At 25.8% G+C, this 112,573-nt stretch overlaps 4 protein-coding genes across 7 annotated transcripts; all 4 read right to left on the bottom strand.

Moving 5' to 3' along the window:
* Nucleotides 1-515: 515 nt before the first annotated feature.
* LOC127280960 (endoplasmic reticulum aminopeptidase 2-like) lies at nt 516-111,177 on the bottom strand. 4 transcript variants are annotated; one of them, XR_007842910.1, is made up of 16 exons: nt 110,847-111,176; nt 59,392-60,374; nt 33,066-33,218; nt 27,744-27,829; nt 24,630-24,726; nt 24,373-24,455; nt 23,626-23,831; nt 22,541-22,721; nt 21,978-22,203; nt 19,898-20,460; nt 18,241-18,472; nt 14,952-15,357; nt 14,414-14,556; nt 13,066-13,418; nt 12,539-12,891; nt 516-862 (listed from the first exon to the last, which is right to left on the bottom strand). XR_007842910.1 is itself a non-coding variant. In XM_051304391.1 (15 exons), exons 2-15 carry the CDS (start codon nt 59,519-59,521, stop codon nt 12,736-12,738), a joined length of 3,012 nt encoding a protein of 1,003 aa, XP_051160348.1. In that variant the 5' UTR covers nt 59,522-60,374; nt 110,847-111,177; the 3' UTR covers nt 12,476-12,735. The 4 variants fall into 4 exon arrangements, 3 of the variants coding, with proteins under 3 accessions (XP_051160348.1, XP_051160347.1, XP_051160349.1); XM_051304391.1 differs by lacking the exon at nt 516-862 and having other exon boundaries at nt 12,476-12,891; nt 33,066-33,215; nt 110,847-111,177; XM_051304390.1 differs by lacking the exon at nt 516-862 and having other exon boundaries at nt 12,476-12,891.
* Nucleotides 68,470-89,563, bottom strand: LOC127280961 (uncharacterized). The gene is made up of 2 exons (XM_051304393.1): nt 89,452-89,563; nt 68,470-70,602 (listed from the first exon to the last, which is right to left on the bottom strand). Exon 2 carries the CDS (start codon nt 70,523-70,525, stop codon nt 68,987-68,989), a length of 1,539 nt encoding a protein of 512 aa, XP_051160350.1. The 5' UTR covers nt 70,526-70,602; nt 89,452-89,563; the 3' UTR covers nt 68,470-68,986.
* Nucleotides 75,043-75,760, bottom strand: LOC127280962 (uncharacterized). Its single transcript, XM_051304395.1, has 2 exons — nt 75,561-75,760; nt 75,043-75,483 (listed from the first exon to the last, which is right to left on the bottom strand). The coding sequence occupies exons 1-2, from the start codon at nt 75,685-75,687 to the stop codon at nt 75,221-75,223; spliced, it is 390 nt and encodes a 129-aa protein (XP_051160352.1). The 5' UTR covers nt 75,688-75,760; the 3' UTR covers nt 75,043-75,220.
* Nucleotides 76,103-79,511, bottom strand: LOC127281001 (uncharacterized). The gene is made up of 7 exons (XM_051304472.1): nt 79,349-79,511; nt 78,656-78,781; nt 77,800-77,946; nt 77,286-77,426; nt 76,522-76,614; nt 76,223-76,311; nt 76,103-76,117 (listed from the first exon to the last, which is right to left on the bottom strand). The coding sequence occupies exons 1-7, from the start codon at nt 79,509-79,511 to the stop codon at nt 76,103-76,105; spliced, it is 774 nt and encodes a 257-aa protein (XP_051160429.1).
* Nucleotides 111,178-112,573: the final 1,396 nt, after the last annotated feature.

Genomic DNA, 112,573 nt, shown 5'->3' with positions numbered 1-112,573 from the left:
TGAATTTTTGGTTATATAAAAATTCTGTAATATAGAAAATCGGTTTGATGAAAATTCTGCAAAATACTAAATTCGAAAAAATAAAAATTCAGCTCAAAAATAATTATGACAAATGAAATTCCATAAAATGAAAATTTTAACTAATGATTTTTAGAACATAATCCGTAAAATTTTTAAAACAAAAATTTCACAATTAAAATTTCTTTTCTCAAAAAAGAAAAAAATGCAAGAATGCAAAATAAAATAAAAATAAACTTCCACAGTGCGCTTCAAATGAAAAGGAAGAAATGAAGCAAAGAGATATATATGTCACTTTGATTCATAGATTAATGGAATGACTTGCTGTTCTAAAGTGTTTGCATATCACTTATTATAAACGTATTGCGATTTCGATAAGAGAAAGTAAAAAAAAAAAATGTAAACATTAACGGCAATCTTTTTTTTTTTTGAAATTGTTAGAAAAAGACAAATTATTTTAAACATATAATATATTCAATATATGTATTTATATATACATATATATATATATATATATATATATACTTGTACATATTCCGCATTCTTTTGTTCATACAACAAAATATCTATGACAACTGGTACAGAAGAGATAAGTATACAATATATTTATAATATTGTTATACATATTTTCTAACTGTAAAAGTTATAATATATATAATATAATATGCAAGATATAAGACATAGCTTCGACGTTTTTTTTCTCCCCCAAAATATACGAAATGTTATCGTATTTTTTTTTTTTTTTTTTTTATCGCAATTGCACAAAATATAATACGTAATAATATAATACTAATCTTACAATTTAAATTTACTCTCTGGTGTCCAGTCTTAACATGTGAATTATCTGCAATAAATAAAATTATCTATAATTGGCAAAAATTACTCTTGATAATCATTTTTTTTATATTATGCAATCCATTTGTCAAAATATAAATTGTATACATTCAAAAATTTTCATTCACATACCATTGAATTATTATTTATAATTATTAATTGTAAATTACTCGATTCTCTAAAATAAATTTTTTTTTCCTCTTCATCACTTCATTTATACTCGTAAATTAAAAAAATCACACACTTGATTTTTTTCTTCACTACAAAAAACAATATCATCACTTATTTAAAAAAAAAAATCACTGAGAAAACATTATTTGTATCAATCACAAGTTTCAAAATATTCACAATTTGAAAGTGTTTTTATCAGAAAAAAATTCATAAAAGAGAAAATTTAAAAAATTCAAATTTTTTTTTTTTGAACAAAATTTTGTTAATTAATAAAAATTTGGGTTTTTATGTAATAATATAAAAAAAGTTTGAATATACATATACAATTGTGCTATATGTATATTATTTATATAAAAATATAATGTATAATTGTGAAACATGTGATTAGTCTTTGAAACAAAAAAGGAAGCTGGACTACCTTCGAATATTGTTTATACACGACGTCCTCGACGACGTTTAATAATGGACGTAATCTTGCATGGAACTTATCTGTGCGATTTTCATGTGTAAAAAAAAACATTAATTAGGCAACAAGAGAACACATTTCGCACACAATGTTTACAAATCTCTTTTGTAAAAATGATAAAAAAAAAATCTTTTTTTTTTTTTCTCATACAAAGTGTACAGAACAATCATTATGTATATATACATATAGCAAGCGGCGCCAATTAAAATTGTACAAAACGAATCAAGTATGTATTTTTCCTTCCCTTTCCACGAAACAATATTATTCATTTTTCAAAAAATAATTAACTTTTTCAATTTGTATTATAATTGTCAATTAGTTAAAAAAAAAAAAAAATTTATTATTGTTTTGCAGAAACAGTAATTGTCAAAATTAATGTAAACATATTTTTTTAAATAAATTAGTTGATAAACGAATAAATAAAATGATAAATAGATAGAAAAATTATTTATTTCTCTATATATTTATTTATGTAAAAAATATTTAAATACATAAAAAATAGGTAAATAAATAGATAAATAAATAAGTTAATTAAAAAGGCAGATAAATATGTATGTACACTGAGAAAAATGTTTAGTCAGAGCAACCAAAATTTGGTTGGGCCAATAAAAAAATTTTGTTATGGTATTTAAGCAACCAAACTATTTGTTTGAGTCAACCAAAAAATTTGGTTGAGTGTTTTTTGTTGGCATACCAAAAATGTTTGGTTAGTTCAACCAAATTTTTTTTGTTAGGCCAACAAAAATGTTGGGTTGATCAAACCAACAATTTTTTTTGTAAAATTAAAAATTTTATCCTACCTTATCTCATTTCTTTTTATCTTTTTTTATTTATTTCATTATTTATTTATTTATTATCAATTTAACATTGAATTTATATTTATTCAATTGAAATATTTGTGGACTTTAAAAAATCTCATCTCCGCCTGGGATCGAACCTCTGTTTTAAAACTGAAGGTCGGGAGCTCTAATCACTGGACTACCCATCCTTGTGAGAAATTTAAACTAACTATCCTCTTAATCCATAAGCTGAGAGCGAATCAAATTATTTGGTTGTCGCAACCAAATTTTGGTTAGGATAACAAACGATCATTTGGTTTTCTAGACCAAACTATTATGTTGTGTTAACCAAATTATTTTGTTGTCGTAACCAAATTTTGGCTGGAATTTAAAAATGTTTAACCAAATAATTTTGTTGGCCTAACTAAATGTTTGATTGAGATAACTCTACGACTTTGTTTCATCCAACCAAAATTTGGTTACAAGAACCAAAATTGCCACACCAAACAATTTTGTTGCAAACACTAAATTTTTTTTCTCAGTGTAGATAAATAAATAAATAAAATGACAAATAAACAACAAAAGCATATTGTAATACCTATATGTAAGAAATAATTTTGTTTTCTAATTAATTATATAATAATTAATTGCAATTATTTTTGCGTCAACTATTTTAGTATATATTTAGTGAAATATTGTTTTAAATTCGAAAATCGTATTTTTTGTGCAGACTTATTTTATAATATTGTAAAATGGACAAATTTTTGTGCAAAATAAAGATTACTTCTAGTGATGGAAATGACAACCAAAATAAAATGTGACGCGTCACGATGAAAGGAATCTTAGAAACAAACGAATTATAGGTTATGTTTATAACAGTTTTTTACCTTTACATTCACTTTTAATGTAGACGACGAAATGAAATGTCTTAAAGTTCAAAAGATTTTGTACCTTTATATAAAAATAAAAATATCATTAAATTGGATAAGTTATATTTTGAAATAAGTAACTATATTTATTTAATTACCATTACAGTGAGAAAAAAAAACCGTCCACACAGCAAAATTTATTCTGTATAAATGTTTGGATTTTCACAAACTGCGCTCTGTCGTAAGTTTTTGGTACCACTAAACACTCCTTACTATTTTTATAAGTAACGTGAAGATACAGTGTTTAGCGGTACTAAAAACTAACGGCAGAGCGCGTGCGAAATAATATAGATTTTTGTTGAAAAGTAATATGGAAAATTTATCTTCTTTCATAAAATGTAAATAATTATATATTCTCCCACAGCAACGAAACTTTCCTAAAGATTTCCTAAAAATTTATTTGAAATGTTTGGAATATTTAATTGCATTTTTAGTGAAAATTGTGTAATGATTTAAATGTTCAGGAATGCTTTGCGCTAAACATTTATTCAAGTGGGACATTTAAATCTTTACACAATTTTCACTAAACATTGCAATTAAATATTCCGAACATTTCAAATAAATCTTTAGGAAAGTTTCGGTGCTGTGGGGGTTATATTAATTATTATTAATATAAAATTGGGAAATGTAAAATTAATTTTATTAAAATATGATAAATTATATAAGAAAATTTTACACAATTAATTTTTGTTTTACGTTTTGAGAAATAAAATGAATTTTTCACATCAAATTTATGTATTACATTACCAAAAAAAATAAAACGTGTCCAAATGTATAATTAATAATAATAAAAATTTTTAAAATAAAAGTAATATAGGTATATATATATAGTATTTAATTAGAAACTTAAGGTTATGTTATAAAGCATTGTTGTTGAAAATCCAAACTGTGCCCAGATAGCAAAATGTGCGCACAGTGCCAGACACAGTGCTCGCATGAGTGCGGAATAATCCACACCACGAGCTATCACTGGACCACACAGATGCGTCTTTATATGAGTCGCATATGACTCACACGTCGTGATAGTCGCATGATTCGCACCACAGGATGATCGGAAAATTATAATGCTAATTTAATTAAATAAAATAATTAAGACAAATGTCAAGAAATCTATAAAAATCAATTTTTTTCATTCAGCAATTTGTTTGTGAATACAAAAATATTTTTTACAGAATTACGGATGAATTTTTAAATCTACCATTTTTGTTTTTATGAAAAATAAAAATTCAAAAAGTGTTAAAATATTTTCTGACTGATTTTATTTTGCTACTATTCAATTCTTCTCAAAAAAAATTAATATAAAAACAAATTAATGAAATATTTAAATTATTATTTTCTTGGTATAGTTAAAAATATATGGGTATACCCTCCCCTTAAAATGTGACTACTGACACTTGCAATTATTAATACATATTTATTATATGAAATCAATTTGAAATAATTATAAGATACTCTCTAAATCTAAATCAGTAGAAATTTTACTAAATTCAATCAGTACTTTTCATTTTAACTGATGTTTCAGTTTATTTTTTGAAATTTATTAATATAATTAGTGAATATACAAGCAATAGAAAATAACTTATGTAAAACAGTAATTTGTATATATAACATAACCTTTAAAATTAACTATTAAATCAGTAGATTTTGCGGCCGCCGCCATATATTTATATTACTGATTTAATCAGTAATTGATATTTTACTAATTGAATCAGTAAATTTCTACTAATTATCAGTTGCTCAATTCTCGCTATGGCAATTAGTAGATTTCTACTGCTAATCAGTGAAATATGACTGATTCAGATTTAGAGAGTATTAATTAAAATATAAAACGATAGTTACAATATATTCACAATAAGAATAATAATAAATATTTAATAATTAATAATACTTTAATATTATTAAATTACTTTTAATAATATTAGTAAAAAAAAAAATTTGCTTGGTACGTCTTTTAAAAATAATTTAAAAGAATTATTAGAGTTTTTTACGAAAATCTTTTTTTGTCTGATCGATGAATAAGATGTTAAATTACAACGATTCATTAAATTTTTTCGCAAAATCAATTTTAAACAATTGTGAAAAATTGTTACTTTTCCGGTTTCTAAAACAAATTTTATACCTCAAAAATTAAAATCGCCTATTAAAATAATGATTTAGGAAACAACAATTATAATACACAAATATATTTATATCTTAAAATTTTTTTTTTTGTGTGGAAAAGGATCAATTTTTAAAAAATATTTAATAATATAATATAATTACATTATATTAATTACTAATAAGTATGAAATAAACAATTATTGCACATTAAAAAAAAATTTAATATTTTATAATTTTTATAAAAAAAATTTAAATAATTATGTAAAAAATTTTAAGTGATACCTATATATTCAAAAACATTTTATCTTTATAATGCGACTCATATCACTTGCACTTATAGATGCATCACCGGTGACTGCCATGTGTATAATACGCACCATGCGACATAGTGTGCGACAAGCATGCGGTGATGCCTGTGTGCAACTCATATTACTCGCACCAGTGACTGCATTACAGGTGACCGCTGTATTGCACGCAAAATGCTGTCACCAGTGCGAGAAACGTGCGACGCACGATTGCTATCTGGGTATGATTTGTAAATACCACAAACTTTTTTCTGAACGTAATATAAATATTAATTGTTTCTCAAATATTAATATATTTGAACTGTAATTGAAAGTTTTTATTTAATGTCAAAATTATGTAACAGCATTGTATTTTAAAAGTTCGTTATTAACATTTTTTTTAAAAAAAAAATGGTAATTACTTTTTTGTTACTTATTTTTTAAAAGTAACTTAATAACCTACACTGTGTTAAATATAATATAATTAAAAACCAAAATCTGTCATTGTAATTTGGTAATTAAATATTGTAAACACAAAAATTGTTTGAGAAATCAAATTTCAATTTTCTAAAATTTAATTAAGACCATGTGTGGAAAATGACTCAGTATGGAAAAATGTGTTTTGCAAAAAACCATAAACTTTCTCTAAAATAAAAAAAGATTTTGGACTAAAATTTGTTACATCATTTTTCAAAAATTTATATCCCCAAATCTTTTTTTCATTTCAAAGAATGTTTTAATGTTCCAAAAAATGTCTTTTTTTCACCTGGCCTTAATAGAGTTTCAATAGAAAAAAAAAAACCCAAAAATGGAAAATTGCAAAAAAATTACGTTTTTAGCAATTATAATTAATTAATCACTTTTACTAAATTACTTATATTATTATTGTGAAAAGTAATAATTTTTCATTTTGCAATTCATTAAATTTTAGAAAACTTTGAAACTTACGAAAATTAGGTACGTATGGAAGATATTAATTCAAAAATTGCAAAGAAAGTTTCAAATTATTCGAATCTAAAATTCAAATTCTTTTGAAATGATTAAAATTTCTTTAAAAATTTTGACCCAAAATTAAAAATATTTTCCTAAAAAAAAAAAAAAAAATTAATTTTTCTTTTCAAATTGTTGACAATTATTTCTGTATATGTTTAATTTTCCTTTTTTTTCTGTAATATATGACGATTCAAATTATTTACAATTTTCTGTTCGATATCACAAATATTTACTTGAAATCATTTTTTTTTTTTTTTAAATTGATATATATGAATTATTATATTTTCCTGCAGTGTCTTATCGCATGAAAATTCAGTGTATGTAAATAGTCCATATTTCGGGACTAAATATTTTTATTATTATTTTTTTTTAAATTGCAAAAATTATTATAAATATTAATATTGTTCGAGGAGAGAAAATTGTTAGTGAAAAAATAGGCTATATGTACACGTAATAAGGTAGTCTAGGTTGTGCGTCGACAATATTGAATTCGCCTTTTTGGAGCTTATAAAAATCTACTCGATAGGACGTTGAATAGTTTTTTTTTTCGTTCTTTGTCACATTCATATTTTTTTCGCACCTTTTTTTTTTTTTGTTTTTGTCACCTGACACAGTATTACATATTTTGCTTTGGTATTACAAACGATTTTTTTTTATTATTCTGACACACTGAATGTATGCTTATAATAAATTCAGCGTAATATTCTTTATAACCGCGTAGTGTATAGTCATTGTCGAATTTATTGGCGACGTACCTCTAATTATTATTATTAGTACGAATATAATTTATAATATAATCTGAGATGGGAAAATATTATGTATTTAGTAGAAATACCGATATTTGTTAATTATTATTATTATTATTATTATTATTATTATTATTATTATTAGTATATGCTTCACATGTTAATTATAATTATACACATCATTCACGACAATATTAATAAAAAAAAATCCTCAATACGAAATTTTTTCACAGAAAAAATTAAGGATCCAAAGTCTAAAAAAAATATGTTCTTCATTTTTTTGAGTAATGTCACATTTTTTTCTGAAATTTAATTTTCTCATAATAAATAAATAAATAAATAAAATTTTTAGAAGAGGCGCAGAAATTTATCTTCAAATTTAAAACAGTTCAATTATTTTTATTCGATTTTTTTTTTATTTGATTTAAAATTAATTTAATCTATGATTCTTATTTGATACAATTTTTATCTGGCTTAATTTTTAATTAAATTAAAATAATAACCCATTGTACATACGAATTTTAAATAAATTATAATTTTCACACAAAATTTGTCCTAATTCTACTAATTTAATCCCTTGTTTTTTCTGTGCTCACTAAATCGCCGAATAGGCACGCGATTTTATTTGGGGAAAAAAATTTATTGATATCTTATAACCCGCAGCAAGTATACTCAGAGAAAATAAAAACTTATTTGCATTTATTTGAGAGTTTAAATAAAATTTTTTTTATAAAAAAAATTTCGCTTAAATACACCCAGAAAAAAGATATATTTATCTCAGAGCCGAATAAATATAATTATTTTCTTTCAAATAAATTTTATTTGGATTAAATAAAAATTTTATTCTAATTTTAAAAATTAATTTAAAAAATTTTTCATTTTAATTTATCCTAAATCAATTTTTTTGTTTATTTAAAACAAAAAAAAAAGTTATTTGACTCTGAAAAAAATAATATTTTCTAAAATTGTTAGAATTTTTATTTTACAGAATTTCATTTTCTAAAAATTTACTTTTAGCCGAATTTTTATTTCATTGAATTATTATTATTTGTCAGTAATTCAACACACAGAGAAATTTTTTATTTGCGTTTATTTTGAGACAATAATATTTATTTGAATCAAATAAAAATATATATTTGTCTCCAGAGCCTAATAATATTTTGTTTTTAATTTTATGTATAAAAAATTTTATTTAGCACAAATAAAATTTATTCAGTGCCAAATAAAATTTGTATTTCAATCAAGTAAATTTTATTTCTATCAAAATAAAATTTATTTGAAACAAATAAATATTTATAATAGCTTTCAGACAAATATTTTTTTTTTTTTTGCTCTGTGTGTGAAAATTAAAAGATTTTTCTTAAAAAATATTTGCCAATGAACTGAAAAACATCTGGGAAAAAAAAATCAAAGATGAAAGCAATTTTATGTGTGTGGGAAAGTTATAGTACTTATAATTTTTTAAACTTTTCTTTCGTTCATTGTTTCATAATTAAAAAAAAATTTCGTAAAAATACGAATTTGAATTATTCAGAACTTTTGTAATAAATTTTTGTTTTGTCCTGAAAAATGTCTTTTATATCTCAAGAGGCAGGAATTTATTCACAATATCTGCAAGATTCAAATGAGAATTTCTTGTATTTAATATAATTTTTGTGTTATAATTATTATTATTATTATTATATAAAATGTCAAAATTTTCAATAGTTTCTAAAAAAGATTCATAAAAATTGTCATAAAAAGAGTCTCAAAAAGGAGAAAAAGAGTTGTTTTTTTTTCATTTTTTCAAATTTTGAATTAGAGAGAAAAGAAAAAAAAATCATTGAACGATAAAAGTGTTCATTTATAATGAAAAATTTATAAATAGAAATTCATTCTCATATAATATGGATTCATTTCACTTGAACCTGACACAGATTTGTACTCACTATGAGTATATTATAATACATAATAGGATTTAGGCGCTTTAAACAACGATCACTCACTCGAAAATTATTTTTCATCATAGTTATATAAAATAGAAAAAAAATGTCTTTTTAGTCAAAAATTTTTAATTTAAAGGAATTTCTTTTTAAACACAATTTATTCATTTTCCGATTCTACTAAATTACTCGTTTCATGCAGTATGAAAAAAAAGAAGTGTTTCAATAGTAATGAAAATTTGTTTAAATATATTGTAAATTGTTTAGATGGTATTTTTAATCAAAATTTTTTAGTAAATTTAATAGAAAATTTTTTTTCAATTTTTTTTTCCGCAAAATGTCAATTATTTGGAATTTTATAATATCGTGTATATTAATTGCTAACATTAGAGTCTCCCAAAAAAAATCAATTGACAAAAAAAAAAAAAAAAAAAAAAATTTTAATTATATTTCAAAACATTTAGACATACTATATTTTTATGTAAAAATGTATATATATGTTTTTTTTAATCATTAATTAACTTTTAATTATTTAATCAATTAATATTAATACTGAAAAAATTTTATTTATAATAAAAAAATTCATTAATGATAAATTATTATAATTACTATTAATTATTATTTTGTTATTACAGCCTGTATTTAAAAAGCATGAGCCTCTTTTATTTCTTTTAATAAATAAATAATATAATTAATATTAATAATTGACAATAACTAATTATAATTATTATTAACTATAATTAATGTTAATAACAAATATCAATGGCAGGTAATTAATAAATTATCACTTAATTCTGGGGTATTTAAAATAATGAGACAAAATTTATATTTCTTAATATAAAAGAAATAACTTTAATTGATTTTTGTATGTGTGCGTATGTGATGTAGAAAAATAACTACTTTTTTTTAAAGTGCAAATGTGCTTTGATTATTTTTTCAAAAAAATTATTTTATATTCGCATTTTTTTTTTTTTTTTTTTTTTTTTGGGATTCCCTAATGAGAAAAATACTTATATAATCTACTAATTATTACACGCACCATTCGAAGCGTCACGAGTTTACGTATACTTTACACCTATATGTATATAGTTATAATACTCACGACTTCCCATAGTAAAATATTCCGATTCTCTATATATTTATTTATTCTATTATGCCTACGTCACACGGGGAAAAAAAAATTATATTATAATAGAGACGCATAAATGAGCTGTAAAATTAATTTCTAAAAATTTTAATTTGACAAAAATTTCATTTTTTAGAATTTATTTTTAGCCAAATTTTTATTTCTTCGAATTATTATTTAATGGAAACTCTATATTTAACCGAATTTATACATGAAGAGAATTGTTACTTAAAAAAATTTTTATTTTACATAATTTTTATTTCATCCATTTTGAATTCAACAGAATAATTATTTGCTCTAATTTTTATTATAAAAAAAAAATTTAATTTATATGGAGAATTTTATTTATATTTAAAAGAAATTTTTATTTTACAGAAACAATATTAGAAAGAATTTTTTTCTCACAGAATTTTTAAAACGATAAATTTTTATTTTACAGAACTTCCACTTGTTCGAAAAAATATTTGTCAGAAAAATTTGTCCACTGATTTAAAAATTAACTAATATTCCTTCTGTAAAATAAAAATTCTACCAAAAAAAATTTTGGTTCTAAAAATTCGGTAAAGTTAAAAAAGAAATTCTGTCAAATTCAAATTCGATGAAAATAAAAATTCTGTAAAATGAAAATTCGTTTAAGTAACAATTCTGTAATCTAAATTCATTTTAATGGAATTCCTATGAAAATAATAATAATTCAAAGAAATTAAAATTCATCTAAAAATAAATTATAGAAAATGAAATTCTGTCGAATAAAAATTCTAACAAAATTAATTTCAAAGCTTATTCATGCGTCTTTTATAATACGCTAAATATCGCACAATACGTAACCCGCGAATCGTGCGAATTTTTTTTTTTCTGTTTTTTTTTTGTCAGCAACATGAACACATGGCACACGACATTTAAACAAATCCGCATAGCAATTTAATTTCCCATTTTTTTAAATAGTTAATAATAATAAAAAAAAAAGAAAAAAAAATTGAATAATTATTCTAATTATTAATCCCATCGATCGTCTTGTTTCCTTTTTGGCCGCAGATGAGTTTCCGGTGATTATGCACGGAATATTTACTTTGATATGATACTTTTTTACGCAAAACGTTCTTTTCATTTTTTTTTTTTTTTTTTTTTTTTTTTTTTTTTTTGAGTTTTCATACATTTTTCTTTTATTCTGGCAATCTTTTTTTTTCGCAAAAAGGAAATGTTAATGATATTTCGCTGATATTTTATTGAAAAATATTAGAATTAATAATAATAGTTAATAATAGAATAATTCTAATATTAATTACTTGAAAAAACTAATTTTTATTAATTAATTTTAATGATAATTTGATATTTGAATGATAAAATTTAATAAAAATTTTGATATTTCAATAAATTCTATTTGATATTATTACAATTTAGATAGATTTAGAATTAAATATAATTTAGAATTGATATTATATTTAATTGCAATTAATGCTTAGAGAAATTTTTTTTTTAATATAAAAGGAAAAAAAATTGGTTTATAAAGAAAAAAATATTTGTAAAATTGGATCATTTAAAATGTGAGAAAATTAAAATGAAAGGGAAGCAATGCGATTCTGATAATTCTGATTGGGAATCACGCAAAGTTTTTTTTTTTTGATAATAATCAATATCTTACTTTATCAGTCTCTAATCTATTCTATTTTTATCCTACTTTCTTTGCTCCTTAATCTTATACCTTACTTTTACAATATCCCATTATCTTATCTCATTGTTATTATTTGTCATGGATCTTCTTCTTCATTTTTTACTTTGTAATTATCACAATCTAATAATCCTACGTAAAGTAGTAATAATAAATAAAACATAGTTAATTCTAATTTTCGAAAAAAAAATTAAATTTCATTAACAAAACCTTTTTCTGCCAGTGTTCACAACCCTTTACCCTCATTTTTTTTCATTATATTAAGAAAAGTGCCTTTCACTCACTCTTTTTCTCTTCTTCTCAATCATTGTGTTTTCTTTTCAATATTATTTATAACCTTCATTTGAAAATAGCGCAAATTCCATAAATTAACGTGTTTTTTTTTTTTTTTGGAAGGAATTTGTTTGTTTCTTACCATATTTCGTGACTTTCGGGAACTTATTTTCAAAATATTTTTTTTTTTTTTTTTTTTTTTTTTTTTTTTTAATGTAGATTTCAAACCTTTTTTCTGGAACTGTCATTTTTCTTTCTTCCTGAGAGCTGAATATCCTTCTGTGACGTCGAAGAAACGATGCTGCAGACTTCGAACTGAATTATTCAATTCTGAAGTAGTTTTTTATTGGAATTCGTCAGAATTCACTTCTCGTCTTTATTTCTTCTTTTTCTTCTTCTTCTTCTTTTTTTTCGAAATCCCAATTTTAACTTTTCTTTGATTTTAAATAATTCGTTAGCCACTCGTCAATCACTTCTGCATTATTTTTCACCCAATGAATATTAAATCTTATTTTTTCCAAACTTTGTTCCAACATTCGTTGACCGCTTCCCACGTCTCTATTTTTAAAAAATTCTGAGACCTAAAATATTCAATTTTTATTAATATATTAATAAAATATGTTTTATTATTTACTATAAAAAAAATTTTTTTTTTTTTTTGCATAACTTATTATGTCATGTATTTAATTAAAAATTTTTAAATAAATTAAAGTCAAATAATTAAACAAAAATAAAATGTGTAAAATAATAATCACCTCCTTGTAATCGTATTGAGTGAAAAATTCAGAAGTGACAATATGAATTAATCCTCCTATCGATAAGGAGCCATTGCCAAATGTTGAATGAACTTGTGGCCAAAATGCCTTCAAATGTCTCCATGCGAGAAATTTTCCTTCAGCATTTTTTGCAACTGAAGCAACCACTGTTTCTACATCTTGCACTCTCACTTTTTCTCGATCAGTACTCTTTAAAAGATATCTTTGAAGTAACCAAGGATCATTCGACGATCCCAAAGCTCGAAGCATTACTCTTTTTTCACTAGGAATTTGTGTTTTCTGATAAGTATCCCAACAATAGTTCCACTCGGATTGTCCACCAAATTTTATGCCTACAATTTGTTTTTTTTTTTTGTTAGTATTTTTAAATTTTAGATTTTTAAATTTTATATTTTTTTAATTAAGGAACGCATGATTTTTCCCTACATTACCCCTGTTTTGGAATTTTTGTCGTGTCGAATTAAAAATTATCAAATATTTATTTAGCAGAATTTTATACGAAATTTCCTTTTAAAATCCTTTTAACAAAATTTATGTTTAGAAACATTTTCATAAAAAATCATTTTTATTTATCACAGTTGTTTTATTAAATACTTTCACTTGAAAATTCATCTAAGTAGAATTTTTGTTAAATAAAAATTCTGATAAATAAAAATTTTCTTTAATAAAAGTTTTGTTAAATAGAAATTTTGTTAAATAGGAATTCAGTTAATGAAAATACTGTTTTATGTAAACATTCGGATAAATAGAAATTTGATAAAAGATAAATTCTGATAAATAAAAACTTTTTTAGGAAAATTTTACTAGTATACAAAAGATCAGTTATATAGAAATTCTATTAACTCAGAATTTAGTTAAAATAGAAATTCTTCGATATGAAAATTAGGCTCATTGTAAAATCCACTTTATAAAATTCTGCTAAGAAATAGTCGATAATTTTCAATTCGATACCACAAAAATTCCGACGGAGAATGTTTATTTAGATTTTTAGAATTAATCAAATTTCAGAAAAATTTTGAAATAAAGATTTTTGTAAATTAAAATTGTTGAAGAATTTTCTAAAAGAATTTCAGACAATAATTGAATTTTAACGAATTTTTAACTAAAAAATATTTTAAATAATTTAATTTTCGAAGGTTTTTTTTTTTAAATTATTGAAAATAATTAATTTAAAAAAAAAACTTTTTAGATTAAAATTATTTTTTTTTTTCAAAGAAAACTTTCAAAAATTCATTATTTTTCAAAAATTTTTTCAAATTTTTTTCATAACATTATTTTGGAATACTACTTAATTAACATTTGAATTAGATAAGAAAAGAAAATTTACCTGCAGCGTACACAACATCACGAATATTTGGACTTATTCGTGTCCCTCTAAACATCCAATTTTCAAATAAATTTGTTGCCGGTTGAATAACTTCATCTAATTGAAGTTCCACTGCAAACTGTAGAATGGCAATTCGTAGCAATCTATACCAAAAAAAAGTTGTCCGATTTAAAATTAAATTAAATTGTCACATTTATTATTTAATCATTAACTTAATAAAATAATAATTTAAAATAACTTTGAAAATTAGTTTCTTTGCCGCAACGTTTATGATCAACGATAAAAAAAAAATTATTTTTTAAGACAAATAATTATATTCGAAACATCGATTATAAAATCTTTTATCTAAAGAAATTTTTTTTATAATTTATTAATCAATAAATATTGCAAGAAATATCTTTAATTTTTTTCTTCATTTAAAAAATTATTTCTTCAGAAAATGTTTATCATATAAATGTTTGTAAACTTCAGCATCGTAAATTTAATCAAATTCTTCAAAAAAAAAAAAAAAAAAAAAAAAGTCGCATTGAAAATTTACTTCATCAAATGTGATCCCTCATCACTCCAGCCAACATATTTGGTTACAGGTCCAAGTAATTTTTTCAAGAAAGCAATGTACTTTTTGTATCCGGAACTTTCACTTAATTTTTGCCTCCACGAATGTAAATATCCCAATGCTGTCGCCCAAGGCACATAATCACGTTCATTTAACAAGTACAATGATAATTCCAATGGTACCGATGCATTTAATTCACCAGCTTCGCACAATGTAAATACATCATCCAATAAATTGGCACGATCTGCTGGACTAAATCTCACATGATCGCTTAATAGAGTTTTTATTATCGATGTCCACATCTCGTCGGGATAGGTCACACGATAAAATCCCGTCTGATTCACATTGCATTTTATATATTCCACTTCTGATGCAATCTCAAAGGTCACTGAGAAGGAAAAAAAATATAGACCACGCTCAAAATTAGAAACACCTTTTTTTTGTAGCCTATTTGAAATATTATTGATTTTTATTATTAAAATAAAATTAATAAAAAAAAAAATTAAATAGAGAAATTTTTATAGAAATTATTTTTTAATAATTTATAATATATTCCACGCCAAATTCGAAGTCTATCTGCAATTGTATCTCCGAATTTTTTTTGAAACTTTTTTTTCTTTTCGTACTAATTGAGACTAGCTTTCATGATTTTTTGCAAATTTTTTTAGCAAGCCGTTTTCAAGATATATGGATTTTTCAAAATTTCAGAATTTTAATGACTTTTAATTTTTGAATGCTCATAACTTAATTAAAAATGCACATCAATTTTAAAAGTTTTTTTTTTCAAAATGTATGTTTTTAAACGTTCTTTTCAAAACAAAAAAAAAACGAACATTTTTTTTCAATCATATTACTATCAAACTAGCAAAATTAAACGCGCGCAAGCGCGTCAAATTGAGTATTTCATTATTTGTTATAAAGAAATTAAAGATTAATATTATCAATAATAATTTAATTTATTAGAATATTATTACATATTAAATGATAATAATGAAAATTATATGTTTACAGGCCTCGGATTATAAGACTTTATCCGACTTTTTTCAAAAATACGACTTTTATCGACTTATTTTAATAAAATGCGACATTTTTTTTTACATTTGAAAAAAAATGTAAATAAAATACATTTTTTTAGTATAAAATTTATATCTTCTTCAGATCTTTTTCAATTCAATTATTTAACAAATTTTGAACTAAAATGATTCTTCACTAAATTAATTATTTTTAATAATTTTAATGAAATACATCACAAATTCAATTATATAAAAATTATTTTTCAATTAAAATTTTTATGAAATTTAACAATTGTTTATAATTTAAAAAAAAAATATCAATAAAATTGAATTATTTTTTAAAAATTTCAATTCAAAATAAATTAAAATTCAATTATTACCCGAAATTTTAATTCAAAATCAATTAAAAATCCAATAATTATACAAAATTTTCAATTTAAAATTTAATTATTTACCAAGTTTTCAATTTAAAATGAAATAAAATTCAATTATTTTCTAAAATTTCTATTCAGAATTAATTATCCAAATTTTCAATGAAAAATGAACTTAAATTAAATTATTATCAAAAATTTTCAATTCAAAGTGAACTGAAATTCAATTATTTTCCAAATTTAAAATCAAATAAAATTTCATTATTCTCAAAAATTTGAATTCAAAATTAAATGAATTTTCAAAAATTTGAATTTAAAAGCATCTAAAATTTAATTATTTCTAAAATTTTCCATCGAAATTCTTTTTTTTGAAATTTAATAATTTCAATTATAACTCTAAGGAAATTCAATTATTTTTAACTATTTTAATAATATTCTTTGAAATTTTAACTATCTGAAACCATTTTTCAATTAAAAATGATTTTCAAATTATTGTATTTTGTCCGCATTTTCTAATAAATTTTTAGTGAAATCATCTAAAATTTTAATTACAAAACACTTAAAGTTTCAATTAATTTCAAAAATCTCAATTTTAAATCTTTGAAAATTCAATTAAATTTAAAAAATGTTTTCCAAAAATTGTTTCATAAATTATTTTTAGTTCTGTAAAATTTAATAATTATTTGTAAATTAACAATATCTTTTGAAATTTAATTATTTCTAAAAATTTCAACTTTAACCCTTCGAAAAGGATTATTATTAAAAAAAAATTTTTATTTAAAAATCTGTAAAATATTTTTGTTAAAATAAAAAACAAATCCACTTTTTTTTGGAATACAAATCGACTAAATCGACTTTTTTTGTGTGTTTAAGTTGATTCGAGGCCTGTGTTTTTATAATTAATATTTAATAGGTATTCGTTGGCCCCTGGTACCTTAAAAATTAATTTTTAAAAATAAATTTTGTTCAAATTACTATCTTGTACGAAATTTCCTGGTGCATCTTTTTTCTCATCATAAATTTGTTGTATTTGTATACAATTTTTGAATCAATATACAACTTTAAAAAAAATTTCGTTGGTAAACGAATTTTCGAATTTGGAATTTTAAAGAAAATCACAACTTTGGTAAAAATGAAAAAAAGAATTGTCAAAATATGACACGTCATAAGATTACTATTCAAAAAAACACGTGAAATCAGAAAAGGCCAACTTCAAGTTAGGACAGAAGAACAGACCAAGCATTTTATTATTATATAATAATATAATTTTTAAGTTTTAAAGATAAGAAGTCATTTTTCTCAATTGACGTACTGATAAATTTTTTTCAAAATTTAAAAAAAAAAACTACTTCCTTTTAGGAAAATTTTAAGCCTAGTCCGATTGTGGGCAAACAATTTTTCCAATATTTTTGAAATTTTTTAAAATTTTTGAATTTTTGAAAAATATTTTTTGTTTTTTTTTTTAATACTGCAATCTTATTTAACATAATTTCTATTTTGTCCCGAATTTTTAAAGATCAAATTTTCCATTTCACTAAATTTAAACAAACAAAATTTAAAAATTATTACAAAAATTCTAATTGGTTAAATTCGGTTAAATTAAAATTAAATATTATATGAAAAATTGATTTAAATACATATATATATAGAAAATTCTGTTAAATGAAAATATCAATGAATTAGAAAATCAGCTATAAAAAATGCACTGTATATAAAATTTTATTTAAATAAAAATTCTACAACGAAAAAATTCAATTTAATGTTAATTCTACATTTATAAAATTTAGTCTACTATGGAAAATCGAATCAATGAGTGTTAGTTTTTTTTTTTTTAAATATTTGAATTAATTGACAATTTTTCAAGAATATATATTAAAAATAACATACCATTTGTCATATTCATCCAAATGCTGGTGATATTCGTTGGATCCTTATCCGTGTAGTAACTTAGAGGAACGTACCATTTATAATTAAACGGTGATTTTGGTTCAAGAAGTGCAGTGTCATTATCACGGGGAGATACAAGAAAACGTTTTTGACTCGCTGTGATAATATTACCCTCCCTCGAAATAGTGATAAGAGGAAATCCAGTTTGCTGTGTCCATGTTTCCATTATTGTCTTAAATAAAAAAAATATATAATTACATATTGTTGGATTAATTTTTTATCCGTCATTTATTATATCGTTTAAAGGCCTCGTAAAAATTAATCAATAATTACATATTGTTTTACTGCAGGGTGTTTAGTAATTTTTGAAAAAAAAAATCAATGACTTTTCAAAAATTAAAATAATTTTTTTCAATATCAACTTTCGGCCTAGAAACTATGAAAATATTTTTTATTTATAATAAAGTAAGTTTTGTTTCTTAGTTTTTCTCAATAAATATATAATATGAATAAGTAGAAATAAAAGAATATTAAAAGTTTTATATATTTTTAAAGCTTAAATAAATTAGTTTGCATTTAACAGGTTAAGAATTAAAAATTTAAATGATAAATAAATTTTAAAAATTCCTAAAATAAAAGGAGAATTTTAGAAATTCACAAAATGAAAGGATTATTATTTATCAGGAAAATTGATAATTTTGAAAACCAGTTTGTATAATGCTAAATAAATAAATTTTATTATTTTCAAAAAATAAGAATAAATATATTAGGAAAAAATGTTTTTAAAAATCGAGAATTTTAGAAAAATAAAATCAAATTAAATGTTTAAGAAAATAAAAAGTCAAAGAAACTGAAAAAATAGATAACTTGAGGAATTCCAATTAAGAGAATTTAAAGAATAATTTGAAAATGAATAAAAAAACATAAGAATTCTATTTAAAAAATAAAGAGAAATTAAATTGAATAAAATGTGTACAACTGTGGAAAAAGAGAAAAACAAGAATTTTATAAATTTTCAGAATAAAACGAGAAATTGAGGTAAAATGGAAAATTTCTAATCAATTTGTGAAAATAAATAAAAAATATTTAATTTTTATCAATTGAAAAAAAAAATGAAAATTTGCTTTAAAAACAAAATTTTTTAATAATAAAAAGATTTTAAGAAGATAAAAAGTATTAGAAAAAAATCGAAAAAATTTTTAAGTTCTAAAAAGATTTAAAATTTATGGTAAAAAAATTGGGATCCTTGTTCTATTTGTAAAAATAAATAAATGTTAGGTATTTCCAAAAAAAGTTTTTTTTTAATGAATGAACATTTTTTTTTTTTTTTTTGTCAAAAAACCAGATTTGTTAGTTCTATATTAACAATCCGATTGTCAGTGTAATAAATTATTTTCACTTTTAATATCAATCGTTTGTGTATTCAACAGATACATTTTTAGTAATTTTAAAAAATAAATATCCTTTTCGACAATTTTAATAATAATTCAAAGTTTTGTTATAAAATTCAAGTTTCAAAAAAAATTCAGACTTTTCAAGAATTTTAAGGTCAGCTGGAATTATTATAAATAAAATTATCCAATACCAAAATCTTTTGGTTTTTTTTTTTTTTTTTGCAAAATTTTTTTGAATTAAGAGAATTAAAAATAAAACTCACCTTCACGTCAAAAGTATTATTCGAATGTTTAGTGAAGACACTCCAAAAGTCACCAGTGTCCGCATTGCCGTACGCGTAATTATTTAAATATTCATTGAGTCCACTTTTCAAAACATCCTCATTTAAAAAGTTTTCCAACATATAAAGTATCGAAGCGCCTTTATTATAACTGATTGTATCGAAAATTGCCTCGATTTCAGTGGGATCCTTAACGGTGACACTTATCGAATGACTACTGGCAAGACCATCTAAATCCAATGCTGGTTGTATTTTATCTAAAATAAATTGATCCATCATACTCCATTCGGGTGCAAGATGATTGACACCTTTATATTCCAAATAACTGGCAGCGCCTTCATTTAACCAAAGATCATTCCACCATTTCATTGTAACCAAATTGCCAAACCACTGATGTGCAAGTTCGTGTGCAACAATTACAGCCACCCATTCGTGTGCCACTGTTGATGTTTCATCGGGATCATAAAGAATTGATGTCTCTCGATATGTTATGAGACCCCAATTTTCCATTGCACCCGCTGCAAAGTCTGGTATGGCTATCAAGTCTGTGAAATTTAAAATAACCAATAAAAATCGTAGGAAAAATTTTATTTCCCAGCAACAAAAAATTTTACATAATATTTCTACATTGATTTTAGACGAAAAACCAGTTGAAATTTATGTTATTTCACAAAGAGGCATGTTTTTTCTCATATTTGAAATTTTTTAATTATTTATATATATATATATTATTCCTATAAAATTTTATTAAAACAATTTTAATCTGAATTTTTAATTTTTCAAAGAAATAATTTTAAATTAGATAAGTAAATTAAATTGGAAAAAAAAAATTACCAAAACATAAATTATGACTAAAAATTAAAAAAAAAGTTGAATAAATGATTAACAATATTTTTTTTCTTAACAAAAAATCTGTTATCTTCGAAAATTAAAATAATAGCAACTAATTAATTAAGGCAAGTTTTGTAATAATACAAAACATTGACTATAATTATTCGTCAAACTCTTCAAGAAAATTGTAAATATTTATTACATTTATTTTTTTGCTTCCTCGTGGAGAAAGCTTTGTAGTCCTTTCGTTTGTAAAAATTTTCAAAGTGGCGGAAACAAATTTTTTTTCTTTATAGAAACATGTTATATGAGATCCTGATCAATTGTCCGGATGTATGTATGTGTGTGTGTGGATCCCTTTTTTGTTTAGAAGATAACTTTAACAGGTTTTAACGGATTTAAATAAAATTTGGTAGGCTCATTTATCATATTAATATCTCAAATCTGACCAAAGGATTTTAAAAAATACCAAAAAATTTTATCGTCTTTTTTCCAAAAATTTTTTTTTAAATCGAAAAAATTTTTAAATAGAAAAATTTAATGTTATATATTAATAAAATCCTATTCCTTACATCAAGACAAATCGATCAGTATATATAAAGTATAGTTTTAATTTAAATTTAAAGAATTAATGAAAATTAAAAAATCAAAATTTCACATTTTGGCTATAAAATTTTGTGATTATTTAAATTTAAGTTTATAGATAAAATAATTGTATTCCTTACATGAAAACGAATCGATTGTTATTTATATATTATTTACATTTGAGATAAATTTAATAAATTAATGAAAGTTAAAAAATAGAAAATACACATTTTAGTTGAAAATTTTTATATTTATTTAAATTCAAGTTTAAATATAAAATAATTGTGTTTCTTGCATTAAAACGAATCGATATAATTGTAAATAATTATAAATTATATATTATTTTTCATTAATATTTAAAAATTTCGGTTAAAATATGAATTTTTGATTTTTTAACTTCCATTAATTCTTTAAATTTTACTCAAATGTATAGGTACTCTAATGTTTATATTATTATATTATTTTTGTATATTTATTTCAATGTTAATGCTTTCTCTACGAGGAAGAAAATTTTTTTGCTGATCGTAAAGAGGAAGCAAAATGTTCATGTAATGAACATCTGAATTTACAACTTGTTTTTTAAATATTAACAAAATTATTTCTTTTTGATGTTATTTTACGTAAAAAGATTTTTCTCTTCACTCACCTTGCTTTGGCAGTGGATAGTGAACACCGAAAAATGATTCGAAATAATCCATAGTGCGTGCTGCAATATTGAGAGCATATTTTGCCTGTGGAAGCATAGCTTCAGCGGCATAAACACTAACGGAAACATTTCTATTGGTCAATTCGGAAATTCTGTTGAAATCGCAAACGACAAAAGCCACAAGATAAGTTGACATTTCCACAGATTCTTGAAAATCATCACGAAGCTGTGAATCAGATTGATTCTTTTATCAGACGTGTGTTAATACTGTTTACAATGGATATTTCAAAATTTTGATAATTAATTATCCTTAAAATATACGTCGTCTAAAATTGCGAACTTATTATTCAAGGATAATTAATTATCCAAATAAATTTATATTAAAAATATCAAAATTTTATTCTTTTTTTTTTTTTAATAAAAATTAAAAAAGTTGAATTATAAAAATGAAAATATACATTATTTTATATAATTTAAAATTATTTTTAATTACTTTACTTTTTTTTTTTTAGATAAAAATAAAGAAATAAAAAAAAATTTTTTTTTTGATTTTGTCGACTTACAAGGCCCGTTCCCATGTAAAATCCAGCATCCTCGGTATTCATAACAGGCATGTTACACAAAGCTATGTGAAACCTGTCTCTGAATATGGAGACTTTGAACTTTGCCTTGAACTGTGGCTCATCAAAACAAGGAAACGCAGAACGCGCATAAGTTGGCTCAAAATGTGTTGTTGCTAAATACCTAAAAATATGTAATTAAAAGGGTAAAATAAATTTTCGATATCTATTTTTTTAATGCAGAACCTCGGATTGACTTTAAAGCGCGAAAAAAAGTCGAAGTCGATTTTATTTTTAATTAAATTTAATTAGTTAATAAATATTTTACATTAAATAACTAGTAAATTTATTTTATTAATTCCTTAATACAGGGTTGCAACGGATCAGGGAAAAGTTAGAGAATTTTATGAAAAGTATTGGGAAAATATCAAATTTCTAAAAATGCTACTAAAATTATAATTTTTGAAATTTTCAATTAAAACTTTTGCTTTTAAAAATTATTGTCTTATTTTTTTACAATAAAAAACCTCTTGAAATATTTTCATTAGAATCAGAGAAAAAGTTTTAATTCTAACTGAAAAATCAGGGAAAAAGAAAATAAAATTTTAGTGGCAACCCTGTAATAAGAATAATTTTGTAAGAATATTATCAAGAAAATTTATTTCAAATATTTCAAAATCGAACTATAGACATTTTAATTAAGTAAGATAAATATTTAAAAAAAAAATTCTCAAAGTTCCATTTTAAAAATTTTTTGAAGTCTGATTTAAGCAATTTATTAGAATTTAAATTTTTTGCATAGTTTTTAGTTTCAATGGTGAAAAAAAATTCGGACAATAATAATTAATTTTTACAAAATTTTAAATAATATATTTTTTTAAATAATTAAATTGCAGAAAATTTTAAATTTAAAAGGTTTTTTTTTCAATTTCTGACAACAATTCGATTTTAGAGTTTTGATTTGGAACTTTTTTTTAAATATTTGAATTTTTAAAGAAATAAAAAATTATTAAAAAAGAACAAAATTTGTTTTTTATGAATCTTATATATAAAAAAAAAGAAAAAAATTATTTATTAATCATACTAACCTTTTTTCCCCATCGCTAGTAACGTAGCTGCTCAAATAAAATCCTTCGAGTTCATTTTTCAATTTTGAAACAAATCTAAGATGAACTGTATAATTTGCCTTCTTTCGAAATTTGCTTTCTTCTAATTCCAAATAAACCTGCTGATGTTTCGGATATTCCAGCAATTTTGCAATTTTTAATCTGTGGCCTTTGCGATCTTGGACCATCTGAAGAAATTTTTCTTTTTATAGAGATTTTACGCTTTTCTTATTTTACTAAATGGAAAACAAACATTTGTTCAGTAAATCAATTGAAAAGTTAAACATTTTTTTTTTTTTGGTTTTTTATTTATTGTCACATTTTCAATAATTTTACTAAAAAAAATAATTGCTTTTAATGGAAAAATTAAATAAAACGAAAAATAAAGAAATCATTATTTCTTCAATATAATTTTTTGCATTATTTTAATATCTTTACTTTTAGTTTTTTTAATTTAACTGAAGAAATAATTATTTCTGCGATTAAAATGCTAACAAAAAATGATTTTTTTGAGTAGAATTTTTGTCTTTTTTCATGTTTTCTTTTTCAATTGTACTAATAAGGAAATAATTGTTTTGAATTAAAAATTAAAAGGCAAAAATAATTATTTTTTTGAGTACAATTAAAAATTTAATAAATAAAAATTAGTTAGAAAATAGGAATTAAAAAAAAAACAATTAGAAAACACAAAAAGCAAACAATAAATTTTTTAATAATTTAAATTGTTACCTTTTCATTTATTGTCAAATTTTTACTATGGAAGACGATAAAATTGGTCTCTTTATCCACGAAAAACTCAATTGTGACTTGCCCTGGTGAAAAATATTTCATTATTAGAGAAACAATTTATTGCAACAATTTTACTATTAAAAACAATATATTACTATTTAAATTTAACATAAAAAAATTTTAAAAATTAAAAAAAAATTTAAACTGAAGTATATTTTAAAAATTTAGTAAATTTTATTCAAGAAAAATAATATTACCCTTGACTTCCAGCGTCGTAAGGTTTGGATGGATAGTGATGATGTATCTAGTTGGATGTGCAAATGAAGGTAATCTTACGTTATTCCATGGAAATACCTGAAAAATTATTTTATAATTATTTTTTTTTCAATATTCCTCAAATTCAATTTATTATTCTAATTGAAATAAATTATCGGTTTTTTTTTTCAAAAATTATTCAACCACAATGAATTGCAAGTTTTCTAAATTCTTTAATATTTAATTAACTAGCAAAATTAAACGCGCGCATGCGCGTCAAATTGAGTATTTAATTGTTTATTATAAAGAAATTAAAGATTAATATTATCAATAATAATTTAATTTATTAGAATATTATTACATATTAAATGATAATAATGAAAATTATATGTTTACAGGCCTCGGATTATACGACTTTATCCGACTTTTTTCAAAAATACGACTTTTATCGACTTATTTTAATAAAATGCGACATTTTTTTTTACATTTGAAAAAAAATGTAAATAAAATACATTTTTTAGTATAAAATGTAGATCTTCTTCAGATCTTCTTCAATTCAATTATTTAACAAATTTTGAACTAAAATGATTCTTCACTAAATTAATTATTTTTAATAATTTTAATGAAATACATCACAAATTCAATTATATCAAAATTATTTTTCAATTAAAATTTTTATGAAATTTAACAATTGTTTATAATTTAAAAAAAAAATATCACAATAAAATTGAATTATTTTTTAAAAATTTCAATTCAAAATAAATTAAAATTCAATTATTACCCGAAATTTTAATTCAAAATCAATTAAAAATCCAATAATTATACAAAATTTTCAATTTAAAATTTAATTATTTACCAAGTTTTCAATTTAAGGGGAGGGACCGGTGAAATTTCAGCCTACTGAAGTTATTATTGTTAAAGAGTGTCAATTTTTTTTCTGGCATAATTTAGGATCCAAAATTATTATAAATTATTAAAATTTCAAAAAAAAATTTTTTTAGACATTTTAGAAAATTTATTTTTTGGAAAAATTAAATTTCTTTAAATTCCATACGATTGACTGTTTAAAATCGTGAAAAAAGCGTAAAAAAAATTCGACAATAAAAAATAATGAAAATTGTGGAAGTAGTTGAATTTTTTCAAAATTACCACTAAAATTGAAAGCAATCAAAATTGATCTTGTTTAGGGGTAATAATTTTTTTCAACATTTTTTTTCAACCAAAAATCTTATTCTACTGAGAAAAACAACAAAAGGTAATTTTTAACAATTTTACAAATATTTTTATTTTTCAAAATTTTCATTTTTTGAAAAAATTGAAATTTTTCAAAATCCATACGCTTGATTGTTTAAAATCATCAGAAAAGCGTATAAAAAAATCGGCAGTCAAAAATAATTAAAATTGTGAGAGAAGTTTAAATTTTAAATTTTCGAGAATTTTGAATTTGATTTTAAAAATTAACAAATTTATAGTTTTTCAATTTTTCATGATATATTATACATTTAAATAATTAATATTGTCAGAAAAAAAATTGACCACCCTTAAACAGCTTTAATTTTGATGTGTTAAAATTTCAGCGGTCCCTCCCCTTAAAATGAAATAAAATTCAATTATTTTCTAAAATTTCTATACAAAATTAATTATCCAAATTTTCAATCAAAAATGAACTTAAATTAAATTATTATCCAAAATTTCAATTCAAATTCAATTATTTCCGAAAATTTTCAATTCAAAATGAACTGAAATTCAATTATTTTCCAAATTTAAAATCAAATAAAATTTCATTATTCTCAAAAATTTGAATTCAAAATTAATTGAATTTTCAATAATTTGAATTTAAAAGCATCTAAAATTTAATTATTTCTAAAATTTTCCATCGAAATTTTTTTTTTTGAAATTTAATAATTTCAATTATAACTCTAAGGAAATTCAATTATTTTTAACTATTTTAATAATATTCTTTGAAATTTCAACTATCTGAAACCATTTTTCAATTAAAAATGATTTTCAAATTATTCTATTTTGTCCGCATTTTCTAATAAAATTTTAGTGAAATCATCTAAAATTTTAATTACAAAACACTTAAAGTTTCAATTAATTTCAAAAATCTCAATTTTAAATCTTTGAAAATTCAATTAAATTTAAAAAATGTTTTCCAAAAATTGTTTGATAAATTATTTTTAGTTCTATAAAATTTAATAATTGTTTGAAAATTAACAATATCTTTTGAAATTTAATTATTTCTAAAAATTTCAACTTTAACCCTTCGAAAAGGATTATTATTAAAAAAAAATTTTTATTTAAAAATCTGTAAAATATTTTTGTTAAAATAAAAAACAAATCCACTTTTTTTTGGAATACAAATCGACTAAATCGACTTTTTTTGTGTCTTTAAGTTGATTCGAGGCCTGTGTTTTTATAATTAATATTTAATAGGTATTCGTTGGCCCCTGGTACCTTAAAAATTAATTTTTAAAAATTTTTTTCAAATTACTATCTTGTACGAAATTTCCTGGTGCATCTTTTTTCTCATCATAAATTTGTTGTAGTTGTATACAATTTTTGAATCAATATACAACTTTAAAAAAAATTTTGTTGGTAAACGAATTTTCGAATTTGGAATTTTAAAGAAACTTATTCCGAAATTTGGAAACACAATTATACAACTTTGGCAAAAATGAGAAAAAGAATTGTCAAAATTTGACACGTCATAAGATTACTATTCAAAAAAACACGTGAAATCAAAAAAGGCCAACTTTAAGTTTTAGGACAGAAGGACAGACCAAGCATTTTATTATTATATAATAATTAAACAAATTTCTTTATACTTTTTTTATATTGATTAATTGAGCAAATTTTTCTATTCTTCAATTTTAATAAACTAATTTTTTTAATTCTCAAAAATTAATTATGTATAATAAATAAATAAATAAATAAATTAAAAATAGTGTTAAATTTTTCATTATATATAAATAATTCATTACAAATTTTCTACCTCGCGCCGAAAATGCATTTTGAATAATTATACAGGAAAATTTAATTAAGTTAATTTGTGAATATCAGAAATAAATATATGTACGTAATTCTATATCATAAATTCTATTATAATTATTTACCTCTCCGTTCGTTGCAAGCAGCTCACCGCCTTCCTCGTCCTCGTTGATTTCCAGATTCGCTGGCTTTTCTCCAGCACAAGGGCAGTCTGCAAATATAATTATTTATTAATCAATATTTAATATTGTTCAACCTACTTTTCGCGGCAATGACACTTGATTTTTAAAAAATTTAATGCATTCAATCTATGCTCAAAATTAAAAACTCATTAACAGTGTTGTAGCTAATAAAAAACAAATTAATTAACTGAAATAATAATAATAATCGGTATTTATTAATAAATAAATATATTATACTACCTATCTATATGAAATAAAAATAATAATAAAAAGTAATTATTAAGAATCAATAAATGATATTTCAAATGCAGAAATTATTGATTCGAACCCAGTTAATGAGGTTCAAGTAAATATTTATTTGATATTAGTCAAATAACCGATTATTAGAATCATTAGAATGAAATAAAAAAAAATTGTTTTTTGTAAATAGGTAAGAATATATTTTTTTAAATTGGTTTTTCAACTTTTTGACTTTGAAACTTCAATGTTTCAAAGTTTCTTTTTACTTCATTCTAGCGAATAAATTAATACGATTTCCAAAATTGTAAAACGGTTTTAAATTTTAGAGAATTTTATTAGATATAATTTTTTTTAGACAAATGAGTCGCCGGAAAGTAAAACCACACATAAAATTTTGACTCCCATTGAATTAACATGGCCGTCAGAATTTTATGTGTGGTTTTACTTTCCGGCGACTCAAATTATCATTTTTCTAATTAACATTTAACAGAATTTCTTTTTAATCGAATTTATATACTTAACAGAACTTTTAGGTACCTAATTTTTGTTTTACTGAATTTCTCTGTACCTAAATTTTTATTTTAAAAAATCTAGTTTAAGGTTATGTGGGAACCTCCCACGTGACCTAGTATGGGAAAATGTGTTTTGGTAGTATACGTTTCACTCGAAAATGAGAAAAGATTTTTGTCTAAAATTTTGAGGGATGATAGATTAGGGTACAAAGAATCTCGCTGTTCTCCGAAAAATACATCATTTTGAGTTAAATTATTAAAAAATGATGTTTAAAAAGTGTCATTTTTAAACAAAAATGAAAACAAAGATGGCGGCGCATACACAGACGTTGCTTGAGTGTGTCAGTGCTCCAGTAAACAGCGCCAATTCGAGCGAGTGGCCGCTGAATGAACTATGATAAAATTCATAAGCGTGACTTATGGATATCAATATGTTGAAACAAAAGGTCTGTTTCTTTGATTTTCTTTTATTCGAACAATTTTAAATAACCTAAAATTATTTTTTATTTCAGAGAAAGTTTTAAACGACAAAAAAACGTGCTTTGCCCACATGGCCTTAACAGAATTTCTTATTGATAGAATTTTCATTTGTCCTTAATTGAAAATGTCCGTACAAACAATCGACAAAAAGATTTTGGCGCGATTTTTAAAATCGCAACCAATCAAAAATTATCCATAAAATTGTGATTGGTTGATTTAAAAAATCGTGCCGAAATCTTTCTGTCCATTGTTTGTTCGCCCATTTGCATTTCGGACAAATGAAAATCCTATCAATTTGAAATTCTGTTAAATGATTTTTCGTTTAAGTAAAAATTCTGTAGTATAAAAAATTGGTTAGAGTCAGTTGGGGTAAATGGGGACAAAATCGCTATTTTTCACAAATCACGTAAGTTTCTTCCTTTTTTAAAAGGTAATATTTGCGGGTTTATTTTTTTTTAAAGTTGTTATTTACATTCCCAGGATTAATTTTATGCAGCAGAAAATAATTTAGATAAGCTTTAAACGCATGAAACTGACTGTTCCCATTTAGCCCAAAATTTAGAAAATTTCATGAAATTTGGGGTAAATGGGGACAGCATAGTTTCTAAGAAAGTTTTAAGAAAAAAGTTTTCTTAAGTATATTACTGTATTAATGGATGAAAAAACTTGAAAAAAATTTGTAGTAGATATATAATAGTTGCACCAATTGAAATTTATTTATTTTTTTTATTTTTTTTTTTATTTCAATATTTTGTCTCGCATTTGAAAAAAAACAGACTTAAAAATCATACCAAATTTTTTTTCTTATTTCTTATGACTCCCATAACAGAAATTCACTTGAATTTTTGATTTTTGTCAATTTGGTTAATAATGACAAGCTGTCCCCATTTACACCAGAAATTTGAAAACTCAGGGTAAATGGGGACAGCTTGTCATTATTAACCAAATTGACAAAAATCAAAAATTCAAGTGAATTTCTGTTATAGGAGTCATAAGGAATAAGGAAAAAATTTGTTATGATTTTTAAGTCTGTTTTCTTCGAAATTCTCGACAAAATACTGAAAAAGTTTGACTTTGATTTTTAAGTTTTTATGCATTGAGGGTAAGTCCACGTCAAAAATATCAGAATCTGCAAGTGGTTCTTCGATTTTAATGATACTTGGTAAAATTATAGCTTTATATAAGAACAATGTGTGAGTAAAAGGAATTTTTAAAATATCTAAAATTGTAGGAGTTATATCACTTTTAATTTTGATACTGCATTTTTTTCTTTCCTTTATATCTCGGTCAATTTTCAACCGATTTTGATGAATCAAAAACTATTTTTTTCAGAAAATTACGTATTTTCAGAAAATTTTAAAATAAAAATAAAATTTTGTTATTTAAATAGAAAAAAGTAAAAAACAAAATTTCTTTTAGATTTTTTTTTCAATTTCGACCTCTTTTTTTTAATTTTTAATTTTTTAATAATATTCCTTTTTATTTTATCTTTAATTTAAAAAAACATTCATCCTGGAGACTTTTTTAGATCTCGTGATATCGTTCTTTAAATATCCACATCTCAAGAAAACTAGGATCCAGATTTGTGTTTCTACTTTCATTTGTTTTATAATATTATTGTTACAAACTAGAAAATTTCGCGTAATAATGTTTTTATTTTTAAATTACTTGACTGAAACAAGTGAAAATTCAAGCAAATCAATATTTTATTAATAGATTTGAAGCAAAGTTTTTATTTTTTGTAATATTTATAATTTAAAATAAATTGTAATGAAACCTTAACAATGCAACCTGAAATTGTAGCTGAAGTTCTTAGCGCTTTCTTTTAGAGGATTCTAAAACAAATAGTTATTCATAACCATAAAAAATTTCAACAAACAAATGAAAGTAATTATAGAAGCAAGTCCTGCGGTTTTCAAAGACTTATAATACTTAAAGGACGATATCACGAGATCTCAAAAAGTCTCCAGGATGAATTTTTTTTTAAATTAAAGATAAAATAAAAAGGAATATTATTACAAAATTAAAAATTAAAAAAAAGAGGTCGAAATTGAAAAAAAATTTTAAAAGAAATTTTGTTTTTTACTTTTTTCTATTTAAATAACAAAATTTTATTTTTATTTTAAAATTTTCTGAAAATACGTAATTTTATGAAAAAAATCGTTTTTGATTCATCAAAATCGGTTGAAAATTGACCGAGATATAAAGGAAAGAAAAAAATTCAGTATCAAAATTAAAAGTGATATAACTCCTACAATTTTAGATATTTTAAAAATTACACAGTTTTCCTAAAAGTATCAAATTGAGACCAAAAATTGCATCAAATCTTTGCAACGTTTTGATGCACATAAGTTATATCAAAAAGAGATCGTTTTGTGTATCATTTTTAGAAATGATACACGAAACGGTCTCATTTTTTGATGCAAAAAATTGAATCAATTTATATCAATCATGGCCGAATTGAATCGACTCAAAATTAAACGAATTTTTTTCAGATATTTTGGTAATAGTACAATTGCGGAGACCATTTCACTATTTAATTTGAAAATGAAAATAACAGAAAATCAAAGACAATGTGCAATTCGATAATTAAAAAGTGACAGCTTATAAACATAACCTAAAATGCATGAGAAAAAATTTGTCGATAAAATCAATATAGCCGAGCTTTTTAGAAGGCAGCACTCATCTATTTTCTTTCTTTAAATTTTTTCTGAATCTACCTTCTAAAAAGCTCGGCTATATTGATTTTATCGACAAATTTTTTCTCATGCATTTTAGGTTATGTTTATAAGCTGTCACTTTTTAATTATCGAATTGCACATTGTCTTTGATTTTCTGTTATTTTCATTTTCAAATTAAATAGTGAAATGGTCTCCGCAATTGTACTATTACCAAAATATCTGAAAAAAATTCGTTTAATTTTGAGTCGATTCAATTCGGCCATGATTGATATAAATTGATTCAATTTTTTGCATCAAAAAATGAGACCGTTTCGTGTATCATTTCTAAAAATGATACACAAAACGATCTCTTTTTGATATAACTTATGTGCATCAAAACGTTGCAATAGAAAAAGATACAACCAAGTTTACTGTGATTCCTTTTACTCACACATTGCTCTTATATAAAGCACTAATTTTACCAAGTATCATTAAAATCGAAGAACCACTTGCAGATTCTGATATTTCTGACGTGGACTTACCCTTGAGCGATAACTTTTTTTTTATCTTGCTGCCAATTGTCAATATAAAAGCTTGGCAATACTCAAAACCTCTTGCAGGTGATCTGAGGTTAAAATATTGACGTTGAACTTCATTTTAAAACTGAAAATTAATCTCCAAAACCTCTTATCCCCATTTACCCTAACTGACTCTATATGGAAATTATATCAAAATAATAATTTGAACAATTGAAAATTTATCTGAAAGAAAATTCTATGCAATGAAATTGTACCCAATAAAAATTCCATAAAATGCCTATTATGTTAAATGAAAATTCGAGCAAATAAAAATTCTGTGAGGTGAATTTTCGGTTATATAAAAATTCTTTAATATAGAAAATCGTTTTTATGAAAATTCTGCAAACTTCTAATTCGAACAATTAAAAATTCGGCTCAAAAATCATTATGCAAATGAAATTCCATAAAATGAAAATTCTAACTAATTATTTTTAGAACATATTCATGCGGTTCAAAATAATTAATTTTTGCAACGTTAAAAACATTTACTAAACAGATGGAGTATTTAATTTTTATAACAATTTTAATTTTTAAATTTGCCCAACATTATTGTTATTTTTTGAAATTTTTTTTTTGTTTTGAAATAGAAATATTATTTACAAAGAGTATTTGAAATTTTGAAGCGAATAGAATGGAGACATAATGTATAATAGCTTGCAATATGATGCGAGAGATAAAATTTCTTTGAATTTGCAGTTTTGAAAAGTGTGTATATGTGGTTTTGTGTGTGTGTGTGTGTGTGTGTGATTTTTGAAGCAAACTCGTTAGATGTGTATATAGAAAATTGAAAGTTACCATTCTGTGGTCCCGCGAATGCAATGATGAGTGATATGGCAAAGAGGATGCCGAAAACAACGGTGGCAATACAAAGTGCTTTCTTTTGTGAACAAACGGCGACTCCATTGTGTTCATATATGCTGCGTTTGTGTAACCCTGTGTTACTGTCTCCTGAAACAAAAAAATCACTGGTGAGGAAATGCTTTTCGTACTAAAAAGTGTGAAACGTTCCACTTTCAAAAAAAAGAGAATTATTATTCAAAAATATACCATAAAAATATATATGATAAATTACAAATAATAATAATTATTATAATTTAAGTAAAAAAAAAAAAAAAATTAAAAACTAATCATAGAGAAATAAATATGTAATAATAATATATTGTGCAACTTAATCAGTTATACGATTAATTTGAAAATTGTTGTATTGTTTTTGTAATGTTCAAAAATCACTCAATTTAATTACTAAATTATTACCAAATGCGCAGTACGACTATTTTCTTTTGTAAACATATTAGGTGTGTTATACACAGTTATTTTATGATAATGCATCTTTTTCTGTATAATATTATTTACATTTATCACCTATTTACAATTCCCTTTTATATTTTCCCAGTATTTCAGTAATAGAAAAAAAAAAATTATCACATGATATATAAATATAATAATTTAATAATAGTTAATAAAATTTTCATTTGAAAATACTTTTTTTTATTAATAAAATAATTTATTAATTTATTTTTAATAAACTTTGAAATTTTTTCACCGGTAAAATTTTTAATTATACAAATAGAATTGCATTAAAATAAAAATTTGTATAATAAAAAAAAAGAAGAAAATTACTTTTTAAATTAAGGTATATAATTAAATTGTTCTATAAAATTACGCTAAGTGCATTATTGTATGTACAATATGTATACATTAAGCAAATTGTACGGGTCTGATTACACTGATGCGGTAGTAGAAAAATAAGTGATAAAAGCCGGTTTCGATCAGACGAAAGGGATACAACACAATGTACGATATAATATTGGCAAAGGTATGGGGATAAGTAGAACAAGCGTTGATTAATGAAACTGAAAAAAAATTATGATTCACAATTTTTTTTTTCTTTTTAAATTAATAGTAGTAATAATAATATAATAATAACAATAAATACATTAGTATTTAGTACATTAATTAGTACTACCGTGCAATACTGAAATATCGTAACTTGTTTTTTATTTAGGTTATGTTGCCCATTATGTTTCTTTTTTTTTTAAAAATAAAAATTAAAATTATGTAAAATTATATTTACAAAGAGTAGAAATAATTATTTCTATCAAATTCAAATTAAATTTTCCACAATTTTAATCTCTATATTTTTTTTTAAAGAAGAAACATAAGGAGCAACATAACCTAAGAAAAAAAAACAAGTTACGGTATTTCAGTTATGCACGGCAGAGTAGGTATAATAATTATTAATATTATTAATATATAATAGTATCTACTATCTATTAATAATATTACTTAAAAATAATAATGATAATAAAAATGATAATAATGATAATTAAAAAATAACAATAATAATAGTAATTATTACGATATTACTAATATTGTTTTATTTTTATTTTAGTTCTGATATCAACCTCAAAGCCAGCGACAAATTGACGTGGAATAACCAATATATCTACCTATGTTAGTATAAAAACCAACATAACCTCAAAATTTAAGGTCCGAGGACTCTAGGATTCAAGGTCATAGATGAAACATAACCTTAAAATTCAAGAGAAGGGTATGTGGGCAAAGGACGTTTTTTGTGGTATGAAACTTTCTCTGAAATAAAAAATGATTTCGGGTTAAAATTTGGAGAAATGATTTTGTTCGGTACAAGGAATCTCGCTGTTCTATTCATTTACCATAACTTAACGCAAAAATAATAAAAATAAAGCAATAAATAGTAAAATAATGTATTATATCATAGTTCATTCAGCGGCCAAAAGCTCGAATTGGCGCTGTTTACTGGAGCACTGACACACTCAAGCAACGTCTGTGTATGCGCCGCCATCTTTGTTTTCATTTTCGTTTAAAAATGACACTTTTTAAACATCATTTTTTAATAATTTAACGCAAAATTATGTATTTTTCGGAGAACAGCGAGATTCTTTGTACCCTAATCTATCATCCCTCAAAATTTTAGACAAAAATCTTTTCTCATTTTAGAGTGAAATGTATACTACCAAAACACATTTTTCCATACTAGGTCACGTGGGAGGTTCCCACATACCCTTAATGAAAATTCTGTAAAATACCAATTCGAACAAATAAAAATTAAGCTCAAAAATCATTATGAGAAATGAAATACCATATAATGAAAATTCTAATTCTTCAAATTCCCCTAACTAAGAAACGAACATAACCTCAAAATTAAGATAAAATTTTAATAATTTTACAACTTGCAAGCTTTTCAAAAATTAAGCATTAAAGTGGAAAATAACAGGTGTTGACGCGAGAAGCGTGCATGGGTGTATAGCCCCTAATATATATATATATGTATATACAATGTTCATTACTGAATTTTTTTCCCTTTTCTTTAATCACAGTTCTAAATTGTGAGCACCACCGCACGTGGCACTTGGGTATATAATTCTTTTCAACATCAAGTACCTGTTTCGCTTCTCGTCAAGTCATCAGTCGCTTCATAACATGCGAGTCGCATAAAAATTTCACATCCACCCTGCCACTTGACCCGGATTCCAAAGCTGCGCGACTACACAAGGATTTCCTTGCGCTCTATATATACAGTATACATGTGTATATATTTCGTGAATGAAAAGAGACCTGTGCATACACTCACCTCCCCCACCCCTAACTCTTTTTTTTTCTTTTTTTTTATATTTGAAACACACATAGAGACATGCTTTGTATATGTAAAAATCCCTCTCGCAATTTCTTATATAATAGTACCGCATGCACACGAAGAAAAAAAAAGTTATATATTCTTTAATTTAAATATATATATATATACAAAAGATAATAAATTTTGATAATTTTATTTAATTTATGACTCAGTTTATAATAGCTTAATTTTAAAATAAATTTATATATGTGTGCCCTTTCTAGAGGAAATGAAATTCTACTTAAAATTACAACATAGACAGTATATAAAACACTGAAGAATAATTTTAAAAAATCTTTCACGCAAGGGGAATCAAACCCAACACCCTTGGGACGCGAGGCTTATACTCTGACCACGCAGCCATGCAGACTTACGAGGATCTTTTACTTAATATACTTCTTGAATATTAAAACTGGAACTACCTTCTGTTTGTGATTAAAAAGAACAATATTCTTTTTTTTTAAATTTTTACATCTCAGTAAATTCTTTAAAGTAATTTATTAAAAAAATCATAAAATCAACCTTTATTTTAAGCAAACGTGATAAAAAAACATCAATTGTAACATATTGTCTCAATAAATTTTGAAGAGGGAACTGAATACAGTTCCAAAACGTCAATTAACATTTTTTTAAACTAGGAAAATTGTTGAGGCCCTGACTAGTGCCTTTTTTGAATCTAGTGAATTTTGTGTTTCGCCCGGGAATACTGGTGAAATTCCAAAAATAAAAATTATTAAAACACTAATATAATGATTTCCTTAAATTTTTAATATATTTTTTTTACAAAAGGTAATGTAAAAAACTTAGTTTATTTATACATTTTTTTTTTGGGAAAATGTTTCATTGTAGTACCGACCATAGCCAATGTGATATAGAATAAGAAACCGTTTTGATTTTTGCTTTCAGATGATTCGTTTTTGAGTTATCCTGTCACCCACCAACAAAAAGGACGTGTTTCAGCAGCCATTTTAGGAGGCGCCATTTTAAAAAAATAAAAAAATAAATTTTTTGCAACACTAACCTCTAAAGTTAAATTTTACACACCGAAAAGTGTGTGTAAAGAAGCTCTTTTTAAAACTGTAAAAAGAAAGTACTAAAACAGTAACGATTTTAGGTATCAAAATAGAACCAAATAACAATTTAGTACCTAAAGTTGGTATTAAATTAATACCAACTTACAGTGAAATTTACTTTACGCACCAAAATTTTTCTCACATAATATAAGGATTGTTTAAGAACCATACAAAACCACAAATTAAAAAAAGAACTTTACTTTTAAATTTATACTACACTACTGCTTAATGATATTTTTCCTGATTTTCGATTGATTTTTTTTAATTCTATGCAGTCGAAATTATTCTAATAGAGAGTTGAAATTCTTCATAATAGGTTCTTAACTTTAGAGGTGGGTGTTGCAAAAAACTCTCTAAATCTGAATTAGTGACTCACTTTTTGCTTCTGAATTAGCAAAAATTTTACGAATTATCAGTAAAATTTAACTAATTCTAAAGCAAAAAGTGAGTCACTAATTTAAATTAGTAAACATTTTTACTAATTCAGATTTAGAGAGAATGTTGTATGATACACGTGCGTAAATTTGATTATACTCGTGTGATTTACGCACTTGTATCATAAATAACTATTTTTGAATTAGTATTTTTATATCTCTTTTAATCTTTAAAAACTTTGATTTATCAATATTTTTTGTAATATAAATAAAATTTCTTTGAATAAAACACGTTTTTTGGAGGAACCTGGCCTTAAATATCTTTGTGCATTAATCCAAAATTTGATAATTATAACTTAGAATTTGTTTCTTTAGGTCCCTTTTATCTTTAATTATAATTAATTAGAAATTAAGAACAAAAAAGTAAGTTTACAAAAAAAAAATGTTTGTTTAATTTTCAAAAAAATAAGAAAAGCCATAATCGAGGTAACGAAACTTTGCTGGCTGGTACAATTTTCCCATTACCCCAAAGAATTTTCACAGGTCACAATTTGAAAAAAAGAAGAAAAACATAAACAAATTTAATTATTAGCTCTATTTTTATTCATGTATCTAAATCTACATATATATTTATCTCTAATAAAATCACAAAACATAATTAAATAATAAATTTTTAACTATTTACTTGTAAATTTTTTCCCTTGTAGTTTCTACAAATCTGTCAGAAATGTGACCGATTTTTTTTGTATGATATACAGGAAAATTGTTTAAGTTTTCCGAGTTATTTCCACGAAATTCAAAGTCTCTAATGTGTGCTTGAAATTTAAAAGCTTAAAAACTTTGGTGACCTTTAAGTCGGACAATTTTCTGTGTTTTTTTTTCTCAATATGACTAGAACAAATTTTGGTATCTGTTGAACCAAACAATATGGGGAGTAAAAATTAGAAGCGCTTCTCTTTTATTGATCGCATACACGTGCTCTAAAGCATTATTATATATACATTCTAATAGCCGGCCTAGAGTCTGAGAACCATAAGTGGGCCAGCTGGTCGAATCGTTTTTAATGTTCAAAAGAGTAGGACACTGACATGCAAGGATGGGAAAAAAGAAAAAAAAAATTAGAATGAACAACGTCACGCACATTAAAGCACATGTACTGCGCGAAACTAAACCCTTATTTTTTTTATTCAGTTTATATATTATCTGCAAAGTGTATATGAGGCAAAATTCCTGAAATGTCCGAACAAAAAATTAAAACTTCTCGAATTTAATCCATACTTTTCTAAAATGTTATCATTGTTGGTGAAAGTCTAAAAATCAATTATTATTGAATTTGATAAAATAGTTTTTGAATTAGAACGTTTTTAATTTTTGACTTTTGAAAAAAAAAATTTTTTCAATGTACAATATTTATAAGTAGAATGCATAAAAGTTAACATATATATATATAATGATTTTTAAAGCTTTTTTGACGGGCTACACGATGATGATAACATTTTTTTTTTTTTTTTTTTTTTAATAAAATTTGACTGAAATTTAAGGTCAAAATGTTAATTTACGTATATCTCAAATCGGATTTTTTAAATTTTTTCAACTATATCAATGGAAAGCTTGACTAATTTCCTACAAAACATGTAATTTTCAAAGTGGGATCTTTTAAAGTTTTTGAGATATTAATTAATTAATTAATTAATGTTTATAACAAATTAAATATTTTACAAACAAATAAAGTTACGGTAATTCTGAAGTTACCAATTGAAAGTTAATGTATTTCTGCGTCCAACGAGCCCTATATGAAGTATTTCACAGTTTTCCTAAAAGTATCAAATTGAGACCAAAAATTGCATCAAATCTTTGCAACGTTTTGATGCACATAAGTTATATCAAAAAGAGATCGTTTTGTGTATCATTTTTAGAAATGATACACGAAACGGTCTCATTTTTTGATGCAAAAAATTGAATCAATTTATATCAATCATGGCCGAATTGAATCGACTCAAAATTAAACGAATTTTTTTCAGATATTTTGGTAATAGTACAATTGCGGAGACCATTTCACTATTTAATTTGAAAATGAAAATAACAGAAAATCAAAGACAATGTGCAATTCGTTAATTAAAAAGTGACAGCTTATAAACATAACCTAAAATGCATGAGAAAAAATTTGTCGATAAAATCAATATAGCCGAGCTTTTTAGAAGGTAGATGGCAGTTTTGCTTTTTATAAAAACGATTCAGAAAAAATTTAAAGAAAGAAAATAGATGAGTGCTGCCATCTACCTTCTAAAAAGCTCGGCTATATTGATTTTATCGACAAATTTTTTCTCATGCATTTTAGGTTATGTTTATAAGCTGTCACTTTTTAATTATCGAATTGCACATTGTCTTTGATTTTCTGTTATTTTCATTTTCAAATTAAATAGTGAAATGGTCTCCGCAATTGTACTATTACCAAAATATCTGAAAAAAATTCGTTTAATTTTGAGTCGATTCAATTCGGCCATGATTGATATAAATTGATTAAATTTTTTGCATCAAAAAATGAGACCGTTTCGTGTATCATTTCTAAAAATGATACACAAAACGATCTCTTTTTGATATAACTTATGTGCATCAAAACGTTGCAATAGAAAAAGATACAACCAAGTTTACTGTGATTTGGATAAGTAGATTGTTAATAAACAATTGCAATGTTAACTAATTGTAACATAATAATTGATAATAATTCAATAATAATTGATTTTTAGACTTTCACCAGCAATGACAACATTTTAGAAAAGTATGGATTAAATTCGAGAACTTTTAATTTTTTGTTCGGACATTTCAGGAATTTTGCCTCATATATATGAGGCATTTCATATGAGAATACGGGGTCATGTCTCGGATTTTTCTCAAAATTTGGTAAATTGTAGTGATAGTGGTGCTAAATAAGTGTACAAATTTTTAATATTTTTCGAGATATTTACAATAACAAATTTGAGCAATACTTTTTTGCTTTACTTATAACTTTTTTTCTATTAAAAATAGAGAAAAATGTTGTAAATGTTTTTTACGCGGAAGATCTTAAACTTTTAGAAAAAAATTATTTTTTTTAAAAAAATATTAATTTTTAAACAATTTGTTTAAAAAATTGAATTTGTTTATAACTTTTAACCATGTTATCCCTCATTTAGAAACGCGAAAAAAATCATGAATGTTGTTTAAGTCATAATAAATCGATGGTTAAATTTTTGAGATGGCATTATTTTTTGTTTTCGAGATATTAATTAATTAACTAACAAAAGTTAATAAAAAATGAAATATTTGACGAACAAATAAAATTAGAGTAATTTTAAAAACACCATTAGAATGCTTATCAAAATCCGCATCCAACGAGCCCTATATGATCTATTTTGGATAAACGGGTGTTAAATTAATAATTAATAATAAAAATTATTTAAATAATTAATAACATTTAAGAAAATGAAGATAAACCGTCAATTCTTTTTTTATTTGGAAGATCATCTAATTCTGTATTAAATAAAACCAGTGTAAATAACATTTTTAACAAATCTAAATTATTAACAGATTATAGTAAAGCAAAAAAATTTTGCTCAAATTTGTTATTGTAAATATCTCGAAAAATATTAAAAAAATTTTAATTAAAAATTTGTACACTTATTTAGCACTACTATCACTACAATTTACCGAATTTTGAGAAAAATCCGAGACATGACCCCGTATTCTCATATGAAATGCCTCATATATTTTTTTTCTACTCCTGCACGGAAAAACTTTGTGCAAGAATCATTTCTAAATTTGTTCAGGAACTGAGGATATGAGAATAATTTAAGAAATCTTATTTATATTTTCTTTGAAAAATTCTTAGCAGTATTTCTATAAGAATTGTAGAGAAATTCAAGACAACTTCCTAAACTCACTACAGAAAGTCTTGAACTTGTTTTAGAATAAATTTTTACGTTTGCGAGAAAAAAAATTTACTCTGGGAGGACTCGATCCCACGTCCTCGAAAGTCCAAAAACTGCGCTTTACATCTCTCAGCTACCTCACCAGCTTATGGTATTATGCATTGGAAACATATTTGACGCAACCAATCCCTGCCTAGTGCTTTGTTACTGTACTGTGTCTTCTAAAACAGTTCAAGAAACTTCCAACACCCAGTGACTGAGATATTCCGATCGCGGCATTAACAAGAAGTCTTCCAATGTCATAATAAAAATACAAGTATTTTCTTGAATGGTTTTTGTATTTTTCTGTAAATTTTGCAGAATTTTTCTCATATCCTCAGTTCCTGAACAAATTTAGGAATGATTCTTGAACAAAGTTTTTCCGTGTGTTGACATTTACTCTTGCAACGATTCTATATTAATTTTTTAATAAGTAAATCTTTTATTTATTTTCTATTCTCCAATAAAATTAATAATTCTCCATAAAGACAGAAATTTTTAAACTGAAGAAAACTCAGAGATGGGAAGAATCGAACCAAGAACCGTTTTACTGAAAATTCAGTAGAGAAGCCATTCGGCCGTCTCACAAGTAAGGAGATATGCCAAAGTCCTTATTAAATGAAAGAGAAAAATTTATTGAAAGCATATTAGTTAGTTCTTAACTAATCACTACTAATTTTTGATACACGTGAAATTAAATATGAAATTTGTAAAATACATTCCAATCAATTGTTTTACATATGTTTACAAATGTCATATTTATACATTTTTTTTATATGTCAAAAAAATTAGTAGTGATTTTTCAAAAACAAATTATCCGTTTCTTTATATCAATAGTGACTGAAAAAATGATAAAATAATTAATTACTACTTAAAAATTATTAATAAAAAAAAGTCATTAATAATTTTTTAAAATATAAATTGTCTAAAGAGAAAATGATGGCTAATTTTTTTACAATTGATAAATTAATAAGTAAAATTCATATTATAATCAGGTGAGTTTCAAACAATATTATGTATAAAGTAGTTTCTCCGTATACATCACGTGTCGAATTTAATAAGTACACTCTGCAAAAATTTAACTTTTTTTTGTAAAATACTTTTCAGAATTCATAAAGAAATTCCTGTAGAACTTTTTTCCGAATGGGTAATTTTTAATTTAAAAAAATGTGTTTTAAAACATTAATTAAAAATATTTTTTTTGCTATTTGAAAAAAAAATGGAAAAAAAAATTTATTTGATTCAAATAATCGATTACATTAGTATTATCAAATAAATAATTATTTGTATTAAATAATTATTAACTGCAAATGAATTAAATGATAATTGATTCAAATAAAAAATTATTTGTTCCAATACAATTTATTTACAGGAAAAAAGTTTCAGTTTAAAAGAAAATATACTATTTTTTGTATTAACACAATTTTTTGATTATTTTTAACCAACAAATTTTTTAATTCAAATAAATATTTCATTTCATCTAAATAAACCTTTAGTTTATTTTAAATAAACTTTATTTGAGTTAAATAAAAATTTTATTTGCGCTAAATAAAATTTTATATTTGTGCTAAATAAATTTTTTCATTTCATTCCAAATTTTTTTTAAATTTAAAACAAATAAAAAGCTATTATAGGCTCTGAGAGAAAAATAATTTTATTTTCTTCAATAAAATTTTATTTTTCTCAACTAAACGTAAATAAAATATTTCTCTATATAGGTTATTTGATTATTTTAACCAAAGTTTGGTTTTAACAAAGAAACTTTTTTCCATGTTTAATTATCCAAATAAAAATTATTTATTTCCAGTAAAAATATAATATTTGCGATAATAATCAAGAAACCGTATATTTAAATCAAATAAATTATTCTTTTCAATACGTATAAACCCAAAGAAAATATTTCTTTGATTTAAAGAAACTAATTTCTTTGACTTGTTTTTTTTTTCATTCAAAATAAAATTTTCTTTGAAACAAAAAAAGCTTCTTAATTACAAAATTTTTTGGAATCAAAGAAATTTTCTTTATAACTAAGAAGCTCTTTTTGTTTCAAAGAAAATTTTATTTTGAATGAAAAAAAACAAGTCAAAAAAATTGGTTTCTTTAAATCAAAGAAATCTTTTCTCTGAATTTCAACTTCATCGATATTACAATGGATGCAAATTTATATTATTCTTAAGAGCCAAGACATAATAATAATAAAATAAAAAAAAATATGTATGGGTCATTCCACATAAAATTTTCATCCAAAAAAATTTTTTTTAACTAGAACATTTTTTTCCAAATTTTTTATTAAAAAATATTTTCTTTTAATTTTCGTAAAGATTTCAAAAAAAAAAAAAATGTTTCTAGAAAAAAAGAGAGATTAAAATCTCGCCTAAAATGTCACAAATTTTCCAAAAAGGAAAAAAAAAACAACAAAAAGCATTTTTCTGCATATGGAAACAAATATAATACCTGTTAGAAAGGCGACATCATCGACATCCTGTTCGCTCATCGCGAAGCGATTAGGTGGCGGTCTTCGATAGACGAATCCCTTTACCTCGCCGTCTGTCGAGGCATACGAGATCTTAATAAGGGGTTCTCTCTGTTCAGCCAGAATTCGTGATGTTTCGTTTATTTATTTCCTATATATATATATATATTTTTTTTTTTATAAATATAGATTTGGGGTTAACTCGAGAACGCGAAGCAACAAACGACCAAAAAAAAAGAAGGTCGCAAGATTCACGTTTTTTTTTTTTTTTTTTTATCACGAGGACGGAACGAGAGAACAAAATCTGCCACTTAAGGTGCAAAAAAAAAAAAAAAAAAAAAATTAACTATACGTAAATATATATGTATACATGTAAATATATATACACAATGAGTGGCACTTTTAGATTCACAAATACTTTTTATTTTCCTATTTATATATATATATATAATGAACAAAAACAAACAAAAGCCACTTTTATTATTATTTTTTTTTCTCTATTGTATGTTTCAACAGTAACTTGACGAGGTGTAGGTCGCGCGCCACGACGCGTCTTTACATTTTATTGGCATTTCGGATATAGCGTGGGTTATACCCGTGATGTCAGGCAGAAATGGCGACGCATCCAAAGCTCGTAAAGCCCCAATTCTCGGGGGTTGATTTTCCTCCACCGCCCCAACCTGCCGCGGATGCTTTTATCTGTAGCATGGCGCCATCTTCTCGTGCAAAAGTGCATTTCATTTTTATCATCGCGTTATCATTTTTCTTTTTTTCATCTCATGATAATTCACACCCAAAAAAAAAAAAAAAAAATTTTTTTTTAAACTGAAAATTTGATCTACTCATGTCAAAAAAAATTGATCAATATATATTCATCTATATCTTAAACATTTTATTTTTTTTTTTTTTTGAACCATCCAAAAAGTAATATTCTGAATTGGAGCGCATAAATTTCTCATAAAAAAACATAAATAAAAATTTTTATTTTAAAGTATTTTTATTATAAATAATTATTATTTAGACCAATTTTCGAAATAAAATTTCATACAGATTTTCTTTTTATAAAAATTTTTATACACAACAAAATTTTTAGCTATCGAATTTGTGTTTGGCAGAATTTTTATTTTTTAGTAATTTATTTAACATGATTTTTATTTTAAAAAATTTTAATTTAACATAATTCTCATTCAATCGAATTTTAATGTGATTCGAATTTTTTATTTGTACGAATTTTTAAAACACCTAATTTTCATTTGTCCGAAATTACAAATGGCCGAATAAACAATTGACAAAAAGAATTCAGCGCAATTTTTTAAAATTCGAAATTGACCAATCACGGGGATGATTGACCAATCACTTCCTTATGGCGCACTCACACCTTTTTTGGCTGCCTGCCTGCCTGCTTTCATTTTTCTTGATATTTTAAAAAAAGGTAGACCTCAATCTGATTATTAGAACGGAAGATATAGCAGTTTAAATTTTTTTGTTATTATTTCAAATCTCGTAAACTAACAAATATATTAAGCTGCAATTTATGTTAAAGATTAGTCTTACTAGATATAAAAAAAATTTCTAAGTTTCATTGCAATCAGTTAATCTACTCCAAAAAAGTCAAAATCTCACCTGGAATCGCACCCTTAAATATTATCGAATCATAATTATAGAAAATTAATCGAATCATGAAAAAAGTTTAAAAAGATAACAAATTATCAAAACAGGTAAAATAGGTGAGAAAATTTTAAATAGATGAAAAAAGGTGAATCTGCTTAGTTTATTCCCTAGTGAAAAAAACACGTATAATTACACGTATAATAATACGTATAAATATACGTTTAATAATACGTATTATTATACGTAGAATTATACGTGTCTATAATTTTTAATACATATTTAGAAATATATAAATATGGAATATATTTTTGTTTATTAGTATATACCTAAATATTATAAAATATAGACAAGTATAATTATACGTATTGTTATACGTAAAATTATATAGTATAATTCTACGTATATTTATACGTACAATTCTTGTTTCAAATTCGTATATCTTATTATACGTATAATTATACGTGTTTTTTTTCAATAGGGTTATTTCTATTATGAGATTCTTATATGTAATAAAAATAATATGTCATTTAAAAATGTAATTTGAACATTGTTGCCTTTTTTGTTTGTTTGTTTTTTTTTTTTGTTTATTTTATAGCGCCATCATTTGATATGAAAATTTACTGTAAAGGGAGAATTGATTTTTGTTTCTCAGTGGGAATAGTGTGAAAATAAGTCGGTATCATCAAATTCTACCTCTGTTGATACAAGTCAATTGATCATTGACTAACTCAAGTGTAATTATAATTGTAGAGGTATTTAATTGGATTAACGGGTTAGTGACTACAAATAAACTTGGCTCAATTCATTTCATCTTAATTACATGGAGTAAAACATATATACATATATACCTACATATATTATAATCTATGTAATTGAGATGAACCAAATTTATCTTAAAAATAAATAAATAAATAAAAACATTTTTGATTCTAAATTATACTGTTTCCTTATAATCGCGAGAAAAATTAATATTCAACTATACGAAAAAGGAAAACATTAGCATTTTGTTTGAGTCAACCAAAAAATTTGGTTGAGTGTTTTTTGTTGGCATACCAAAAATGTTTGGTTAGCTCAACCAAATTTTTTTTGTTAGGCCAACAAAAATGTTGGGTTGCGATCAAACCAACAATTTTTTTTGTAAAATTAAAAATTTTATCCTACCTTATCTCATTTCTTTTTATCTTTTTTTATTTATTTCATTATTTATTTATTTATTATCAATTTAACATTGAATTTATATTTATTCAATTAAAATATTTGTGGACTTTGAAAAATCTCATCTCCGCCTGGGATCGAACCTCTGTTTTAAAACTGAAGGTCGGGAGCTCTAACCACTGGACTACCCATCATTGTGAGAAATTTAAACTAACTATCCTCTTAATCCATAAGCTGAGAGCGAATCAAATTATTTGGTTGTCGCAACCAAATTTTGGTTAGGACAACAAACGATCATTTGGTTTTTTAGACCAAACTATTATGTTGTGTTAACCAAATTATTTTGTTGTCGTAACCAAATTTTGGTTAGAATTTAAAAATGTTGAACCAAATAATTTTGTTGACCTAACTAAATGTTTGGTTGAGATAACTCTACGACTTTGTTTCATCCAACCAAAATTTGGTTACAAGAATCAAAATTGACACACCAAACAATTTTGTTGCAAACACTAAATTTTTTTTCTCAGTGTATAATTAATATAACAATTTTTTTAAAATGTAAATTATATAGGGACGCATGATTGTGTTCTAAAAATCATTAGTTAGAATTTTCATTTTATGGAATTCCGTTTGTTATAATTAGTTTTGAGCCAAATTTTTATTTGTTCGAATTAATATATTTTGCAGAATTTTCATCAAAACGATTTTCTATATTACAAAATTTTTATATAATCGAAAATTCACTTCAACTGAATTTTTATTTGTTCGAATTTTTATTGTTCAGAATTTTTAATTCCTTCAATTTTCTATTAACATAATTGGTATTTTAAAGAATTTTTATTGGGTAGAATTTCATTGCATAGAATTTTCATTTTATTCTTTTTGATGAATTGTATGAAAAACAAATGAAAATTCTATCAATTAGAAATTCTGAATGAAAATTCTATGCAATGAAATTCTATCCAATAAAAATTCTTTAAAATGCCTATTATGTTAAATGAAAATTCGACCAAATAAAAATTCTGACAAATAAAAAGTCGAACAAATAAAAATTCTGTGAAGTGAATTTTCGGTTATATAAAAATTCTGCAATATAAAAAATCGGTTTGATGAAAATTCTGCAAAATACTAATTCAAACAAATAAAAATTCGACTCAAAAATATAATTATGACAAATGAAATTCCATAAAATGAAAATTCTAACTATACACGGAGAGAAATAGATGGTAAGATCTTATGATCTAAAGATGGTTAAAAGCAGATGTTATCCGGTACCATCATTATCAAGATGTTACTCCGTACAATCTGGATTGTAACTGATAGAATCTGGATAGCTGTCCGTATATGTAAGATCAAATATGGTATGGTACTATATCTATAGATAGTACCTCGTACCATCTATTTCTTTCCGTGTAATGATTTTTTGAACATAATCATGCATCCCGTTATATAAATAAAAATTATTCAAGAGAAAGTGACACTCTTAACCCGAAAAAAATCGATTTTTTTTTGCTTAATCGACACTTTGAAGTGTATAAAATAAGACTAAATTATTTGCATCGTTTCTGAAATTTATTTATGTAAAAAATATCGAAATTTGTTAAAGTATCCAAACGCGCTGTGAGTGTTATTTTCAATGCCTTGGAGCGCTTTCGATTATTTCTTAGACAGCTCACAGCTACTGGGAAATCTGCATAAATGATGCCAACACCCAGAAAAAAGTTTTTATTGTTTCAAACAAAATTTCTACTTTCATTGCAACTGCGTTTAATTGAGATGAATTATTTCTTTTTGCTATAAAAAAATCCTATACTTGTTTCGATAACAGAATTAAATTAATTATTAATTAAAATATTAAAGAAAGAAATTTTTTATTTTATAAAAAAATTGTTGTCAATGAAAAAGAAGTTTTTTTAAATAACAAAAACTTTTTTTTTTTGGTTGAACATTAACGCAAAAGGTCAGTTGTATAATTCTCTGAAATTTATTTGATGTTTTTTTTTAAATAAAGTATTAAAAATGTTTATTTATTATTATTAGATGTAAAATTTAAAAGTAATGAAGTTATTTTGTTATTACAAAAAAGAAGGTAGTTTATATTCGTAATATTGAAGAAGCGTTAAATGGATAATTCGTAAGTCAAAGTAGCTGTGTGGTTAGAGTACACGGCTCGCGTTCAAAGGGTCCTGGGTTCGATCCCCCATGCGTGCGAGATTTTTCAAAATTAATCTTAAATGTTTTATATTCTGTTAATGTAATAATGTTAAATAGAATATAAAGTTAACGTGAAAAATTGTAAAAACTGTTATTCTCCATGTAGGTTAAATTTAATCTTCTGAGAAGTTGAAGACAGTTACTAAATAATTTTGTCGATTTTCGTTTGACTGTAAACAAACTAGAATAGAATTAACTAGAATTATTAACTAGAATTTTGTCAGTTGTAATTCGATTTTTAAACCAAATAAATAATCGTTAATCGATTTTTCATAATATAACCCACATACCTAGTCGTAACCCATTAAATAAATCTCCTCAGAAAAGCAAGAATAAATCTATTATGTCTCAAAAAATATTAAAAAATTTAAAATAAGACTCATTTTTTTTTTTAAATTAAGATTTTCATTTCACTGCGTATGTATATATATATAAGGAAAGAAAACATTTAACTAGAAACACATATATTAGAAAAATAAATTTCATATTCATATGTCAAATAGACTCAGAAGGGCTTCTTGATGAGCAATTTACAGACTTTAAAAGCTTTGTCTTTTGCAACAGCTTTTGTTTTGAAGTATACTCGAGAAGTGTAAAGAACGTTGCTTCTTTGACTCGCTTTGTCTCGTTATTGCGCATGAGGGCTTTTTGAAGGGAGTGTCGGTTAAATGGTATGAGAGTACATTCAGATGTATACCAGTTGTACAGAGAGGGGAAAAGTAAATTGTTAAATTTGCATTTTCAAATTCCGACACTACACATATATACAGGGTGTTCCAAAAGTATGGAAACTTGCAAATATCTCGAAAAGTACGAATTTTTGTAAAAAATGTTCAAGACAAAAGTTGTTCCAAACAAAAAAATGCACATCTTTGAAACAAAAAAATTGGGCCCGGAGTCCAATGTTGGGCCCTACAATGAAAAAAGTGGTTTTCTTAAATGAGACCACTAATTTTCAGTATCAAATTCGTAATCCCCCATGAAATTCTGCGTTCAGACATGTGGTATAAGTGCCCAAAATATTGGGCCCAATCCAAGATATTGGGTCCAAAATTTATCAACAGATAAATAAATTTTAAAAAATCGCATCTTGGAGGGATTTTGAGATCATTGGATTAGAAATTGGAAGCTAATTTTCAAATTTGGCATAGAGCCCAATGTAAGATTCTGCAGCCCAATGTGAGGGCCCAATATTTTTGTAATTTGTACCACAAGTCTAAACCCAGAATTTCAGAACGATTACGAAATGGAAGGAAACTAATTTTTTTTACTGTAGGCCTCACATTGGGCTGCGGAATCTTACATTGGGCTCTGTGCCCAATTTGAAAAGCAGCTTTGAATTTTTAATCCTGTGACCCCAAAAACTCCAAAAGATGCGATTTTATAAATTTATTTATTTGTCAAAAAATGTCGAGCCCAATCCCAGACATTGGGCCCAATATTTTTTGGCTTTTGTACTACAAGTTTAAATCCAGAATTTCATAACGATTCTGAAATAGATACTGAAAGTAAGTGGGTTTTATTTAAACAACTAATTTTTTTTAATGTGGGCCTCACATTGCACGGAAAGAAATTTTCTGTAGAATTTACAGAAACTCCTGCGCCATCTACTGATGTTTCTCCAAATAGAGAAATTTGTAGAATTATTGGCATTAAAATCTGTTAATTCTACAAGTTTGAGCTACAGTTCTTAAAACCTGTTGAGTGACCAAATTATGTATACTATATGGGGATAATATATATTTGGTAGAGTATTTCTTATAGGTTATATTCTCCTCCGAATACATTAAATTCGCGGAACATTATTGTATAAATTAGTATAACTTCTATGTAAATAAATTCATCCTTCAATAATTTTCTAACAAAAAAAATGAGGAGCAAGTTTTCAAAACTTATGATAAATCCACTTTTTCTTATGTCGAGAAATTGAAACAAACGACTTTTCTCACTTAATCACTACAGTTATTTTTAAAATAAAAAATTTGTAATAATTTATTTCTATAATAATGTTTATATACTTAAGACGTTTCCTTTTTAATTAAACTTTCTTGCCGACACTATGATAATAATAAAAACACTAAATTCGCCTTAACCTCTCGCACTCAATCGTACTCAGCCATAGTCGAATCACTGCATTGTTTTCGCGCATGCGTTAAATCCTTACAGAAAATATCTGTAGAATTAACAGATTTAGGAACATGTAAAATCTCCAAATCGATGTTAATAAAGAATTACCAGAAAATTTTTTTCCGTGTGGGCGGCGGAATCTTACATTGAACTCTATGCCCAATTTGAAAATTAGCTTCGAATTTCTAATCCAATGATCTCAAAATTCCTCCAAGATGTGATTTTTTAAAATTTATTTATCTGTTGATAAATTTTGGACCCAATATCTTGGATTGGGCCCAATATTTTGGGCACTTATACCACATGTCTGAACGCAGAATTTCATGGGGATTACGAATTTGATACTGAAAATTAGTGGTCTCATTTAAGAAAACCACTTTTTTCATTGTAGGGCCCAACATTGGACTCCGGGCCCAATTTTTTTGTTTCAAAGATGTACATTTTTTTGTTTGGAACAACTTTTGTCTTGAACATTTTTTACGAAAATTCGTACTTTTCGAGATATTTGCAAGTTTCCATACTTTTGGAACACCCTGTATATATCTATATATATTCACGTGATTTTCTATTATTAAAATTTAGAAAAATAACTTCAATCATCAATTTATCCGCTATTGCAAAAAAACAGTTTGTTTTGAGAAATTAAATTCGGAAGTACAATCGAGAAAATTTCTATTTTTGACTTAAAATTATTTCATTATTTTTACAAAATAACTCTAATTATATATACTTATTTTCTTACTAGTTTCAATGTTTAAATTAAAACCATTTAACATTTAAGTCTATTTTAATGTCAGATTTATGTTAAAGTAATCGTTTTACTGTAAAGTTATTTTTTCGTTTTTAAAAAAACATTACATAGATAGAAATAAAGGATATTATAGTAAAAAATAATTCTTATATATGAAGATAAATCTGAAATTAAGTCAGTCTTTAGAATAAGGATAAAAAAAACAAAATTAATTTAGAGCCCGTTTTCACCGTGTGGCTAAATTTAATCTTCCGAGAGGTTAAACGTAGTAGATATATTTTTGCGTCTGCGCAGAAGTTGTATACAAACATTCTGCACAGACGCAGAATATATCTACTGCCTTTAACCTCTCGGAAAATTAAATTTATCCTCACGATGAAAACGGGCTTTTAGAAGTTTAACAAAAAGGATGTCTTACACGGAAAAAAAGAAATAGTAATTTTTACTACTTTCATAGTAAAATTGGACCTGTCCGAAGTTTCTGCGCATCTCTGGCAACTTTTACTCAAAAAATAGTAAAATTTACTATTTTTGTAATAATTTTTACTATTTTTGGAGTAAATTTTACTATTTCTGGAGCAAATTTTACTATTTTTGGAGTAAAAGTTGCCATAGATGCGCAGAAACTTCGGACAGATCCCATTTTACTATGAAAGTAGTAAAAATTACTTTTTCTTTTTTTCCGTGTAAACATTTTGCAACTTAAAATAAGATTAATCCCGTACACTTCAATAACCTATCCTCAAACATTCGTTAAAATCACAAATAAAGCTCCGGATATTTAAAGGGCCTACGCTTGAATTTACGTGACAAATTTTGACCCCTGATGGTGTTATTAAAATTTTGACATTTCCAATATCATATTCCAACTGCTATAATTATTAACACACATAAAAAATAGTTAAATTAATTATTCGCTTTACGTAGAATGATCCATATATTTTCGATTATTTATTTATTTTTAGAATTCTTTTTTGACTAATTAAAAATTATTTTCAATACATTTCTATATTAAATATTCCACAGATATTTTAAATTTAGCACATTAAATAAGCGCTAAAGAAAACTAATCAGAAAAATCTAGTATATGTAATTTTTTTTTTAAATATTGTAACTTAAAACAAAAATAATGTCGTCTCTTAAAATAAAATTTTCCTTTTATACACTGCGAATATTAAAAAATTTTATTATTTTTGTTTCGCGAAGGAATAGTTACAACTGAAAAAACAAAATTTATATTTGATTCAAATAATCGGTTATTTGCTTATTATCAAATAAATATATTTATTTGTATAAAATAATTTTTATTTGAATCAAATAAACTGTACTTAAACCAATTTCTACATTTCAAAACAAATAAAATTTAATTGACTCAAATAAAAATTATTTGCTTCAAAAGAAATATTTATTTCTATATATATAATAGTCAAGTAACCGATTATTATTTGAATAAAATTAATTTTTTTTTTCCAGTATACTCCTATAGAGACTTTATATTAATAAATATATCGATTTAATTGCACAATTTAACTTTACCGCGTTTTATAAATTATGTACACAGGTTTTTCTCTAAGGGATAAAAAAAAAATTGAAAATGATATGCTGCCATCTGCATCCTCAAAGGCTGAAGCAGGAGCAGAGGTAATATTCTGCTAGGAAGAATGAATCGCGAATCGATCGGCGTCCATTGGGGTATCTATCCAGCTTCCCCTATAGTATCTCTCTCCCTCTCTCTTTCTCTCTCTTTCTCTCTCTTTCTCTGTCACTCTTTCTCGTTTTCTCTCCCTTTTCCTTCCCACCACCAGTGATCACATTAGACTTGCCTACTCCATGGAATACCATCAGGTTTGTATCTCCGCTTGGATAATCTCCTATTAATGTCGTTATAACCACAAAATTTAGCTATCATAAGCAATAACGAAGATACATTTTTCTTCTCAGCTAAACTTGCCTCACGAAGCGATCTTGTATTATTATTATTATTATTATTATTACTATATAAGTTGTGCCAATCAGATACTTGTTGATTGGAAAGAAAGAGCATTTTATTGCGAATTATTATATTAAGAAAAATCTGTTACTATTCTTCATATCAGTGTGAAACAATTTTTAAATTATAATTTCTTTTCTACTTTTTATGGAGTTAATAATTAGCAGTTCAGTTTACTAAAAAATGAAGTTGAATCAACTATTAAAACTGAAACAACTACAAAATCTCGTTCTGCCAACTACATTTCTACACAGAAAATTAAAAGGCATTAAAATAATAAGCGTTGCAGCTTATTTTAATATCTTATAATTTTCTGTGTATTTATTTTAACTACTTTTTAATAGTTAATACAACTTTTTAAATTCAATTGAGGACCTATTGTACTAGGCAGAGTGGTTAAAAAAGTAGTCAAATCTACTAGTTTTTTTTTCAGTGTAAAAACATTTCACTTATAGTGGAAGCACCAATTTTACTTTTAATCATTTACATTGATAAATTTAACTTCATAAAATTAATTCACACTACTTAAAATTTGGTTAATATACAACTCAAAAAATTGTAAAACTAATTACTTTTTTTAAAAACATCATAAGTTACCTCAGATTAAATTTTTGTGCAAAAATATTCAATACCGGCTGTACAATAAACGTTTGAATACGTCGGGTCCAGCAGACCCGTTGTGCCATTTACGTTCGAACTAATATTGTCCGCAGTTTCTGTCAATTTTTACTCCAAAAAGAATAAAAATTATTTCGGAAGTAGTAAATTTTACTATTTTTGAAGTAAAAATTGCCAGAAACTGCGGAAAATTTTGATTCGAACGTAAATAGCACAACGGGTTTGCTGGACCCGACGTATTCAAACGTATATTGTGCAGCCGGTATTGAATATTTTTGCACAAAAATTTAATCTGAGATACCTTATGTGTTTTTTAAATTTTCATTTGTTTTACAGGGATTAATTTATTTTAAGTTAGTTAAAAAAATTGTGAAAAATAAAAAATTGCGTTTTTTTACTTAAAAATTCACGAGTTATTTAAATTTTAATATTATGACTTCAAAATTTAAGGTTATACACCACAATGGGAAAAATACCATTGGCGTATTAATGGCCCAATAATGGGAGCCAGAGATGCCAATATAATTTCAATAATGGCACCCAATAATGGACCATTATTGGTAAAGTCATGGGCTTTCCACGCCGATGCCAATAATTGGCAACCATCATTGGCAACCAATAATTATCCAATATTAAAAATTTTAATAATAATTTTAAAAATCAAAATTTAAAAAAATAATTTATTTTTATTATTTTTTAATAGTTATTATTATTATTATTTTATTTTTAATAATTAAATTAAAATAAAAAAATGGTCATCAAAGTATTAGTGAAACCATTTCTTCCAAAAAAGAGTTTGTGACAAATCCAATAAATAGGAGAGACATCGGGCAGAAAAAAATTTCGACAAGAAAAAAAATTTTCGATCACTGCTTATATACCAGTCTAATGGCATCTCAACTGCGAGAAACAGTTATGATGTTCGCCCTTCCAGTGGCGTTGAGCGAACTAAAGTCCATAGCTGAGCCATCAGCGCAGCGCGGGAACATTTGAAAAATTTGATGTTATTAGATATTTTATTTTATTTTAAATATGACAAATAATTAACTTAATAAATAATTAATGTCATACATAATTATTAATAACATAATGTCATACTTAATAATTCGTTAATTATAAAATAAAATATCTAATAAAATCAAATTTTTATCAAAAAATTTTTTTTTTCAAAATTACTAAAAATATGTCAAACTAATATATATTAAAATATAAAAAATATTTAAAAGCAACACGTTCAATTAATTTAATCTCGAAAAAATGCTCGGGTCTACTTTACCCATGGTGCCAGTTGAGGGTTAAATTGGTGAGGTTACTTCGAAATGTAATAAAAAAAAAAAAAAAAAAAAAAAACTCTTGGAATGGAGTCATCCAAAAATTACGTTACCTATTTTAATGGGGGAGGTGGTCAAAAAGTCTTTAAATGCATTTAACGCAATGGTAACGAGGGGGGAGGGGTATAAAAAGAATGAAAAATTATTAAACGTAGTTTATGGATGGCCCCAATGGCACTGTAATTTTTTTACAAAAAAATTTTCACAATTTTAAAATTAATTAAAAAATTTACAAAATTTTAAATAGAAAAAGTATTTAGCATTTATTATTAATTTGTATAATAGAAACCAGATTTCCTATATAGTTTTAGAAATAGAAAAATTTCACAGTTTTACCAAACAAAAATCCTATTTTTAACTATAAAGACAAAATATTTGACACGATTATTCGCGATGCATCAGTAGAGCCATCATTGCAAAAATTGATCAAACAATCGTGGCTTGATTGGATGATTTACTGCACGAATAATTTATTTACGACTATAATTATATTTTCTTGTTTTTGATGCACGTAAAAGATTGCTATATATGTGTGTGTATAATGATAGTTAATCTCGTAAGTGAGTCAAATGGTAATGTGAATGGATTTCATTTATATTCAATGCAAGTAGATCAAGTAATGTATGGTCCGACAACTTCACTAGAAACGTGTTAGATATACTTGTTTTTTTTTATATCTGAAAATTTTCTTTTACAATTTTGCAAGTCATTTATTTTAATTTAAATATTTTTAAAATCAAATATACTACTAATTTTGTTTATAAAAAAGAAAAATCTTAATATAACAAATATAAATTATAAATTCTGATTCAGTTTAAAGATATTAAAAGTTTTAAAACTAGTTTGAATGCTTAATTATGAGATTAAAGATTAAATTAAAGAAGATTAAAGTTAGTATAGTTGAAACAAGTTATTCTAAATCTTGTTTTTCCTTCCTCTATATGTTTCTTATGTATACATTAAAAAATTTTCTAAAAACAAAAATTCAGAAAGAAATGACAAACACTTCTCAGCAAATTCTAAAAATATTTCTGAATTGTATTCGGAATAGTGAGATGAAAAACAATCTATTTAGGGAAATATGTGTTGAAAAAAAAAACTTACTGAACTCTTGAACTTTTGACCTCTCTTAGTTATTCTGATTTTAATTTTTTATTTATTTTGTATACGAAACATTTTTGAACGTAATAATATTTATAAAGACAGTCAAAAGTAAAAAATAAAAACTATACTATGATAAATTTTAAATTAAATCACTTTTTTCTTGAGGTTTAACTTAACTTTTTATTGTATTTCATAAAAGAAGTTAAAGTTTGTAGCAAATGATTTATTATTATATACTAAGAAAAACTATTTGGTATACGAACAAAAAATTTTGTTATCTCCAATAAATTTTATTTTTATATAAAAACAACAAAATATTTAAAGCCAACCAAAATTTGTTGTTAAATCGGTTTTTTTGTTCGATCTACTAAATTATTTTCTGATTAGTTCAACGAAATAATTTGAGTCGCCGGAAAGTAAAACTACACATAAAATTCTGACTCCCATTGAATTAACATGGCCGTCAGAATTTTATGTGTGGTTTTACTTTCCGGCGACTCATTTGATTAAATAAACGACAATTTTAAGTTATGTTTAGTGATAGTTTTACGTTGATAAAAAGTTTCATTTTAATTATAAGTAAGGGAACAAAATCTTCAACTGAAACAGCGATAAGTTTCACTAAATCAACGTAATTTTTCGCTATTCTAGAGAAATATATCGCTGTTCCAGATAAAGATTTTTTTTTGTGAGTAAAATCAAATTTGGTTCTTATTAAATTTATTGAATATATAATGGAGAGTTAAACATAAATGTTTTGTATTAATAGTTGATTATCTTTGAGTATCATCACTTCAAAAATCACAAACATAATTTAAAACTTTTTTGAAGTATATAAGATCCCTTCTCTCGTGGAGCATCACATAATATTATTAACTAATTCCTTAATAACAATTTTATTCCGAATTTTTTTAATATTTTGAATTTGATTAGTTTACAATGATATAAAAAACAAGTATGAAAAAAAAAATTTGTAGAAAAATATAAAAAATTGGAAATGTAACTCAAAGGCAAAATTAAGTTATTCTCAGCAAAAATTAAGTTTTTTAGATTTAATATTGTATAAACCAACTCCACATATTTCACATGAGGCATGTGTAGGTAAGTTTAACACACTTTTGGAACTTGCATCATTCACGCATTTCTGGCAAAATACCGATATACTTTAAGAAATAATTCAAATTCTAGACAAATATCGTATAAGCTAGTAGTTAATTTTTTTTATAATTATTTTACAAAGGAATAAGTTGCAGACGAGCTACAGTGAAAAAGAATACTTTTTAATTTATAATATACAAGAACGCAATAAATCTTGAATTTTCGAGGTTATGTTCGTATTTTAGCTCTGAGTTTTGACTTAATTTTGAGGTTATGTTTAAACCTCAAACCAGTCGCTTAACTTATTGTAAATATAAATTAGGACGAAAATAGTAACAAAACTTAAAATATAACCTCAAAATTAAGTGATATGTAATGATCAATAAGGAAACATATCTCCATAATTTAAGGTCAAATGATAAGGACATATGCACAGAAAAAAACCTAGTCTCATTTTTGTTGCAAATCAAAATGAGCCAATGCTAAACCACATAGACAGTGGCGCCACCAATCTCGTTCATTTTTGTTGCACATCAAAATCAGCCGCCTACATGGCTCATTCTGTGTTCAGTTTTTTTCTGTGTAGATCAAGAAGCTGCTGGGTTTAAGGTTAAAATCGGCTAACTTAACTAATTATTTCTATTAAATACAAATCAAATTTTCCATAATTTTAATATTTATATTTTTTAAGAAGAAGAAACATAATGAGCAACATAACCAAGGGTCCTTGGTTCAAACCCCCATGTATCAATACTATATATATTATAAAAAGATATCGCCGCCGCCACTGATTCAAGAATGAACGCTAGGCGAAAATTTCGACGCTACGCGAGAACTCATTGCGTATACTTGCCTAACATTCAACTCGCGAAGCATTCAAACTCACGTACTATTCAGAATATATCTCGAAAATTTCAAAGTATTGAATATCACGCGGGAATTAATTGTACCTATATCGTTGTCTCCGCAGAACTGTACTAACCATGTCAAAAACATAAGTTAAAAATTAACATAACATCAATACTCAAGGTCAAACGACAGAAACATAGATTAAAACGAACATAACCTCAAAAATCAAGGTCATATGTCAATAACTTTGGTTTTTCACGGAGTTTAGACGGACATAACCTCAAAATTAGTATCATAGGTCAAGAGATGACCCTCCCCCTTAAAATTTTATATAGATCATAGGAGAACATAGCCTCAAATTTACGTGAAAGATCATAAGCGTGGAGGCTAACATAACCTCAAAATTTGGTCAAGGACATAGAAAAAAAATACTGACATAACCTTAAAATTAGGGTCATAGGTTAGAAGGGCTTTGTATATATATGTATATTATAAATTGAAAATTTTCATTTTAAAATTTTCAAATAAACAGCAGTTTAAAAAAAAACAGTTAATTTATAACTTAAAATAATAAACCTAACAATTATTTATCTAACAACAAAGAAATTATGTTTCTTTAAAGCAATATTTTAAAGAATACTATAGAAAATTGTTTTTTACGTTTTCTGTTCCAAATGTCTCGTGGCAAGAATGAAAAAAGAAACAAAAGAAAAAGAATCCTAAGGAATAATTCAATAGCTTTGACACTCACCGGAATTTGCGGGCACTTCAGTATTGGCAGTTCCGTTTTGTCCAGGGCTTCGGGAGCTAGATGTTCTCCCAAGAGGCTCCATTCGAATAGCTTCACTACTGGTAGTTCTTGTTGATGTTGGAGCAGGCATGTTGCGAATTGAAAATAACTTCCTTCAAATATTTCCTTTCAATCAGATATATATATATCTCACGGTTTTTGCAATATTGCTTTTTAAAATATTACAATTAAATTGTATCCGCAAAGCTAATATGTATATATTTTTATATAATATATATATATATAGATAGATATATAATTTGGCACTCGATTATAATCACTTTCTTCACTTGAATTCTATTTTTTTTTTCTTTCTTTCTTTCTTGAAAAATCACATTTTCTAAAGGACGTCTTACATTCACAAACCTTAATACAGGTTTCTTCGTGTCACAAATTTTCTCTTGGTTTCCTTTTCTTTTTTAAATTCAATTCATTATTTCAATAAATTCGTTTTTATTTCATTTTTCTCCCTTTGAAACAGTTTTTTTTTTTCACCTTTTAAATGACTATATATCCTGTTGTTGTTGTTGCTTATATTATTTAATACTTTCGAATTGAAAATTGGTCCCTTTTTGAGGATATATATATATTTTTTTTATAAAAAGAGTAGAAAAAAGGGAGAAAATTTCACTCTTTTTCAAAAATTTAATGTGAAAAAATATTATAGCAAATTTAAATTCTTCTGGCAGCTAATTATTTTCCATATTTTGAGACTTATATATATATGTGATATAAATTTTTTTTTTTTAAATGTATAGATATGAGAAATATGCTTCAATATTGTGCTTTTAATTTGAAAAAATGTTATGAATTTGTAATATTCAGTGTGTGTGTGTGTGTGTGCGTAAATTGCAATTAGTTAAGCTCCAAAAATTTTACAAGCCGTTCTTCATTCGTTGTTGAAACTTTTAAAACAAGTCTATTAAATGTATATATAGATCCATCTGAAACAGAAAATAACAAGAGGATTTTTTTTTTATTTTCAAATAAAGCAGAGCGGTTAATTAGTTAGTCAAGTCTGAAGTAATTATAATATATAAAGAGGATGAGCGACAATAAAGTAACCCAGTTTATCTGCACTTGAAAATAAATTCGTCTTAAATATTCCAAGTAAGTACCCTATTTAATCGAATTATTTTTTTTTATTATAAACGAAATGAATACATTTGAATTTTTTTTATAAATTTTCTAGCGAGAAAAAGAAAAACACTTAATAAAAAGTGTCACAATTATTTTTATGTCACGTCCTCTTTTGCCTTAATGAATTTTCTTTTTATAAAACAACTTTTGGACAAAAATATATAGAAATACTTTTAATTATCGCGAAATTTCGCTAGTTTTATTTTTATTTTTGGTATAATGTATAATGTATCGTATAATGTATGTGAAATTTTAAATAAAAATTATATTTCTCTTAAAATCATATTTTTGATTTCGCTAACGAAAGTTCAGGTTAGGTTAGGTTAGGCATAATTTTAATAAATTATAATTTTATTTTTTAATAGTACAAATAAAATAATTTTAAATATTTTAATTTAAAATTAAATATTAAATTACAAAATATTATATTAGTTAAAAAAGAAAAAAAAATTTTGTGTCCACGAAGTTGTTTTACGACTTTTATTTTTTTTTTTTTCGCATTTCTAACCTTTTATTTGATCTCTCTCAAAGTGTATTGGATAGAACATCTGAGTTATATATTGCAATCGCTTTGAAGGAAAGGGGATGACTCTGCAAATGTCTACAACTTATATAGAGTACATTGACATATTCTAAAATTTCCAAATATATTTTTTTAATAAAAAAAATACATCTTTTAAAAAATTATTTACAAATATGTCTTAAATTGAAAAAAAAAACTGTAACTTAATAATTATATAATTTTAAAAAAGAAAGTTGAAAATAATTAATTTTGAAGAATATACTATATAATCAAATAATTGTGTTGGAAATTTGCTTTTGCCAATTAACACATTCTCATAAACTAAATCAAAGTTTCGTAATGATAGGAAAAGCTTATTACAAGCTTTCATCAACTTTGGTCTCGAAGGTTATTAACCCCATTTCTCACACGAATCAAGTTACAACTTTTTAATTAATTTTTCACATTAAATTTTATCTTAATTTTCTGTGAAAATAGATGCTTTCACTGAAAAAAAAACCATTCTGAAATTTAGAATATTACACTGAAAAAAAATGTTGCTGAGAAATTAAACTAGAATTGACTAAAAAGTATTTAAAATAACTAATTTTTTAGTTAATCTAATCATGTTAATGTAGTTAATGTAACTATTTTTAAGAAGTTAATAAGTAATAGTTGATTTTACGTAAATATGTAGTTAAAGTACAACTACAGGTCGGTAGTAAAATTAACTTTCGTAAGGTAGTAAAAACAAGTGGAATTGTAGTCAACTCATAATTTGAAGAGTAGTAAATCCAACTACTATTCACCAGTTATATGAAATGTAGTAAAAGGAATTATTTTCTTTAATTAATATAACTGCTTTTTGCGTAGTCAATTTTTTATTAATTTCTATGATTTTATAGGCTTCAATAAAATTCTTGTAGAATTAACAAGTCGTCTGTAATTAAAACTACTACTTTAAGGTATTAGTCGCGTAAAATCATTTTCGTCAGATATTTTTTAAATTTTGCATGAGTGTTTCTGACATAATTATCTACAAAATAAGACCAATCCCATCGATTTTGACCGTTCCTAAGCTTTAAAATATCATTTCAAAGTTGATACTTTTTACATGGACGGAGCACCTAATGCATGTAAGGAATTTGCTTTATAATTATTTAAATGAAAACCAGTCGTCAGATTTTAAAATAAAACTACCACATAATACATTCTCATGAAACGAATGCATACAAAAAAACTGAAATTTTTTGACCGTACCAAACTATAAATATATTAGGAGAAAGTTAACAAAATTTTAAATTATATGAAGTTCCACTGCTGGAAAGCAGTAAACTTGGCAACGCTGTAGCGCGCGAATGCATTCAAAATTCAAAATCATGCAAAGTACACAGTCACAGAAAATTAAAAGGCATTAAAATAAGCTGCAACGCTTATTATTTTAATTCAATTTTGCTTATTTTAATACCAAAATGGATTAAAATAAGCAAAATTGGATTAAAGTTGCAGAATTTTCATCAATTTTCATCCTCGTTGCAGCTTATTTTAATGCCTTTTAATTTTCTGTGGTTAGAAAGTAGGAATATCTCATAGAGTAGAATAAAAAAATAATATATTTAAAATTTCACAACATAGATTAGTATTAAATAATTACGACAAAAACAGCTAAACACTTTTTGTGACTCTAACATTCAGTAGCACTGGTACATTCAGATTGCGACGTTGCCGCGATCAAAACTTTAGTTCTACACGTGCGAGAACGCGGCGCTCTGAGTGAAAATTACCTGTACCCTTCAAAAAGTTTGACTCAGAACTATACCTCTTGCTAAGCACATACTGAGTCAGACTCAAGACAAACTTTTGGTTAGAGCCGGCGCGCGACTAATACCTTAAGTAGTAGATTTTTACTATTTTAATTAATTCGATAAACTTAAAGAAGATTTTTGATGTAGAATTTACAAATCGTTTCCAGTTAAAACTACTATTTTAAGTAGTAGATTTTACTACTCAAAGTGGTACAATAGGCTTTAAGAACATTTATGTCGTAGAATTAAAAAATCCTTTGCAATTAAAACTATCACTTTAAGTAGTAGATTTTACTGCACTATGCAATTAAAAAACTTATAATATATAATTAAAAGATGAAAAATTTACAAGTCAAAACTTAAAAAGGATAATTATAGCAACTAATAAAAGTAGTAAAAATGACTACTTTAAATACACGGAGAAAAAGAAAAAGTAATTTTTACTACTTTCAGAGTAAAACTGGACCAACTCGAAGTTTCTGCGCATCTCTGGCAATTTTTACTCCAAAAATAGTAAAATTTATTATTTCTGTAGTAAATTTTACTGTTTCCGTAGTAAGTTTTACTATTTCTAGAGTAAATTTTACTATTTTTGGAGTAAAAATTGCCAGAGATGCGCAGAAACTTCGAGTTGGTCCAGTTTTACTCTGAAAGTAGTAAAAGTTACTTTATAAAAGAAATCTTTTTTCTCCGTGTAGTTAAATTACCAATTGGACAAGCAGAAAGTAGTCTTCGAGTAGTTTGCAGACTGTCGAAGCGAGCGTCCGTGGTTAGTCGGTTAAGGTATCGGATAGCGAGCGTTAGGGTAGAGGGTCCAATTCCCGTCGGTTAGAAATTTTCTCTGTTAGGTACATAATCGTTAGGGCATAAAATAAGCGTCAATATAGGAGAGAGGATGAAAAAGTCAATTCTACTGATAATAAACAATTGTAAATAAAAAATAATTTTATTTTCCTATTTGAAGTAGTAAAATCTACTACTTAAAGTAGTAGTTTTAATTGAAAAAGATTTATTAATTCTACAAAAAAATATTCTTAAGAGCATTTGAACCTTCGTGACGTCACAAATCATGGCGCATGACACGCAAACTTCTCAGGTATGTGAAAAGCACAATTTTGAATATTTTTTAAAAAAACCTTTTGGAAAATATTCAGAATAACACAAACTCTGTCTGTTATGTGCGAAAAATTCAAAATTTTGCGTTTAAAACGTTTTTTAAACAATGTTTAAGTTCCAAAAATGGCCTACATATAAGCAATTCGTGTATTTTTCCTTACTTGTGACAACCAACTTAAACATTGTTTAAAAAACGTTTTAAACGCAAAATTTTGAATTTTCCGCATATAACAGACAGAGTCTATGTTATTCTGAACATTTTCCAAAAGGTTTTTTTAAAAAATATTAAAAATTGTGCTTTTCACATACCTGAGAAGTTTGCGTGTCATGCGCCATGATTTGTGACGTCACGAAGGTTCAAATGCTCTTAAAGCCTATTGAACCACTTTTAGTAGTAAAGTTTACTATACTTAAAGTAGTAGTTTCAATTGCAAAATATTTATTAAATGTACCAAAAAAATGTTCTTAAAGCCTATTGAACCACTTTGAGTAGTAAAATCTACTACTTACATCTTAAGTTGTTTTAACATTTTTAAATTGAGTTAATACAATCACAAAATGTCATTCTACCAATCACATTTTTAATTGGTTTAACTATTTTTATATAGTTAATACACGGAAAGAAAGTTTGTAGCAATATTTGATATTATGGTGTTACTTTTTAGTATATTTGGTTACAATTGCGGAACATTTTGGCATGATAACGATTTTCGATACTATTTTTAAGAATGATTGAGATTAAAATAAGAATATTTAATATAGTTGGAAAGAAAATTTGATATAATATTTACGAAATCTAAAATCTTTTTATTGAAACACAAAAATGTCAAATTTTAATAAGCTCTTTATCAATTTTTCTAACCAAATATTTCAAATTTCGTAATTAGAATTGTATAAAATGATATAATTATTTCAGATTTTGATATATTTGATATGAAAATTGAAAAAGAAATATCAAAGTTAACGAGATTCGACGAAATTTGCCGAAGTTGAACGTTCGGAATTGCCCTATCCTCACCGAGTGGTAACGAAGACTGACGAAGCTCTTTAGACAAGCCCCTTTTTACTATTATCTTGATACAGGACCTGAATTTCTTTTATATAATTAATTTCGAAGATTTTACAATAAATCAGTAAAAAAAATTGTTCTTCAAAAAATAATAAAATATTTAATTATTTCCCAATAAATAATGATTTTTATTTATATTTTTAAACATGTTTTAATATAATTTCACCTTTCTCATAAGCGGTGAAAAATATGTCTGGTTAGTATATAAGAATGGTCACATCAGTTTTTCACATGAGCGTAAATTTGTATATGAAGCGTTATTCTGCGAATGTTATACGTATTATCGTTAGTATAGGTTAGGAATAAAAATAAGCCAATCGATGTAAAACAATGCGGTGTATGTGTGTGTGTGTGCATTTAAAAGTTCATATCCTCGTCTATCCTCGAGATGAGAAAGAGATAAAACTTTGGCGTAGAATCTGTTGGAGTTTCTGTCGTCATCTGTCACGACTGAACCACTTCGAATTTTTAGTATAGTTTTAACAAATTTCGAAATAATCTTTCCAAATTTTCATATAAATTTAGTAAATAACGAAGTGCGCGTCGATTTAACTTACTTCTGGTTTTTCGTATAAATTTATCAATTTACGAAATAATAATTTCAATTTCTGGAATATATTTACTAAAAAGACTATTGGTAAAAATATACCGATTTTCGTTATCAAACCCAAATGTTCCGCGTTTGAAAAAGAGAATACTAAAATTTCCTATCAGATTTATCAAATATTGCTACTAAATTTCTTTCCGTGTACTCCAACGCAAAGTTTACTTATTACATACATATATACATATATGTTACGCTTCGAGAAATTTACGCAAAGAAATTTTAGGTTATGTTTGTACTTTTTAGAGTGATACTACAAAAAGATGATTATAATTCTTAATAAGCCACTAATAAGTGTTCCATTAGATCCAAAATATATATTAAAAACTGATTTTGGTTTTACATATAAAATTAGAAATAAATGTTTAATCAATCTAAAACTATCACTGAACATAACCTGCAATTTTTCTCTCTAAGGTCTCTATTCTAGTGGAACACGTCACATATTAATAAAAAAAATTTACTTTTCAAAGCTGATTTATAATAATTTGCGATATTAAACATAACCTAAAAATTGTTTACATCTAAGGTCCTTGAAGCTTGCGTCCTATCAATTGGAAAATTTAACTAATTTAAAAGCAAATAGTGAGTCATCGATTCAAAGTAGTTATTAAAAATTTAACTAATTCAAATTTAGAGAGTAGGGGAGAGTATGGGTCAAAACCGGGTACCTTTTTGGAATTCTCGGTTGACAAAGAATCTATCAAATAAATTAGTTCAAATCTCGTTGAAAATTCTTCCTTGAACATTAGAGAATGAGAAAATAAGGTCGATTGCATGAAAAAAAATTTTTTGATCAGATTTTTCAAAAAAAAATGCAAAGTACTCGGTGCCCCGATGGTAGGGCAAAACCGGGTACTATCAAGAAAATGTATAAATCATTGAATATTCTTTAACTTTTTGTTCAATTATTATTATATATCACTTAAATTATAGAAAATAATTAATATTCAATAAAGAGCCTCGGCAAAAAGTGCCCCTTTTTCGTACCTCGAATTTTGAAATTTTTTTTATGCCAAATGGTTACATATGATGACCCAATAATCACTGCAAAATTTCAAGATGAGCATGTGCCCCCTTTCCGAAATACAGGGGGTCAAAGCGGGCCATGTCCAAAATTAGAATATGCAATATAATCGAATAATAATGTTAAAAAAATCAGACCAAATGGTTCCCTTAAGATTTTCGTCTGCTGATTACGAATATGATGTCCGTTTTTAAAAATTCAAAATGGCGGATCCAATATGGAGGACGACATTTTTAAAAATCGATCCAATTGACTTGAAATCGATTTTCAAAAATGTCGTCCGCCATATTGGATCCACCATTTTGAATTTTTAAAAACGTACATTATATTCGTAATCAGCAGACGAAAATCTTAAGGGAACCATTTGGTCTGATTTTTTTTAACATTATTATTCGATTATATTGCATATTCTAATTTTGGACATGGCCTGCTTTGACCCCCTGTATTTCGGAAAGGGGGCACATGCTCATCTTGAAATTTTGCAGGGATTATTGGGTCATCATATGTAACCATTTGGCATAAAAAAAGTTTCAAAATTCGAGGTACGAAAAAGGGGCATTTTTTGCATGGGGCTTGCCGAGGCTCTTTGATAGACTGTATCTCGGAAACTATTAGAGCTATTACATTCACAGAAAATTGTAAGGTATTAAAATAAGCTGCAACGCTTATTATTTTAATCCAATTTTGCTTATTTTAATACCAAAATGGATTAAAATAAGCAAAATTGGATTAAAAAAATAATAAGCGTTGCAGCTTATTTTAATGCCTTTTAATTTTCTGTGTTGTTCTTTTTTGCAAATTGTCAGGAATTTAGTCGGCTTTAACTTTCCTGTTGGTCATTTTTTTCAAAAAGCATTAGTTTGAAAGATATATTGAAAAAAATGAAAAATAGTGGATTTTGGCTAAAATCACGAAAGAAAATGCAGTTTTTGCGGAAACTATATCTCAGTCAATTTTTGAGCTACATGGATCATTTTTTTTAAATAAAATTACTTAGAATTTTATACACTTTCTTTTTTATAATAACTATTTTTATGCTAAAATGTTCTGGAAGGCGGCAATTCGCAAAAAACTGATTTTTTGCACCTATTTCTTAAAAAAAAATTTAGATACTGGTTGGAGTTATTGATCAATAAACGTTATGAACTTTACGAAGTTTTGAAGTGCATCCCTTTTTGATAAGTATAATCGATTTTGAATAATAATTAAATTTTCTCGCATCAAGCTTAATATTTAATTTAAGAAAACTCAACTACTTTAATTTATTGATGAAGCAATAAAAAAATGATTCGATGCAAAACTTGGAGAGATCGTCAATCTAATTAACTTTCAAAACAAGTTGAATTACTTTACGAATGAATATATTAATATGGAACAAAATTTCTCAAGTGATCCAATAGGAAAATAGGTAACATTGGATTTTTTTTAAATTATAACTTTTGTATAAAAGAGTAAAAAAATTGTTTTAATCTACATGTTTTTGAAAAGTTTTATCCTGCTTTTTCCAATGGTGCAAATTATTTTTTTATATTTGAAATTTACCTTTTTTTTAAAATCAGAAATATTTTTGAATTTCAGGAATTATTCGAATTTCCTAGTGATTATTCATAGGATATTCCATGAACTAATAAAATTATAACAGAAGTGTAACGACTTTTCAAAATGTCATTAAACCGGAAACACAGCATTTATGCAATTGAGAGTCCTTTATATACTGTAAACAAGAAATTTTTGAACCGGTTGGAATAGTAAAGAAGGGCGAAATAATCAAGAATATAATGTTTTATATATTTTTAATAAAGATTTACATTTAAAGACGGTTTAGTGCCGTTTTTAAAACAAAGATATATTATGAAGCTGAAGTACGCGACGTTTATGATAAACGATTTTTAAAGAAATAATTTTTTAAAATGAAAAATTCTATAATTTTTTACCTAAAAAATATTTCTTGTGGTTTTCATTAATCAACAAATTATACAAAAATATTTTTTAGGCAAAAAATTATAGAATTTTTCATTTTAAAAATTATTCCTTTAAAAATCGTTTATCATAAACGTTGAGTACTTCAGCTTCGTGATATATTCTGAAAATATTGTTACATAGAAGAAAATTATTATACTTTAAAAAAATTTACAATATTTTCCTATAAATAATTTTTGCCTGCAATGAGCACATTTACACCGAAAGAGAACAACATAAATGTTACAAATATATATACGCAAAACGTGTGGAAATTAATCAGGATATTATTTTAACTTCTATGATTATTATTGTAAGCCTCTTATTGCATTTACTATTTGCAATACAATCGCTCAAAAGGCTCAGACATATCTTCACCATTAATTTTATTTTCAAAATGAGAGACTGAATTTGCTACTTCAGCCAACCAGTAATTTCGGATTATTTTATAATAGGACTGTATAATTAAAAAATGAATATTAGTTTGATCAATAAAAGTAAATTTTTCCTGAATTAATTTAAACTTAGTTGAAGGAAGAATTATGTAATGCTTGGAATGTGCATCAATGTTTTTCACATCAAGGACTAAAAATGGAAACTTCAGTATTATTTTAAAAAATTGCAAAGAGACAGGTATATGTAATTCATTTTCTTCAGATAAAATTTGAGAATAATAATCCCATTCACTACTGTCTTCATTGCAATAAAGAAATCCATTAGTTGACAATATTCTCTGCCTTGAACTAACGAAAGTGGTTTTTTGAATGTCATTCGTTCTTTTGCAATACAGTATTATTTGCTTGTTTTCTGCTTTTTTAAATGAATCGTACTGTCGAATTGCTAAGCTATAAATAGCTTTTTTTATTCTCCAAAAATGAGGAGTATCAGAATCTGTGTTTGCATTAGGATCAGACAAAAAAATTCTTATCGCATAATAATCGTCAAAGGAAATAGTGTCAAATAGTTTATTAGCCATATAATCATCAAACGCAGATCCTGGGGGAATGTTTATTAAACTAATATCTTCTTGGCTATAAATATTTTCAATAAGTTCAATTGCTTTCCTTTGGTATAACCCAATTTCCACATACGAATAAAACCTTAATTTTTCATACAACTTAGGATTATTTAGCCACTGATTATCGTATGTTGAAGGAGCGAATCCAAATTTGTTGAGATCCCTCGCGAAAATAGATAACTCTTGGAGTGTAGAAAAGCTATAATGTTTTAAAATGTGCATTGCAGTAGTCTTATTACATTTTCCAATAAACTGATTATCTATTAAATAATATCTATGATGAAAGAATTTAAAATAGAGTTCTTTTCGATCAGTCGGAGAAAAATTAACTTTTGCCATTACTGGTTTCGTTATAAGTTTTGATGTTTTCGTGACAATTTCTGTTGTAATTATTCCCTGAAGAATTGGAATTGCAAGTTGCAACGATTCCTTAATAGCAAAACGGCTTGTACTTTGTCGAAGAAAATCTTTCGAAAATTCACTGCCAATACTTATTCCAAAACTGATAAAGTTTGTTAGAAGTGAAATAACAATTAGTGCATCTGTTGTATAGTAAAAGGCCTTTAATACCAAGTCGTCTACGTTTGAAATGTTTGCAAAATTTCGGAATAGATGCAAGTGTTTAGTATTTCCCAAATCCGTTTCCTGTGATGAGAAATTCGCGTGCTGATGTATTACTGTATTGTCAATGGACAAAGTTAGACCTTTACTTCTATTATTAAAATTACATAATTTATTATCGCAGAATTTTCTAAGACTTGTAAATTTCGGAACGTTTTTATCAAAGTTGTTTATGATCATCAAGAAAATCATCAAAAAAGGAAGAAAGATTACCATTTTGACATTGGCATTCATATTTGTTACCTTCTTTTTTTCCAATTTGGGAGAGATTAGTGAGCCACAGAAGCTGATGTTAATAAGGATAAAATGATCTGAAAAAAATTTTGAAATTCTAGTAATATATTTTTAAAATAAATGTTAAGGAAAATGCATCGACATTTTTGCACAAAAACTGAATAAATGTTGCTTTTTATTGAGATAAGATAAAAAAATGTCATATCTATCTTTAGTCGGGAATGATCAAAATTCGAAATTTTTATAACAATAAGAACTACCCAAATGAACTTGACAATGTAGATATTTATGTACATGTTCAGGTTTTAAAGAGTTATATAAAAACGACATTCAACAGTTATTAACCCGTTAACGCCTAAAGGTTAACTTTTCGACTTGAATTTCAATTTCGTACAATTAGCAAAAAAAAAAAAAAAATGTTTAAGTGTCAAACATACCGTTTTTAAGCCTCCATGAAGTTGGCGTCGACGCTCAGTGCCGAAAATTGTTTTTTACAGGACGAAAAATGTCAAATTATTTTTTTAAAAAATATTTTCGGTCCAAATAATGCCTTGAGAAATTTTTTTAAGGTATTATGTGAACCCAAAACCGTTTTAAAAATGATTTGATATTTTTGGTCCCGTGAAAAATAACTTTCAACGTTGAGCGTCGACGCCAACTTAATGGAGGGGTTTTTAATTATTTTTGAGGTCGCTCTTTCGAATAACGTGGTTAAAATTTTCTGAAAATAACATTTAAATCCCCCGTTTCTTCAATACACCCAAAAATTTAAGTTTTCGGCATGTTCAATTTTTTTTATTGCAATTCTTTCTATTTTATTGATTTCTACGTATCGTTTCGTCTATGAGAAACGTGTTCCCGATAGCTGTACTTAATGCATATGTGACGCACCGCGAGAAAAGGTACCTAAGCTCCCAAAATTTTTAGATTATATTTTTGATTTTTGAAGTGAAAATACATAAAGAGGGTCAATTCCTTATACAATCTTTATACAAGCCATTTTGAATTTTTAAAATCTGACTTCAGATTCCTACACAGAAAATTATAAGGTATTAAAATAAGCTGCAACGCTTATTATTTTAATCCAATTTTGCTTATATTTTAATACCAAAATGGATTAAAATAATAAGCGTTGCAGCTTATTTTAATGCCTTTTAATTTTCTGTGTAATCAGCGACCCCGAAAACCTCCGAGTAACAAATTTCAAGCAATTTTAAGCAATTTAAAAAAGAATGTTCATACGTAATTTTCAAAATATTTTTGGCTTTCAGTCGCCATTTTAAATAGAAAGCTGAAAAAAACTAAAAATACGAATGCATATGTTTTAAGTATAGTTATCGGAAACTATTTTTACATGCTGAAAACTTGAATTTTTTTGTATGTTTTGAAGAAAAGGGGAGGCTAAATGGCATTTTTGGAAAATTTAAACCACGCCATTCGAAAGAGCGACATCAAAAATAGTTAAAAACGTAATGTTTGACAATTATAAACCTTTTTTCTGCTAATTGGACAAAATTGAAGTCCAGGTCGAAAAGTATCACATTTGGGCGTTAAAAAATAAGCCAAAAGTTTTGAACGTTCATATGAACGAAATTTTTTTTGCAACTTCTTCAAGTACGAATTTTATTATAAAATATTGTTCAAAATACCCGCGTAGAAATGGTCAACCCAGGGAAGACCCTGGGAGAAGGTTCGAAGTAAGATGTAAAAAACCTTGGCGAAACCATAGGCTAGGGCAAATACATTCCCTGGGATAACCCTTGCTTATGATCGTTTCCCATGGTCTGGGAAATGCCTGGCTGAGGAGCAGAAATATATTTCTTTGATTGTAATGAAATTAATGCACTTTAACCCTTGGCGAACCATGGATTGAGACAAAAATGTTTTTACCCTGGGTTAACCATGGCAAAACCTTTTTTGTCTTTTTTATTGAATTTTTGTCACTGTCTTTAACCCTTGGCGAACCATGGATTGAGACAAAAATGTTTTTACCCTGGATGAACCATGGCAAAACATTTTCTGTCTTTTTTATTGAATTTTTCTTACTTTTACCCTTGGCGAACCATGGATAAAGACAAAACAGTTTTTATCCTGGCTTCACCATGGCAAAATATTTTTTGTCTTCTTTATTTAATTTTTGTCACTGTCTTTAACCCTTGGCGAACCATGGATCAAGACAAAACAGTTTTTACCCTGGCTCAACCATGGCAAAATATTTTTTGTCTTTTTTATTTAATTTTTGTCACTGTCTTTAACCCTTGGCGAACCATGGATCAAGACAAAAATGTTTTTACCCTGGATGAACCATGGCGAAACATTTTTTGTCTTTTTTATTAAATTTTTGTCACTGTCTTTAACCCTTGGCGAACCATGGATCAAGACAAAAATATTTTTACCCTGGATGAACCATGGCGAAACATTTTTTGTCTTTTTTTATTGAATTTTTGTCACTTTCTTTAACCCTTGGCGAACCATGGATTGAGACAAAAATGTTTTTACCCTGGATGAACCATGGCAAAACATTTTCTGTCTTTTTTCTTGAATTTTTCTTACTATAAGCCTTGGCGAACCATGGATCAAGACAAAATAGTTTTTACCCTGGATGAACCATTGTAAAACATTTTTTGTCTTTTTTATTGAATTTTTCTTACTTTAACCCTTGGCGAACCATGGATCAAGACAAAACAGTTTTTACCCTGGGTTAACCATGGCAAAACCTTTTTTGTCTTTTTTATTGAATTTTTGTCACTGTCTTTAACCCTTGGCGAACCATGGATCAAGACAAAACATTTTTTACCCTGGCTTAACCATGGCAAAACATTTTTTGTCTTTTTTATTGAATTTTTGTCACTGTCTTTAACCCTTGGCGAACCATGGATCAAGACAAAAATGTTTTTACCCTGGATGAACCATGGCGAAACATTTTTTGTCTTTTTTTATTGAATTTTTGTCACTTTCTTTAACCCTTGGCGAACCATGGATTGAGACAAAAATGTTTTTACCCTGGATGAACCATGGCAAAACATTTTCTGTCTTTTTTCTTGAATTTTTCTTACTATAAGCCTTGGCGAACCATGGATCAAGACAAAACAGTTTTTACCCTGGGTTAACCATGGCAAAACATTTTTTGTCTTTTTTATTGAATTTTTGTCACTGTCTTTAACCCTTGGCGAACCATGGATCAAGACAAAATAGTTTTTACCCTGGATGAACCATTGTAAAACATTTTTTGTCTTTTTTATTGAATTTTTCTTACTTTAACCCTTGGCGAACCATGGATCATGACAAAACAGTTTTTACCCTGGGTTAACCATGGCAAAACCTTTTTTGTCTTTTTTATTGAATTTTTGTCACTGTCTTTAACCCTTGGCGAACCATGGATCAAGACAAAACATTTTTTACCCTGGCTTAACCATGGCAAAACATTTTTTGTCTTTTTTATTGAATTTTTGTCACTGTCTTTAACCCTTGGCGAACCATGGATCAAGACAAAACATTTTTTACCCTGGCTTAACCATGGCAAAACATTTTTTGTCTTTTTTATTGAATTTTTGTCACTGTCTTTAACCCTTGGCGAACCATGGATCAAGACAAAAATGTTTTTACTCTGGATGAACCATGGCGAAACATTTTTTGTCTTTTTTATTGATTACAAAAATGTTTTTACCCTGGATGAACCATGGCAAAACATTTTTTGTTTTTTATCATATTTAGTAAAATTCCTGTACTTATAATTTCAAATAAATTTCTTTAAACCTTACTTTTCAACAAAATGTATTTTATTGTACTTATTTTATAATGGATTTTTATTATTATTATTATTTATATTATGTTTAAAGTTTAAACATAATTGATAATATAGAAATGGTAAACAAAAACTAATGTCAATTTAATAAGCTTCAAATTTAAAAAAAAATTATTGAAATCATTGCTCAGAACATAAATTTTCACTTGAATTGATTTTTTGCTTTTTAGCCATTGATTCTGCTTCTGAAGAATCCTCCCTATATACAGTTATTGTTGTTAATTTTTATTATTATTAAGATGTACCCTTAAACAATTTTCTATACATATTTTACCTATAAACGGTGGTATCGACCAAAATCAACTTTTTGAGAAAAACGCGTTAAAAGTTTTACTACCAATTAAAATAGATTTCTTGAAACATTTTATATTTCTAAGGACCTAGATAAGTGTTCCTTATGTATTTTTTATGTTGAACACGATTTTTATGAATAAAATTTTATTTTTTTTATTTTTTGAACATCAGTGTTATTGTTATAAACAATTTGTTTTGCAAAAGTCAAAATATGAAATTTTAAAATTTAATTTGAACGACTTGCTGATGTTCTAGAGGACTGAAATTTTTTATGCACCTTCAGAACTGACAACCGCACAATAATCCACGGTTATTTTTTATCTATAGAACCAGGTCGCCGATGATGAATATATACTTATGGATCATCGCGCAGAATTTAGCTCTAATTTTTTGTTAATGGTTTTGGCATTCAATTTTTTATTTTAAGCAAAAATACCAAGAGTAATTTTTGCCTTAGAATTACTTATATTTTCATTAAAAAAATTTTTCAAAATAAATTTTTTTTTTTAATTTGTTTAAACAAATGCAACAAATTTTTTTTACATTTAGGACTATAGTTGCATTGTATTTTTAGGACCTCAAACTGTAAGAAACCATCACAAAAAAATCGATTTTTCAGTCGATAACACCGTTTTTTCTGACCCGGTCACACATGCTTTATATATGATATACCTTTCACTTAATTCATGCTCACTTCCAGAATCCTCATCTTCAATATTTTTACGCTTGTTATTTTGATTATTTTTTTTTATGTTCGTTGGAATTGAGCTCTTCGGATTTCTCAATGTGCAGCATTGATTATTAAGTGTATCAATATATTTGGTATAGCTTAATCCTTTTGAATGTTTCATAATATAATCTGAAAAAAATTAATAATAAAATTTAATTAATTAATAAAATTAATAAAAATTAATACATAACAATGACGATACACACTGTAAACACAATTCCTGATTTGTTCTGGAATTTCCTTTCTTTTACTTCCTACCGTTTGCTTTCCGAGAGCAGTCATTGTTTTCAGTTCGTCGCGACCTACTAATTCTAACATCAAGCGACGAACCATTTCTTTAGGTTTTTTTTTAAAGCGGGTGAATTCTACTTCTTGTGATTTCCGAATCACCAAAGTATCGTTTATTATGGAAACTTTATTTTGATTATTTTCAATACCTCCGCTGGATAACAGGTTTGTTAACTACATTAAAACGGATGAAATGAAAGTAATATTTTAGGAGTAAGGGTGAATAATTAAGTTATTAGAGAAATAGAAATAGTGAATAAAACGCATCGAGAAAAAAGATTTCTTTGATTAAAAGAAATCAATTTCTTTGACAAATTTTTTTTTGATTGAAAGAAAATTAATTTGTTTCAAACAAAATTATCTTTGATCACAAGAAAATTATCTTCGTTTCAAAGAAATTTGTTATTTAATTGAAATAAATGTTTCTTTGGCCCCATATCAATATTACAATTTCTTCGATTTAATGCACAAATTTCTTTAAATCAAAGAAAATTTTTTCGAATGAAAGAAATTTTCTTTGAAACTAAGAAGTTTTTCTTCTTTCAAAGAAAATTTTATATTGGATGAAAAGATAACGGACTTGGTTGCTATCATCTGAATTTTCATTTGATTGATTACTTTCTGCGAAGGCCAAAAATTGTCGCAGAAATGTAACAAATTCCGGAGGAACTAGAAAATAGAAAAATATATGTTTTAGATTTAAATTTGTTTATAAAGAAAAAGTAAGATAGAGTAATTAAGAGTTTAAGAGAGACTGAATAAACCCATATATATCGGATTTCTAAAGCAAGAAAAATTATCCGATGGAAGCGGAAATCTGATTTATGCTAGTATGGTATATGTGTGTTTTGATGTAAATTATTAGGTTAAAATAATTACATTTTGGCATTTGTTGTTTTGAATGTCCAGGTAAATATTTAACATGCTCAATTATTGCGACCGGATCAGTATTTTTGCTATCGTTCATGTTACCTTTAAAAATAATTTATATATTTTTATATAATTTAATTATAATGATGCAATTAGTGGACAGAAGTATTTCACTCAAAATTAAGCAATCTGTTTTATTGGAAGTTGCGACCAAACAGATTGACAAATTCATTTAGTAAACAAGAATTAGAGAATGTTCAGATTCGCACAAATTTAAGACTTTTTCTTCTCATAATAATATAAAAATAAATTTCTATTTTATGTTTATTAGAAGAATTTTCTTTGTTAAAGTAGTGAATAAAAAAATACTTAGATAATAGAGGGTTAAAGAAAGTAAGAAGAAAAGAGAGATGGTGAAGATGAAGGGAATGGAAAAGAAAATAAGAAAAAGAGTTTAAAATATACAAAAGATAAGAAGAAAAGATGACTGTTTAAGAAGAAAAACCAGAATAACAAAGAAAAAAACTGAACTCAGAATAAGCCGTGTAGGCGGCTCATGTTGATGGGCAACAAAAATGAGATAAGGTTTTTTCTATGAAGACAAATAGAAAGACAAAAGTGGACAAGTGAAAGAGATGTAGGAAGTATAAGTGTGAAATGGTGCGAAAAAGTAAGAAACACGCAATGTTGGAATTAGAAACAAATAGAATTAAAGAAAATGAAAGATATATAGAGAATATTTTTCTCTTTTTATGTTACTATAAAATAATTACTTTTTGGAACTTCTGACTTCGAAAGTTCAATTTGAGATTTTATTATTTCATTGTCAGAATTTCCATTGTCGGAATCTTGCAAAAATTCACTTTGGTTGTCGCTCTTTAATGATTCTGCGTCATTTCTATTTGCTTTAGCACCTAAAAGAAATGGTTTTTAGATTATTATTCATGAATAAATGAGGAAAACTAAAATACACGACTAAGATTTTATTAAATTTAATATTTGGAAATTTTTATTTTTAGCACTACTAAGATTTTTTTTAGAATATTAAGTAAAAGAGAACATTTTATGAGAATTATTGTACAGAAAAAAAGGAATGGTAAAATAAAGTGAAATGGATAAAAGAATAATAGTGTATAGTAATAAGAGTAAAAATGATTAATTAAAGAAAAAATTTGAAAATGGAGAGTGGAAAGAATTAAAAAATTTTACAAAGGAAAATAATACAGATATAGAGAAAAATTAGATTTAGGGCTTGGCTAAATTCGTTTTTAAAGTTAAAATAGTTACCTTTTGGTTTTTGTACTTTAGAAATTTTAGGCATCTGTTTATTTGGAGCAATATTGTTATGTGAGTTTTTGCTTTTAATATCTTCAGTAAAGTTACTTTTCTTATGAGTATTTGAATCTCTTTTTTTGCTTTTCATTGAGTCGCCGCCTTTAAAGATACGTGTTAGATTATTTTGCAGGAGTAAGTGATGACAATTTATACTGTCAATAAATAAGATAAGAAAATTTCCATTTAATGAGCCAAAAGTTTTGAACGTTCAAATGAACGAATTTTTTTCCAACTCCTTTAATTACGAATTTTATTACAAAATATTGTTTTAAATTTCTAAAAAGAAGTTATTTACTTTAATAATTGTTTAATTTATTGTTTTATTTTACATTGACATCATAATTTTTAATAATTTATAGATTAAAAAAAATTTGAACATTCAAAACTTTTTGCTCATCCCATTTACATGTCTGGTATTTCTGTTTTTCGTTAACCATAGAATTAAAAATGAAAAAAAGCTACAAATATATTAGCGAGAGAAAGAAATGGAGAAGGATGAAAGAAAAAAGGAAGTGGAAGGGAGAATGAGAAAAAAAGAATTTATAAGATACAAAAAAGAAGAAACAGCAACTGATTGAGACGAAAAAAGTGAGAATAAGACAATAAGACAGACAGTAGTGGAGAAGTGAAAAAGAGTTGAGAGGTATAAGAGTGAATGGGAGAACGCGTGAAAAAGTAAGAATTAGGCAATGAGTGAATTAGAGAAAATATAAAATAAAAGAGAATTAAAGATACTGATGAAAATATATAGAGTAAGAGAAAGAGTAAATGAGAGTATTTTTCTCTTTGTTTAGAATGAAATTATTACTTTTTGGGACTTGTGACTTCGTAAGTTCAGTTTTAGAATTTATTATTTTATTCTCCGAATCTTGCAGAAAGTCTCTTTGGTTGTCGCTCTTAACTAATTCTTCGTCAGTTCTATTTGATTTAACATCTAAAAAAATAATTTTCAGGTTATTATTCATGAATAAATCAGGACGAATTATTATTGAGTGAAGGAGAATGGAGAAAAAAATAGATGAAAGGAAAAAAGAAAATATATATAATTAAAAAAAAAGAATGAGGAAAAACAGTTACCTATTGGAATTTGAAATTTGGAAGGTCCAGGCATATTCATAAATATATTGTCCACTCCTAATTTAAGAATTTTTTCGTTTAGTTCTTCTTGAACAATTTTTCTTTCTTTATTCTTATTACATTTATCAATTCTTTTATTTTTAGACGGTTTCTTTTTTATAATATTTCCTTCCGTTGAAACTTCTAACTTCTTTAGATATTTTTTATTTTCTATATTTATTATAATTTTAATATTAGAAATGTAAAAAACGATTAGAAGCTTCGAATTTTTAAATTAAATAAATAAATATAAAAATATTTTTTCAAACCAATATTGAAATATTTAATTTTATAGTAATTTAATAAATTAAAATTTTTCCAAACTATTAAGAAAATGAGTGTAATTAGCTGTTATTTTTTTATTATTAAAAAAAAGTATAATTACCGCTTCTTGCCAAAACAATAATTTTATATGAAGTTCCTTCTTCCACTAAATCTGCCTCCTCTCCGTCACAAATGTTTTTTAATTCCTGAGGTTCTTCCATAACACTATATGTTTTGTCTTCTTTCCAGAAGACAAGGCAAAAAGTTTTAGTTTTCTCAGTCATTTTTTGTTTGATTTTAATGATTAATTTTTTTTTCTTCTGACATGAACACTTGACACTTTTGCACTAAATGACATTTCAATAAATTGAATGTTGTCACTTAAAAAAATTGCAATAAATTATTCAAAATTTTTTAAATATTTTAGAATTTATTTGAATGAAAATATATTTATTAATTAGTTATGTTTAAATAATAAAAGATTATAATTTAATTTCTGTAAAGTAAATTTAATTTTAAAAGATTTTTTTAAATAAATTAAAATTAAATTAAAATATTTATTTTTTAAATTTGACTTTTATCGATTGTTTTTTTCAAATTAAAAGCGAGTTTGTATTATGTTTAAAATGTCAAAACTGAATTTTCGACTGACGTGTCAAGTATATGTTTTGTAATTAAAGTTTATATTATTGGAAGATTTTAAAACAATTTTTTTTAATAATTCAAGTCTGAAATGTTCAAATAATTAATCGAAATAAAATTAATACATTGATTATATTCATAAATGAACAATATGCACCGATACAAGAATTTCGAAAGTTATTCATATTCCACTCAAAGGAGAATTTTACGTACTCTTCAACAGAATGAAGAGATTAATGTATTATCTACTTCATCCGATTCTGTAAGTTAATTTATCATATTTATTTACAATTTTTATTTGTTTCTAAGAAAGTTTTAAGAAAAAGTTTATTTAAGTATATTGCTGTATTAAGGGATGAAAAAACTTGAAAAAAATTTTGTAGTAGATATATAATAGTTGAACCAATTGAAATTATTTTTTTAATCCAGTATTTTGTCTCGCATTTGGCAATACTCATAACCTGTTACAGGTAACGTGAGGTTAAAATATTGATGTTGAACTTAATTTAAAAACTGTAAATTAAGCTCCAAAACCTCTTGTCCCCATTTACCCCAATTGACCCTACATCTACTAAAAATCAGTGCATTATTTTTTAATAATAATTATGTTAAGTTTTCTAATTGTAAATTTTTCTGAAAATTATAAGAATTCATTTCTTGTAGCCAGAAAATTTTTATGCAGTAAGTATCAATTTAAATTAAATAAAATTTCGTTTTTGTATTATAGTTTTTCTAATTAATTTTTTTCTACAAAATTAATTGATTTAAGTCGAAGTTAAGAACGATTCAAAATACAAAACTTCCACTTGAAAAATCAAATTTTTTTTCTGATCGCAGTAAGGAAGAAAAAGATTATATTTATAAACATATTTAAAAAACATATAAAAACAATAAAATAATATTTTTCATTTTTATTTTTTTATAATTAAAAAAATGTTTACATTTATTGAAATAAAATTTTGTCAATATGAATATAAAATTGTTACGCTCGTTTTTGACAAATGAATCTCTCATTTTATAACCAAGACGAATGTCAAAATAAGTCAAGATGTCTACAGAAGAAATAAATAGAATGCAGGATACAATTGACAAATTAAGGAAAGAAAATGAAATACTAAAAAATTGTAAGTAAAAAATGGAAGTAATTGAAATTATATTATGATTAAAAAAATTAATTCTATTTTTGATTTCAGTGCAGAATAGTAATATGGAAATTGATCCAGCATTAGGTGAAAATAAAAAAATTAACAAAGCAGAAAATAATGAAACGAATGGTAAGGTTAATTTTGATTTATCAGATATATTAATAAAAAAAATTTTTTAATAATTAAATAACATAAATTTAATAATAAATAATAATAATAATATATTTAATTATTTGTTTATAAATTTTGAGATAAATTTAAATAATGGAAAATTAAATCCTTCCAGAAATATTTCTTTTCATGAAGTTAAGTTTATATTTAAATATCGTACATTTGAGTTTGTCATCATTATAAAACATTAAAATTTTTTAAAATAAAAATATTATTATTATCCACACAAAATTTACATCCATATTATTACAAAAAATTCACAACTATAATATTTAAACTAATTGTTTACAGATGAAAGCGAAAAAAGGAACACGAAAACTAGAATTGTGTGGAATAGCGAGTGGAAAAAGTCTGGTTTGAATTTTCAAGAAGGATTGAATAATAAAGGTTAATTAAATTTATGAATAAAATATTTAGACTAATAATATTTATCGTCTTGGTATTGCAAAAATTAAATTATTTCAACAACAATTAAATAAAATGTTGTTTCTACTAGAATTTTAACTTAAATTTTAAATTAAAATCTTTGTTATAAATTTTGACACAGCTATACAAATATAATAATATAATAATTATAAACAAATTAAATTTTTTATATTTAATTTTAGAAATGTCACCTTATTAAAGTTATGAAAAATTTATAGAAAATATAATTAATGCATCCAACACGAAAATAACAAGACATTTTCTTAATTATTAATAATATTATTTCTATTTATTAAATGCAGAAATAGTAAGAAAAAGAAATAAAGGAAGCGGCAGAAGTAGAAGAGAATGGTATGAAAGAAGAACCCAGTGGCAAAATAAACAAAATACAATGGGGGATGAAAGCAGAGGAAGAAACATTGAAAGAGGTAGAAAAGAAAATTATGGTCGAGGGAGAGGAGGATATAGAGGTTTCGAAAGAGGAAATTTTGGATCAAAAGGTGAAGGATCACGAGGAAAAGGAGGACATGGAGGAGTACGTGGTGGAAGGGGACGGGGATATAAGAGAGGAGGAATGTCGTTTAATTTAAAATGGTTTTGAATAAAAGTTACACTAAAATAGTGTCTTCTTACAAATATGTCAACGATATTTCAGACAATATAACAAAATTTTTAATTTAATATAAATGAATATAAAGCGATATATATATTATACGATATTGATCTCTATATTATTAAAATTCATTATTTAATTAATCTATTTAAATAAAATACATAATGTTTATGGTTTATTTATCTTATTTGGCTACATGAATCTTTTTTCTAAATCGAAATTTTAAACTATTCAGAAATTTTATAAACATTCTTCTAAAGATTTTCTCCAAGCTTTATTTTTAAAAAAATTTTCAATTGTCTTTTATCGAACTTTATATTCGTTTTCACCATTTGGAAACTTTTTCAGAGTTAGGTACAATATTCTTTTATTAATTTAACTAAGGAAAGGAAATTATTATATTAAAGAAATGGATTCTTTATATACATATATATAGTTTGTTGCTTCAAACCATTTTTTGTTCTTTTAACAGTTTTGTTGATATCACAATTTCGAATTGTTAAAACAATACAAAAAGTATTGCAACAATTAACCGATTTTCTTTGTTCTACATGAACAATCCAATTTTCGATATATAATCATTCTTTTATTGCTTGTTTTCTTTTTGCAGTTCTTTCATTTATAAAATTTTAAAAAATGGTTGAAACAAATTTTCCTTTATGGGTGATTATCCGTGTAGCGCACGATTTGGTGTCTGAAACTTTAAAAATATTTTTTTCTCTTCATGGTGGGCCCATGGTGGGCCGGAAAATTTTTTATAATTTTTTAATTTTTTTAAACAAATTAAAAAAAAATCCTTTGCTTTTTGAATTCTATAAAATAGTTGAAATTTGATTTAAAATGTTTATGGAAATTTTTGGGGTTATTCACAAAAATATATATAGCGCGAACGACAATTAAAAATTTTGATTTCGGTAATTTACGGAAATATTCGAGGTAATTTATGGAAATTTATGCGGTAATTTATAGAAATTTTGTCTAAAATTTATAAAAATATGTAAAGCATAAATCGCAATTAAAATTTTTAATTTCGGTAATTTATGAAAATTTTCGCAGTAATTTACAAAAATATATATAGCGCGAACGACAATTAAAATTAAACATTAAACAAATTAAAACATTTTAGTATATGCATAAAACTTGCGAATTTTGCACTGCAAACTTGCCACAAACCTCCTGAAAAATGATGGGTTATCTGGAAGGTGCAGTTACCTAATTTATGTTGTGATGTAAATAAAAATAAATGATATAAATTATTAAATTAGGATTTGGAAGACGAACACCAACAAAGACACTTAAATGATGCCAATGAAGTGGAAGTAGCTGATACAGATATTGAATTAGTTGATGAAGATATTAATGTCAGTGTTGCTAGTACTGCCAGTGATGAAAGTGATAATATTCTTCCGTACGACCCGAATACAGATGAATATGATGAGGACAATAATATGTCATATGATGATGATGGTAAATATTGTTATTAATGATTGCTTTTTTCTTTGTAAAATAAATCATTAGGATGGTGATATCTTCCTAAAAAGTTTACGTATTTCCAGCTTATTAAAATTATATTCTTAAGATCAAACAATTTTTCAATTTTGAAAAATTCCAATTTATCCCTAGAAGGATTAACTGGGGTGTCTTAAATGTTAGACCAATTATTCGTTTTTGCTACTTTTTTTATTTTATCAAAAATTAATAAAACTGTTGTTTTCCTTACTAAAAACTAATAAAAATCACTATATATAATTAGTTTTATGTCACATAGAAACCTTTTTACACAATTTTCAAGAAAAAACCCACACAAGGGGTCATCCATAAAACATGTGATACTGTAGGGGGTAGGGGGGGGTCAGCAAAATATCATACTCCATGTTAATCGGTATTGGAAAAAGCATCACAAGGGGGAGGGGGAGTTTTAAAATTTTGAAAATATGTATCACATGCTTTATGGATTACCCCCAACAAAAAGATATCTCTGGGATATTTTAGAGACATCCCTAGGATATTCCAAATCTCCGTACTGTGGGTTACCCATGCGGGATATGCTCCTTGAAAATGCCTAACACGTTTTTTCCAAATTTGAAAATAAAATTTTGAGTTTAATTTCTGCGTTTATGATTGGTAAAACATTCGCTTTTAAACTTGACCAATTTTTATAAAAATTATAGAATTTAAATTAATTAAAATAAAATTATTTAGAATTTGTTGATGCTGAAGAGGATGAAATACTTTCACAAGATGATAATAATTTAAATTTAAGTTCAGATGATAATGATGATGATGATGATGATAATGATGATGGTGATGATGATGATGATGATGATGATCATGATGATGATGATGCTGACGAAAATGAAAATGCAGACCTTCCTCTTTATGAAGGATCACCATTAACCGTTAGAGAAAGTATTTTGTCCATTCTTGCTGTTGTGTTACGTTTTTCGCTCTCAGGAGTTATAACAGCTTCTATAATAGAATTGTTAGCAATGCACTGTCCTGAACCAAACAATTGTAAAAAAACATTGTATAAGTTTAAAAAATGCTTTGATAATTTACGTAGCCCCCTTACACGACATTTTTACTGTTCATTTTGTTTAAAAAGTCATGAAACAGAAATGTTACAGTGTCCACATTGTTTGCAGGAATGTAAAAGTAGCTATTTTTTAACAATTTCAATAATTGATCAACTTAAAACTCTTTACAAGCGACAAGGTTTCTGGCAAAAATTACTGCATCCATATAACAGGGTTAAATTTAATGTAGAAAATATTGAAGATATATATGACGGAGAAATTTATAAAGAATTGTCGGAGCCTGGTAGATTTTTATCTCATCCAAACAATATCTCATTTTCTTGGTATACCGATGGTGTTCAGGTTTTCAAGTCATCAAAATTTTCCTTCTGGCCATTTTATTTAGTAATAAATGAACTTCCCTATGATCTACGATTTAAAAAAGAAAATCTTATATTAGCAGGAATTTGGTTTGGGGAAAATAAACCCTCACCTAACCAATTTCTGCTACCCCTATATGACGATATTTGTCAATTAATAAATGGCGTTGATATGAATATTCCTGGAGATGAAAATGAAATTAATGTAAAGGCTATGATTATATCGGGAACTTGCGATCTACCTGCAAAAGCATTGTTTCTCAATATGAAACAATACAATGGAAAATTTGGTTGTCAGAAATGCAAAATTAAAGGAATAAGGGAAGGGGGTACCCAGGTTTATCCATATCAGCCTAATCTTCAACTTAGGACTGAAGCAGAGACATTACAGCAAGCACAATTAGCTACTGCTACAAAACCTATTTATGGTGTTAAAGGACCAACTATTCTGTCTCTCTTAGTTTATCAATGGATTACAACAACAGCAATAGATCCTATGCATTGTGTATTTATTGGTGTCATGAAGTTACTTTTAACTCTCTGGTTTGATCCTCAATTTGCCGGCGAACGTTTTTCCATTCACGGGCTAGTCGAAACCATCGATGAACGTATTAAAAATATTAAGTTACCTCAATTTGTTCAAAGGCGACTTCGTTCCATAAAAGAGCATTTAAAGTACTGGAAAGCATCAGAGTTTAAAGTCTTTTTCTTTTACGTATCTCTTATAGTACTCGACGGAACTTTAAAACCCGATTATTTCGAGCATTTTAAATTATTAGTTGATGCTATTTATCTTCTTAGTCAACGAAGCATATCAGAAGACATGATAAATTCTTCGGATCGAATGATTCATGAATTCGTGTCTAGATTTGCTTATCTTTATGACTCTCGGCATATGACAAATAATTTACATTCAATACTACATTTTCCTAACGATGTTCGTATAAATGGTCCTCTATTTATATATTCATGTTTCACTTACGAAGATATTAATGGAAAATTAAAAAATTTGGTACATGGGAGCAAAGGAGCACAACTCCAAATATATTTTGGTGCATCTTTATATATAAGCACATACACCTTAAATCAAGATTATCTTATTGAAGGTTCAAGAGTACACACTTTTTGTAAGAAACATATATGTTGCACAAAACAATTAAAACTAATTCGTATTCAAGACCATTTACATGTTGGAGGATTTGCAAAAATGCGAATTCCAAATGAAGTTCATCATTTACTTTTAGATCATGAAATTCGAGGTACAAAATACATAGTGTTCAAAAAATTAATGAAAAATAAAATAATATATACCTCTGAGATATACACACAAGCGAAAGTAACCAATTCTAAATGTGTACAATATACTGCAAACAATGAATGTAGATTTGGAATAATTCGATTATTTATAAAAGTGGTATTTTGTGAATGTAGAAATAATTGTGATTGTCCAGCAACATTCTATGCTGTTATTAGAAAATACCGACATGAAGCTGCTTTCCCCTCAACAATTCTTACCCAAATAAGCTTAAACTTTATTTATAGAATCTATGACATTCCAAACCAAATGGATATAGTAAATATAGAAAATTTGCAGAACGTGTGTTTTTTTATTAATGTTGAAAAAGAAAACACGTTATCAACGTTTGTTGCACAACCTGTAAACTTTATTGAAAGTGAATAAAAAATTAGCACATTTAATTATATATGTTAGCCACGATTTTGGCTGAGTAAAATTAAAAGCTTTTGGCTTCAATTAATTGACAATTTAATTAAATATGTTAGCCACTATTTTGGCTAAAATTAATGTCCAATTTCATAAAATATATTAGCCACTATTTTGGCTGAAGTTAATTGCTAATTTAATTAAATATTTTAGCCACTATTTTGGCTGAGTAAGCCAATTTCATTAAATATATTAGCCACTATTTTGGCTAAAATTAATTGCCAATTTTATTAAATATATTAGCCACTATTTTGGCTAAGTAAAATTCAAAGTTTTGGTCTGAAATTAATTGCCAATTTCATTAAATATATTAGCCACTATTTTGGCTGATATTAATTGCCGATTTCATTGAATATTTTAGCCACTATTTTGGCTGAGAAAAATGAAAAAGCATCTATCTTCAATCTCATATCATCATGTACATCAATCTGTTGACAATTAAAAAATCCCAAGATTATGCAATATCAGCATGTAAGTAGAAATTTAATATTTTTTAATAACAAATTTAAAAATTTTTTCCCTTATATTAAACTTTCAGATAAAAATATTTCACGCTTTGAAAATTCAATGTCAACTTCCACAAAATCTGCATTATATAGACTAAATAAATATAACAAAAATAATAATTGTTATAATATTCTACAATTACATCGAAGTAAATATATCTAGTGGAATAAACAAGATAGTGTGTGATACTTATTTTAAGATGAATTGGTATTCATTTGTCCGATAAAAATCAATTTTTACATTTTACTGTTGACGCAAAAAATGTCTATACTCTCTATGCTTGTAAATAAATTCATTTGTAAAACAAACAAAATTTCTAAAAATAAATGTTATTATTGATTAAAATTAGTTAATTAAATAAAATACAAAATTACTTCAAAAATATTTAATTATTCCGTATATTGTCTTAATGTAAAAAAAAATAAGAAAACACCCTTACAAAGATAAGTAATTTTTTAAGTCTTTGTCCTCTTTAACCTAAAATCCAAAGGCGCTAATTTTTAAAAAAACGTATAAAAATCTTTTACTCAAATTCAACAAAGGTAAAAGAATTTTTTGCTCTTACTTTAATTTGCCGTAAGTTTCGATCCGTGGATCGATGGGTGTTCAAAAGAGTTAATTCAATAAAAAAGACAAAATATGTTTTGCCATGGTTAACCCAGGGTAAAAACATTTTTGTCTCAATCAATGGTTCGCCAAGGGTAAAAGTCAGAAAAATTCAATAAAAAGACAAAAAATGTTTTGCCATGGTTATCGCAGGGTAAAAACATTTTTGTCTAATCCATTGTTCGCCAAGGGTAAAAGTAAAAAAAATTCAATAAAAAAGACAAAAAAGGTTTTGCCATGGTTCATCCAGGGTAAAAACTTTTTTGTCTCAATCCATGGTTCGCCAAGGGTAAAAGTAAAAAAAATTCAATAAAAAAGACAAAAAGTGTTTTGCCATGGTTAACCCAGGGTTCCATGGTTTGCCAAGGGTAAAAGTAAGAAAAATTCAATAAAAAAGACAAAAAATGTTTTGCCATGGTTAACCCAGGGTAAAAAGATTTTTGTCTTAATCCATGGTTCGCCAAGGGTAAAAGTCAGAAAAATTCAATAAAAAAGACAAAAAATGTTTTGCCATGGTTATCCCAGGGTAAAAACATTGTTGTCTTAATCGATGGTTCGCCAAGGGTTTAAGTGACAAAAATTCAATTAAAATAACAAAAAATGTTTTGCCATGATTCATCCAGGGTAAAACCTCTTTGTCTCAATCCGTGGATCGTCATGGGTTAAAGTAAGAAAAATTCAATAAAAATAACAAAAAAGGTTTTGCCATGGTTCATCCAGGGTAAAAACTTTTTTGTCTTAATCCATGGTTCGCCAAGGGTAAAAGTAAAAAAAATTCAATAAAAAAGACAAAAAGTGTTTTGCCATGGTTAACCCAGGGTAAAAACATTTTTGTCTTAATCCATGGTTTGCCAAGGGTTAAAGTCAGAAAAATTCAATAAAAAAGACAAAAAATTTTTTTGCCATGGTTAACCCAGGGTAAAAACATTTTTGTCTCAATCCATGGTTCGCCAAGGGTTAAAGTGCATTAATTTCATTACAATCAAAGAAATGTATTTCTGCTCCTCAGCCAGGCATTTCCCAGACCATGGGAAACGATCATAAGCAAGGGTTCTCCCAGGGAATGTATTTGCCCTAGCCTATGGTTTCGCCAAGGTTTTTTACATCTTACTTCGAACCTTCTCCCAGGGTCTTCCCTGGGTTGACCATTTCTACGCGGGTATCTAAAAAGAAGTTATTAATTTAATAATTATTTAATTTGCTGTTTTATTTAACATAGTCATCATAATTTTTAATAATTTATAGATTGAAAAAAATATTTCGTTCATATGAACGTTCAAAACTTTCGGCTAATGTTAAAGGGTTAAAAAAAAGAAAAAAATAATAGCCAAATAGTCACTAAAATAACATCACTTTAAAGCAGTTTTGAAATATAATTTTTTACAATTCTGTTAAATATAGTATTCAACTTTTTTCTATTTATTTATACCTACATATACTTATATATTTCAATATTATTCAATAATAGTGACATAATAATTATTATAATTCTTACCTTCCGCGAAAAAGTAGAATTTTCTTACTAACAAAAAATGTAGTTTGAAAGCCTTAGGTTTTTAAAAACTATATTTACGCATTTACTTTGTAATCTTAAAAAAAATAAAAAAATAAAATTTTATACCTTACTGTTTATTATAAAAACATGTATGGCGCGCATAAAAATGAATATTAAAAATTTTTTTTTTTGTAAATTCAAATAAAAATAAGATTTTATTATTTTTTATCATTAATATTATTTCTACATTTTATTGTTTAGATTATTTCCAAATATAAAACTCAACAAAAATAATAAAAAATTGAACTATAATAGAATAATTATAAAAAATATTCTTCAGAATTGATCTAGATTATTACACTAGTCAGTTATAGAACCACAATAATATTGAATTTTAGGAAGTTCAACCCATTAACATAATCTCAAACTAAAAAGTAGTTTTTAACAGAACTAAAAATATATTTAAAATTTATTACACCCAAATTCGACAGATCCAATTGTAAAATTTTGGAAAAAAATTATTTTGAGTTAAAATTTGTTGTTAAATAATAATTAACAAACATTTTGTATTTTTTCTTAAAAGTTAGTAAACAATTTTAATTTTTATCCAATTTTTATAAACAATGGCTCATTTTTCTCTTTGAAAAAATTCTCTACAATTCTGATTTTGTGTTTTTGTTTAATAATCGTTTGTTTAAAAAATATAAAAAATAAAAATTTTTTTTGTTTATTAACTTTTGAACAAAATAATTTTTAATAAAATTTAACAAACAGAATTGTAGAAAATTTTTCAAAGAGCAAAATTAGCTATTGTTTGTAAGAATTGGATAAAAATTACAATTGTTTACTAACTTTTAAGAAAAAATACAAAATGTTTGTTAATTATTATTTAACAACAAATTTTAACTCAAAATAATTTTTTTCCAAAATTTTACAATTGGATCTGTCGAATTTGGGTGTAATAAATTTTAAATATATTTTTAGTTCTGTTAAAAACTACTTTTTAGTTTGAGATTATGTTAATGGGTTGAACTTCCTTAAGTTTGCATTTATTTGTGATTTGTGTAATCTAATTTTTGATACTGAAATTAATAAAATTGCATTATTCGTATTATTATTTTTCTTTACTACTACAATTTGAAAAGTCGTGACATTTCTACAATAATTTCATTAGTTTTTGAAAAGCTTTTTTGTAAAAAACAAACAATTTAAAAAAAATTTCATTTTCATTTTTAAGGAAGTCAGGCATATATTTTTAAATTTCTTTATGCTCATTTTGCTAGGGTAACGGGTATAGCGACAGACACCCTGAGCTTACTTTCAACTTTAAATGACATTTTATCGGAATTTACTAAAGATTTAGTTATAAAATAAATTTCAAATATAAAAGATTTATTATTTCTATATTATTATTATTTTTAACAGCAGGTATCATTCACTGTCAGGGTGTCGGTCACATGTATACCGTTTACCCAAAATAATTTTATAATTTTTTGCATCACTTATTGCATTATTAAATACGTCTGCCAATGCTGCTTAGAATTTTCACTCGTCATTTTAAAAAATATGCGTACAACGAAAAATCAAAAGGAGACACTGAACAAAATAAGTGATCAATAATTACGAAATTAATGTAAATACTTTTCGATTACTATTCGTTTGTTCGATTAATAGATATAATATTTTCTAAACTGTTTGTTTAAATCAATGCACGACTTACTATGATAAAATTTTCAATTTGTCTAAATCGTCTTGGGCAAAAACCGAAATGCCTAGGAAATTCCCGAAAATAACTAGGAAAAATCAAAATATATTATATATTAATAATGAATAACAGCAGTTAAATCTTTTAAAACGAAATTTTTCATATTTTTATTAATTTTTTATCATTTATTTATCGATATGGTAAATAACTGATATATCGAAAGTTAAACATAGATCTCGAAAAATATATGTCGTCGATTCTTTGGAGAAAAAATTTAAATATGTATAGTGTATAATGCATTTAAATTATATCCGATTTTGCCCCACCGTTTGATACCCGGTTTTGCCCCGTATTGCATTTTTTAACAAAATGTAAAATTCTCAGCTTATTGTTAATAATTTAACAATTATACTTTTACTGAAAATTATTCGTAAAAAAATACTGAAAAAGATGTTATATGAAACGAATATATCGACACAAAAAGTTTTATAAGTGATTTACTTTCGATAAAAAATGGATTTTCTTTTGACCTAAAATTTAAAAGTCGCATAAAATATAATAAATAAGTTTTTATATAGTGGTTATATAATTAAAATGATGTTGGTTGTAATATAAAAGATATATATATATGTAATAGGTGACACAAATGGAAATATACCTATCATGGAAAACTTGAGGTACCCGGTTTTGCCCCACTCTCCCCTATAGCTATAACATATTTGCTGTGACATGTAATTTTATTAACTATACAATAACTAAAAATTAGCTATATCGATATTATAGCAGCAAATATTTTTTCTCCGTGAAATAAATATATAACTTCAGTAATATTTAAAAAAAAATTATTATTTTAAAGTACTTTAAATGTGTGTCAAAACGATTTGGAATTTTATTACCTTTATATGTGCATCCTGAGCTGTATGTAATTTACATTAAGTACAAAGGGTACCTTAAGCCGATATAAGGTTATAAATCCCAAATATAATTCACTCGATCAGTTGCAATTCGTGCATTGACCTGTTTAAACGTGCGATCAACAGTGTACATAGTGTAAATTTTAGAGTGTTAAACTTTTTTTTTGTCATTTTAGTAGAATTTTTATTTCGGGAGTGTTCTAAATTTATTAATTATGATACCATATCACATTTTTAATCGTCCAAAATATATATATAAGTGACATACGTCGACTGCAGATTACAAAAGGTTAGAAATATATATATATATATTTATTGATTTTTAATACAGATACAATAAATATAAAAACTTAAAAATATTATTATAATTAAATATAAATAATTAATTTTTATTTGTCAGAATTCTTATTTACTCGAATTTTCATTTAACATAATAGGCATTTTAAAGAATTTTTATTGGGTAGAATTTCATTGCATACACAGAAAATTAAAAGGCATTAAAATAAGCTGCAACGCTTCTTATTTTAATACAATTTTGCTTATTTTAATCCATTCTGGTATTAAAATAAGCAAAATTGGATTAAAATAAGAAGCGTTGCAGCTTATTTTAATGCCTTTTAATTTTCTGTGTAGAATTTTCTTTCAGATGAATTTTCATTTGTTCGAATTATTATTTGATATAATTTCCATATAACCGATTTTTCATACTACAGAATTTTTACTTAACCAAAAAATGATTGACCAGAATTTTTAATTGATAGAATTTTCATTTGTCCGAAATTGCAAATGGCCGAAAAATCAATCGACTGAAAGAGTACGGCGCAATTTTTAAAATCAACCAATCAAAAATTATCCATAAAATTGTAATTGATTTACACGGAAAGAAAGTTTGTAGCAATATTTGATATTATGGTGTTACTTTTTAGTATATTTGGTTACAATTGCGGAACATTTTGGCATGATAACGATTTTCGATACTATTTTTAAGAATGATTGAGATTAAAATAAGAATATTTAATATAGTTGGAAAGAAAATTTGATATAATATTTACGAAATCTAAAATCTTTTTATTGAAACACAAAAATGTCAAATTTTAATAAGCTCTTTATCAATTTTTCTAACCAAATATTTCAAATTTCGTAATTAGAATTGTATAAAATGATATAATTATTTTAGATTTTGATATATTTGATATGAAAATTGAAAAAGAAATATCAAAGTTAACGAGATTCGACGAAATTTGCCGAAGTTGAACGTTCGGAATTGCCTGATCCTCACCGAGTGGTAACGAAGACTGACGAAGCTCTTTAGACAAGCCCCTTTTTACTATTATCTTGATACAGGACCTGAATTTCTTTTATATAATTAATTTCGAAGATTTTACAATAAATCAGTAAAAAAAATTGTTCTTCAAAAAATAATAAAATATTTAATTATTTCCCAATAAATAATGATTTTTATTTATATTTTTAAACATGTTTTAATATAATTTCACCTTTCTCATAAGCGGTGAAAAATATGTCTGGTTAGTATATAAGAATGGTCACATCAGTTTTTCACATGAGCGTAAATTTGTATATGAAGCGTTATTCTGCGAATGTTATACGTATTATCGTTAGTATAGGTTAGGAATAAAAATAAGCCAATCGATGTAAAACAATGCGGTGTATGTGTGTGTGTGCATTTAAAAGTTCATATCCTCGTCTATCCTCGAGATGAGAAAGAGATAAAACTTTGGCGTAGAATCTAGTGGTGACTGAACCACTTCGAATTTTTAGTATAGTTTTAACAAATTTCGAAATAATCTTTCCAAATTTTCATATAAATTTAGTAAATAACGAAGTGCGCGTCGATTTAACTTACTTCTGTTTTTTCGTATAAATTTATCAATTTACGAAATAATAATTTCAATTTCTGGAATATATTTACTAAAAAGACTATTGGTAAAAATATACCGATTTTCGTTATCAAACCCAAATGTTCCGCGTTTGAAAAAGAGAATACTAAAATTTCCTATCAGATTTATCAAATATTGCTACTAAATTTCTTTCCGTGTAGTATCGTTTAAATTCAGTTGAGGACCTATTGTACTACTCACAGTAGTTAAAAAGTAGTAAAACCTACTATTTTTTTTTCAGTGTATATACTTGGCACCGATTTCAGAATATTTTATACTTAAATTCAATATGTAATATTTTTAAAATTAGAATATATACCTATTCTTAGTATTTAGAATATATTTTCTTAACATTTAGAATATATACTAAATACCAAGAATATATTTTAATTTTAAGAATATTACATACTGAATTTAAGTATAAAATATTCTAAAATAGTTGCCAAGTATTCTAAATTTCAGAATATTTGTTTTTCGTGAATACTTTTAGAATTTAATTTTTTTTTTTGAATTTTTTAAGTTTAGAATTTTAGAAAGAATTTCTAAAATCATTAGAATTATAAAAAAAAATGAAATATTTTTAAATATTAACTATTTACTATTTCTATACCTATCTGGTTTAAATTGATATACTTTTTTTTGTATCTTTCTTTATACAACTTTTTGGCAATCGGACAACTACCACACAGTAAAAACAAAATCTTCTTTTAAGCTTATAAGTTGTCTTTTTTCAAGATGTAAACGGAAGTAGATCATATTGACTGAAAATCAGTACTCAAAAAATGTTTAAAAAGAATACCCTTATCTTACTATAAGTAAGATGTCATACGAGCTGAAATTTAGCTCTAAGCTTGTTGAAGAACTGAAATTCAGTTAGGTTTTAGACTATCATTTAGTCTTATGTTAAAAGAGGGCTGAAATTAAGCTTCCTTACAGACTGTCTTTCAGCGTTAACCTGGTGTGATAATAATCCTAAATTATGACTTAAAAGCATATTAGAATTTTGATATATATATATATATATATTTATATTACTTATAACAATTTTTTCTAATTTATAAATTTGCATTATTTAAATGAAAATGACGAGGAACTTTTATATTTAAAAAAATCTTGTCATTTTCATTTTCAATTCTGCAAACTAAATTTAAAAAATAACATTATACGTAATATATATATATATATATATATATATATATATATAGTTAGGAATTAATAGTTTAGAATAATTTAAGCTCGTCCAACAAGTTCCACACAGTTTTGTACTTTTGGTAATATTTAGCGACTTTTTTTCTAAATAGTATAGCTGAGACAAAGGTGAAAGATATGCGTGCTTTGCTGGAATATTCGATATTAAAAACGCAGTAAAAAAACCCATTCTTGTGAATTATAAATGAATAAAACCAAAATTAAAACACGAGAAAATCATTTCTCAACCACGCTTCACTGTACGCGTACGCTATGGCGTTTTCACAACAGACGTTTTGCCTGTGACGTCACAACTACCACTTTAAGACTCGGCGGACTGACACCCAGCTCAAGTAAAGACTTTTAAAAAGTCACTGTCGTCTTTTTTTTACTTAAGACCAGTGAATTAAAAATCAGTCGAATTATAAGCTTATTTATAGTAAGAGAACCACTAACTCTTATTTTAAGCTAATTTTCATTATTAAATAAAGTTTCTTGCTTAAAATAAGTTAAAAATTAAAGTAAGCTTACATTCGGTTTCAGATTTTGTTTTTACTGTGCATTCATGAGATAGGATATTGAGACAATCTCACTGAAAGTGCTGCTAATGGACTGCTTCTTGAATTCTCTCGAAAGGCATCTGTTCATATAGATTACTATTTCATTCTAGATATTGTATATATATATAGGTATATATATTTTCTGCCATTTCAAGAGAAATAAAGAACAAGCTTAATTACTACTCTCCGAAGGTAATTAAAAAGTTGATTAAAAAATGTTTTTTTATTTTTAATATGAGAAAATAATAAATTGAATGAAAATAAAAACTCATATATGTATATCCTCTGTTTAAAAATCTATACAGTATCACAGTGAAAAAAAATATATTTAAAAATTTAAGAATATGTTTCTGTTACTAATATTTAAGAATCAAACTAATACATTTTATTTTAAACACGTAAAATATTAATTTTTCTTACAATATTTTAAACAAAATATTATTTTTAAAAAATATTCTTAAATTTAAAAAATTTAATTTGAATTCATCTACCCTAAAAGTCCCCGAGTAACGAATTTTTAAACGAATCGAATCAATTTTTAAATTTTCCGCTATATTCACAGAAAAAACCGTAAACTAAAATTAAGAATATATTTGTGGCGCATATTTAAAAATATTTTCTACTTAAACTTAGTATATATATATTATTCTTAAAATAAGAATATATACTTAATTTAAGTATAAAATATTCTTAAATATATTATTCTTAATTTAAGAATATTTTATAAGTACTTAAATTCAGTATATATTATTCTTAAAATAAGAATATATACTTAATTTAAGTATAAAATATTCTTAAATATATTATTCTTAATTTAAGAATATTTTATAAGTACTTAAATTCAGTATATATTATTCTTAAAATAAGAATATACAGTAAAACCCCGTTTATCCGAGCTCGCTTTATCCGAGGTCTCGATTATCCGAGGTGGTGTCCCAGTAGGAAATTCTGCATTATCCGAGTCTATAGTCCGCGTCATCCGAGTTATTTTTAATTTTAGTTTTTTATAAATATAAGTTATTTTTAATAAATTCAAATTGTTTAAATTATTATGGAATATTTATAATATTATTTTCCCGTTTGTATTAAATAATAATTGTTTAAACAATAATAATGTTAAATTGTAATAAATATTTAACAATTCGGATTATCCGAGATAGGTCCGGTCCACATTAGCTCGGATAACCGGAGTCCTACTGTATACTGAATTTAAGAATAAAATATTCTTAAATATGAGCCACGGATATATTTGTTAATTTCAGTTTTTTCTGTGTTGTGTCGCCATATTGGGTCCGCCATTTTAAATTTTTTAAATCTGACCTCAAATTTGGATTTAGCGACCCCAAAAACCCGCAAGGAACGACTTTCAAGTAAATCTGGTCAATTTTTAAATATTTTGTCCGAAATTAAAATTTTTTCAAATCTGACATCAAATTCGGATTCAGTGACCCCAAAAACCTTAGTATACCCATTGACACTCAAATCGAATTATGTTTAGTATTATTTTTCTAAGGTGCGGTCATATATGCCCAAAGTGAATGTTAGCGTAACTACAATTGTTAATTTCAAAATGTCATAAGAGTCTAAAAAAAAAGTAAAATAATTTTTAAAAAATGAGTTTTAAAGCTGAAGAGTAGTTCTTATATACGATCTTTTTGTCGAAAATTTAAAAAAAAATTCTGTTCAAAAATATTTTCAAAAATTGCTAAAATAGACATTTTTTTGACCTTTTAGGCTTTATTTACCAAAAATCCTGACGTGATGGAGCATTTTGAAAGTTACATTCGTTTTTAACACAAAAAAATCCACAAGAATCACACCTAGAACTATTTAAGAAACTAATACAGAAAATTAAAAGGTATTAAAATAAGCGAAATTGGATTAAAATAATAAGCGTTGCAACATATTTTAATACCTTTTAATTTTCTGTGATACTCTCGCAGGACTGTGATTTTAATTAATTTTAATGTTAAAAGTTACATTAAAAATTTTTAATAATTAATTATTTTTTTATTTTTAATATTCTTAAAAACAATTGTAAATAAATAAAAGTAAAATAAATTTAAATATTATATAAAATTTCACAATATATAATATTTGCATAGAGATGAAAAAATATATTATAAAGATGTACTTCCGTTCGGTAACGATTGGCTGACCAAACTCGTTAGTAACTACTTGTTTCTTATCATATACGTGCGCACTTCAACCCTTGTGTGCAATATAGCATACATAATAATGTATTTCGAACAAAAGTAAGATTTCTACTATATGCATAAATTGTAGACCTTTCGAATGGCGGAAAATTTTTTTTTTTTTTAATTTCAAAATTTACCCCTTTTTTTGAAAATCAAAAATATTTTTGATTTTTCCTAAATACTGTCCGCAACGACTTTAGGTGCTCTCTAAATCTAAATTAGTAGTTTTCTACTAATGAAAGAGTGCGTATTCGTTTACGGCTTACTAATTTGAAAAAGTAAAAAATACGACTTACTCTATGAATTAGTAGTTTTCTACTAGCAATTAGTAGCTACACTGTAAACTTGATGGTATCATTTTGGAATGCAACGTTTTGATTCGATATAAGGTATCAAATTGATCCAAATATTTGGATCATTTTCAAGAAATGATCCAGAATATGGGATCATTTTTTAATACCTGAATTGGTATCAAAGTATAACTGTCATGGCTGGCATGCTCTTATTGACAAGTTTATTAATTAATTTATTCACTGCACTGAATATTCAGATATTAAAAATACTTTTATTATGAATTTTAAGAAAGAGAGAAGCGAAAACTTATAAATTGCGAGCAATTAAATAAAAAAAAATTTATTTCGAAATAAAATGAAATACACTAACCTTTATTTATGTTTATCACATAAGATTTAAGTTAAATTCACAATCACAACACTTGAAAATTTTTAATTATTTTTATGGTTCAAATAATTATTAATAATTTATTTATTATAAATGAACAAAATTTAAGCAATGCACGCTTGATAAATATTTCTAATGCGTTGTCAATTAATGCAATTAATAATTTCCTATTACACAATATCATAATCGACATACAGTCGAATCTCCCATAAGTTAACTTCCCATAAGTTAATTTTCCCCTATCACGTACCCCCTCTATCTAAAAAAAACTTTAGAATTAAAAGAATAATACAAGTATGTACCGACAATGTTTTTCACAGTCAACTAAACTTATATTAAATTAAATATTCAAACATTTCTAATAACTCATTTACTTCACAAGACTTCAAACATATATTTTGAAATTGACCGCCATGCGCAATAGGTCACTGCGCAACTATTTCTCCTTACGCGGCAATTCTCTCATAAGTTAACCCCCCACCAGAATTAACTTAAGGGAGATTCGACTGTATATGACATTTGTAAACAAACAGGGTTGGGAAACAAGAGCCCAAAATATTTTCGTCCAAAGCAGAGTTGAGTAGGATTGAAATTATGTCCAACAATAACACAACCCCACAAAAAAAAAAAGTGTCATGTACTTTTGACCGGAATACCTTAACCCTATGTATTTTGACGCGCTGAACACGAATCCGAAGTCCGTTTTGCTCCATCACGTCAGGATTTTTTTCTAACCTCAAAAAACATGTCGGATTTTGAGAAGTAGGCGATTTTTTTAAAAATTGATGTATTAACTTCAAACTTGGTATCTGGGGGTTTTTTGTGTCGCTGATTACGAATCTGAAGTTAGATTTTCAAAATAAAAAATGGCGGATCCAATATGGCGGACGAATTTTGAAAAAATTTTAAGATTTACTTCAAACTTGGTATCTAGGGGTTTTTTGGGTCGCTGATTACGAATCTGATGTCAGTTTTCAAAAATTGATAATGGCGTATCTAATGTGGCCGATAGAAGTCCATGTTGAATATTCCATTTTGAATTTTTGAAATCTGACATCAGATTCGTAATCAGTGACCCAAAAAACCCCCAGATACACTATTGCACATTAATTTTTGAAAAATTTTGTAAAATAATGTCCCCCTACCAAAAAAAAATTCAAGGGGTATTTCCCCCCCATAAATCAGCTTTTGGGGAAAAACAAAACATACGTGTCAAATTGTTTTCAAAAAACTACAAAACTGCCAAGTTTCAGAAAAATCGGCGTATGTCACTTCCCTAGTGTTACTTGTCAGCAACTTAGAAAACCTGTAGATACCAAATTTCATAATAATCTGACAATTTTTTAAAAATAATTCCTTAATATTGAATCAGACATATCGAATTTCGGAAAACTGACATCAGATTCGTAATCAGCGACCCAAAAAACCCCTAGATACCAAGTTTGAAGTAAATCTTAAAATTTTTTCAAAATTCGTCCGCCATATTGGATCTGCCATTTTTGATTTTGAAAATCTAACTTCAGATTCGTAATCAGCGACACAAAAAACCCCCAGATACCAAGTTTGAAGTTAATACATCAATTTTTAAAAAAATCGCATACTTCTCAAAATCCGACATGTTTTTTGAGGTTAGAAAAAAATGCTGACGTGATGGAGCAAAACGGACTTCGGATTCGTGTTCAGCGCCGCAAAATACATAGGGTTAGGGTATTCCGGTCAAAAGTACATGACACTTTTTTTTTTTTGTGGGGCTGTGTAATTTTCAGAAAGTGTATGCATTTTCCAAATTCTCGCTATGAGCGCTCAGTTATCACGAAAAGGTTCTCAACCTGTTTATAAAAGTATAGTTTAGTTTCATTGATTGAAACATTAAATTTAAATTAACATTAAACATTAAATTTCATTAGTGAAAACATTGCAATTAAGAGGTAAACGTGAAACAGACTATAGTTTTTTATGTTTTTGATCAAGACAACGTTCGACACTCTTATCAGAATTTCTAATTAATAGAATTTTCATTTGTCTGAACAAAGATCGCAACATTTGAATTTTTTTCATTATTTTTACAGTTTAAATTATTTTTAACAAAACTATTAAAAAATAATTATTCAGTTTTTCCCTATTTCAAAATTACATGTGCGTTAACCTTAACCCCTTGGCTGTCGACGAGATTTCCACTGTTTTGGCCAAAAGTGTGTTGGAAAAAAATTTTTTTTGGATTTTGGTGAAACTTGGTATACTAAGGTTTTTGGGGTCGCTGATTACGAATCCGAGGTCCGTTTTTCAAAATTCAAAATGGCGGGTCCAATATGGCGGACGACTTTTTCAAAAATTGATCCAATTTGCCTAAAAATCGTTACTCGGGGGTTTTCGGGGTCGCTAATTACGAATCTGCCATAATTTTTTTCAAAATTCAAAATGGCGGATCAAATATGGCTGACGACTTTTACAAAAATTGATCCAATTTGCCTGAAAATCGTTACTCAGGGGTTTTTAGGGTCGCTGATTACGAATCCGAGGTCTGTTTTTCAAAATTCAAAATGGCGGATCCAATATGGCGGACAATTTTTCAAAACTAATCGGATTCGTTTAAAAATGGTTACTCGGGGGTTTTTGGGATCGCTGAACACGAATCCGGTGTTAGTTTTTTAAAATTCAAAATGGCAGAGATTTTTTATCAGGAAGGCTAAAAACTGATGTTCCAAGCGAATTCGTACAATTTTGATCCATTATTCAACCACATTGAATTCGACATTTTGAATTTTGAAAAACTGATGTCAAATTCGTAATCAGCGACCCCGAAAACCCCAGAGTAACAATTTTCAAGCGAATCTGACCAGTTTTGAAAAATTGTCCGACATATTGGATCCGCCATTTTGAATTTTGAAAAACCGATGTCAAATTCGTAATCAGCGACGCCGAAAACCCCTAAGTAACAATTTTCAAGCGAATCCGATCAGTTTTGAAAAATTCGTCCGCCATATTGGATCCGCCATTTTGAATTTTGAAAAACTGATGGCAAATTCGTAATCAGCGACCCCAAAAACCCCCGAGTAACCATTTTCAAGCGAATCCGATCAGTTTTGAAAAATTGTCCGCCATATTGGATCCGCCATTTTGAATTTTAAAAAACGGACCTCGGATTCGTAATCAGCGACCCCGAAAACCTCGAGAAACGATTTTCAGGCAAATTGGATCAATTTTTTGAAAAGTCGTCCGCCATATTGGATACGCCATTTTGAATTTTGAAAAACTAACACCGGATTCGTGTTCAGCGACCCCAAAAACCCCCGAGTAACCAGTTTCAGCGATTTTGAAGGAGCTTTTAATAACTTTTTTTAAGTTGCGCATATTGCGTCAAGAGCACTTTTGGCCAGTTTTAAATCCGCGCATATTGCGTCAGCGACAGTCAAGGGGTTAAACGTGAAACAGAATCCTACCCAACTCTGCTTTGGACGAACATATTTTGGGCTCTTGTTTCCCAACCCTGTTTGTTTACAAATGTCATATATGTCGATTATGATATTGTGTAATAGGAAATTATTAATTGCATTAATTGACAACGCATTAGAAATATTTATCAAGCGTACATTGCTTAAATTTTGTTCATTTATAATAAATAAATTATTAATAATTATTTGAACCATAAAAATAATTAAAAATTTTCAAGTGTTGTGATTATGAATTTAACTTAAATCTTATGTGATAAACATAAATAAAGGTTAGTGTATTTAATTTTATTTCGAAATAAATTTTTTCTTATTTAATTGCTCGCAATTTATAAGTTTTCGCTTCTCTCTTTCTTAAAATTCATAATAAAAGTATTTTTAATATCTTAATATTAAGTGCAGTAAATAAATTAATTAATAAACTTGTCAATAAGAGAATGCCAGCCATGACAGTTATACTTTTGATACCAATTCAGGTATCAAAAAATGATACCATATTCTAGATCATTTCTTGAAAATGATCGAAATATTTGGATCAATTTGATACCTTATATCGAATCAAAACGTTGCATGAGTTGATCTTAATTCTTGTATCAATTTGATACACACAAGAAAACTGTGAGTTTTTTTTACTACAAATTAGTCAAAACTGTTACTAATTCAATTGGTAAATGAATACACACTCTTTCATTAGTAGAAAACTACTAATTCAAATTTAGAGAGTAAAATATAATGGATTGACTCTAATATACATATATATATTTAAATTTTTGCAAATTTATTCCAAAAAATTCTTATTAGGTACATCGAAAATATTTGATTTAAAAAAAAAAAATAAATAAGGAGGCCAATAGGACAAGAAGTGATTGTTGAGGCTTATTAGTAGGTCAATATATATCGATAAGAAATTGAAGGCATGTAGGACGTGCTTTAATTATACTTGTTCGTTCTTCTAATAACTTATACCTTTAATTTAAGATTTTATCTAAATCCATATAGGTATAACGTAACTTTCATTATTTTAGGGAAAATCTATATGTTTAATTGACAAAAGTTTGTTAAATTTATTCCAATTTTGTAATTTATTATAATTCATCTATAATTATCTAGTTTAATTTTCATGCCTCGAACTACTTTCGGCACTAAAAATGACGTACTTTACGGACCAAAAAATAAAAAATTAGGAACCAATTTACAAACAAAAATTTATTGTTTTTTCAATTAAAATTTTGATTTTTAATTTAAAAAATGGAACGATATAGTTATAAACAAATAAATAAACGTTTGATCACTTAAAATCAAATATTTTCTTGAATTTATACTTCTCAGTAAGTAAATAAAAAACGATCCAATTTAGATCTTTTAAAAATATTTATTTTTGTATAAGATATCCTCGTTTGAAGTTTGCGTTAAAAAAAAATAAAAATTGATACGATTCATTGAAACTTGTTTCTCGGGGTTTTTCAGGATCAGTAACACAGGTCTACAAGGTTATTTTTTTTTAGATATCAGATTGATTTCCAATGTATTTTTGTGTGCTAAACACGATCCTGGGTATATTCTGAATTTCAGTATAAAATATTCTAAAATAGGTACCAAGTATATAATATTTTAAATTTCAAAATATTGTTTTTCGGTGTAGGGGAGAGTCAGCATGGTTGGGTCAGTTTTGGACTTGTGCCCATAATTTCCGTTTTAGGGTAAATTTTAAATTCTCTCGTATATGGTTGGAAAGATACACTAAAGTGGTATGTTTTTTCTGAACATTAGAAAATGATTGGGTCAAAAGTGTAAAAGTTACAGGCATTTAAAAAAAAAAAAAATTTTTTTCCCGTGTAGGTTGGGCCAGGGCTTGATGCTTGGGCCACTATAGTAAATCAATATGAAATGAAGGAAATTGACCAAAAAGGACCCGCAAATGTCAGAAAAATACTGAAATTGAGCTCATAATGATAAAATAAAATCTGAAATTAAAATAAAATTTGCCCCCTGAACCAAAAATCCGATTATTCGCGAAATTGCGGTCTAAAAAGTTAAAAAAAAATGGTACCAAAATTTATTAAAACCAATTTTTTTTTAATGGAAATGACAAACGGCGTCGTAAACAAAAACACGTTAAACAAACATAATAACAATAACAATAACGGTAAATAATGCTTGAAACTTTTAAATTACATTGTAATGAACAATTTCTGTCATTTTATTTTGTTGTTTGCTCATTCCTTTTGTTATTTAATCAAATTTTCTGTCACTGTAAAAAAGTTTTTGGTTGTCATTTTAGCACTTATTTTGATTTTCTTGAAAAATTAAATATTTATTGCAATTGCATTTTACTGTAACTGACGTGAAAAGTTATAGTTGCCATCACTAGCAAATATTTGCATAATAAAATAGAGGGCGCCAGTGTGCTAGAGCCATAAACACAGGGGTGGCCCAACCATGATGACTTTCCCCTATTATTTAAAAAAATAACTATTATTTATAAAAATTGGATAAAAAAATTGCAATTTTTGTTTGTACTGAAAAAAAAGAAGCAAAATGTTTACAAAAAAAAAAAATTATTTGATGCAATATTTTGACTCAACATAATTTTTTCTGAAAAGTGTAGAATCATGTCTTTAAAATTTATTGAAATTAATTTTCATTATATTTTAGTTATAAAATAAATAAATTTTTAAAAAGTAAACATCAAAAACTTTTCTATTAAAAAAAACCTTTTCTTTTTGAATAAATTATTAAATTAAAAACATTTATTTTGCAAACGATTGTTAATATAAACAGTATATGTATATAAAGTACAAAATCCTCGCATAAATATATCTAGGATATTTCTCGAATAACTTTATTACAATAAATGGATTTACTGAGTAAAATTATTACCTATGCAAACACATTATAAACGCACTTAATATTATGAAATTGAAATAATGTTTGCGCTACGTTTTATTGTTGCGCTCTCCGCATGCAAGAAACAGGTATTATTTTCAATTTATATATATATATATATATATATATATATATATATACTAGCTATTGTATGCGAGGATGTATACTATGTATATATATATATATATATATATTTAAAGTATTATACAGTCGGAGGTAAGCAATCGATATTTCACGAAATTCCGGCTTGTATATAATCGGACATTTTAGTGTCTCTTAATATAAATCTCGGTCCGAAAATGGAAATTTTGCATAGAGTTCTCTTTAAGTCACGCGAACAGTTCAACATAAATTTATACTTTGATACCGCACGATAGGATGAATCGTGTAATATTCCTTTAAATTGTACTCACACTATTATTCTATATTGTATAATAGAAATTTACACAGTGATATAAATAACTTTTAATCCAACAATTGAACAAACTTGCCTAATACCATTTATAATAATAAATATCAAAATTTATAATAGCCTCTCTGAATTTGAATCAGTGAACTAAGCCAGAAGTTGGTTTCTAAATAATTTAGTGAAATTTTCACTGAAAATCAGTCGTATATCATTGATTTTCAGTGAAAATTTCATTAGTTATTTTGTTAATACAAACAAAAGGTAGTTCAGTCTTAATATAGTCAAGAAAAAGTGTTATAGTTCAATGATCTATAAGTCAACGTAGCTTAGTGGTCATAGTACATGGCTCGCGTCCCAATGGTCCTGGGTTCGATCCTCCATGCGTGCGAGATTTTTCAAAAATATTCCTAAGTGTTTGATAATCTTATCAGAATATTAGATTGAAATAAAAAAAAAAATTGTCATTTATTTATAAAAATAAAAATAATCTCATCGAATAGGTCAATTTAAAGGAAAATTGACTAGGTCCTAACAAATTTTTCCCCAAGTAGGATATTTTAACTAAATAATAATAATAATATAATAAATATAAAAAGATCGGGAAGAGCGTGGTCCTCATCAGAGATAGGGAAATCTAGTTAGAACCCCATCAGTCCCACATTTTAATTTCTGCACGAATATTATACAATGAAAGAAAATATACAGGGTGATTTTCATGCTCCAGACGTTCAAAAAAATTTTCTTTTTAATTACACTTTCTTTTTTTTATTAAAAAAACGAAAAAAATAAGATTAAAAAAATTTTTTAAGGAGTCCGGAACATAAAAATCACCTTGTATATTAATATTTCAATAAGTATAGGAGAAATTTTAGTGAATATTGTTCAATTTAGAGAAAAAGTGTCAAAATAGGAATAAATATTGATAATAAAAAATTACAATATATATTTCAATTTTAAATAAATGTTTTTCAAATTCTAGTCAATTTTTACGAACTTTAATAAAATTTTTAATAATTCCACAAACTCTATTCTGCGATTTAGTATTTTTTAAATCAATATTTCACATTTTGACACGTTTTACCTAAATTGCAAAATATTTACTAAAATTTCTACTTTTAAATTTAATTAAAATTTTTTATGTCCCAATTAATTATAAATGTTTATAGTAAAATTTGGTTTTTTGGCTTTTTATAGGACAAGTAAAAGATATTAAGAAACATCTTTAACGAGGGGAATCGGTACCGATTCCGAAACGTTAAAGATGTTTCTTAATATCTTTTACTTGTCCTATAAAAAGCCAAAAAACCAAATTTTACTATAAACATTTTAAATTTAATATATATATATATATATATATATATATATATATATATATATATATATATATATATATATATATCATTACTATATTATAAAAAGATATCGCCGCCGCCGCCGGTGATTCAAGAATTCTTGACCTAGGAGGAGGGAGTCCCCCCTCTTCAATTTTGAGGTTATGTTCGTTTCAAGGCTCTGAATTTAGCCGCAAGTCCCCCTTCCTCCTCTCATTTCCCCTCCTCCGTCAAAAATGACCTAAATTTTGAGGTTATGTTCGTTTCAAGACTCTGAATATAGCCGCAAGTCCCCTCCCCTCCCCCGCCAGAAATGACCTAAATTTTGAGGTTATGTTCGTTTCAAGGCTCTGAATATAGCCGCAAGTCCCCCCTCCCTCCTCTCATTTCCCCTCCTCTGCCAAAAATTGACCTAAATTTTGAGGTTATGTTTGTTTTAAGACCCTAATAAAGCAGTAAGTCCTTCCCCCTTCCCTCATCTCTTTCTGTATTTCCCGCCAAAAATAGGGGGGGCAGGGGGGCGTAGCCCCTCTAGTATAAATATATATTTCTTTCAGTATAGAATCGACAAAAAAGTAAAAAAATAAATTCAGTTCTAAAACAATCAATAACGTTGAAATAAAATATTTATAAACATGAAAATACTGCCGTACGAAGTAAAAACTTAGTTAACTCATATTTTGGCGAAAAATGAGTTTTTGGTATCAATGGATTCGTAATAAAAAAACGCGTCTGATGGTATTATTAAAAAATTTTTATTTAATTATTTATTGCAAAAAAATAATTATAAAAAATTGTCGAAAACCCAGAAAATGAAGAAATACTACATAAAAAGTATGCTAACTCGAGTTAAGGAGTCCGAAAGTCGTAGCTCGAGCATGATATAAGAAACAAAAACTCAGTCAACTCGAGTTGAGTATTTTTGCTGTCAAAAACGTAGTCGAATTTCATGCATAGTTTCGAAACGAAAACCTTAACTCGAGTTAAGTGAGTATTTATTTCGAAAAGTGGCGTGAGCTAGACCCTGTGTTTCGAAAGCAAACTCCTCAACTCAACATCGTTTAACTTCGGTTTCTCGTCGGGTTGGTTCGGAATCTCGCGTGCTATGATCATGCCGGTTTGTTATTCTTGCAAATAATGCACCGGCTTTTTAGAAAAAGTTTACTTTAGAAAAAAATAAATAAGTGAAAAAAAAAACGAAAAAAATACAAAATTTTCTTTGATTTTTTTTACTTTTAAAAAGTTTAATTAATAGTTTTTTACTGTTGATTATTATATAAAGACTGTTGTAGTAATTATAAACAGCTGTTGTAAGTTATTTGAATATTATAAGCAAATATAATCAATGTTTTTCCACTAATAACGCCGTTTTTTCATACAATCCTTCTACACATTTTTAATTGTAATAAATTTTATACTGAAACATGTTGATTAAAATTTAATTTTTAAAAAAATATTAATAAATAATAAAATAATAAAAAAATATATAAATTAAAAATAATAAAAATAATCTTTGTTAATCACAATCAGAATAAAATTTAACTCAAAAACAAATTTTTTATAATGTGTATTTATTCCCCCACCTCGCGTGCTAGCTTGAGTTAGGTGAGTTTTTACTTCTGAGCGGCGGCTCGAACTCGCCTACCTTTTCGGAAAGCACTCCTTAACTCGAGTTAACTAAGTTTTGCTTGTGTAAAAAAACACTTATCTCAATTATTTAATATAATTTGTTTAAATAATCAATTTTTGACAACGGATTTAGAAAGAACTCTATTTATTTACCTAGAAAGTGAAGTTAGATTAAAGAATTATTTATATTATATTAGGTTTTTTAAGACAAACAGTCTTTCATCATTTTCTCGGTTTCACGAAAATATGAGTTAAGTAAGTTTTTATTTCGTACGGCAGAATAGCAAATAATAACAAATAAAATATTTATTTAATTAATTTTTCTCTTTCGTAATTAAATATTTTTATAAAATAAAATAAGTTTTCGCAAAAGTTGAAATTAAATATTCGACATCGCACAAAACTATTGACAAAGAATATGAATGATTTTTGAATAAAAAAGAAGAAACAAAAGCATATAGAAGGCAATAATTTCCCGATAGACTTAGCCAGTAGAAATATCTCGCGATTTGTTCCGACAGTAATGTAATACTTTTAGCCGCGTTATTATATGTATTCGCAGAAGTGGATTTAATAAAATATTAAAGCTATTAAATATGAGTGCGATAATTCACTAAAATTTAATCGTTAACAATTATTATGAGAAACGATTATTATCAAGAGTCTATACAAATTTAGATATATGCAATTTTTTATTACAATAGGCTTATTTAATAATAGAATTTTTGTCTATAGAATAGATAAAAAAAAAATTATTAATATATATTGGGAATGTTATAATTTTTAAATTAAATTGTTTACTAATATTTTTATATATATTTGTTACACACTGCACCTAAAAATTACATAGGCATGCAAAATTCGACTCTTTTTTTAATTTTCATTTCAAATAGTGCTTATCAAAGAATTTTTGTCCGTTGAACACGATCCCGGGTCTCAAAATTGTCTATCACGTCAAGATTTTGAGAAAAGTGGGAGTAAAGGCCAAAAAAAATTTTTTTTTTTCATTACCCCCACTTTTCTCAAAATCTTGACGTTCTAGGCAATTTTAGTACCCGGGATCGTATTCAGCGGACAAAAATACATTGGAAACCACTCCGATATCAAAAATAAGCAAAAAAAATTTTTTGGGGTCTTTACCCCCACTTTTCTCAAAATTCTCTATTTTTTTGGTCTTGCGCCTTATGAGTCTTAAAGTGTGCGAATAAAGCTTTAATGAACGGAAGTCTTTAGAACGTCAGGTTAAAGAGAAAAAAAATATTTTAAAAATCCCAAAAACACGTTTTTTGTGGTCTTTACCCCCACTTTTCTCAAAATCCTGACGTGCTAAAGAAGTTTGGAACACAGGATCGTGTTCAGTAGACAAAAATACATTAGAAACAACTCTAATATCAAAAATATAAAAAACTATGCAAGCCTGTGTTATTTGAGAGAGAGAAAATTATTGATCAATTTCAAAGCATTTTTTTTTTTTTTTTTTTGGAAATGTAATTAAGTAAATATTTTATTTTAAAACTTCGTGAAATGAAAATTTCACGTTTTGAAATGTTTGCTGATATTATTTTCAATTTGTATAATAATAAATACATTAATAAATTTCAGGTTTTTAGTTGGTTATGTTATTTATTGGAAATAAATATTTATTATTCTAAATATAGCATCAGTTATAAAACAAACAAACATTTATTGGAGTAGTTAAAAAATGTTTTTTCTTTGTTTATTATTTTATATTATATTTATATCTATATTATTATAACGTCGGTGAAGTGTATAGAACGTTTATGATCAATGATTGAAAAAAAACAAATATTTTTCATCCAGAAAGTAATAAAATTTTTTGCCTACAAATTATATTTTCTTTTAAAATTTGTGAATCGAGAAAAGTTATAAAAATTTTTGTAGACACAAAATTATAATAATTTGCAAAGAAATATAATTTTACTTCTAAATCATTGATCATAAACATTGCGAATTTCATCGACATTTGTTATATTATATTATACTTTTTACAATTTTTTAAAATACTAAGTGCTTCTGCACTAAAGAGCATTCTTTTCCTTTTGTAAGCTTGTACATTGTAATTAAATAAATTAATATTATGTTACACTATATAATATAATAACTATTCTCTAAAGCATGAATAAAATTTTTGGTGGAGCAATTAAAAAAAAATATTTTAGCTTCAAATGAATTTTTTTCCCCGAAAAACAATAGGTATTTAAATATAGTTGTATACAAAATATACAATTAAAAGCAATTAAAAACATAACGTAAAACAATTTTGAGTTTGCAAACTTTTAGTTTTGAGTACATAAATAAAAGAAAAGACTTGTTCAATTTATTAATAAATAATAACAAGAAAAAACACTTTTCTCAGTGTACCTTATTGTAAAAAAAGCAATTCAATCAAGCAATTTGATTCTAATAAACATTTATATTTCAAATAATTTTTATTTGAACCAAATCAATTTATTTGAATCGAATTTTTTCAAAAAGTATGATTTAAAAAAAATAATATTATTACACTATAATAAAGATGAAAAATACCATTTTAGAATTCATTTGTGCAGTTTTGAAGAAAAATGTGCGTGAATTTTTCTCACATAATTAGCCGATTGTAAACACAGTTGCTGGCACTTTGATTTACACTTTTTTTTCGATTGTCATTGACACGCGTGAGGTTTTACGGACATTGACATCCGGTGGGATGGGAGGTGGTAAAAAATGAAAAATGATATCTCGAATGATTGGTCTCCACTTCGCACCCCCACGATGTAAACGGCTTAGGAGACAAAGTCTAACTGAGAGTTAGTTTGAGAATCGAGCGTGGATGAATTTCCGGACACAGAAAGAGAGAGAGGCGCGTCGGTCAGGATCAGCTACAGGTTGCGCCTGGTCGGGTTCGTCTCGTTCATATGACGCAGACCAGGCTTCGTATTATATAGGGGTCGAAGTCTGTCGGGATATGGCGAGGGGTTGCCACTTGCCAATGAAAGCTAGGTAAAAAGCACCCCTTATATATATATATATTCACTATGCGAGAACCTCGAAATCAAGTCCCTTTTCGGAACTGCGCGTCACGACTAGTACATGCGTCGACCTTGCAAACACATCCCTTTCATACCCTTAATTCTGTAAAATAACACTCCGAAAAAAATTTATTTCAAGCAACCAAATTTTATTTTAGACAAATTCTTATTTGTTCGAATTATTTTTTTAATGGAGCATAAATTTAGTATGAAATTTATGAAAAATATATTTTGGATAATTAATAACGTTCTTTTTAAAAAATTGTCAAAAAATTAATTAACAAGTCGTAGCTAATAAAAGTAAGGTACGGCTCTAAAGCCGTACGCGATCAAGCCAATCATAAACAGTTAGGTGGCGTGATTTCGGCTACGATACGTTCTACTGTATTTCAAACAAAAGTTTTAAGTAAATACGTTTTAATTATGAAACACAAAAATGTTTGACTGAAAGTGTCAGTTGCTGTACTCGTTACTCTAATTTCCCATTTCCAGTCGGTGAAGTTTACATCGATTACGATCATTGAACATCTAAAAACCAAGATAATGTATAAACACAACAAACAATTACAAAACAAAAATTTATTTAACTCAGGGGTTGCCTTAAGGGTGGTAATATGGTCATTCCGCTACTTGTATAAAAGTATTAATTTTTTTCTACACTTTTATTTGTATTTTATGCAACAATTTTAAATAAAATAGTCTGGCTAAACAAATTCAATTTTTTTGAAAATTTTTCTTTTTACGAAAATCGCTTTAATGGTCATAAAATTGGTGTTCCTCTACTCGGATCGGGCTGTCAATTTTTTTCTACACTTTCAGGTGTATTTTGGGCAAGAAATTGCAATAAAATAGTCTGCCTAAGAAAAATTGAATTTTTTCGAAAATTTTTTTTTTACGAAAATCGCTTTAAAGGTCATCATAGGGATCTTCCTCTACTCGGATCGGGCTGTCAATTTTTTTCTACACTTTCGGGTGTATTTTGTGCAAAAAATTGCAATAAAATAGACTGCCTAAGAAAAATTGAATTTTTTTGAAAATTTTTTTTTACGAAAATCGCTTTAATGGTCATAAAATTAGTGTTCCTCTACTCGGATCGGGCTGTCAATTTTTTCTACCCTTTTAGGTGTATTTTGTGCAAGAAATTGCAAAAAAATAGTCTGCCTAAGAAAAATTGAATTTTTTTGGTGTATTTTGTGCAAGAATATGCAATAAAATCGTCTGCCTAAGAAAAATTGAATTTTTTTG

Source organism: Leptopilina boulardi, unplaced genomic scaffold, assembly GCF_019393585.1.
Source record: "Leptopilina boulardi isolate dan_hultmark-lab unplaced genomic scaffold, ZJU_Lbou_2.1 LbouV2_259, whole genome shotgun sequence".
In the NCBI taxonomy this organism is placed as follows: domain Eukaryota; kingdom Metazoa; phylum Arthropoda; class Insecta; order Hymenoptera; family Figitidae; genus Leptopilina; species Leptopilina boulardi.
Note: the sequence above shows the minus strand (reverse complement) of the source record. Positions and strands in the feature narration are given on the sequence as shown.

Coding starts and splice junctions, on each gene's coding strand:
- LOC127280960 (XM_051304390.1), bottom strand. CDS start 59,521: ATGCCTGCTCCAACATCAACAAGAACTACCAGTAGTGAAGCTATTCGA. Junction 27,830..33,065: donor ATTCGCGGGACCACAGAATG/GTAACTTTCAAT, acceptor TTATATTTGCAG/ACTGCCCTTGTGCTGGAGAA. Junction 24,727..27,743: donor TGCTTGCAACGAACGGAGAG/GTAAATAATTAT, acceptor ATAATTTTTCAG/GTATTTCCATGGAATAACGT.
- LOC127280961 (XM_051304393.1), bottom strand. CDS start 70,525: ATGAATGCCAATGTCAAAATGGTAATCTTTCTTCCTTTTTTGATGATT.
- LOC127280962 (XM_051304395.1), bottom strand. CDS start 75,687: ATGGTTCGTCGCTTGATGTTAGAATTAGTAGGTCGCGACGAACTGAAA. Junction 75,484..75,560: donor AATCAGGAATTGTGTTTACA/GTGTGTATCGTC, acceptor AATTTTTTTCAG/ATTATATTATGAAACATTCA.
- LOC127281001 (XM_051304472.1), bottom strand. CDS start 79,511: ATGACTGAGAAAACTAAAACTTTTTGCCTTGTCTTCTGGAAAGAAGAC. Junction 77,947..78,655: donor GAAGTCACAAGTCCCAAAAA/GTAATAATTTCA, acceptor GTATCTTTAAAG/GCGGCGACTCAATGAAAAGC. Junction 77,427..77,799: donor TAAAGTACAAAAACCAAAAG/GTAACTATTTTA, acceptor CATTTCTTTTAG/GTGCTAAAGCAAATAGAAAT.